The sequence below is a fragment of the Cinclus cinclus genome, chromosome 8 (genome assembly GCF_963662255.1).
Source record: "Cinclus cinclus chromosome 8, bCinCin1.1, whole genome shotgun sequence".
Taxonomy (NCBI): Eukaryota; Metazoa; Chordata; class Aves; order Passeriformes; family Cinclidae; genus Cinclus; species Cinclus cinclus.
The window spans coordinates 13,838,185-13,968,421 of record NC_085053.1 but is presented as its reverse complement, the minus strand read 5'-3'; the positions used below and the strand labels follow the sequence as shown (position 1 = coordinate 13,968,421).

General features: G+C 39.5%; 4 protein-coding genes and 1 non-coding gene across 7 annotated transcripts; 2 read left to right on the top strand and 3 right to left on the bottom strand.

Moving 5' to 3' along the window:
• Window positions 1–8,054: 8,054 nt before the first annotated feature.
• On the top strand, window positions 8,055–8,141 carry TRNAR-UCU (transfer RNA arginine (anticodon UCU)). Its single transcript is given in 2 exon segments — window positions 8,055–8,091; window positions 8,106–8,141. It is a non-coding gene; the product is annotated as a tRNA-Arg (tRNA).
• A 2,994-nt stretch (window positions 8,142–11,135) lies between these two features.
• DNTTIP2 (deoxynucleotidyltransferase terminal interacting protein 2) lies at window positions 11,136–19,729 on the bottom strand. Its single transcript, XM_062497706.1, has 7 exons — window positions 19,610–19,729; window positions 17,166–18,904; window positions 15,559–15,691; window positions 14,800–14,895; window positions 14,263–14,427; window positions 13,000–13,109; window positions 11,136–11,668 (listed from the first exon to the last, which is right to left on the bottom strand). The coding sequence occupies exons 1-7, from the start codon at window positions 19,727–19,729 to the stop codon at window positions 11,575–11,577; spliced, it is 2,457 nt and encodes an 818-aa protein (XP_062353690.1). The 3' UTR covers window positions 11,136–11,574.
• Window positions 19,730–21,071: 1,342 nt separating this feature from the next.
• GCLM (glutamate-cysteine ligase modifier subunit) lies at window positions 21,072–32,431 on the bottom strand. 3 transcript variants are annotated; one of them, XM_062497331.1, is made up of 7 exons: window positions 32,137–32,431; window positions 29,449–29,514; window positions 27,650–27,734; window positions 26,844–26,900; window positions 25,402–25,604; window positions 23,803–23,917; window positions 21,072–22,117 (listed from the first exon to the last, which is right to left on the bottom strand). In XM_062497331.1, exons 1-7 carry the CDS (start codon window positions 32,254–32,256, stop codon window positions 21,948–21,950), a joined length of 816 nt encoding a protein of 271 aa, XP_062353315.1. In that variant the 5' UTR covers window positions 32,257–32,431; the 3' UTR covers window positions 21,072–21,947. The 3 variants fall into 3 exon arrangements, with proteins under 3 accessions (XP_062353315.1, XP_062353316.1, XP_062353318.1); XM_062497334.1 differs by lacking the exon at window positions 21,072–22,117 and adding an exon at window positions 22,127–23,291; XM_062497332.1 differs by lacking the exon at window positions 29,449–29,514.
• Window positions 32,432–32,977: 546 nt separating this feature from the next.
• On the top strand, window positions 32,978–55,257 carry LOC134046615 (very-long-chain enoyl-CoA reductase-like). The gene is made up of 13 exons (XM_062497266.1): window positions 32,978–34,686; window positions 42,950–43,000; window positions 43,491–43,542; window positions 43,871–43,915; window positions 45,187–45,290; window positions 47,356–47,471; window positions 47,579–47,684; window positions 51,778–51,850; window positions 51,940–51,983; window positions 53,354–53,411; window positions 53,897–53,985; window positions 54,983–55,028; window positions 55,130–55,257. The coding sequence occupies exons 1-13, from the start codon at window positions 34,390–34,392 to the stop codon at window positions 55,255–55,257; spliced, it is 1,209 nt and encodes a 402-aa protein (XP_062353250.1). The 5' UTR covers window positions 32,978–34,389.
• Window positions 55,258–57,610: 2,353 nt separating this feature from the next.
• ABCA4 (ATP binding cassette subfamily A member 4) lies at window positions 57,611–120,282 on the bottom strand. The gene is made up of 49 exons (XM_062497801.1): window positions 120,217–120,282; window positions 117,679–117,772; window positions 117,026–117,167; window positions 114,812–114,951; window positions 111,973–112,100; window positions 107,410–107,607; window positions 104,760–104,849; window positions 104,139–104,379; window positions 102,534–102,673; window positions 101,431–101,547; window positions 100,500–100,697; window positions 97,136–97,341; window positions 96,154–96,330; window positions 93,674–93,896; window positions 91,694–91,915; window positions 90,144–90,348; window positions 87,787–87,885; window positions 86,090–86,314; window positions 83,514–83,691; window positions 82,086–82,217; window positions 81,270–81,409; window positions 80,195–80,332; window positions 79,743–79,930; window positions 78,673–78,763; window positions 77,875–78,080; window positions 77,394–77,442; window positions 76,634–76,875; window positions 76,106–76,230; window positions 75,365–75,463; window positions 74,176–74,365; window positions 71,883–71,977; window positions 70,950–70,982; window positions 69,685–69,790; window positions 69,492–69,566; window positions 68,840–69,009; window positions 67,749–67,926; window positions 66,254–66,369; window positions 65,432–65,579; window positions 64,721–64,844; window positions 63,868–63,997; window positions 62,860–62,980; window positions 62,612–62,674; window positions 62,394–62,500; window positions 61,308–61,449; window positions 60,609–60,743; window positions 59,356–59,459; window positions 59,176–59,268; window positions 58,596–58,845; window positions 57,611–57,733 (listed from the first exon to the last, which is right to left on the bottom strand). The coding sequence occupies exons 1-49, from the start codon at window positions 120,280–120,282 to the stop codon at window positions 57,611–57,613; spliced, it is 7,002 nt and encodes a 2,333-aa protein (XP_062353785.1).
• Window positions 120,283–130,237: the final 9,955 nt, after the last annotated feature.

Genomic DNA, 130,237 nt, shown 5'->3' with positions numbered 1-130,237 from the left:
TCACTTCACTGCAGGAATGACTGGTACTTATTACTAATTTGAATAAACCAAAATACACCTCTATAGAACTATATCACAAGTCTGAACATAGGAAATTAATTTTTTGTGTTGTTAAGTCAATGCTTGCTGCCTGCCAGCAGTTTGGAAATGAAAGTAAACCCCCTACAACAACAAAGGACATTCTTTTATTTCAATGCTAGAATTGAAGAAAATTCACTGCTGATTTAGAGTGGCAGAGCTAACTCTGCACATTCATCACAAAGAAGCCTTTTGTCTGCTCTGTCTGCACAGAAGACTCTTTGATGTGCAGCTTTTTGTTTCTTCATACTGTAACTTCTGATGGGTGATAAGTTGCATTAACTTCAATGACTGGTTTTATGAGACAAATTGAAAGGCGTATATGGAGCAAAGACTATGCAAGGATTTGCTATAAAAATCACTTACTGGTTGCCAATGTGCTTCCCTTACGGCTGTTAAAAGAGAGAAAAAGTTGTACTGATAGATTACAAAAGTGCAGAGTCCGAGCTTGGCGTTCTGCTTTTGGGCTTAGTTAGAGATTGCAACGTGGCATTCACTTGCACAATATCTAAATTGCTTCCAAAACAAATTTACTGTGTTTACAGATACAAATTATATATATTTTTTACATTTATCAGTCTTGAAGCACTGATCAAACTAATATTCTGTATTAGAAGGTAACACTGTAAGATGCAGCTGCCTATTTACATAGTCATTTTAACAAAGATTCTCAGGAACAAATTTTAATGTACTTGGTGTATGAACTAACTTGGCTGTTTTCACTTTCCTTTCATACATCTATTATCTTCCACACATGGTAAATTAAGTCTTCCAGCTGTAATACTAATTTGCCAGTACAATTAACTTGGCCAGTACAAGATGGTAAATCTGGGCCAAATAATGAGCATAGGCTATTGCAACCAGCAATAAATTTGGCAGATCTATAGTTCTGAAAATAGCAATCTAACTGCATTACACAATCACACTCATTATACAATTTTATGGATGGAAAATAGGAAAAGGAGATTGGAGTAGAACTCCAGATAGTTTAGTCAGAGCTGAGCTGGCTCTGCTGGGGACTGGCAGATATATTTGACCAAGTCACTTAACCATGAGTCAGTCTACCTACAACTGGAATTCTGCAACTGTTCTTCTTCTATAAAACCATTTGATAACATTGACATTTAAAATTGAATTTTAAAAGCTTAGAAGTTACTAAGAAAGTAATAACTAAAGTATACACTTCAGGTAACTGCTATTCTATTTCTAATGACATCTTAATTTTCCAAGTGTGCACAAAATTCAAATTCCTTCTGCTTTTTTCCATACTGCAAGCATTTATTTACTGGCACTTAGGACATGCCCCCAGCTCCACTGCTTTCACAGAGGAAGAGCGAGAACCTCCCCTATCTTAAGGACATGTCTTCAGTGACCCTGCATCATCACTTCTCTTTAGATTGCAATAGCCCTTCCACAGGATGTCTTCTTTCCTATCCCAGCCTCTTCTGTTCACTGAAAGGACCTGGGCCCTTGTAACCTTCACCCTCAGCCCCACAGCTTCATTGTCCCTCCTGTTATGTCCTTGGTGCCCAGGCAGACTCGGCAAGGAGCAAATGTTTAAGGACCAGACAAGCCTTGACAGTCTCTCTGCAGTATCCTGGATCCTGGCATTCAGCAAACAACCCAAAACATCACATCAGCATAGCAGATCAATGTTTCCATTCCCTATAGATGGGAATGTCCAGTACCAATCAGCTGCCTTGTATTCTTGTTGATGTTTGGCTGAGGTTCAGCTGGCTACAATGCCTCCCCCAATGGTCCTTGTTCATCCTTCTCTTTTCCCAGGGCACCACAGTTGTTCTGTGACTGCACTTAAAGAGGTAGAAAAGGAGCCAAAAGTAACAGTGCTCTCCATCTGATTTGTGTTGATCTCTCTTTTTTCCCTGATGGTACAAAGCCTGCTGACCTCCTGTCTCAGCTCCTTTTCCTCAGTTAGCTCCTTAGTTCCTGTGCATCCCTGATCTACACTCTAGTTGCAATTATATCAGAAAAAAGCCCTGAGGTCTTCTCATACTATAAAAATAATTTCAGATTTCTATCTGTGTACAAGAGAATGCTCATTTCCACAAGAAGTTACTCTGTTCTTTCTGTAACTTGTGAAATTGGAAGAGCTTTGTTTCCCTTTTGGCAGATAGCATCCAGGGATACAAGAGGCCTAAGACAGCAGTGATGTCCTTTTAAGTGACATCTTTTTGTTCAAAGGAGACAGAGAATCACAGGTAACTCCTTTGTAGTAGAGGTGCTTGATGATCTTCCTTGTTCACTGTGTGTGTGAACCAGGAGCTGCTGAGCATATTCTCTGCACAACTGTGCCTGTGCAGGGTCTGGTGTTCAGTCACACTTCCTTCATACTTGGAGTAAAAGAATAGGAGTGAAAAAGGTGAAGAATGTACTCAATTAAAAGACTATGGATACTGACTGAAGAGATGTCAATTCCACAGAAATATTATGGAGCTAAAATCCTGCAGCTGGATATCACTCTACAAGAAAATATCAATGTCTTACCTCACCATGCCTCAGGGCCAAAACAAACCCAGGGTTAGAATTTGGGAATTCTGCCATCCAGTCAATTACTTCATGTTGCACAATGACCTTAGCTACAAAAATCAAATTCATAAATTCTGATCCAGTTACATTAAGTGAATATTCAAATAGATAAAGCAAATTTACAATTAAACCTTTAAAATACAATCTACATTTACTGGTGTGAAAATCCACAAGGGGATAATTCTGCTGAAAATTTCCAGTATAGTAAAATCAACACGCATTTGAACAGATGTAGTAAAAACTTGCTGGGGTCAGAAGAGTATATTTATAATTCAGGGGTAGATTTTCAGCCTGTGCAATATTTATAATTACAGCAGTGACAAAAGGACACAATTTAAAAATAGAATTGTTTCTGTGATTACATCAGTTAGTATTAGATGGAATACTAAGTCAGCCACTCATATTCATAACTGGGTGAAAAGCAAAATGTAATTAAGGATGAAAGCTTTTCATCCCTTTAGAACATGCTTGGCAAGATCCTTCCAGAAATGGCACTGACTACACACATCCAACCTTAGGGACACATCTAACATCCAGTGATGATCCAAGCAGTGATAGGACATTGTGACCCCACAATAACTTCTGGCTGTCAAGAAGAATAGTCCACACAGTACTAATGCCACTCTGGGAAATGTAAAGAGCAGCGAATCCCATGATACTGAAATCCCTCATCAAAGAGACAAGAGTCTGCAGCTATTTCTCTTTCTATCCTTAATCAGAAAAGCTGTAATTCGATACAGAATAGAAATATATTTTTCCTCTGAAAGAAAGGTAATGACGACACTTAAGGCCTGGATTTATTAACCAGGGACATCTTCAAAAGAAAGGTTGGCAAAAATTACCAGTTTTCTCTGTTAACATGAGCATCATGTCAACTCTGTCCATTACAAAAAGCTAAGCACTCCAGACCAAATTATATTCTTACTAACATCAATATAGCCTTGAAAAAACTCCTGTTTGATTTTGTGACTTCAGATTCAGAAGGACTCAGATGAAAGCAGAGGTTAACCCAGTGTTTTGGCTTACAAAACATACCTGCATGGAACCAGATGACTGCACTGCACCACTGCTTAAACAACACACATGGTTCCCAGAGCACGTTGGCGAGGACAGAAAACAAACACTGCATCTAAACAGTGTGGGAGAAGGTAAGGGGGTTTTAATTGCTTCATTAATTGTACATTCAAATTATTTTTTTAGCCTGCATACTTGATGATGAGCAAAATTAATACATTAATAATCTCAAAGTACTGTACCTTAGCAAGTACGCTAGAGAAACACTGCTACTCTTCTCAATCATTTTGGAAGCCCTGAGCCCAGATCTGTATCTTTGCTGTTGGGTTTCTAATGAAAAATATGCTCTACAATAGAGGCAGCACAAGTCAATGTCTCAAGATAATTTGGACAATATGACTGCTTCTTTCTTACAAAACAAAGAACCAAGTAACTGAGCTGAGGAAGCAACTGAGTAAGCAGGGGACAGGAGAACTCTGTCACCCAGGAGCATTTAGTAACCCCATCCACAGGAGGAAGGAAACTTAGTGAAAAGAAGCTGAGTCATCCATGTAGATTCTGTTACCTTTTGCCATTCACTCTTGAGAGATTTATGAAGTGACAAGCAAAATACATAATAATAAAGAATTTCCAAAGGAACTTTAATTTCAATTTTTAAGTTACCTTGCAGATGACTGGCTTGCACAGCATCACATGGAATAAGAAAGCATCTGCTGTTTATATTTTACAGAAAGAAAAAAAGCAATAAGTTGTCCAGAGTCACCCAGCACAGTAGTTTCACAGCTGGAATAAAATTCCAGGTGTTTAGGATTAAAGCACTAGGCCACAGATACACTTTTTTTCCTGAACTGCATAAGAGGAGCTGAGTTACCGTGTCACCTGCAAAGCTGCAAAGGAACAATTTGACTGTAAATATTCTCTGGTTTAGTGTTAATTAAAGAAATAATATCCCCAATGGCTACACCTAGATTTTGAAATGTAAGACAAGAAGAAAATTTTGCACTGTCAACTTTGTCTTTGATAATTATTAACTCACAGGTGTAGTCTTTAAGACTGCTTTGGGTCTTAAGCAAACAGGTATGCTTTATTTTTAAGGGAAAAAAGGGGGCTTTTTAAGAATAGAATTTTAAAATATAGTGAAAGACATCACTTCGGATATTTTTGAAAGGTGACACAAGTCTTATGCATTTCTGAAAAAAAAATTAAAAAAACCAGATCAAATAGATCAAATTACAGAAAACATAGAAATTGTCTTGAAACAGACTCCTATCTCTCTATAAATCAGATGTAGTCCACTTTTGGCAAGAGGCAATAGCTGGGACTTCTCCAAATGTCCTGGTGAAGTGCTCCAAGAGATGCCATATGACTGCTCAGGCTTGTCACTATTAGGGAGCACTCTTGAAATAAATGGCTTTGCAGCATCTGATCTGTTAGTGGAACTACACAGAATTTACATTATAAACCCCCGTACAGATGATTTGGCATAACTGATAATATGTCCCCAACTCCTCAAAGGCACTGCTCTTAGGAATTTCTCCTGTCTACCCAAACCTATTCAAGAGGACAGAACATGCATTAGTCCAACAACAACATAAATAAGGGAATTGGAAGAGGTTCTTAACAGCTTCCTGCTGGCAAACTGGTAAACAAATTCTCCAATACCCCAGCAGTCACATGGGAATTGCAGCCTTCACTGAGGAAGAGATGCAGAACCATCTACAATGCAGAGCATTTATCTTCATGTTAAGAAAATAAATTTTGAAAAACGAATCAAATTGTAAATTACCAAAAGAAGCCTTCCCTGAAAGAGTTCTTTCTGGTATCCTCAGATCTTGTGCATCCCAGCATTTTTTCCTATCAGTTTGAAAAGTGCTTTCTCTCGCTGCACTACACAGGTGAATCATTATAGCAGTAGGATTGCAATAATGCTCATTAACATGTACAGACAGTGTAGCGGTCCCATTTAGGAAATCTATGCATGAGAGCCTTCTCTGACCTCTTTCAACCTCTTTTGCACTTGTTCTTAGAGAAAGGTGGTGGTATTCCCAACAAACATCTGAGGAAGCCCTGCAAATTTGGAAATTGTCATTTCAATACATTTTAAAGCTCAAATCTTACCAAAAGTAATTAGATATACAGTTCATAGCTCTACAGTACATTAACAGAAGTTAATGTTAAAACCCATGTTGTAAAAAGTCTCCCAAAGATCACTTCAATTTCATAAATAATGCCTAGATTTATCTTAATCAATAGAAGACTGCTATATGATAATATTTTTCGCCTGCCATTGATGCACTTCCTTTCTTGTGTCAAGGTATTCCTATCTCAGTTTCTCCTTCCATTACGATTAGCAGAATGGCACATCATTGAGCTCAGCAAAATTTCTGAGTGCCAGTAACTAAACCCAGAACAACTCTATTCCAAGTAACTTCTGCTCCTTGAAAAAGAACATAGAGTTGAAGAGGAGCTGAAATGAAAGCCAGCTTGCAACAGAAGTGGACTTCAGACAGTCCCAGAAGAGGCAAAGTCCAAAGGACTGATCCGGGTGCACGTGCCAGCAAAGGTTAATCAGATCGGTCCTTTTTGCCTATGACCACATTTCGTAAATTCATGACTCGTGAGCTGCCCTGTTTCTCATGCAGTAGCTCCATCTGCTGTCCAAACGCAAAGGTGGCTTTGCACCAGGACTATATTTCCAGAATAAAAAAGCAAAACTACTTGAATATTTTGAGACATTTTGGGAAAAATTCCAAACGTTTCTCTAGTCAGTTCTTCTGCATGAATGGAACCAGGCTTTATCTACCTTTATAAACCAACTATCCGCAACGAAAATATAAGAGGAAGTAACAATCATGTGAGTGTCACAATTCCTCACTCTTACAGTCTCAGAATCAGTCTTGTGACAGAAAAGAATGGTTCTTCTCTGGTTCTTCACCACCTGCAGTCACTTAGTGCCATGCTGTCCAAAGGTGCCACACTACCAGATCACACTGGTGAGGCACCAACACTCACTGCACCCCACAATGAATGTGCCCAGGTGTCCACAAACTACAGGATGTTTACAGTGATTTTTAGTTACTTACAAGAGGTCTATATGAACTGCACAAACAAAAATTTAAGCTTCTTATTCTGAAGATCAACTCAGTTCTTAAAAACAAGACTTCTGTTTCTTTTCTGCAGTACAGGGCTTTGAGGAGCGAGTCAAATTTTCCAGATTTTGCATTCCTTTACCAGGAGCACTATGAGAACTTCTGTCCATAACAGAACAATTGGGACAATACCCAGAGCTTGCAAATTCGACCAGACCTGCTCTGAATCTTGCACAGCTTAGCGATTCTTTGTTTCTTTACAAATGTTCTGGCTCAAAAACAGTCTGTTTGCTTGGGGATTGTTCCTCCAATTTGGTACTTGCTGTAACTGCTGAATCCTTCCAGCAACCCTTCCTCCTTTTCTGGGAAGCATTGCAGGAGCTATTCAGTCATCAGGCAGCTCAAGAGCTCTGGCTTACTGCTGGAGACAGGCGCAGCAGCTTCCTGGGAATCAGAACACACTGCTGGAGTGCCCGAGTCACCTCGGTTATTCATTACCTTCGGTATCTCAGCCCTGGATGCAATACCTCGGGGATTGTGTATCCCAGTCAGTTTATTGTACACAGTGTGATTTGCTTCCTTGTTCCTCAGGTTTTAGGGTGTGCTTATTTACATGCTTTCCCCCACTCTTACGGATACCTGTATTTTTAAATTATGATGAAGTGCAGCAGGAGATTCTCACAGTCTTCCTAAACAGGCCCCGCGTCCCTTCCCCGAGCAGAAGACCACAGGCTCCGCTTGCAATATACAGGAGAGCAAGGTTAAAGAAAGAATAACCTCATACTCTTGTCTCTTAGGGTTTCTATTATGCGTATTCACGATTTAAAAAAAAAATAGTATCGCGGACTTGTTTCAGACTAGAATTACAGCTTTTACGAAAAAATCGCTTTCTGAATCCACGGGTGAGGGCGGTGCTACTGAGCATTTACAGATGTCTGGAGGAAGAGTTCCTAATACAAGGCAATCATGGATTATAATTATATCCCTCGAGCATAAGGATCAATACTGGAAACACCAGAGTGGGATGAGAACAAATATTTAATGCTGATCGCTGCTGAAGTCGGTGCGCCGAAGGAAATGAGGACGGAGCCCTGCGGCGGGCGCCGCGCAGGAAGCAGCGGGCCCCGCCCGGGCCGCGGGCAGCGCCCAGGCAGCACGCGGGGCCTGCATCGAGACTGGTTCGGCAGAGCGTGTACCACTAACCCTATCTATGCTGGGTAAGAAAAACAAAGTTGAGAAGAGAAAATAAAAAAGCCGAGGTGTTCAGAGTTAACGCGTTTCGGCACGCGCAGGCTCTATGGCCGGTGTGCGAAAAGTCCAACAGGTGGCTCCGTGGCGCAATGGATAGCGCATTGGACTTCTAGAGGGTTTGAAGGGATTCAAAGGTTCCGGGTTCGAGTCCCGGCGGAGTCGTGTCTTCTCTTTTCCTTTTTCTTTTAATAAATTTCCCCCGCCCACTACGCCTTTTGGCCGGAAATCTCCCCCGCACTCTCCCGTCCCTTACCTCACCGCCGCAGGTATCCGGTACGCCGGCCTGGCCTTTCTCCCGTCAGCGAGGCTCTGCCGGCCCGCCTCCCGCCTGCCTGGCGGTCTGGACAACGCTGGAACCGGGCGGCTACAGCCGCCATCGAGAACCTGCCATGTCCGCTCGGCCGGTGGCACCGATCTTCCTCACCACCAGCGAGAAGGCGGAGCAGGAGAAGGGCTGTGCTTTCCCTTCTCCTCCCGGCCCCGCAGCCCTCAGGCACCGGGAGAAGGGCTGTGCTTTCCCTTCTCCTCCCGGCCCCGCAGCCCTCAGGCACCGGGAGAAGGGCTGTGCTCTCCTGCTCCTCCCGGCCCCGCAGCCCTCAGGCACCGGGAGAAGGGCTGTGCTCTCCTGCTCCTCCCGGCCCCGCAGCCCTCAGGCACCGGGAGAAGGGCTGTGCTCTCCTGCTCCTCCCGGCCCCGCAGCCCTCAGGCACCGGGAGAAGGGCTGTGCTCTCCTGCTCCTCCCGGCCCCGCAGCCCTCAGGCACCGGGAGAATGGCTGTGCTCTCCTTCTCCTGGTCCCGCAGCCCTCAGGCACCGGCTCTGCTCCTGCTCCCCCGGCCCGAGCTCTGCCTGAGCGGTCAGAACCGACCACCAGCCCCGTGGGGCTGCTACGCTTCCAGGACAGTCTGAGGAAAGTAATTTTACTTGAAAAACCAAGACTTTTGTCTTTTCTGGAGGCACTGCAGTTACGACGGTTCACCGTGATACATTTCTGGTTACTTTCAAGTAACGAAACAAGCCCACTAAACTGCAGCCGACAAAACACCGAAATTAACACCATCTTTTCTACTTACCGACAGATAGAAGATGAAGAGCCATTTTAGTTACAGCAATCAAATTAGGTGGTAAAACAAATCAGTAGCAGCAATAAACAAACTACCTTGATTTTGCTTAGAACTAAATAAATTAATCTAAATTATTCCTGAATTATTAAATTTGTGGAGTTTTCTTGATAAATTACTTTTAATCATGCAGGGGTAACTTTCCAACTTTAATAATACTTATTTAAAAGCAATAAAGGAAAATCAAAATGAAACACACCATCAGCCACATTAACCATCAGAGTCAGTAAAGGCAGAACTACAAATTAGCACAAGTATTTCTGCCATTAAAAGAAACTACTACTTATAATTGATAGGTAAAGCTTCAGTGAAGTTTTTGTGTATTTTCAGAGAACTCTAATAACCACAGGCAATCACACGGTGCATTTGGGTCTTAATTTCTCCAGCACCCTAAACCTGATGTCAATTTCAAAGCCCATCTGTGCTATAATGTAAACTGGTGGTTCAGGAAAGGTGCTCTCACCTGACAGAGGCTGAGCTACAAGCTCAGACTAAGGTGACTGGCAAAGCTGGACACCACGACCTGCAAGTGCCACCCTCAGCACATGTCACCCCGTCTGCACAGAACACAGGCACAGCATGGGACAGAACAGAAGGGATTAGAACAATCAAAGGAAGGGAAATGATACAGAACACAAACCAAATCCCTTCCTAGCTGTGCTCCACAAGAAGTAACTTCTGTAGCTACTGAGCAGCCTGAGCAACAGGCACAGAGTTGTGGCTTGCTGTGAAACACCACAGCTTGTGTTTCTCTTTTCAAATCTTTCAGACTCACATGCTGCTTCTCCAAAGTTGGAATTGAACACCCCAGGATGCAACAGAATGACAACTACTGTGGTGCCTTGTTTTCTTCTCAGTGTTCAGTATTAATTTGTATTTCCATGTCTCAGCTGCAGAACAAGACACCATAGTTGTTTTTGTTGGCTTTTTAATAATTTACTGGCAATTGAGATGTTGGCATAAATATCTTTGCAGCAGAACAGCCTGTGCAGATTAACTGAGACCTGGGGACAGGTGGTTCTTCTTGTACTTGTTTAATATTTCCCAGTGAATTCACTTTACTTTGACACTACTCATCTCCAGGCAGTGAAGACTTTTCAAGGACTCTAGATTCCTGTCTGTTTCTGTAAAACATTGTGGAAAACTTCGAAATGATAAAAAACACCCCAAAGGATCTGAGGAAAATTTCTTTCAAGCTTTAGATGGTGGTCAATATATACCATGATGCTGATTTCAACATAAATAACTAATCCTTAAAAAAACTACTTCTCAGTAGAAAACTTGATGGTTACACATGAGTCAAGATCACAGTTAAGTCAGTTCTTGCTTAAGATCTACAACCTTTAAAATCCAGTGTTCTTGTGGTAAGGAAACAATCAGCCACTGGTCCTCTGACAGTGACTTCTCCATCCTAATCACCCAATGCACCTAAGACAGTGCAGTGCCAGTTTAATTTCTTCTGTTATCAATCTTCTCTGCTATCTCAGGGCAGTAGCTAAATTACACTAATTGTAACAGCAATAAAATGACCACGTCATTAAAAACCAACCAAACACCACAGCAGTTCTGACAATCACAAAAGACTGTGAACTGTCACTGAAGGAGAACAGAGCTGATGACATCTCTGGTTCTACAGAGGCATCAGACATACATACATCTCTGGCAGCAGACACCTTCCAGACTCACTCTATTCGTTCACCTTGAGCTATTCCAGGCCAGCTAACAGACACAATCTGCACAGCACACCCTACATAATGGATGACAGTATTATTTTCAAAAACATCCTTAGACAATAATCAAAGGTTAAAAAATTAATAAAAGCAAAATATTGTTAACATTTTACACATAAGTATTACTTATTTGTTAAATAGTATGTAATTTCTATATTCTAAATTATATATATTATAATATATACATGTAAGTATAAAAGTATATGTGTAGGCACTGAATTTCAGGATATTATATATACTATTATGGTCAGTGTTGAATAAATCCTTCTCAACTAAACCATTTTTCAATACCTTCCATTACAGTTTTTGGCCAGCAGCACCTCTGACAAGCCATAGAAAAATATATTCTGGCACACAATATGTGCCAAGGTAAATTACACATATAACTTTAAACTGAATTTACTAATTAACTGATGTGAAGTCTGAAGCCTGAGAAGACCACAGTCCGTGAACCTGAATTTTGTACTCAAGATTTAATAATATGCTTTCATATAATTATCTCTTTACATAAATATTAATTAAAATAAATAGTAATTTAAAAATATGAATTAATTTAAATTGAGATACCTGATAATTTGCTAAAGCTCCCTAGCAAATTCTTATAGCAATAATTTCCCTAAACCTAAATTTGCACATGAACTGCAATCTTAAAAAAAACAAACAAACAAAACACCACAACCAAAGCATTCTGTAAGAAAGTTTTATAACAAATAACTTGTTCCAGCTTGGTATTTTTCTTCAATTCTTAATTGTGAAATTTCTTCTTCTTCCGATTCCTCTTCCCTGCTGCAAAAGCTGCTTTTTCACTCATGATCTCCTGATACTTCTTTTTATTATATCTGAACAAAATAGATAATTTACTTTTAAGCATGGCAAACCAAAGTTCAGGAGAAGATAACATGGACAATACTCTATGCACATTATTTGCCAAACTGGGTTTTCTCATGCTTTCCAAATCACATTCTTTGCTTTATACACTTGTGCCTAAGTGAAGGGGAATCAACGGTTGGATCAATGATAAATGCAGGTAAATTTCCTTTGGAATTAAATTCTACTGTATTTTGTAATTTATTTTGGTGTGGGCGGGTCTTCACTGCATATGCAGTCATTTTGGACAGTTTGCTGAAACACTGCTACTGCTTATAAGGGGAAGACTCAATAATTTCCACAATACCTTGAAGACATCACTTTCATAGTGCCTTCTCACCACACGCAAGATAAACTTTTCTCTACTCCCGACAGAAAACTGAGATGATGTGATACTAAACAATGAGCAGGGGAATTGCTGCATGTGAGTTGCTAGCTCCTCCAACACAGACTCTTATGTGCCTGCACCCATGAGGATGACAGACACTGCACACTGAGCAGTGCTGAGGCTTTAAAGGCAACACCAAAATCTGACAAATATCTGCACTAATGCTGAAGAATATATGATTAAAGCCCGTAAGTAGCCACAGCATAAATTAACTGATCAAATTTCAAATACATTAATTTTTAAAACAACTTTCTAATAAATACCTAGTAAGTAAAACCAGAAAACTACTTAGATACAGTAACTTGCCTTCCCAACATTATAGTTAAATTCACAAGTCTGACAAAATTAACTCTATAATCCCACATCATGTACTACATCAAAGAGAACATTTCATTATGTGAAAAGAGCAGACTACCATCATGTAATAATCAATACCAAAAATGGACCAACTAAATGATCTACTCCAAAAACTGTAGGCTATGCAGACATTAATTAATCCAAGTCAAATAAGTCTTCTAGCACTATTTTGATTCCCATGATAGGTGGTAGACTGATGAATTTATAAAATGAAATATCAACATTAACAGAATTACAGGATACTCTTTTCTGTCAATTATGCCAAGAAAAAAATACCAGTCTTTAAGTGTGGCTGCCAGTAGTGGTGACCAAAGATGGATAAAACCCTTTAACAAAGATGAAATATGTATTATCTCAGTCTAATTATCCCCTTAGATAAAGGTTCCTTAGACTTTCTAAATGGCAGTACTATGGAAGTGCTAAAAGACAAAAATCATTTTTTCTGAAGTATAAAAAAGCAACCCTACAAGCTGAATAAAACAAAAATAAAAGGCTACAGAATTAAAAATACTCCTCTTTTACATGGGATATTAGAGCTACAAAACTACTTTTAAATACCTTCTGAACTCTGAATCTGCAAGCAGCTCTTCCACAATTGTTCTCTTCCTCTGTTTCTTAGGGATTCGACTGTGGTAAAAGTCTATGGGAGAATCAACTACAGTTCCAACCTAGGAAACAAAAATGAAAACATTCTTACTGTACGTGAACAGCAAGATGGTGATTATTTTGCCTTTTTTTTTTTTTTTAATCCCCAGCAACAAGTGTGAAGAACCTACAGAGCAGAGAGAGTAACAGATGCTTAATCAAAATGCAAAATAACAAAATAAGTAAGACATGTTTTGTATGCAGAGTCCCTTTTGGTATCCTTGCATAATGCACAGAGGAAGGCCTGAGCTTTAAGACTATAGTTTTCAGTGCTGGATTGCTCTATCAACTCTTCATAAATGAAATCCAGTTCTTCACTTTTAAACATTTTAAACTTAAGGGAAAAGAAACCTTTATGACCACCTTAAACCTCTTCCTGTCTCTCAACCTGGTGGTTTTGCTAGATGACTACACAGCAGCTAATTTAATACATTTCATCCTGAAATGCATCACATTTTTTCCAGCCAGCATGTCAGTCAGCTCTCACAGTTCAGGTTAGCAGTAAAGATATACACAGTACATGTTTCATGCAGTAAAAATAAATCTGTGTGGATCTAACTACGTGAAACACTTCAGTCTAGATTTCTCTAATTTCAAAACATACAACACCCTTGACACCTCAGAGTGAAATGGTAATATTTTGAGAAATGAAAACATTTCCTCAAGCATGCTAACTATTCAAAGTTTCTGGAGGCCTATTTCTATAGCTTCTGTAATTTCTTTATTGATGCGAATCATTTCAAAGCTAAGAGCTACAAACAGCAAAAATTTCAGCTTATCACAAAGGTATCTGTCTCTTAAATTGTATTAGTTGGTAAGAAAATAAAAGCCAATTATTTTTTATACACTCTTTTAGAAAGACCAGTACTCCAAAACAGCAGTGAAAATCTAGTGAAAATCTAGTGAAAATCTAGTCCTCCAAGGGTTCAAAATATGGATTCAGCTAAATATTTGTACACTTCTGAGATCAGCCAAAGCTAAAAACATCAACAGCATATATATGTAACACAAAGTTAAACAGCTGCAAACCCTAGACAAATAATCAAAACACTTTAACAATTAAGATATGAAATTAAATGAATGCAGAAGCTACCTACAAAATAAGCATCATTAGGTATTTTTACACAGCAGTTCAAAACCTTGGCAGTACAATGCCACCTTCTGCTGCTTCCTTACCTGGAAGTACTTGGGGAGACCATCTCTATCATTTTTCTTATAGAAATGCTTAGGATCCAACGAAGCTCTCATCTTCAAAACTTTGAGATCATTTTTCAGTTCACTTGTGATTTCTGGGGCTTTCATACCAAACCAGCCATCACCTGTTGTTTTCTCTCGCTCTGCCTAGGATGCAATACCAAGAACAATGACTTTATATTCAGTAACTAGGATGGGACAGAAAAGGGAACTCCTCCCTACAAAAGACAGATAAAGTATTTAGAATGTAAATGTGTACCCTTAAAACACGTATTTTATGACCACTATTATAAGGGTTACCAGCACTGCATCAGTGACAGATTTATACAGAGTATATAACCATTCACTTCACTGTGCTGGTGACTAAAAGGATGGCTTTTCACAGGAGAGCTCAAAGATGACACTAAACTGCAGTTTTTTACTCCATTTCCAGTGAGGCCTGGATATGCAGAGTCCCAGCATGCAGTTTTCTACCACAGCTTGTTTCAGTATTTGAGGCATTACCAGCTCTTCACTTACCCTGCGCTGTTTATTTAGCTGGTGAAGTGATTCCCTGTAGGGTGGGACACATTCCTTTCGTTCAAAGTCTGGAGTTATTACACTCTTCTGCAAGAGCTGTAAGAATTTTTTTGATCATTTAGAGAGCCATTTCACTGATACAAACTTTACTGCCTACTGAACCTACTGAAGGAATCATGCAGAATCTAAGCAAACATTCTAATGTAATATGGGAGCAGTCAGGATCTTCAAAATAGAACACTGGACAACAACAGAAAGCACCTCACTTGCTCTGGAGTAAGTGAGACAGTAAATCCTCTGGAGTAAAGAGGACTATCATGGATAAGCCAAATAGAGTCCCAAAAAAAACAACAAATTCCATTTACTTCAAAGGGTGCTTTTGGAAAAAAAAACCTGCTAAGTCCATACTAGGGAATAGATTATTATCAACGGAAATTCATTCTGGCTGTGGACTAAATATCTTGTCAGCAGACCTTAAGCTTGTGCATCATTAGGCAAAACTCCAGGTATAATCAGCTTTGGTTTATTTTACAAGGTAATGCTAGAATTTGCACTGTTTTTCAGTTTCTGAAAAGTCGGGTATATTTGAACTTCTGCCATTAAAATCAAATGTAAAACCACATTTTGGTCAAAAGGAATCTAAGCTGTCAATGAACCATGAAAAGGATACTTCTTTAAAATCAAACAAACCAACCTTCTTAGAGTAACATCTTCATGTTAGTGTAGTCACAGATACCTGAATAATTGTAAACACGTTACCTGATCTTTCTTTTTCTTCAGTGGTTCAATTACACTTGATCTAGGCTTCTGATGTTTTGCATCAAAACTGATATATAAACCTCCAAGCTTCTTGATATTCAAACCAGGGTCTATGCTACTTGAAAGATGTAAACTAAAGGAGAAATAGGTAATTATTAGAACATTGTAACATGCATGTAGCCAAACCTTCTAATGTCCTCTGAGGAAGATGAACAAAATAATATTTTTCTTGTTCTTCCCAATTAGGTTCAGTTCTACAATGATTTTAAGTCTTTTTATCTAGATTATGTAATTTTGAAATGACAGGTACAGGGGGATTCATGCCATTATATGAAATAAGACTTATTATAAAATACCTGTGGAATCACTTCCACAATTCTTTCATATTAACTGTAATGCTGTACTCTCATCTTAGATACTATTATCTTCTGTACGACTGAAGTCTTAAATTTGCTTAACCCTGCCAGAAGAACTCATGACCAGCATCCTTCTATATATTGACAAGCTTTCTAGCTGAAGAGAAAAAATCCAAACATATTGGTGGTAAAAATATTGGAACTCTTAATAAGTAGCATGAAGAAACTAAAATTTGTTGTAGTCCTTGTCTGTATAACCATACTAGGAACAAAGTCACTAAACTTGGATAAGACAGTGGTTGGATGGCTGCATCCAGAGGGTCGTGGTCAATGGCTCAGAGCCCTCATGGTTCTATAAAATTTAAAAGCTAGTATGTTCACATTTGTTCCATTGCTTCATTCAGGCAGCCAAAGAAATGTATCCACAAAAAATGTAAAATGGCTGTTTTCATGATAAGAATGTTTAAAAGCTCTAAACTACAATGGAGAAAAGATGGTAATATCTAGAGGTATAACAGGTATTTACTGTAGCTTGAATGCTTATTAATACAAGCCCTTTAACAACTTTGTATCAAACCCTAACTGATCTTGTATAATGCTTTCAAACTGAATGCTTGGCTAAGTTTTCTTAGCTAAGAGTTCTGGCCTACCTGAAGGTTTTTACTAGATTAAGACTTATTTATCCAACCTAAATGAGTATTATGCTTTAAACATAAGGGATTTTAGCAGCAGGTGGACTACAAGAATTCAAGCAGTATTACTACACCTAAATTATTCTGATTCCATGCTAGGTTTCAACTGAAGTGTCACCATCCACAGCACAGCAAGAACTGATACATAAAATTATATGCAACTGTTTAAAAAGCATGATCTAATCAGGCAATGTGTAAGGAATTTACTGGACCTCTTGTTATCTACATTGCAACTGGGAAAAAAAAAACCCCTGTGACCTAAATAACCAATTCAATCAGCCTGACCAGTTTAAAACAATTTCACATTGTTTTTTAAGCTGAACACACACAAGGCCTCCAGATGTAAAAAAAAATTCAGAGTTCTGTTTCTACTATATTCAAAACTGAAAAAAATCACAAAACCTAAGTTTATGGACCATATTCCTATTTTATAATATGTGCAACACCATTTTCTGCAGCAACATATGTGATAAGATTACTCCTTTATTTATTCTGCACTTAATGTGCATGTGCTTAAATGAAATGCAGATTCTTTAGCTATTTCTAGCAAGATACTTACACATCAACCTTATTTTTCAACAGATCATCATCCTCATCTTTTTCGTCTTCATCTATCAATTCCTCTTCATCCTCTTCCAAGTCTGATTCTTCATTTTTTTCACCTCCTTCAAACTTACTTTCAGCATCACTGCCTTGGTCTACATCATCCAGATAATACTTTTGGCTGGAACTCATGCCAGGCTCAGTATCAATTGCAAAAAGACCTTCAACATGCATTGAACCACTTTTTAAAGATTTTTTGAGGGAAGGAGTTCTCTCATCGGACTTTTTATAACACAGATTCTCATCAATTGTGTCTATGACTGCCACATCACTATTTACAGAGTCATCACTTTCACTGTTGCTCAGAAACAATACAACAGAGTCATTATCACTGCTTGGTTTTTCACTGCTGTGGGGTACCTTGTATTCTTCTGTTTGGTTGTCACCACTGTCTGCACTAATTTCAAGCATCCTGCTTTTACCAATGCTTTCATTTTTCTGTCCAACAGCAATGTCCTTTAATGGGCTGCTCGGTGAACTACCTCCCTTACTCCTCTGTAATTTATCATCACATGAGAAAGAGTGCTGTACATCTGCCTCAGCATCTGCTCTTTCACATTGTGGAATTTTTTTACTTTCATTTGGTGTTACTTGTCCTTGGGATTCTACAAACTGTTTGGGACTCATGCAGTCAGTCAAAGAAACAGCCACATGCTCTAATTTCCTCTCCCTCACAAGTATTTCACTGCAATCTTCTTGTATCTGGCCACACATTGCTTCTGAATGCTCTATCTCAACAGACTGTGTAATTTTTTTTGGCTTTTTCACAGGTGATTGAGTGTCACTTTGTTTTGTTTTTGTAAGACTCGATGTCACATCATTTAAAATCTCTTCTTTTGTGTCTTCACTCTGGGTTGCATTAGCACATTTGGAAACACATTTGCTTTTAGGTGAACTGGGTTTTTTATTACTGTCAATGAGGGTGGAAGCATCTTTTGTGTCACTGACAAGTTCTGCAGTAGGTCTAGAATCAGAAATTATTATGGACTCAGATTTAGTAGCGTCCTCAATTAAATTCTCATCTTCTGACACAAATCTATTTTTTTCCTCAGTCTGCTTAGTATTTTCTGCTTGTGATTTCATTTGCATGCTCCTAGTAATTCGTTTGGTAGTGACAGATGGTTCCACATGAGAACTTAGGGAACATGATTCTGCATCGTAAGTATCTTCACTCTGGGCTTCATGACCTCTATCTGGCTGCAATTTCTTCTTACTTTGTCTGCTCCTTGTACTTGTAGGAACATTAAGCATCTGGACACCAGAAACAGCAGAGGAACATGACTCAGCTTCAGAGACATCATCTTCATCCAGAATCCTACTTAATTTATTTGCAAAAGCTGTACTGTCATGTCTTTTTTTGTCAGCAGAATCTGGCTGATATGGAATTACAATCTGTCGCCTTCGTGTTATTCTTACATACAAAGGTGTCTGGAGACCAGACACAGAAGAGCAGTTTGATTCTGCTTCTGACACATCACCATCAACTTGTGCTTCAGCAACTGATTGTGCTGACTGAACAGTTGTGTTGTCATTCCTAGTGACCTGCATCTCTGAGCTATCACTGACATCTGATTTCATTTCTGCATATTCCAACTCTTCAAACTGACATTCCTGAATCACCTCTGCCTTACGAACAGATTTAGGTCTTCTAGTCATCCTCCTAGTCACAGGAGTACTAATTTCAGGAGACCTCACCTAGAAAAGGAGTGAAAAAAAGGTATGGTATTGACAGATACAATAACTACATAAAAAGAATGTTATAAAAATCACTAAGAATCTTTTTAAACAGATCTACCTAAACTGACAACTTATTACATGTCTCTGTGTAGTCCTATCTATGTGGGAGAAGTCTTAACAAACCATTCCTTGCTTATCTCTCTACTTGGTCAGGGTATTTTGGTATTTCAGGTATTTTGGTCAGGGCAGGAAAAGAAACACACACATCCTTCAAGAAATATAAATAAATATCTAATTCTAAAAAGTTCTGTCAAGTTGTCAGAGGAAGCGAATCCAGAAAAAACGTTCAGAAATATTCAAAGACTTCCTGAACTATAAACCACTAAACACTACCTATCAACTATCAACACGTGCCCCAAAATGGTGTCCAAATTCAATGTTAGGTCTACGAACAAACTGGCCTCTCGACAATCGCAAAAGCAGGCATGACCCGCTACGTATTATTTTAAGTGACACCGAAATACCCCAACACCTGTCACGCAAGGTTAAAACCCTACCTTTTACTGCCCCCTAAACGGCGCAGTGACCTCGGCGGCCGCTCCGCTCTCGCAGGGCCGGCTGCGGCACGGCGCGCACACACCGCCCCTACACCGCCCCTCCGCGCTCCGCGGCCGCGCACCGAGCGGAGCCCGCACCGCCCGCCCCGCTCCCGGCCCCGCTCACCTCCGCCGCTCCCGGATCGGCATCGGGGCCGCCGCCGGTCCTGCCGCCGGTCCTGCCGCCGCCTGCCCGCGCCCCCTGCTCCCGGCGCCGCGCCGCCGCCGCCCGCCTGGTGCTCACCATGTTGCCGCCGCGCCGCACCCGCCCCTTCCTCCCAGCCCTCCTTCCTCCCAGCCCTCCTTCCTCCCAGCCCTCCTTCCTTCCTGCCGCCCGCCCTTCCGGGCCCCGCGGCGGGAAGAAGATTCCGGGGCGGCTCCGCCCGTTTTGTGCCTTGCCCGCCCGGGCGATGCGTGGCAGGACGTGATGGAATCGCGGGGGTGCAGGCTCTTGGATAAGCGTAAAATGTGTGGTAGGGTAAAATACTGCACTAAAAAGACTACGGGAATTACAAATTTTAGTTAAATTTTTAGGTTTCTCGTGGGAGGAAATATCTTCTCGCCCGCCTTGATGCAAACCAAACGAATGCGATAATGTGGTAATTGGACAGTGTTCTGCTATTGAATGCTACATCTTAAAAGATACTTTTCTACAGAGGCAAACTATTAGCAGTTTACATAAAGGAAATCGAGCATTATATTATTCGTTAGAGCAGCCTTTACATTGGTTTAGCACAGTTCCTGTTTTGTAGCATTTCCGTATAAAAATACTAAGTACACACAAGTCTAATACGATACAGAATCAGCCAAATACAGACAGAGCTTACAGGTAGTTAAATCATAAGCACAGAGCTAGTAGGGAAGTTTAAGATTAAACTCATGTAATTTTGAACTCTTGATACACACTGGGCCATTAAAACATTAAAAAGAAACCACTACATTTTTATTAAGAGAAAAAAATCCAAACTTTTATTGATGAATTACTAGTTTTAATTCCCTGTTTCTCTCACTTATCAAAAGAACTGAAGAAGACAAGAAAACTTTCTGCTATTTGCCACTACAAATATGTTCTTTCAGGACTAAAATACCTTGAAAAACCTTCATCATTAAACTTAGTGGAATGGATTATAGGAAGCTGACACTCCAGACACTACCTACAGGCATTCAAATTCTACCTGCTGCCTATATGAAGAATTTGAAAGATGTTAGTGAAAATTCATTCCCTTACAGTCCAAATCTTAAGGTATGTAAAACAAATTTGATGACAACTACCAGTATGAGGCCATACCCCATCTGAAATCGAAATGTAATTTACTATTTTAGACACTCAGTATCAAAGTGCCTGTTGAACTAAAGTTCAGCCAAAGTTGAACTTTAGCTATCTACTCTGCTTTAAAGGTCAAGGAAAGGAAAAAGCCTCTTGGACAGAAAGACTACATTAAACCAAAAGCCTTGCCTTAGCTGCAGCAATCTCTCTGGGAATAAGTGCACTAAGCTGCTGCCAATCAGAAAGATACCTAACTTCAAGCTAAGCCTTACTTCATCTTTCCTAAGTGGCACTCAAGCAACAGGTATCCCAGACAATCACAAAAGAAGTAATTCATTTTAATGAACAGCACCACCATTTACTGTCTATTCTACTTGGCTAATTGCTTGCATAGTTCACAAGTATCAAATAAACAAGCCACAGTTGAGGAGACAGGCAAAATTCAGATTTTGATTAACAGATTTCTTCACTGCTTGTTTTCAAATCTTAATTAAAACATTCACTATTAATACATTTTCTATTTCAAACAGTAAAAATGCCATCACACTTGTGCGAACACTAAATGAAGCATACTGAAAGAAGCCAGAAGGAATTCAAGTAATGGTCAGAAAGTAATCTGGAATATGCATTTTCTTCTAATTCATAGGGGTCTTTTCTGCTTTATTACAATTAAATCAACTTTCCCACCCCCAGAAATTAAACAGCTGACTTGCCTATATATACATACCAAGTAAAAAGATACCAGCTTGATTTTTGGGGGGTATTGTTTCATAAAAGATGACAATTTTCTAGAAAAGCTAGTCCTTGAATGTTTGAAATGTGTACCCACCAGGTGAGTATGATTTAAGAGAAATTTGTTCTTTAAAAAAACAAAAATATATGTTTCTCCATACTACCTAATGGCAGCTAAAATATAATATTTTTTACAGTGAACTGGTCATCAAAAGAAACTTATTTTAAACTGTTAGTCTATAGATAACTTCAATAAAAAAAGCCCCAAAATATTTTATATTTTGAATGAACCCATCAATAGTTAAGAAAGAAAAATAGTGTTAGAACACTACACTCGTACTAACATCACACTAAATAATTACAACTTCTGGTAATTCATTATAAATGTTGTAAAAATCTTTCTTTGAAAAATGCAACGTTCTCCCATCCTGAAGAAATTTAAACAGCCTTAAAAAAAAAAAGTGTTTTAAGATGCATTTCTTTTGGCTTGTATGATATAGCCTTTGGACTTGATAATTCCTCTGCTTTTAACAATGACTGAATACCGCAGAAGCCATAAAGGAATCCACTCGTTTGCTTTCACATTCTGGATGCTTTCCTGAAGAGCTTCTTGGAAACTTGCTTCACAAAGTAATTCTGAAGTTAAAAAGGGATATTTGTGCTTAAAACAATATAATGTAAACAGCTGCAAAAAGCAACACTTAGTAAGAAAAGCCTTTTCCTGCAGTCAAGATCTTAAGTGGTACGACATACTCCTCAGATCCACTCTTCCAGAATGCATTTAGGGTAAAAGCAGCTGAATATTACAAAATAAATCTCCAGGACACTTCTTTGCAACATTGAGTATTTCCCACAAAACTGAGACTCGGGAGTAGCAAATGGAATTGATCAGCAAAGTCATTAGTGGGAGAAAATGAAAATTAAATTTGAGAAGCTAGCTAGACAAACCAGAGGTGAGTAAAGCATAGGGCTGAAATCAGCAAAGTACTGAGCATTCAGAGTTACCTCTCCAGTCACTGAAAAGTCAACATTTATAGTATCTCCCATAACGGAGCTCATAATAACCATAACCCCAGAAAGCTTTAAGAAAAATGGGCTTAAATGGCACAAAGCAGAAAAAGAAGGCAAGTCCAAGTCCTCCTAGTTTTCTCTGGAATGTTCCTCAAGAGAACAGCTGTCTTTGGTGAAGAGTGCTCACAAAATATAGTCCCGATACTCTTCAGCTGACCATTAGAGAAAAGTTAGGCTGAGCAAACAACACATAAAGGAGTCACAGCTTGTGCTGCTTTCTGTCAAATCCTCTTCTTCATTTAATGACTTCCAATGGATACTATTTATTAAAATGCAAATTGCATTTGGACTTCAGAGGACATGGTAATTGTCAGATTGAATAGAAATTCATCTTGCATGCTGCCAGAGCAGTGGTAAATCCTGCTCGGGCGCTGATGAAATTAATTACTTGCAACTGTGGTACTATGAAGTATATACTTCATAAGAAATGCTTCACATACTTTTTTTCTTTGGGATCAAGTGGAAAGAAAGGAGAAGGAAGGAAAAGTATCATCATGAATAATTAGTCATAACCAAAAATATAGGGAAGGAATTAACTAAATATTGTTTTATATTTTTTATTATTCCAACAAGGTGTTAAGGTGTCCAACACTCTTAAGGTGTTCTTAAGAGTGAGGAAGATTGATGATGTTTGAGAGAAATGAATGTTATATCCCCAAATATTGTAGAAAGCTGGAAACTCAGTTGTACAGCTCAAAGGAAAACCTCCAATTTCTTCATTCTTTTAGCAAATGAATCACTGCATTAAAAAAGTGAAGAATTTACAACTCTTTTTGTAGTAATGTTAAGAAGTCAAGACTTTGAAAGAATCCTACTTAAAGCACAGTAATTTTACAGCTCTGATATTACCAAACTACTCAAAGATCAACTGATCATCAACATTTCTATATAATCTGTTTCACAAGCTTCAGGCAAGTACACTGTCATTTGTCATTTATTTGCCTTCAGCAATACATTTAATTCCATATTTTGTAGAAATAAACATAGTACAAATTTGTCAGTAGGTTGTTATTCTATTTATTTTCACTGATTAGAAGTATTTCAAGAAATTATCCCTGCAAGATTGTTTAAAGAAGGGTGGGGGGGAGGAAGCTACAGCAATAATTTAAGAGTAAAGGAAAGACTTTTAGAATCCTTGGTTCAGGCTTCAAATATAACAAACTTTGAAGTTCATGAAAAGATTATTTCAGATTTTCTATTGAATAAATACATTTAGATGTCTTCTGTTAACTTAATTGGAAAAGTCTTACCTTTGGGGTCATTGTGAGTTAACAGCTGTATGTCACATTCTTTTGCAAATGCTGTGAGATCAGGTGGCATCACACAACAGGAAGCTAGGTTCACCTGATTACTACTTGGCTTCACCTGACAGTAACAAAATACTTTTATAAGAAAAACATACTAATGTATTTATATTAGCTGTTTCCCCCATGCCTTCTATTACAACAGAAATTTTGCTTTGAACAATTTGCCTTTGACCACTGTTTTAAAGTCTGAGCAAGGCTAATTAATTCTGCATGATTAATTCATGTAGGCAGCTGCAACACCTGCGATTCCCTGCAGCACACAGTCCAAAACAGGAGTAGGATCTAACTTCAGGTGCTGCCATAGCAAGATGAGTGCTAGCCCACTGGACTCTGGCTTTCTGCCTGCTATGCTCCTGAAAACAGCAGCAGCTTTATTTCACCCCTCTCTGGTAAAAGCATTTATAGGGATGTTAGTTTGAAAAATACTTCAAATTAAAAAATCCAAACCTGTTTTTGCTAGAGATGTATTAATTTGCAATCTTCCATGCCTTCAGGCAAGTGATTGAGTCAGGTCAAGTTAAAATTAAAAGGGGTGCTATTCCACTGACTTTCTCTCTTCTCACAAACTCCATTCATGATCACCATGCAGGTGGCCATTAAATCCTGCAATTGCCCTCTCTCAGTGTACATAAAACACTGAGGGTCACAAAGATGATAAGATGACTGGAGCACCTCTCTTATGGGAACAGGCTGAGAGAATTGGGCTTGTTCAGCCTGGAGAAAACAAAGCTCCAGAGAGTCCCTTCCAGTACCTTGAAGGGGCTACAAAAGAGCTGGAGAGGGATTTGTTGCAAGGGCATAGGGTGATAAGACGAAGGGAATCACTTTAGACTGACAAGGCAGGTTTAGCTTAGGTATTAGGAAGAAATTCTTCACTGTGAGGGTGCTGAGTACAGAAAAGTGCTGGATGGCTCCCCCATCCCTGGCACTGCTCAAGGCCAGGGGGAATGGGGCTTTCAGCAACATGGTCTTGTGGAAAGTAGCCTTGCCCATGACAGGAGGCTTGGAACTAAATGACCTTTCAACTCATTTTATGGTGCAATGAATAGGGTTATAAAGTATATAAAGTATTATGCCATTTCATTCAGAGCCTGTCTTCCTCTTTACCTTTAAGCTTACCATTAAAACGTAATTTTTCCAAGGGGAAATCCCTCTCTTTATAACACAGCTTAAAGTGAAAACAGCTACATTTTCAGTCACTGCAATAATTCCAAAAGCTTAAGAGTACTGTTTGTCTTCCTAAGAATAAAAGAATCCAAAACTCAAACCTTCAGTACTTCAAAGAACCTGCTACTGAACAGACCTGTGGTTTTCAGCTGTTGCTGGTCAGTATGTAAGAACACTGAACAAGAAACAGGTCGTATTTGAGCCTCCCCCACCCTTGAACATTATGAACATCCACGAAATGTTGAAAATAACAGGCCTAATTAATATTTTGTATATAAAACCATTTAAAACGGAAGTTTGTAACAATGTGTCAGCCACCAAAGCAAGCAGTTACTCTGTCCTAAGAAATGCTATGAGTAGGAAGTTGGTTCTCACCTGTGCCCACAGATACAGCTGCTCTAGCAGTGTTTTATCTAGGTCGGAGGTACCTATGGCAACAATCTTTTTGTTTTGAACTAGATTTTCAAGTTCTTTCCAATAAGGTTGCAAATATTCCAAAGAGAGGTTAATTCCATCTTCAACAGGACGTGGGGCAATAATGACTGAGTCTAACTGAGCAACTCCAAGGGCAGAACATGCTGAGGAAAAAGAACAGACACTGCAAAATCTTTTGTCAGATACGAATATAAACAGCATGACTCTTCAAATTCAGCAAAAAACCACACCTCCCACTTCACTGTGCCAGCTCTCCATTCATCATTTGAAACTCTGAGTGTATCTGCAGTCAAGAATAATAGCACAACCTTTTCAGCAAAGATTCAAGCATACAGCTGAAGACCAAGATTTAATTGTAGGTCTTGGGAAAGCAAAAAACAAAACCAACAGAAAATGAACAAAAGCATGAAGCTTTTTCCTCCTTTTTAATGTTAAAACTGTATTTTTCTCTGAAGACACTAATGACAATTCTCTATCCCTTCACTCTCAATTTCTTTTAAAATCTGTAGTTTCACATTGAAGTATAACTCAAGTACAGGACATGGGTTAGGAAAACTACTTGATATGTGTGAGGAGTTAGACTAAAAGCACACCAAATACAGATACTAATTTGCCAAAGAAAAGTGCAAGTCTTGGAGTCTCACTGAGCTTTAGGAAAAGGTAAGTCATGAGGCCTTTTCAGCACAGCAAATGGAATAGAACTAACTAGCTACATTAATTATTTTCTTCAAGAGGAGTCGTCCATTATTGTATGTTTGACAAGTGGTAGTAAAAATTACAATTAATAGGCTATGAACTGGGGTATCAGTAGACAATAATGGTATCTGATTCTTTCTTCTTTGATCACCCCTTAAACCCAACAAGTTTCCAAAACAGTAAAGTTCAGTGCTGCTCACAATTACTGCTACATAAGGCCAACATAACTTTATGCAGAGAAATTGTATGGCATTTTCAGTAGATTTAACTATTTCATCAGCTACTTGCAGCATTAAATAATCTCTGAAAGATTACACAGTTAGTAGCAAAGTTCATGGTGTTAAATGCAACTGGCAAGAACTGACAAGAATGACTGTATCACTGCTATTAAAATATCACATGCTATTTACTTTTTAACAAGTCTTGTGTGAAAGAATAAAAACTTGCTCCTGCTTGTAGCAAGGAATCAGATTAAGAGTTTGTGGACCCAAGGTCACAGTGATCCATTTAATAAGTTTACTGACTGAACTACTGTGCAAATAGACTTGATTAACTAAATCTCTCTTAATAGGAAAACAGGGTATAGTTGTGACAGTAACTAAATACACCTCTTAGAAATAACATTAGAACTTTTTCCATCTAAGTTCTAGAGTGAAAAAGAAATCCTACGTGAGTTCCACACTTACCCAGGTCAGCTGCATCTCTGATGGATGAAGAGTTTGATCCAACGATGAAAAGCTTTGCTATTTTCAAACAAACTGGAATCAATAACTAAACAAGCCAGTAATTACTAATATACAGCCATTTACTTTTGCTATATGCACTATTAATGATATTTTTTTGGGTAAAATATTTTCAGAATATATACACTAGTTACTTAAAAAAACTGGAAAAAAACCCAACTTTTTGAAAGGTGACTGCCCAATAAAGACACCATTCTCTTAAATGTCAATGTTGTTGTGCAGTCTCAGAACAAGACATCATCCAGTTAGATGATGTAATAAGCTGTAAAGCATCAAGACATGAAGCAATAACAGTAGCAGCCTGTATAAAAACCCCAAATGTAATAGTACAAACAGACTTCTTTACAACTTACTGAGACTCAAAATGTACTAGTGTTAGTTTGGACTGCCTCCTTCAAGTTCATCATATTCAACCTGGAAAAATTATGCAAATAAATGTGCTTCCAATGCTGTTTCTTAATTCCAGTATTATCTGTAATATTTTGCTTCAAAAATGTCAAAGACTCACAAAATACATTTAAAATATCTTGAGGTGATGTAAGTTAAAACTAGAAAAATGCTGCATTGCTTTAAAATCTGAAATACTAATTCAAGACTTTCTTAGCCAATGTTTAAGAATAACAGTGTGCAATAGTGTAATTTGACTGCAATTATAAGAGAGAACAAAATAAACTCATATATGAATATCCTGTTAATGACTGCATATGAAACGTTTCCGTGCCACTGGATTTTTTTGACTATGTTCTTACCTGATACTTTCAACTCATCCCTTTCTTCAGGATTTATTTTTTCTATAGCTTGAGCTACAGTACATTCCAGAACCTCCAGTGTTTCCTGTAGTAAGTACATGAGACTTAGGAGCAAGTCATCAAGAGGAGTCAGTTAAGCTCCTGAATAATATTTTTAAGTAATTAAAAAAAAGAAAAACAAGGGGAAAAAAAAACAAACTAGTGCCTTACAGCAAACAGAAACAAAAATAGTAGAAGAATGCAAAGACAGAAAGTAACCCATGGCTTCTTGATCACTGAGGGGACATCAAAATAATGAAGATATACGAAAGGCCCTATATGCCCCTAATATAGAAAATGCAAATTACTGACTACAACATTCAGTAGTTCTAGTAGTTCTGAGTTCACAATGTGAAAAGACTGCTGTGCCAGTTCAAAGGACCTTGTTTTAAAAAAAGTCTTGTGACCAGCTGAAAAGAACCCCATCAGAATGAAGAGGTTTGAGAGTTGCATGGGAGCATCTTTGCAGAAAAGTATTTTGTAATTTCAGTGAAGCTTATGAAAAACCTACAGTGAAAATGCTGTAAAATACTGTTAAAGATAGTTATTATTTCAACCCCGACCTCATTTAGGATTAGGATGATATCTCATGTCAGCTGGCACATGGTGACTTCCTTAAGTCTTTACCTTTATCAGACTTTGCATTTTAGACATGCTCAACACTCTGCCCCAAGCAAAAATGCTTTGCTGATTTTTGCTGCACTACCAAAAGATTCTCAAGTGAGCCTTTGAGTTACTCCACACAGTCAGCATTTTAAACAAAACTTTTTTTTTTTAAACTACTGGATATCAATACAAGTCATGAGAGAATTTGGTAACGTGTTCTTACATTAAAACCTAACTCACACTAAATAATCCACTTTAAATGGATGACTACATTGGACAGAGACAAGTGTTTGGTTTTATTGTCTTCTTCAGCAATCATTAGTTCTTGCACCAATCATTCAGCAATAACTGCCTCTCACACTTCTGGAGAGTCTGGAATGTAGCAAGGTGCAGCTGATGCCCCCATTATACAAGAACCAGTAACAAAAGCCAAGGAAACAATCAGGAAAGTTTTTTTTATTTTCAGGTTTCTTGTTGTTGTTTTGCTTTTTGGGTACCTTTTTTTTCCCCTGAAACATGCTAATATTTCACAGAGCAAACAATAAATTTAGTGGAGACCTATTACTGTTTTGTTGAATTTCAGAAGGAAAAGTGAAAGAGAAGCAGGCAAATACACCAAGATCTTCATGTCAGATGTTCATGTCTGGGGCTTCAACACCTATGTGGAAGTCTTTAGCTTTTAAGGGAAAAATTGCCACTTCTGCATCTTCAGAAATATTTCTGAGACAACAGATGCTTCAGAGCTCCCCTCCAAAAGGGATGGTCTTCAGCCATCTGCGATCTCCTTGGTTCAGAGAATTCTCTACTGAGTTTTAACAAGCATGCTAGCAAACTTCTAAGGTACACAGGTTTTATTTACTTTTACTTGCCCCCATAATTAATTTAAGATCTGACAGATCACTGCTTTTATTTTGCCAAGATGTCTTGTCTGCCATCAACAGTATTCTTTCTTTACATTGGTATTTCTTAACCTCTCCAAATTTACTAAAGATTAAGCAAAGTAGGGGAGTTAAGAAGTATTCCTTCAAGGTATCAGGAGCCGCAGATACTTTTACACCAGTTAAATACCTACTGTAAGTTTTAGAAGTGTAACCAACTCTGTATTTCTCTGGTTTCACATGTGACATGGATAAGATGCATAACACCTCTCCTACCTGATTTTGGTCTGGGCTGATCTTTGAGCTCCATTCAGTCAGTGTTTTCTGGATGCAGTCCCGAACCTATAAAACATTGTTTCACATTGAAGCGTGGGTATGTTCCAGGCACACACAAACACAGCAGTACAGAGATGTGTAGGGCAGCACAGTTGAACTAATGACACCACCCCACAGAACTTTCTTCCTTCATAGCTCCTTTCTGAAACTTGCTTAAAATAGTGTACTTGCCTATTTCTCTCTCCTCTTTCACAGAGTTTTAGCAGTAATACAAGCACTGTAGTTCAGTTGTTTCTCAGACCAATGCCATTACAATGCTAAGCAAGCAAGAACTAGGACATGTGGTGATTCGGGTTTTTTTTTGGGTTTGGGGTTTTTTTGTGAAGAAATTCTTAAGTTACAAAGTAACTTAGATAAGATATGCTCGGATGAGTGCATGACACTGTAGAAATGAAACTTTACAATCAACCACTAAATACTTATTGTATTAATTACTTCAAGATGCATACAACCCTTCCCATTTACTGCCTACCTACTCCACTACGCCAAACCACTCATGCTTTTAAGTCCTTTGTTACTGTAGTGGGAACCTACAGATCCTAACCCACACTTGCATTTTTCCTTCATCCACAAATGCAAAATAAACTCGACTAAGATTCTGATCAAGGATTTTCTTGAACATAGCAAGACAACTATGAAATCAGCTAACTCATTTTATACAGTACCTGTGCTGCAGCTGTAGCAGTGCTGTAGCTTCCCTCTCATCTTAAGTACAGGTACTGTCTGACTGCCATCTGCCACAGGTAGGAGCACTTCCACCAGATGCTGCCTCACTTCACTTCCCACCATGTATTTCATAACTGTGTGCATACCTACTTTGTGTACCATTAAACAGCCATTTCCTATGACACCTAACTCAGAGAGCTCTAATACTATGCACAAACTACAAGTCAACATCCCTTCCTGGTATCAGACACAGTACAGGAACAGTACTTTGTGAAAACAAATACTGTACATTCCTTCAATTTTTAAAATAGCATAAAAAACCCTGGACCTAAAATGCATGAATTGCTGCCCCTCCTTCCCCCCCAGTAAATAGCTAAGCACAATAAACCTTTAATAAAATAACTCTTAAGCCTATTTTAATAAAATTTATATCATTATCTTTTCCTTTCTGAAGGCAAGTGAGACAGTACTAAATTTTTATATGTTTCTATTTTGCAGCTGTCAGAGATACATTTCTATTGCAGTTCCTATGCATAGGCCTCTGACTCCAAAGCACACCACTCCCTTGCCCTCAGGCCATGTGGAAACTGCACTGTATTCCACTGCTTTGATCGGCTTTTCCAAACACAGCTGCATTCCCTAACACTGGGGTTCAGAGTTTACAAAATTTTAGCTTACATTCTGCCACGGAGAACTGACTACACCAAACAGAAGAGTAAAAAGCTGATTGCAAATAATATCAATTATTTGCTTTTGGAAGTCCAGCAATGCTGAAAAGCCAGCAGATTGCTCTGTAAACAAGTGAATTTCAATACCTTCACTATTAGTTATGCACATTGGCTACTCTGTATTTAATAGCCCTCCAGAAACTACCCACACAAGGGTGCCCATTCACGATGGGCACAGCTATGTATGTCTTTGTTACAGAATCCAGCCCTATTTCACACAGATCATCACGGAATGTTTAATAAGCAACCAAACAGGCCAAACAAAACGTTATGACCACATGACAGCTAAACGAGTATGATGAATTCTTCCTTCTTATTACATCATCCTCCCTGACACCTTTCCTCCACTTGCACGATTAATATGCAACCAACTAACTTCTAGGGTATCACCAGTGCCACTACATAGCAATAATCAGCCAAACCTATAGTTTTTCTATATATAATGACCATTTAATAATGGTCATTATTAAATAACCACTCTGAGATTAGTGTGTCATGATGAAACAGCAAATACGGTGGTTCTGAAATTCATGGCCACAGGATCTCCAGACATTTTACGAGAACTATTCTAAGTATTGACACATACCACTAAAGGTAATACTTTTGAGGTGGTGATTAAAAGGCTTAACTTCTTTACAAAGAATGACAGCTCTGTACTTCAAAGAAGACAACGGCCACTTCTCCCAAGACCTGTCACTACCAAGAAATTAAATTAACTTCAGGTTAGAAAAGGGAGTTTTCATCATCTGTAATGCAAGCTCATATCTATCTTTATTTTTATCTTACTAGAAAAGTATAAGGGATTCCTTTTGCCATTACAGGCAGCACTTAAATTTATAAGTGTTTTAATCCTTAATTCCCGAGATCAGAAGCCTGGGCTCGCTCCTTCTCAGGGAAAAGTGCTTCCGGGATCACGGGGGACCAGACCTCCCAACAGGGCAGAACACAACGAACGGAAGAAAACAAACAAGCAGAACTGTTTTGCCATTCCCGTCCCGCGCCTCCCGAGGGCAGCGGCAAGCGCACCGCTCGGGAGCCAAAGCCCCTCCTTGCAGTGCCGGGCCCCGGGGCCCCGCCGTGCCGAGTCCCGCTCCGGATCCGCTCGGACCGCCCGGGGAGCGGCACCCGGCGCTCCCTCAGCCGCCGCTCCTCCGCGGCCCCGGCCCGGGCCCCCGTCGCCCCAGGGCGGGCTTCCCCGAGGCGCCCCGAAGGGAAGCCCCGGCCCGCCCCTCACCTCCTCGCTGGGGGTGGCCGGGCACTTCTTGCGCAGGCAGCCCCAGTTGAGCAGGTTGCCGGTCTGCAGGGTGAGCCTGCCGGCGCGCTCCAGCAGGACGCTGGCGCCCTCCGTCCCCATGGCGCAGCTCAGGCGGTGGCCGGCGGGCTCTCCGCGACACCTACGGCCCCGGGCAGCGGCGAGCCGGCCGTGACTCAGCACCGGCACCGGGACGAGGGGCGGCGCGGGGACAATGGGCTGCGGGGCGGGCCCGGCGCGGGAGCGGCGCGGAGCGGAGCGCGCCCCGCCTCGCGCCGCCTCAGGGCGCGGGGCCGCAGCGGGCAAGCGCCCCCTGGCGGCGGCCAGGCCGCATCACGCCGGACGGGACCCCAGGAGGCGGGTCCGGGCTGGGGGGCCGGAGCTCCGGGCGGGTCCGGGCTGGGGGGGCCGGAGCTCGGGGCGGGTCCGGGCTGGGGGGGCCGGAGCTCGGGGCGGGGCCGGGCTGAGGGGCCGGGCTGAGGGGCCGGAGCTCGGGGCGGGGCCGGGCTGAGGGGGCCGGAGCTCGGGGCGGGGCCGGGCTGAGGGGCCGGAGCTCGGGGCGGGGCCGGGCTGAGGGGGCCGGAGCTCGGGGCGGGGCCGGGCTGAGGGGGCCGGAGCTCGGGGCGGGGCCGGGCCGAGGGGGCCGGAGCTCGGGGCGCGGCGCTCCGCGGCAGGGCCGTGCCCGTGTGTCGCTCCCGTCCCAGCGGCCGCGGGACCCGGGCCCAGCGTCGCGCCCGAAGGAACACACGCGGTACTGCCCGGTGCTGGCGGCCCGGGTTCGGTACCACCCCCGAGCCGCGGTCACTGTGCAGGCTCGGTAAATGACTGGAACTAGCTGAATTGTGTTCATGACGCCATCCAGTAACAGGTTGCCATTGAGAGACATCGAGCTAAAAGGGGCAGAAAAACCATCCAAATACTTACCCCTTCTGGCTGTGTTTGCATTTGGCTGAAACAATGTCAGGGCAGCTCTCCAGCTTTACACCAGCTGGTTCCAGTGAATACACACTGGGTAAATCCTGAAGGACTGTAGTTTGGGAGTATTTTCTTTTTTAAGATCAGGGAGCTTCAGGAACACCACACTCTGACCAAAATCTTTCTGTTCCGGCGAGTTGAGTGAGGTGGCTTTTTTTTTGTTTTTTTTTTTTTTTTTTCTTTTTCCCCATGTAACTTCAGTTAAAGAGAACAGCAAGCCACAAATTCGAATTTTGCTGTCATATTGGGAATTTGAATTGTGTTTCTAACAGATTTTTCTTCCTCAAGATGCATGTTGTGCTAATAGAGGAAACCAATTTGCATAACTTCTGTCAATCTGAAGCACTGCCTGATCACTTTCTGGTACAGAAGGTTAGTTTAAATGTTCCTTATATTTGTGATCTCATTAATTTTTCATCTTGGGAAATGTTTTCATGATTCTATTTGGTATAGAGCATGTGGAAATGAAATATACTGAAAAAAAACGCCAGCATATTTGGAAAAGCAGTAATTTTGTTTCCTTTTTCTTTGGCATAAAAATCCAGAATTTCTAATCTGGCCCAAACGTTAATTCTCCAGTCTCGAGGTTAGCTTGGGAAGCAATGTATGCCTCCATATTTGCCCATATTTACACTTATAATGAATAACTATATAATTATACAATTATACACTTACAATTAATAGTGTTCTGTTGGGGCTTTCTGGCTTTCCAGCAGAGGCCTTTTCTTTTGGTGAAATTTATTATTTGATATTTCATTTAAGTAGCTTTGATGATTATAGATCTGTGCTAGAAGGTTAAACTTGGATATAGCAGAAGGTTTTCAAACAGCATAATTCTTTCTGTCTAATGGAAATTTATGGCTGTGAAAAAGCGATGTTCATTTGTAGTCTGGTAGATTTTGCTGACATTTAATTACCTTAGCTCTTAAAAAAAAAAGTATAGCATAATGAAGACTGGGTGGAGGAAAAACAGTGTCAGCTCTGTACTGCTTTATGCCGTGCATGTAATCCTCAGCAGTGGCAGGAACACATCACAGGAGAAGAAGGGATCTCAGCAGAGTTCTGTTTTCAGTCCAATCACCCCTGAAACATCAGGTAAACTATCAAATAAAGAAAGGAGGATGCTTTCTAGCTCATGATCAGTTGCATTTGTACAAGTTATCTCATTAAGATACTTCAGCTCTCCAAAAAAAAAAAATCAAATCAAATCTATTTCCTGCAGTAATTGTCAAAGAAAAATAAATCACCCTTTTGAATGAAATGTCACTCCCGGCGGCCGGTGCATATTGCTCTTCTCTCGCAGTTTTCAACACCGGGAGCTGCAGAACTTGGCGTGCCCGCGGTCCCGCACTGCTGCGGCTGCCCGGGGCCCCGCGGGCGGCTCGGCACGCAGCGCTGCCAGCAGCCGCCCACCGGCACGGCCGGGCAGCGGCCCCGGGCCGGGCGGGGCGGGGGTCCGGGCCCCGCCCGATTGGCCGCAGCGCGGGGCCCCGCGGAAGGTGGCGGGGGCGGCGCGGCGGTGCCCGCAGAATGGGCGGCAGAGCCGGCTTCTTCGAGGTGGGTGCTGGCGGCGCCGGGGGCGGGGGGCGGCCAAGGCGAGGCGAGCCCGGGCCGGGTCCCGCCAGATCCTGCCGCCGGTGGACGGGGCTGCCCGGGATCCCGGCGGGCTCCTCTCTCTTCCCCCTCCATCTGCATTGAAGCACCGGGGAGCCGGAGCCATCCGCTCCCGAGTCCGCCGAGGGAAGGAACCGCCGCCGGAGCCGGGCAGAGAGGCCCGGGGGAACACGCTGTTCCCCGGGGGTTTCCCTGGGGCGAGGGGGCAAAAGAGGCTGCCGCCCGCCCCGTCCTCTCCTTCCCCGGGCACGTTCCCCTCGCCGTTCCTGATCCCCGCGTCCCCGGCGTTCCTCGGACGTGTTCCCGGAGAGCCGGCCGGGGGAATCCCCGGGCTTCCCGGCGCGCTCTCGGCGCTCCGCGGAGGCGCCGGATCGATGGCTCTGGGCTTCTCGCGGGTCCTGTCTAGGGCAGCTCCGCGGGCAGCCTGCGCTGGGTCTGGCAGCGCGTCCCAGCCCTACGGAGAGAGCGACAGCGAGGAATGTTCTCGGCACCTTCTGTCCCCAACTTGTCGGAAAACCCCGTCGCCAGCCGCGGTGCACCTCGCCGGTAGCCGTCCCGCGCAGCCTTCCGGCCCGGTGCAGGCGTGGCCGCGGGCGGCAGCGCCCCTGGCCCGGCTGGGCTGGGCGGCAGGGAGCCGGCGGGAGACTTGCTGTCCTGGCCGAGAGGACGGCTCCCGGAGCGGTGCCCGCTGCCCGGCGGGTACGGGCGAGGGGCTTCTGCTAGCACGGAGCGCTCGATCTGGAGTGGGAACGAAAATCAGCCGGGCGGAGTTAGTACAGTCAGCTCCTTGTGCTTACAGAAAGCGCAGAGCAACGTGCACCTGGGGAGCTTCAAGGGTAACATCTCGTCCACTTACATAAACAGCCACACCGATTCTGCTAGAATTAGTTAGGCTGGCTAATAGAAAAAAAATCTTAAGAGCGGCTTGTATTACAAAAACAGGTCTATACAAGCAAAATGACCACAATCCTGAATGTGTTTTTGCAGGCTTATACTTGGGTTTCTTAATCACGACTTACCTAAAGAAAATGCACTGGGGGAGCAATGTTCCTCCCCCCGTGCAAATTACAAAGCAGTTGTTGTTATAGCACAAATAGAATCCAAAGCCATCTGAAAGTAGTCTACTCCTTTAGTGACTTACCATGACCTACAAGTTCAGATTTTATTTTTTGAAGCTCTAAAATGATCCAGATACCACAATTCAGCAAAATGAACTGCCTATAGCTCTTTTGGGTGTGAGGTGGACACCTGCACCATGGTTTTTCCTCAGCAGTATTGACTTCCCAGTACTTTTTTTGGAAAAACAACAAAACTTTTACTGCCTCATGGCTTTCTGCTAGTGAGGTAGAACTCAAACTGTTGTGAGATCCAAATGCAGGAGCAAGCACATATGTAATACCCTCCTGATTGCCTTCAGTCACTTCAGGTTTGCTCTTCTGCCTCAGACTTACTTAACTCCTGAAAAGTGTGTGTGTGTGTGTGTGTGTGTGTGTGTGTATGTGTGTATATTCATACTGTAGAAAATTAGTATCAGAAGAGCCACAGTTGCACTTTTGCTTCCTTAACTGGTTTGGATGGTGAGTGCCTTTTGTGAGAAGTGATACCCAAAAATATTTTGGAATCTTTACTCTCTGATGATAGATTGAGCTGCCATGTGCAGTACAGTCTAAAAGCAATAATGTACTGCCCCTCCTTGTTGGCATTTAAAGTTCCCTCCCTCTTCTGTCTGTGATGAAAGCCCTCTGAATGTAAGGGGGGTGGTGGCTGCTGGCTGGCTGGCATGGCTGAGATGTCACAGCTCCTGTTACAAAGGCTTCTCCCTCTCAGAGCTATGCTGTCTAAAGCCTCCTCAAGTAAGAGCACTGAGAGCAAGTGCTAAAAGCAGGACTGCAGAAAATTTCAAGATGCTATATCCTCCAAGAATTGCCAGAAAGACAAGGCCACATATGAGATATTTGAACAGTCAATTAAAGGGACAACTGAGAATTGCCCTGCTAATTGTTTGCTCTGTTTTCACAGCTAATATTAAAGATTATGATCACAGAAAGAGATGAGGTGACAGGACAAACATTATCCCTTACTCTTCTCTCACCACTTTTCCCCACACGTACCAACACTTCAACACTCAGTTGTACTGCAGTTTGTCTTTTTTTCCCTGTGAAGCTTGAGAGAGAAACTTAATTTTGTATAGAAGATGATAGTAAAACATCAATTGGTCAGAAGTACCTGGAGCTACTCAGAATTTGAAGGCTACATTTGGAATTAAAAGCCATATATTAGGAAAAACATGGGTTCTTTGAAGTATATATATTTTAAAAAACAGCAATTTTTTTTAAGTTCACCTGTCTGTATAAGGTCTCTAAACTTCCCAAGGTTTTCAGTCTTTCAGCCCTATCAAAGGGCAGCAGACTCATCCTTGATGCTGCTAGGCAAAAAACAAAGAAAAAACCCAACTCTTTAATTTCTTCAATTCCATGTCAAAGCATACACTCTGTGTATATACATACACATTTTTGACATCCCTACACCAAATTATGCACAATGAGTAGTAATGAAACTAGAAATACTGAAGTTTGGTAATGCAAATCACAGTGCTGATACAAAGATATGATTGTGATTTCATGAAGAATTCATGTAACTCTTCTACTTGAATATTGCCATTGCAGAAAATAATCACCATAAACTAAAGCCCCAAGGCAGTGAATATTCTCTTGCACAAGGCAAAGGCTATGCAGTTGTCTTGAAAAGCCTGGATGTCTACTTAGCATTGAGTCAGGCTGGCTCAGGTTCTCAGATGGAGGCACTCCAATGTGCTTCATAGTGACAGGGATACTCAGTGAATGATGTGACTTTTCAGTATGCCTGGGAAATTGGCAACATGCAGCTCTGTGTTAGCCAGTGTAAGTAAATATGCACTGAGTCAGTATTAACTGGTGGAGGTCCCTTTTCATCTTGTGTATCCTCCTGAAAAATTTCATAGTATTAAAAGCTGGAAAGTTGGATTTTCAAGAGCCAGAATTCACTGTGAAAGTCTTAACAACTTTTAATTATTTGAAAAATAAATCAGCCTCCCACCCCAGGTCAATAGACCTTCCTTTTCTTTCCTGATTGTTCTATGCTGACTCATTTTATCTGTGTCAATTATATAAATGGATTTATCTTTCTGAAGCATGAGCATTTGTAGCTCTATCTGTTATCATCCTTAGGCCCAGGTCCATAAAACAACTTGGGCTTCACAATGTGTTTGGGTTAGGCACCAAGTTCCAAGATCAGATAGGACAATTTGGTCAGGGTATCCAAGTTTACTTCAACTCTTATCTCTTTACTGTGTGGTGTCCCAAAAGGCATCTGCTATAGAGAAATACTGAACATAATTACAATGGAAGGAAGCAGTGATAAAAGGAGCCCATAGAGACAGAAATTCAGGCTTTCTTCACATAGGAGATTGCCCTTTTCACTGAAGTCCTCTCCTGCCTGTACTTTTTGGTCTGCCTGTGGGAGAAATGGGAAATGGCAAAAGACATTCCAAAGCAATTTTCCCACTTCCTGGCAGTGTGTCTAACTATTACATGTAAAGTATGAAGAACTATATCATCTCCTTTGCTGACAGTTTAGTTTCATTCAGAAAGACTCTAAATGCTGTGCATTATGCTGACCTTGGGATAAAGATGCTTACTGGATCAATATCCTCGGGGATTTAGATGAAAGTGTGTCTAACTAGCCAATTGGAAACAGGTGGAAGAAATAAAAATGCAGTATGAGTGTCAGCACAGGTTGAACACTAGTGCTCACTGGCTTGCAGAGGAGAAGATCTTAGGAAGCTGAGGAGTAAATAGCTAGTGTATCTCTTGTGAACCTGTAAATATTAGGCATCTAAATTCTACAGAAGTGAAAATTCATTTTAGAAAACCTTTTGAGTATGGGCATCACTGTGTCTCTTTATGCACAGTGAAATAATACAGTAAGATTCTAGTCTCATGGAATATGAGCCATTGCTTCAGAAGTAAGGATTTGTTTAGCTGGACTACTTAGAGAATAAGGTTCAGCACTCCACAGCTAAGATGATGAAATTTTGCTTTGTGGTTGAACATTTGCCTTGGTTCTGGTTTGGGAATTTCTCCCATAGCCTGTGGGTAAGCTGTGAGACTCCCTGCCTCAGGACTGTTGACACACATTTAAAAGGCAAATGGATAAACTAGTTGAGGAAATAAATCCATGAAAAGTTGTTAAATACATATAGGCAGCACTTCTGGTGCAGGAGAATCAAAATCACTGTGTCTGTCTCTTCCCTTGCCCTCAGTCACTACATTCTTGCCCTGCTTTATTACTTTTTCTGAGTCATCTGCTGCTGGCTGTTTCAAAAAGAGTCAGTTCTAGATGGATCCTTAGACCCATCCTCTGCAATACTTTGTACCTTTTGGTGCAAGTGAAGCTTCAAACTGAGAGTCAATTGCAAAGCAGCAGCACAAACAGAATTTTCAGTACACTTACAGCAATAAGTACACTTCCAGCAACCTCCCTTTGACTTAACTCTTGACTTGAAGAAAATTTTCTTGATATGCTCCTCATGTGAGATCACACCTAACGCATGCTTACTCCCTTCAGGAACAACACAGTCTACCAGAAAAGTCAAAGGAGATAGAGGAAATGAATAATTCTGTAGGAAAAATGTTTAGAAATATTCGGTTAGGACTGTGGCAACCACTGGATTCGTTTTTTAGAGTTAAATTCAAAGAAACTGATTTATGTAAGCACTCTTAACAGTTCAGGGAGAATTCATTCTGCATTGCTCTTTCTCAGATTGGTTGGTTCCTATACTGTGAAATATTTTTTTTTAACTGAGTAATTTCAAAAGAAATCAATACAATATATGCTTGTGTCAGTGCTTATAAAGTCTCACTCAAGTTTACTCAATCTGCTGATTACAAATGGTTTCAAATTAAACTTCTAAGATGCACAGACATGATAAATGTGTCACTATATCCATAATAGTTATCACATAATTTTTGAAGATCTGTTGGTCCTTTAGCACGTTAGCTGCAGCTTTAAGCTGCAGGAATTCAAGTGACTATATTTTTGTAATCCTATTGCAGACACTGCATCTTAAAAACTCTTTTTAAACACTTTGCTCAGCTGTTTTTCCCTTATGAATACTTCCCTCTCTTTAATTTTACCTTTTTATTTTCTGGAAAAAAAAATAACAGCTGAGCATAATTTTCTCTGCTTATATTGTATATTGATTATTTTCCCTCAAACTGCTTGTGTTCTAAACATTAATAATCAAGAATTTTTCTTTTACTAATGATTCTATCAATCTTTAATCCTTATGCAATAGAACAAATTTGTCTCTAAGCATCAAAGATATATATTTGTAGTCACTTTTATAAAAGCGTTTTAAACATCTTGCACAAATCTTCCTATTGATTAAATTCTACTCTAAGCAGTCTCAGAGAAGCTGTAGTTTAAAATGTCTTTAAAAATTCACCAAATAAGTGGACTGTAAGTCTTACTGCACTAATACAGGCCAACAGTTGGTGTCCTGTTGTGCTAAATGCTTTGAAAACACAATGAAATTAAAGTTCTCTGAGCCAAACAATTTATGTTTAGAAGAGATGATACCCATCAGTAAGTGTTCCAAGAACAGATTGCCGGGTATCTAAAAACTGTTGCCAACCAATACATTAACAGCCTTGGTGCTGTGCCTCAAGGCTGGAAACACTGTGTTCAGTGCTTCATGGGATTGACCAGGATGTTCAGGAACTACCATTTCTTGCTTTGGATCAGGCTTTTCTGTTCCTTGTGCAGGGAACATCTACACTGGGGGATGTTCTGATAAATCTAAGAGGTGTGATAGTTAGAGGAAACAGTCACCTTGCTTTCACTGTTGTTGCACAGTTTGCTATGGACTGGAGTGAAATCTAAAGCTCTGTTCCAGCATCCATCTTTCTGAAAAGGGGAAGAATGTTTGATATTTGCTTTGATCTTGAAAGTAATTGAAAGTAAATTAAATATTTGAAGTGGAAAAAAAAAAAAAGAAACATTTTACAATTTAGGTTGCAGGAGCCTTGTGGAAGTCATGCAGTCCAACTCCTGCTCAAAGCAGATACAGCCAGATCAAATGGCAATGGTCTTGTCCAGTCCAGTTTTAAATATCTCCAAGAATGGAGATTCCACATCCTCCCTCAGCAACTTCTAATATTTGGCCTAGCTCACGGTGAAAAAGTTCCTTGTGTCTGGATTTTCTCCTGTTGCATCCAGACATGTTCCCTCTCACCATTATCTCTGTGCACCTCCAAGAAGAGTCTGGATCCATCATCTCTATAGGCTTCCTTTAGGTATTTGCATGGACCAGCATAAGCAAGTATGACAGTTTGGTATTTGAAATAATTGTGCTGGAACAGAGCCAAATAACAGTAAATAACATCTTGGATGATTTATTTGTTTGTTTTTCACACTAATTCTAAAGGTTCACAGAGATTTCTGTGCAGTCACTCCCATGAAAACCACAGAGCAGAAGAAAAACTATGTAATTTTCAGTGTGGTCTTGTGCATAACAAGAATAACCCAACAGAAATACCATAGGTGGCAGAAGGATGTTTAAACCACTGTAATTGACCTGGAGAATATCTCTCTAATACAACCACTGAAGGCATAGATTAAAAACTGCCCCTGGGGAATTCTGATAAAATAGATTTATGTTTCGGTTGGGTATGAAATGAGAAGGACACTGCTAAAAGGGTAGGCACTGCTGCAGTGTGCAGGGCAGCCCACTGGCATTCCTTGACAACAGAGCTTTGAGACACACCAAAGATTTCAATAGTCCTTGTAGTAATTTGGCATCAGAAGGGACAAGAATTAGTGTATAGCCCCCTCTCTGCCCTGTACTTGTTCTGGGGACTGCAAGTGCCAGAATGATGTGTTTCAAGAATAGTTTTCTGGAAAAGGAGTCAATTTCATTTGCTTTCCCATGGAGTTTTCACACTAACAGACATTAAAAGCAGAAATGTATGTTATTTCAAATATTTAAAAAATCAAGGGAAAACATATCCTAACAATCCATCACATACGTGTTACCTATCACAAAGGAGGAACAGCACTTATCTCCCTCAATGTCCCAGTTAGAGCTTACAATGCACAGGCAGAAAATATCATTGCATTAGTGATTTTTGTGGAGATCAGGTTTGATAGGTCTGACTGGAGCTGAAGTGCTCCCTTGCTGTGCCAGAAGAAAAAAAACCCTTTGGGACAAGTGAAACGAGGAAATAAGATACTCCAGCCAAGTGATCTCTTCAAAGCAGCTCTCTGAGAAAGATACTGGACTGTGACTCTTATTTTTAGTGAGGAGTCATATTTAGAATCTAATGCTAATCTATTCTCTTGGCCAGTTAATACCAAACATAATTAATGCTAGATGTTTATATAAAAACCCCAACAACTGCAATGAGGTTTAAGGAGCTGCTGTAACTGGGCTTTGAAATGTCTGGGGACTTATTTTGCCAAACTGCAATTTGATCATGGAAATCAACTGCTCTTTCCTTTTCAGAGCTGTAGATAAACCACTGCTTGGAATATAAAATGTTAATATGTGGTTAATAAAACCAAGTGATCTAAGAGGCAAGAGTAACACTAACTATTCCTATTACAAACACTTAATTGTTTGTGAAGCCCAGATATTTAGCTGCATTTGTTCATTATGTCCACCAATATTTTCCACTCTTCTTGCAATTAAAATATTCTGGGAACAATACACAATAAATCTTCAAGCTTTACGTACTCAGAATACTTACTTATATGCATATATATACACATACTTTTTTTTATCAAACTCTTTCTAATTTTATGAATCATTAAAGTACTGTTCCTTAGTGATTCCTGTGAAACTTCTCTACTCCCTACTTGTTCCTCTTGCTCTAGCATAAGAAAATATCCAACATGACTTTTTTGATCAAAAACTTGTTACTTCTGCTACTGAATGTATCTAAGAAGATAATTCACTTGGCATTTTTTTTCCAAGATGAGTGCTTTTGGAACCTGGTGATTGAAGCTGTCTCTTGAGAACATCAAGAAGATTTTAAACTCAATTCGCAGATCTGAGAAAAATGGTGTCTCATGCTGAGAGTCACAATGATTATGAATTTTGGAATCATCTTAGACTTTATACATTTTTTAGCCAATAATAATTAATTATCATTTTGTGTCCTCTCAGGTGGAAATCCTTGACTGGGAGACAAAGAAACAGCTATGCTTCCTAGATAAGGTAAAACAAAAATCTGCTTAAAAGGCTAGGTGACTTTTTTAGAAATGGCTAACTTTTCTTACGTAAATGTGGTGTTTATGAAGGGTATTCCATCTCCTGGTAGCCTTTCCTTGGCCATTTGCAATGATTATGCAAGCTTCATACTAACTACAGTGTATTTCAACCCTTTTCCAGAAGGAACTTTTGGGCAAAAAGGACTTCAGTTGCTTTACTAAGAGGGTGCCAGTTGTGTGGTACTCAGAAGCCATCAAATTGCCCCTGCTGTGGTAGTTACTCTTGATCTATATTAGAGAAGCTGCCTCTGAAACAGGTGTCAAAAATTGTCCTGCCTTTTTCCTGTCAGTTTTTTGAGTCCTTAATGCCAAGGCTAGACATCTGTAAGAAACAGTTACATTATCTAAGTCACATTTCTATTTGGCTCGATAGTCTTACACCTAGTAGTTGTCTTTCAAAATATGCATCTTATATTTACAATATTTTTGTTGCCTAGGTGGAACCAAATGCTACAATTAGAGAAATCAGATTGATGTTCCATAAATTATGTGAGTATAACTTCTGCAGCAGCTTGCATCACATCAGAATATCCAGTACATAAATAGGAAAAAATTACATAGTTTGAAACATGATATGCACACACATGATGCTGATAACCTGCACATGAATGTGATCACTGTGAGATTTCAGTAAAATCATTTTATCTTGTCTTGATACAGCTTTGTATTTTTTCTGCTGCATAAATTATCACCTATATTAGTCTTGAATAAATATTTCTAAAAACTTTTCAACTAAGCTCATCTTGTTGTATTGCATTCATTATAGAAGTGGATTGACTAAACATTGTATATCACACAATTCTGTATGGTCTTGCAGATCCTCAGTGGTACCCAGCAAGGCAGTCAATAAAACTTGATCCAAGTAAGTACTTGTAACTAAACTCTGAGCAGGGTCCTGGCATGAAAGGTGTACTTAAGGGTATTAGCACATAAGAATCTGCTTCCAGCTATGTTAATTAGCACTGTGGAGGCTGAAGAGAATCCAGAACAAATACAATTCTTTGGAAGGAAACACAGTTCCACCCTGATGCTTGGTCATTAACTCAGGAGTTTGCCCATTGTTCCAATGCACTTTCTAACTACTGAGCACTGTTGCTTTCCAGAGAGGTAGCACAGGATTTAGATATTCACTGCCCTTAGCTTCAGTGAAATGATCTCTGTGATCATGCTCAGCTGGGAGCACCAAAAAGGGCAGTGAGTTTGAGCTATCAATTCACATAATCCTCTGCTCTCAGGCAGGAATTACAGTTCTTTTGAGGGAAGCTAATGCAGAACACATTGCCATGGACGTAGCAATTGCTGACGAAGCTGATGACAGCTGGCTGACTTCCTTAATACACTTGTAGGTATTGCTACTAGAAGCCTCTTACATGGCCTGAGTCTGCAAAAGAAAGTCTAATTGCCAAACTGTGTTAATTCATCTTAGCTAAAATATAACACTTCCTTCCTTTGCTTTCATTAAGAATAATTTTATTTAAACAATCCCTTAGAAGTATGATGGTGAAGATTTGCTCATTGTCCATGAAAAAAAGATGAATTATTATCTTGTTTCTTTCTTTGAAGGTCTCCCTTGTCAGATTCCTCTATGAATTTATGTAGTGAGATTTGCCTTCTGGAGATTCCTCCAAATCTAGGCATTAAAAGCTTTAGTACTGTGGAATCACCTCCTAGCTGGTTGTTTGGGGAAAGAAAGACAATGAAAATTTCTATAGGGGAGTTTTCCAAACACGGCTTATCCTGTCTTCTGTTTATCTGATGACGAGCAATGAAAAGAGCAGAAGAGAGGAGATAGAGAGAGGTGCAGCTGACTAGGAGGTCAGTGAACTATGATAAAGGGCATTGCTCCATCAACAAATTCTGCTGTCAGCAGTAATGGAGCAAATCTGCTAGACTAGGCAGGCACATAGGATTGAGAATTCTCTTAACTGTTTTGGTGTGAATAGAGGATCCAGGCTTATATGTGATTACAGGGATAAATAAAAATTAAGTGTAAATATTCTTGGTCTGTTTAATGAGATTTCAATGAACCCACATCACATCAAGGAGTCTCATAGATAAAGCACCATATAAAGCTAGTATGCTACCAAATGGATTTGAATGTCACTAAGATATAATTACTTCTTTCCTTCTCAGAAGGAAAGTCCCTGAGGGATGAAGAAATCCTGCAGCACCTCCCTGTTGGCACAACTGCTACCTTATACTTTAAAGATTTAGGGCCACAGATAGGATGGACTACGGTGAGCTCTGCTTCAAGTCTGAGCCAGTTTAATGGCTAGTTTTCCAGAGTTAATCCTTACATCACTTTTTGTTTCCCTTCAATATTTTTGCATGATGTCTGCTCTGATAGTGGATGCAGGCAATGAATCCTCATTGCTTCAGTTCATTTAATCAGGGAATGCAGTAAGATTGAATGCCTGTTTAGTTCCCTGGGAGAGCAGCAGTGGAAAACCTGCTGCATGGTAGGTTGGCTCTACAGAACTAAAATGCAGGTTGTCAAATAGATGTCTACTGCAAAATCATTAGGAACTAGGTATGTAAATGCCTTTGACAATCTGCTCCACAGGATTTGTGTTACTCCTGACAAAATTAGGATTATATTCCTATGAGTTTGTCCTGCAAAGAGGCATGGGAGCAACTTCACATGTCAGTACTTGAAGTGACTTCAGCAAGAAAATGCATAAAAGTAAGATCAGTTGCTGTCTGCACGTGACTGTGTCCCAGGATGCCAGTGACAGGCTAATGACAGCTGATAATTTCTGCAGTATTAGCAGCCATCCACAAAGACCTTGCATATTTTCTGTCTTAGCTCAAATGCAAATTTTATCACAACTCACTTGGCAGGCAACACAGCACTGCTGTTAATGCAGTGAGGTGACCAATGACCCTTCTAGCTCTCTAGAAGGTCCTTGCTGCACAGTATTACACTAGTTCCAATAAACAGCATGATATCAAGGGAAAAGCACCTCCTAATTTAAAGGCATATTTACCATTTATTAGCTATGAGACATTAATAAAACCTCATGTTGATTACAAATAGCAAAGACAAAGTTAAAAGGAGGTAAAATAAAAAATGTCAGATATGTTCTGCAAGACTGAGTTTTCACATCTTTACTTTGGATGCAATGCTGATAAATCAAGCAGCTATTACTCAATTCAAAAAAGAAAAAACAAACCAGGATGACAGACAAAAACTTCTATGGCAGTGTAGACTTCAAGACACATGTGAATTAATATACACTAAAATATCACAGTGCAGAGTGACACCAGTCTTCAAGCATTTCATAATCTTTTGCATTCTGCTCTCCCTGCCCTTCAAGCTACTTCATTCAAATATAAGCCAACAAATACTTCTGTATTATCAAACCAAAAAGATGAGCTCATTTACAAGCAAACCTGAGCTTTGCCAGAAAAAATACTGACTATATCAGAAGTCAATAACCCAACTTTTCTGAGTATCAGAATAACTCTAAACATGTTAGAAAACTGGTATTGTTTGGTTTCTTTTGTTTGCTTTCTTTCATTGTTGGGTTTTTGTTTGTTTGTGACAGAAGTACAATTGATTTCCCTTCTTTCTCTGTAAGTGAGGTATGGGCCTACCTTCCTCATGTACAGATGGGTGGAAAATTCAGCTGTTAATATTTGGTCCAAAGTCAACTTCAGTTTAAAGTGATGTTCCTAAGAAATACACACCTATCTGAAATGAAATCAAGTTAGAGAATAGCTTCTCTGGTTTCCTCTCTTTTTTTCCCCTTTTTTAAATTTTATTTCTAGTATTCAAATTAAAACTTGTTTGAACATAGAACAAAATTATTTCCCAGGACAACTGCTGTGCTAACTGTTCACACAAATGGGGTCACTGAATACTTACGAGCTGTGTTTCCAGTTGAGACAAAATTCATTCAATAGAAGCAGAACTCCTATTTCTCAGGACAAATTCTTCACCAAATTTCATTTTAAACCAAAATAAAGCAACAGCTTTTAAGTGCAAGAGAAGGGTGAGAGCTGCATAAATGTAACATGCATGCATATTTGTCATGATCTCTGGGCTGCCATTATCATCTTTTCATACCCATACTATGTCTGCTGCATTGGCAATGGCTGTCTGAATGCAACTGAGGCAAATCACTGCAAAATATTTATGTGCATGGCTACCAGTTTCATAGCCTGAGCCCAACCCTTCTACTCTCTCTCTGCCTCTCTTAATGCCATCCTGGATGCGTGGAGGTGTTAGTTATTACAAAGAAACCAAAGCAAAACCATCATCTAATTCAGCTGTCTAATTATTTTTCTCTCTTTTTGCAGGTATTTTTGATAGAATATACAGGTCCATTGTTCATCTATTTTCTATTTTATTTCCGTATGACTTTTGTCTATGGACTGGATGAGAGGTTTACATCAAGCCCGCACCCAGTAGTTAAGTAAGTCCATTTGCAGGCTTGAGCAGTATTTATTGTAGTCTTACTCCAAATGTCTTGCCACTTGGCTTTTTAAGCACTCTTAAATGTTTTTGTCTTGCTGTTTCTAGCTTGGCATGTATCTGCCATTCTTTCCACTACATCAAAAGGTTGATTGAAACAGTATTTGTTCATCGATTCTCCCGTGGGACTATGCCACTGAGGAATATTGTGAAGGTAAATTGTGTGAGAATCTATCCATAGCTGCCCTTACAAATGCAGCCTAGCCAAATGCAACCTATGCTCTGCCTCTGCACCACAGACTTTTTTGTGTGGTTTTTGTAGCAATGCACAGCAAATCTCACCCATAAAGCTGCAGTTCTTTCAGAAGATTTCTTAATGCCACTATTGTATAACCCACATGCTGTTGTGCTGTTACTAATATTATACAAGTCTCATTACTTTTTAGAATTTTAAACCTTCAGCATACCCTTCCTTTTCACTCAGCTAGGTCCTTGGGTGTGAATGTTTTAATAACAAATTAACTTTAAAGCTAGTACAGGCAGGTACAATGGTGGGAGAGCTGCTTTTTAAAGAAAAAACATTCTATTTCTATAACAGTTATTTTATGTCTGCTTTGCCCCTAAAATTCTCTTTCTTGTTAAGGAACTGTTAATTTACCTTTGATCCAGTGCAAAGCAGCTTAGTTGTTCTGCATTTTCTTCTCCACAGGAGGATTCTCTAATGTCACCAGTGCTGCTGTGGCACAGGGCAGCTCTTGGGGTGCAGACTCTGTTTCCTGTGTATCTGAGAAGTGGTACACTGACTGCATGGTTATGCATAAGCCACAGCTATTTTACAAATCTTTGCAACAGAGAACACACTAGTAGTCAAAAGTGCACCTTATTCTAAAGAAGACAAGAGAATATCAACTGGAAAAGCGTTTGAGAATTTTACCATTTGGGATTTAGACAGTTCCTTGTAATTTGCACTATGGCAGTGATACTTGTAGCAGCTGAAGCTCTACCTTATGGCTAACTCCTTACAGCTGTCCATGGGCTCTGGTCCTTCTGGTGAAAGCGTCGTGCTTTCAGGAAAGGAGGGTCTGTAGTGGAGCAGTGGCCCTCCAAAAGAATCCTCCCTATAAATTTATTGTGCTTCCTACAGCAAGAGTTGTTAATAGGTTCATAGATCTCATTCTTGACACAACAGATCTTGCAGATCTCTTGTTCTGGACACAACAGTAGCTAATGCATGCTAAATAGCAGATAAATGAGCAACTTTACCTTGAAGAAACAATCAGTGTGATAATTGTTTCTCTCACTGCCATCTCTGACAGCTACTTGTTCCTTTCAGACCATACAAAGTGTTGTTGCTAAAACTGACATTTGTATCAGTCATTCTGATCACTTCGTCTTTTCCATCTTCTCAGGCTGGTGGCACTTGCTTTCATCTGTAAAGTTGCTCACAGTTCTCATTACACCTGCTTAGCAATGCTTGGGTTTGATTTGCTTTTATAATTTCATTGGCCTTGGTGGTGTTACCCCAAAATTGTGCCAGTAAGAAAATCATCACATCATTTTTTCTGGTTTTCCATCACATACAGATGGTAGACAAAGCTTCTTACTTTCAGGGTTTGATCACATACACAGCAGATATAGACATCTTATTTCCTAAGTGCACTGGTATGCTATGTGTACAGGAGACACTTCAGTCTAAATAAGCAGAAATCCGAGATGGGAATTGACAAGAGATGTGATTTTCATCCTTTTTTTCGAAATGGAATTAGGAATAAATTATGCCTTACAATGCAGCAGCTTCACCAAAAGCAGAGTGTACTAACATAGTATATTTTTTTTCTAAGATAAGCGATTTTTCTGGGCATTGGAAAGGTAGAATACCTGATTTATCTGGACCTAGTAAACAACTCCTTAGGATGAATAAGATAGGGAGTAATATAAAAAGTTCTAACCATAAGTTTGGAAACTTAGGAATAATTTGTTTGTGGGATCCCTGCAATATCTGAACTTGACCCACAGCATTATAAGAGACTGTTGTCAAGCTTTATTACTCAATATTCACAGAAACTCTTCCTTCCTTCCAAGTGAATTTATGAAGTCAGTATGTTCCTATCAGAACCACACTGGAGGCGTTTGTATGAGCAATAAAGATTCAAGTGGAACCTGGACATTTACAGGTGTTACTGTTAAGGTCCTTAGCAGTGGTAGATCCCACTCATCTTAAAGCTCCTTTTCTTATAACTGAGGAATACTCTTGCAGTAAATCATGTTCTTTGGCTGAATAGCAGTTCAGTTTATTTACAACATGTATTGTTGGGGACTGAGCCACGATAATTAATTTATTTAATTTTACTTCACTGAAATCCATTGCCTTAAATTCCATCCTGTGCTAAGCCTTGAAGCTAGGAGAAGGTTTCTCTAAAGATGCCATTCCAAGATTACAAGAAACTGTTTCCAGCTAAGTTTGTACAGCAGTCAGTAAATTGTAAGTGCCTGTTGAAGAAGCTAGTGTTAGGGAGGAAGCAGTAGTTTATGGATAGGGCACTACGTATATTGTCCCTCACTGGAATCATTCTTTTGGTTCTGCTGCATTTCCTGGAGGAAAATGAAGTCATCACAGGGAAACTACTTTTTCCTGCTCATTCATCCCACCTGATTTGTAATTACTGGTTAATAATTTGCTCTTTCTCATCAGTTATCTCTTACACAATTTCAGGGCAAGGACATACTCAGTGCTTCTATTACAGCATACCCAAAAGAGAAGTCCAATGTGTCTGAGGTCTCTGGGCACTGCAGTGGTTCAATTAACCCTGAGAAGAAAGTGGAAGTGCAACTGAACGTTTGATACAACCATTTACAGCAAATGAGGGGGCACCAGCATTTTCAGAAAAATGCACTATCAGACACTGCAGTCAGCTAGTGCAGGTTGGAAATGCTGAGGTAATCACTTTTCCAGGGTATTATTGCTAGAAATGCAGTTCTAGTATATACAGGGGGAAAAGACTGCAAAATTCAAAGCAAAAAAAAAAAGGGTGAACCAGTCAGGACAATAAAAAATACAGCCTTGGATGGGATTTTTGCCTGCACGAGCAGGAAAGGAAGTGGTGAAGGAGAAAGCAGAAACACCTAGAAATGTCTAAGGTATAGGAACCTATTTGGAAGGCCAATAAAAAAGAAAGAGGACTAGAAAAAGTAAGGGGACCTTTACCAGAAAGAGTAAGAGGATCAGAGTTTTACTCAGAATTGAAAATAGGATGCAAGGAAAAATAATGCAAAGAAAAGAACAGAAGAAGTGGTGAAAGGAAGATAGAGTTAAGTTGTGGTCTTGCTGAAGCCCAGGTGATAAACAAGCATACCCTAATACATCAAAAACTGAGACACTAGGTTGGGTAAAAGAAGACTCAACTGATGAGAGGCTCATGTATGAATTGCTGATGAGGGTTAAATTCTGTCTGCAAGAGAATGCTATCTAGAGGTTAGAGCACAGGGCAAGAAAACGAAGGGGCAAAGAAAGACCCTCCCTCCCACCTACATATACATAAGGAGGGAGACAAAAATGTGTCACCAAGACATTGAAGCAGCAATGAGTGTCAGAAAAAAACCCACAGGAGGCAAGGCGGCCAAATAAGAGGTAAAGATTGTCATTGTAAGTAGTTTCTTTCATGGATGAAGCCTATGAACAAGCACTGAGATTGGTCAGGAATGAGTCAGGACAGCCATTAGTGACAGCTGCGTTATCAGATATAGAGAGTGGAAGCTGCATCACAGAAACACAAGGACAGCAGCAAAAGGGACAGACTAGGGAAATTGCAGTGAAAGTGCAGAGGAAAGCATCAGGCAGGAAAAGTTAAAGCATGGGAAAGAAAGAAACTGATGGGGTGAAGGAGAAGACGACAGGAGATTGGGCAGTGCAAAATAATAAGGAGAGAAGAGTGCCCAAATCTGGTCTTACAGTCTTAAGGGTGAACAAATCAAGTTTCTCTTAAACATACAGTCTGTATGCACTTCAGCTTTGCCCAATGGCCTGCCAGACAAGATAATTTTGTTTTCAGTCATATGATCATACTTTCTAAAACTGTTTATGAACTTAACAGCTCTAAGATATTTTAGAGGAAATCTTAACTCTATTAGCACTTCTTCCTTTCTTATTTCCTGTTATTTGCTCCCACCTACCTACTTAGTACTGACATTTTTTGTTGTATTATCAGCATATTGAAGGATTGTCCAGATTCATTGTTATCAACAGTCCACGAGGTGAATATTGGCCTAAAAGACTGCATTAAAACAAATTAAAATTGCTTATTTTTCAGAACTGCTTATATTACTGGGGATTTGCAGCTTGGCTTGCATATTACATCAATCATCCTCTTTACACTCCTCCTTGTAAGTAGCAAAACAGCACTCAATGATTTAAGTATTTATGTATGTACTTTGTGTACTAGTACTAATGACATGTAAACTTTTTTTAATAGCTTATGGGAAAAAACAGATAAATTTTGCTGTGATCATGTTTCTGGTAGGTTTCTTTCTTTTTCTATAAAATGCTAAAGTATCTTGCTTTATTTGTTCTGTCATGTAAGTGGAGGAGTGAGTAGGATAAGCAGATACTTAGAACTTGGACATCTGGGACATACTACTAAAGCTGACCATTTGCATGCAAAACAGATAAATCCATCAGTTTTTAATGTAATTTTGTACACAAAGTAATATTTTCATTCAGCCTGTATTCCAAGACTAGGATATGTATCCGCTGGGATGATCTCTCACAATCTTTAAAAGTTTGTGACTGTATGTTTAAAAGCCAGTGAATTTGTTTGTGAACTGTTTATTGAGTGTTAAGAATCACAACAGATCATAAATCTCAGAGAACTAGCCAACTAAGAGCGTGTGTTGCTGATAATTTCCAGTGATAAAGTTTCATTTTGATGATCTTCAAAACGTGTTTACAGCTTTCTTTATGATTCAAAATTCTTAGTAACTGTTCATTATCACAATTTCTAGGAACATTTCATATATGCAGAAGCAAAGTCACTGTAGCCAATAAAGATGTACCTCCATACAAAGACTTTTCCTACGTATGTGTAACTTGTTTAGAACATCAGCTGTTCACTTGCTTTGACAAAATAATCATCAGTGACTGCGGGATCCCAAAGCAGCTTCCCAGGAAGAAAATTCTGTGAGGTCATAATCTATTCACATTTTATAGAGAAACTCCAAAACTGAAACCACAGAGCTGGGAATAAAACTCAGGAGCTCTGACCAGTAGTCATTTGGTGTAATAGTTATGCATTGCAGACACTGGAGACTGTCCATAATCATATAAATGGGTCACTTCAATACACTCTCTTCATAATTGATGGGGGAAGCATTCTTTAAATCCAGTGAAGGAAGCTGGGTCAATTATATTTCGTGATTCATATCAATTATACTCTAGAGAAGAAAACTTACTTAGAGACCAAACTGCATCTTCCTTGGGATTTTAGTAACTTTTGAGAAATCAAGACTGTGCAAATAATTTTGCAGATGTTTTTAAAGGCATAAGAATGATCAAAAGATAAAGCAAGTATCTCCTGAGTTCACGTCTATCCCCTGTGGTTTATTTAGATTTCAAGGGGATTAGGTAAATAATAAATTTGATCTTTTGGACCTGGAGTACACATTTTCTGAAAAATATCATAAATATAGAACAGAATATAATATGGACTAATATTTGAATGGAGACATTTCATCCTTCTGTCACCAGTCTTAGTTAAGGATATTTACTATGTTTATAATAGATTCTTTTCCTTTTCTTAAATATTTTAAAGAACGCCAGGAAGTAACAAAAGGAAGAAAAACAAATAGAAGGGAAGAACATTTTTAACTCTGTCATACTTTTTCTTGCAGCTGTGTGAAGCTGGAAATTTTTCCATTCACGTTGCACTCAGTGACCTCCAGAGAAATGGTAAAAACTGCATCATCATTTTTCAGTTTTCCTTCAGTTACTCTGCTTCAGGAAAGACCTGTATCCTGGGGGGTGTTGATACCTGTCAGCTGGCTGCTGTGGGAGAACATGTTGCTTAGCACTGTAAGGAGTGGATTCTGAGGGAAATCAGACAGTGCAAGGACTCTGACACAGAGTGTTGAACAGCACTTCTTCTCTCACTGCTTGTCACGGGCCGGGTTGTGTTGGGGGAGCAGTTCACATTGGGTATACTGCCAATGCAAAAGGTAACAGTGCTTCTACAAGCTAGGTTTTGGTGAGCAAGGGAAAGTGCCCTCACAGGTATCCTATTCCTCTTGTGAGTCCAGAGGACATCCTGTCTTCCCACATCCTATTTGTCCCTATAACAGTCATGAGACACAGAAGTAGGCAGAGCTGGGTTGTCTTTACAGGAAACAATATATTGAGGAGTGTGAATATTTTGTGATTTGTTTTCTAATCTGTAGGATCCAAAACCTGTAAGATCCCATATCCAACAAAGAATCCTTTCACATGGCTGTTTTTCTTTGTATCTTGCCCTAACTATACATATGAGGTATGTATTTTCAAACAAGATGTTCAGATTTTAGTTTCGCTGAATATATTTTTGTTTCTTTTAGAATGTTTTACATGGAAGAAATCTCTGAAACTGTTCAGCTCAATACATTTCCCCTCTTTCCCTAAACCCCAAAATTCTGGACAAGAATTTGTCTGCTCTTCCTCCCCTCCCTTGGGTCAGTACTGATGTGACTAACATTACACAGGCAGCCCTGACCCTGGGCCAGTGCTTCTGTGTGGCTGCTAGACAAGACATACACTGTAAAGCAGGGCAAATTCTGCAGCCAGGAACAGGGAGATTGCCACTGAACATGTGTTGCAATGAGGGGATGGAGGTGTCTGGTGGATTTATAACATAGGAGCATAGAAATATCACTGCAGACAGGAAGATAGTGGTCAGACAAATAAAAGATAATGTGACAGAGAAAATAAGCTTAAGTCTTCTTCCCCATTTTTTTTAATTGTGCAATCACTTGTGTTGGTGGTGACTGCTTTAGAAACTTTAATCAGTTTATCATTTCATAGTTATTAATCAGGAGCTAAAATCCTGACTGAAAAAGCAGATAAAGTCAGTGCAACTCAGTGTAACATTCACTCTTTCACAGAAGGACAATGTCAGGTTTGAAATGCAGTGGAGATCAACGGGTGCTCATGAGAACAGCATTGGGCCTTGGACTATAGAAAGTTACCATTCCTAACAGTGATGGGGGTCTGATCTGACCAATCTGACCAGTTAAGCAGAGAAGCAGGAAGGACACTGTTCTAATGCTTAAAATTTAGTCACTGTAATAGCTGTCGAAGCAAATATGAAGTTTTGTTTGTGGTAATAAGGCACTGTTCACCTTTTTTGGCTAAAGATTATTACCAGTAGAAATTGATCTGGCTGACCTTGATTTTTTTATTTACCTATACTAGGACAAGGTTATTTTGATCAATAGAGAGATAAATGCAAATGCTGTCACCAGAAATATTTTAAATTTCCTTGGCCAAAACAGGTGGGGACCTGGATCAGTTTCACTATCATGACTCAGTGTGTTCCAGGTGAGTAATGTTTTGGTACTTCAACCTGAAGTGATGTCAGCAGCAAGACCATTTTGTAAATTTGATAATGAAATGTATCTTTTTTTCTCCCTTCCTTCCAGTGGGGCTGTTCACCTTGCTTTGCTTCATTCAGATGACAGTCTGGGCAAAGGATAAACACTGCACCTACTTACGAGAATTCAAGGATTATCCAAGTCATAGAATGCCAATTATTCCCTTTTTGTTGTAAGAGAAGAATGCTCAATTTGAATATTTCACAGAACTTCAAGAAGGAAAACCTCATAAATGTCCTGCCAAATAAATGAATTAATTAAAAGGATTTTGGTGCATGTAGAATCTCTACGGCTAAGGAAAATTGTATGCACTTGAAAGCTACACTTCCTTACATTCAAGAATTCTCAACCCAGAAGCACCTTAAAAAATAAAGCTTCATTGCACAGCTGCAAAAAAAAGTCCCTACAGCTCACTGTAACCTGACTTAGATTTTTCTGTACTAGTCTTTTTAGATTGATGGATCAGAGATCCTGAGAAGTCTGTGCTGAGAAGCAGCTCCAAATTTAGCAGTGGCATTCTGCAAGACAGAAGTACACTGGAACGAGGACACACCAGCTAACTACCAGAGCTCAGTTCAGCCAGCATGGCCAGCTGGCCTCAGGACAGTTGCATGATCTGCCTTCTTTGACTTGAAGAGAGTGTGCTGCCTGGAGGCAGGTGCTTTGTAACAGATAACATTACCAAAGAATATGAATGGTTCCTGGAATAAAGAAATAGGCAATATCTCAAAAACCTGATTTGGTTTTTGCCAAAAGAATCTAAAGTAAACAGTATTTGTTGTATTTGTGACTGCAATATCCTGTGCTGGGGGTTTTTGTTTGTTTTTGGTCTTCTTCATTAGTAAGTTGCGTAATAGTATGTAAGATTCAGAAACAATCTAACTTATGTCATATCACTGATACCTGGTCTGTTTTGATATAACATCTCCTTATGGTACTAATCGACCTTTTACCCAGCATTTTACACCAGGCTTCTCTAAGTAGTTTTTAATACACTTTGTAAATACATGAAGTGACTGCTAGTCCTCAGAGTGGGACTATTTCTGGAGCCAGGGAGAAAAATCAGCATAATTTTGGACTTCCTGTGTTTTCTTTGTCACAGGATATTCTGTGTGACTTAGTTGGGTTTTGTGTAAATCCAGTAAAGAAAGGCTATTGAAATCTATCTGAATGACATTTTAAAGAAGCTATTTTAGAATATGAAGAGACTGCATAGATACTGTTCTGTTTCATAATTGATTTATTTATCTATAATAGATGTATAGAAAGATTTTTGCAACTATTTGTAAGGGTGAAATATGCAATAAATTCTATTTTAAAACCAGTTGAAATAATTATGGCAAAAAGAGAAGGCTACAGCTGGTTGCTGAAGTTTCATAATACTTTGTACAGTACAAAGCAAGAATGTCCTTATAAAAAAATCTACATCAATTGAAGAAAAATATCTTTCAAAGCAAAATTATATGTCACAGATTTTAATTCTGTATAACATATCTTAGAGAAGATTTCTTAGAAATTATTAGATCTGATAGATAACTGAAGCAATACATCATTATGAATTTGTTTTCAGTATTGTTTTTCTACTAGTTAAACTGTGAACCAGAAAAATGAGCTAAATGTCAAATGATTTCCCACTGAGTGCAGTGTGGAGTACAAGCAGGTTGAAATCTTCCTTCTGAGGAGATAGAAAGCACATACCCTATTCACACTTTACACCCACTTAATGTCCAGTCACAGGAAAGAAGAAAAATTTTGTCTTGTTTATTAACAAAGAGATCTTTCCACGTCTCTGCAAGGAAACAAAAGTTTTGGCAGATTTGGACATACTCTCTTTCTTTTTAATCTCCATTTTGACATTTGGCCCCTATTTGAGTCAACTTGAAGATGAGTATGAGATAATTTTAATTAATTTTTTTAACGCAAATTTCTTGTCTGGGTCTGAGCTCTGAATTAATTCTTTCCATTCTTGCTGAGACAACTGTCTGTTTTCACTGGCAGCCTGGTGAGACAGTGAAGCAGTCTCCCAGGACTAGCCCCATCAGGCAGGACTGTTCTGACCTTGACAGTCCCATGCACGGCAGGAATCTTCTTCTAAGCTGGGCAATGCTCTCAGCCTTGGGACTTGTCTGCTGACTTGTAGCACTTGCCCTAAAGGTTAAACAAGAAAAACCTGCTGGCCTGAAAGTACCAGATAGAGAATCCATCTTTGATGTTATTTATATGTCAACAAGGAGGGATGAGACTTCTCTTATTGTATCTTTGAATGGACTTTCTGTTAGAGGAAGATTTTATTCTATAACAAGGACCTGCCTTTCCTTTGACACTGTCAGCATGGAGTGTTTGTTAATGGTAGAGCAGTAGAAGTTGGCTGTTGCTAGGGCTGTTGCTGTTGAGACCACAGTGCTCAGAAAGGTGCAAAAAAATCAGTGTAATACTGAGTGTGCAAACCTTTGTTTTACCCTTGCTCTGCTCTGGTATGGCACATGTTTGCACTGTGCACACACTAAGCCTGGAGGCTGCAGGAGCAGTCTATGCAACTGCCTGCTGATGCAGAGCTGGGGACACCTTGGCTTCTCGGCTGGCTCCAGCTGCACGCGGATGCAAAGGAATTTCCTCATCTTCCATCTGCTGTTTAGCAAAGTTCACAAAAACCTGTGTGAGGAAAGCAGAAAATATCACCGTGTCTTCAACTGAGATGAGTTAGTGGAATGACTGCTCTGCAGGAAGCAGACAGAAAAGGGAATCCACAAACATCAACTAAGTGAGATACTGTGTTATCAGCTGTGATCATGAGTTCCTCCTTTATTCTGATAAACTTCCTTGCAACTTCCTTCTTTGCAACTTCCTTCCTTTGGATGTACTTGCTTGCAAGTAAAATCATACTTTTTCTTAAGGAGGCGATGGCTTCAGCCACGTTTGCGTGGTTTGCACAGCAAGAGTTTGTTTGTAACAGGAAAGAGGAGACAGAATATTTTAGTAGGAAGCTGAAAGGCAGCCAGGAATGCCTCTAGCATTCCCACCGAAAACAGCTTTGCATATGTGGACCCCTTGCTACTCATGAAAGCAGACAGATGGGGCCAATACCCTCTAGCAAGTGGGTGTTTTCAAAACTCCCAGTGGACTTCCCTGGTTTTGTGTATCTAATTGCTTCTCATAGTATCTTTGACACAACATAGTCCAAACCTCTTATTTAAAATAAAATGCTGTTCTCAGTTCAGTCTCATTCCAAATCGCTGACCTTGCTCAAACTGCTGCTCCTGAAAGAATGGGTTGTGTGAAATCTGTCATCTGGGAAATGCTGTCTTACCAGCTTTCACATGGCACCTATTTACACAGGGAGTAAGTTACTGATTCATACTGATACACCCTCCTTGGTGAGAGGAATCTTGCCTGAGAAAGAGGTGTGAGATAATTCTCTAAAGAGTTTGGTCCTTCAGTTTGGATACATCCCCATTATGTTGCCTAATTCTCACCAGACACGCTTTCTCATGGGATCTTTTACTTTTTTACTTACCTGATCTAATGTTGTTTGAGACACAGAATATTCTTCAATATGCAAATTTTCCTTATTGGAGATTATTAATCGAAAAATCTTAGCCAGAGAGGAAGAGCAAATCTGATACTGCAGCATGTTGTAGTGTTTCTCTCTCTGTAAACTCCCTGGGAAGTTGATGCTTATGAATTTCTCAGCAGGAGCAGGATCTGGAGGCAGCCCAGACTTTGGAGCTTTAATTTTCAGAGTGACAATGTAGCCATCTCCAAATCTGGGAAGGACATGCAGGTTTAGGAATTGGGTGAAGAGGTTGTTTCATCATTCATGAAGGAAATTAGTTTTCTGCAGCTATGAAAACAATAACAGTATCTGAAAGATATAGCATAAAACCCAGCTTTTTAGGGAGCCCTGTATTTGCCCTGCTGAAGTGGTATGTAGCATAATAGAGTTGAAACGAGACCTGGTCAGATTGTCTAATATACAACACAGCTGCACCCAGAAATAGGTTTGGTTAAACACTGAATTGCTTGTATTAAGAATAGTACATGTCACATACACTAAATTTTCCCATTAAAAAACACCATAAAAATATTCTGCTTACTTGTATTTTAACTCCTGAATTGTGCCTAGGCATTTGAAGGTGCCTTGTACCATGATGGCTAAACGAGTACAGAGGGCTTCACATTCTTCCATACTTTCAAAACAGAGAACAGATATTTGAGATAAAAGCCAACAGATGTACTTCAGCTACTTTTGGATTGTGAACTGTAACTGTTTTTACCTGTGTGAGGTTAGAACCACTGCTCGCCCATCCCTGAGCACACCAACAATAGAGTCCCACAGGAGGCGCCGGGACTGAGGGTCCATCCCGGTAGTTGGTTCATCCTGTAATGGAAATGTTAAGGCAAACAGAGTCAGATAAAACAGAGAAAATCTGTTTAGAATCAGGTCATTTTTTTGGACCACAGCATATCATTGCTTCTCTACAGTAATCTGTGCCTTGACAAAGCACATAGACTTGAGAAGCGTTGGAGTGAGTGGGTACCAATGGATTTCTTGGCACAAAGCAGTAAGGAAACAAGTACATGGACTGCAGGTAAGAATACAGTGCTGTATGTGTAGGGCACAGCTACAGGGAAGGGAGTGCCTTTTCTGGGCAACAATGAACTCTCACTCTGATTTACACCACCTAAGGATTTGATCCTGCATAAATCAGCTAACCCAGTAAGTAACAAAAAATGTAAACAAAATTAGGATAGAAAAATTTTCATTGAACCTCTTGTTCAAAGAAATTATGAGAAAACATTTTGACTGTTTACTGCAGGCAGAATACATGTAAAGGCATATTAAATGGTACCAGGAACCATTGGAACAATGGAACCAGGTACCAGGAACCAATGGAACCAGGTTACTAAAATGTATTTAAACACTTCTTCATAGACTTTACAAAGTAAAAGTGACTGTGTCTAAAGGTCATAGACATAAAAATTAAGTTGGTAGAATATAGTCTAAACAAAGCATTTCTGTAGTAATTTCATATAGAATTTCCCTTTAAATATGCAATTATCCGATCTCTTAATTTATTTGACAAGAACTGCATTTCAGCATTTGCATAGTTTAGTATCAATTTGTACAATTTATTCCAAAGATATTAAAGGCTGGAAAAGGGTAGGTATCTTCCTTTGTTCTGCTGGATAAAGTAGCCAGGTGTATATGTTGGAAAATCATCCTTTACATCAGTGGCTACACTATGATAACAAAAGGCAGACTGAAACTAAACAATAGTTTAAATTCATATTTTTCTGGATTAGAGATTTAATTCTTTTTTGAAGGTCTTTTCTTTGTAATCACTCAGGGTCCATTGGAAACATAGTTATGCATCCCAGACTATGCCCAGAATGAACTCAAAATGACACTGAAGCAGCTGTAAATTGAGGGCAGAAAGGAGTTTGCAAGGACATTGTAGCTTTTTGGCATGTCGAGTTCTGAGATGCTATATTGAACTACCCAGGGCAGTCTTTCCATGACACTTACTAGCAAGATGAGTGGTGGGCAGCCTATCAGGGCAATGGCAGTGGAGAGCTTGCGCTTGTTGCCACCGCTGTAGGTCCCTGCCAGGTGGTCTGCATACTTAGGCAGTCCCAGCTTCTGGATGCCCCATTCAGCAACCTGTGAGAAAGACCATCTGTTTCACACAGCAGCTAATGCAGAACAGGCAGGATTGCTGATACATCCCTCTTCTGGTAGAAACATGGAAGTCCCCTGGGTTTTAGCACATTCATTTTAGAACTGGGCCAGGGAAGTACAAAATATTTTTGGTAATGATGAGGGGTGTTCTAACTGCATGAGGGAAAACCATAAAGCAGCCTCAGCTGTAGATTTCTATCTGTGCAAGAATTTTAATTATTTTCTTCTGGAATCTTCTTCATGTTTCCTTCCCTATACATACACTTTAAAGGCAAGAGCAAAACAGCAACAAGGGCCATTCTGAGCCACAGGAATTGCATCTTTAGCCTTCCACTGTTGGTGCCACAGATTTGCAAGTACCATTAATGCCTGGGAACCTGCATTTGATAGTGTGGTCTTGTTACTTAACTGTCCAAATGACAGGAACAACTCCCAGGAATTCAATACACAGAATAACAAGGCCAATTTGGAAATTCTGACCCTTGGCATGTTAAGAGCATCGTTAATCAAATATCACTGTAACTATCAAAAGCAAGACTACTTTACCCTCTTGATTTCTTCTGCTGGAACCCCCCGCAAGCGTGCATATAAATAGAGGTGTTCCCGTCCTGTGAGCAGGTCATCAATGGCATCAAACTGAGGGCAGTATCCCATGTTTTGATGGACATTAGAAATGTGGGTCAATATACTGGAGAAACAGAAAAGAGTTGCAGTTCTGTAATACTAGCTCTAAGACAGAGAACAGTTTGAATAAAATCCATTTTTTTCTGGGGCAACAATGTTTGTAAGAGGAAAATTAACTCTTCCTGATAAAACATCCTATGAAAATACCTGTCTGTAGATAAGAGCAAGGAGTATATTGTTGTCTTAAATCAGCTCAGTCCTGTTTAAGAGTGTAAGCCCATTTCCCCTCACCCAGTCTCTTGTTAAATTACATACTAACTTAAACTCCTTAAATAGCCACTCAGGTTTATTATTTTTGGAAAACAGTGTTTATATCTAGAAGAAAAGAAGCAGTTATTTCAGCTCATAATATGGCCACTAGCAACAGACAGGCAGGACAGAAGGCTAGCTAGTAGGAAAAGTACAGAATCACAGAATGGGTGTGGTTGGAAGGAAGCTCTGGAGATTATTTTGTCCACTGACCCTGCTTGGGCAGAGTCACCTAGAACAGGGTGCCCAGGACCATGCCTGGCAACAAAAGAGTTATTGTTCAGACCGCATCAATAGACAAAGAATCAAATCCCAACTACACCTAACAAGCCAAGGCACACAACCTGGAAGTAAACCAACATAAGTGCATACCAGATCACACTGTAATAACCTAGGACATTATGCCAGCACTGTGCAAACAAAGATGCTAGAACCAGCCAGAGAAAAGTCCCAAAGCTCAGATCAAAGTACCCTGTTGGATGGATGTCTGGGGGCTCTTGCCACTACATATAATCGCCTTGTCCCACTGTTAGCATTACTACAACTTAGCCACAGATTTACAAGTGTTAAAGGTATCAAATGCAATTGCGTGTTAGCTGTGATCTCGGTGCCAGTAAGCTGCTGGATCACTGAGACTGTGATCTGGACAGCCCTGTGCTGGAAATTGGACTGTCACAGGGGCTTTTTTAAGGTACTTACCTATTGCCAGCCACTACAGCATCTCCAGATGTCACATCAGTATCTCCAGTCAGCATTTTGAATGTTGTTGTTTTGCCAGCACCATTCACTCCCAAAAGGCCAAAGCACTAAATTGCAAAATTGATCATATTCTTTAATATTTCCAACTTGCAAATCAGCAGGGGCATAAAATCTGAACTGATCCATGGAAAGTAATCCAGTGTTATTGAACAACCTACCTCTCCGGGACGGATGCCAACACAGAGTCTGTCCACTGCAGGCTTGCGTCGACCTGCATACATCTATATTGATGGGGGGAGGGAAAAAAGGGGAAGTTTCCATTTCAAGAAAGGAAAATAATTTTAATTTCTATCTACAGGAATGAAAATAATTTGAATTTTTGGTTTAGTTTAATGCTATTGGGCTGAGGCAACTTTAGAACTGAGACAGTAGTAAATATTTTTTTGCATTCTTCTCAAAATATTACCTTGGTCAGTTCTTGTAACTGTAAGATATCTGTTTTGTTTCCTCCATTCATAATTCTTTTTCTTTCTTCTGCAACATCCTCGTCTTCATTAATAATAGGTGACATGGCAGTGTCAGCAAACCTGGAAAAACCCAAGATACTGAGTTGCCCTGGGTTCAGTTGGAATAACAGTGTGAAACAATAGCTAATCTGCTGCCAAAAATGTGACTGGTGGAAGCAGTGGGGTTGAAACTTCACAATGTGACATTGGCTGAAGTAGTCCTGTTGTTGGGAGAAGCCATGACCTTTAAAGTTAATGTCTAGATACTAAAAAGGGAGGAAATGGCTTGCTCAAAAGAAGATGCCTTGGCAGTCAGTCACTGATATGACAGTAACCTGCCCCCTAGCCACAGATTTCACTATTTGGCTACTCTTAGTACCTAGTGATGGTCCTTAGAAGTTTTGAATAGATCTCTTTGCAAGACAGTATTTTTATAATTGCACCAATTAGTACTCTCGTTGGCAATCTTGAACAGGAGTGATTAACCCCCTCACAGCTGGTAGGGAGCTGTTTTCACAAGGGAGAGGCACATTGGTAAAGCAGAAAGGGGAAGTCCACACAACATCCAGGATACAGCTGTCTTGTGCCATAGACTAAAATTGTTGTCTTGGGATGTCAGGCTAGTACCTCACAGTACTAGCTAGTACCTAGCCCGACTGAGGACACTACAGACTTTCCAGGTAACTTTATGATCTCACTATTACAGTGTCTTAGACTAAAAAAAATTACATTAAAATCTTAATACAAGAAAACTAATTTATTTAATAAAATATTCTTAAATCTTCTTAAGATAATGCATATTTGTAAATGCTTTCTTGAATCAGGATATCAATAAATTAAGTAAATAGAAAACAGCCACAAATTTAGAGAAAAAAATTAAGAACAAAAAGAAGAAAAGAGAGACATAAAGAATAACAAAGATAGTAATTCCTTTAATAGAGGAACATTAATAGAACTTCTAGACATACCATTTTGTGGAGAACAAACGGTGCTGCATAAAGAGATTCAGAAAGAAGAATACAACTCCTTGAAGAGCCATGGCAACAAGGTTCTTTCCAACAAAGTCCCACTGAAAGGGATCAGAAACATGCTCCTCACCTTTGGAGAAAGAGCACCAGAAAGGAAGGTGAAATACTGCTGAAAAACCCCTCTACTCCTCAGATCAAAAAAGCATACTTATAATGAATTACTGTACTTTATTTACTCATGAGCCGGCAATGGTTTTAATTTTCCAGTCTCATAAAAATTCTTAACAAAATGCCTTCCAAGTTCAGCTGCTGCATGGAAGTAAAATAATCTCTCTGAATACACTAATTTGGATGTCATTACATGAAACTTGCATGGATTATGTGAAAAGACACACATTTTCTGAATAAAAACAGATGAGTTCTGCTGTATGACTATCCTTTTAATAAGTTGTTTGATATCAAAGACAATCATATCCCAAGAGAATGCATTTGAAGAACAACAGTTGCTTTAAACATTAACTGAGATATTCAAATGAAATTAAAAAATAAATTGTCCTGTAATGATCTCAAGTCTTCAAAACAAAGGATAAAAAGACACCAGAGTCTGACAGTGGCCAAATGGGTTCATTTCCAATGCAGACTACTGGTTAGGCCATGGAGTTCTGGCAGCACTATCAGGAGCTGTGATTCCTTCAGAGAGGGTGAACTTTCATACTCCTCATCAATCTGATGGTGGAAGAGATGAGAATTTCAGAAACATCTACTACTTTTCTGAGTTAATCCTTCCAAACATCTCATCTAAGTTCAGGACATGTGACACTGCCATAACTTGTTTCTTACTGGCATTACTTACCAAACCTTGCATACACTTCAGTCACAGCTTGGTTCATGGCCAAGTCGATGAGTCCACGGCCCAAACAAAAATGTGGGAGGACAAGCAATACATTTTTCAATGTTTTATTAAACTTCAGCAAAGACTGTTAAGAAACAGAAACAACATAAGCTGTTTAAACCAGACCTGTTTAAGAAAACACAGCAGCACAAGTTAAAATTTCTTTGTCATGTCAGAGAAACTGGATGTTCTGTTTTCTTAAAGCAGAGAAAACCAGAGTATTTATCAAGTTACACTCAAAGCAACATAAAACCCAAAAGCAGAATCCTGGCATACACTGCATCAGACAAGGTTCTTGTGATAAACTGGCAGTGGGAAAAAATTTGTTTTTGCAATGAAGTATTTCCCTATGTAGCAGAGGTAATGTAATTCTGCTGGGAACATGTAAAGCTGCTATGGGGTGGTAGAGTTGGGAAGGAGGGAAGGCTGGGGAGAAAGTGGTTATTTTTCAGGTCTTATTTTATTTCTCATTATACTAATATTTTAAATAATAAATCCAGATAATATCTCTAGTATTTGCTCGTGATAGTATTTGCTGTGTGATCTCTCCCAGTCCTATCTCAGCTCATGAAAACTTCTCTCCCCTGTCCAGCTGTGGAGAGGAGTGAGAGACAGGCTTTGTTGGCTGCCTGGCATCCAGCCAGCATCAACCCACAACAAAACATTACTTACTGGGTTATTTTCAAATAATTCCAGGATGAACGTAATGGCACTGCTGTTGATTCCCACAAAGAGATTAATACAAGACAATGCAACATAAGCAGTGCTGGGGATACTGAAGAAAGAAGAAGCAGGGTACATCATGGGAATTATTGCCCATCTGCATGCAAGAAATAGAAAAAGCTAGATTAACTTCTCAGTATTCTCATGGCAGCTGGCCTAAAGAAAACACAAAGTTGAGCTTTCTTCCCATCCCAAGTGTAACAATATGGTGTAATCATCCAGTTACCCGCCACAGTATTTTCTCCCTGATTACTACATAAGATTTTTTTCTACTTAGTCTTTTTTTTCTTCTTCTTTTTTTTGCTATTAAAATGCATGGCAATAGACACTGCTAAAACTGAGAAAACTTAATGCTAGCAAGATTGCTATCACCCAGGTATCTTTGCACATTTCAATGAATTGTACACCAAGAAGGAGAAACAAAGAAATATTAAATGCTGAAAGATACTTCAGTATTGACTGTGAATGTGGCAAATGAACAACCACTAAATTCCTAAACAATATACAAGGAAGAAGGCAGCAAACTGAAAAAATATGTTTTCCTGTACAGGTCAAAATGCAAGGCAGGCAGTGATGAAAGAATCTCTTTTGCAGCACGTAGCTAGAAAGAGTATGTAAATGTCCCATAGAAGAATCTAGTTTTAATGTGTTTTGGATCCACCCAGTTCTATTCTTCAAAGCTAGGTTCCACTAATTACTGAGCTCAGTAACATGAAATCACTTCCATGTGAAATACAGGGCCCACCTGCAGCAATAACCTTGAACACTCACCCATACAGGAGCAGCAGGGCAACGAGCACAGGGAGATTGGTTGGAGAGGAGTATGCTTTCTTGTTGAATCCAGCAAATATAGCCACAACCATCCCAGCACTCAGTGCATAATTCACCTGCCACAGCACAGGAGGAAGATCAATGTGTAAGACCTAGAAGGGCTGCAAACATCCAGATCCTATGCATAATTCCAAAAGGATTTTATACTGAGGAACATCAGAATTTGAGTTAGACTAGCCACATTGAATCTTTTGGATCAATAGGTCACTGGCAATGCTCAGCATTTTTCTAAGATATCTTTTATCAGACTGTTCATCAAAAATATGACATATATTGTTGTTTCTTAGATTATGGTATGTGATTCCATTATGTCATAGTCCTGGCTTCCAGGCTTCCCACAAAAAGCAGCCACGGGTATGCAAGGGAAGTGAAACTTCTGGTGATGCAAACAAAGGTTGTGTAGGATGAAAGAGCTAGTTACTTGAGCCACATTCCTGGGAAGAGGCTGAAGTGCATATGCTTGGCCACTGCTTGGTTTCTCTATTCAGTACTGGGAGCACTACTCTACTGCAATGCACAGAATTCCCCATGCAGAATGGAAGGTAGCATTTCATGGAACTGCTAACACCACTTAATGACTTTGCATCATGCTGTCAAGGGCAACGACCAAGCAGAATTCTTGTCAAGGAAGCTGCTGTGAACAGCAGGGAGCAAGAACTCTGGGACCTGCTTCTTTTCCCTCATTTACTAAAATAATGCTTTGCTTTATCTTCTCCTGAGAGAATACCTTCCAAATCCTGAAGAGTTTTGGGCTTTTCAAATATTGATTTTCTTTTATTTATTTTTTTTTTAATTCTACATTCACGCTTTTCTTATTGCATAATTCTTTGACTGTTTTCTTGGTTGGAAAGACATGGCCAGACAACCAGCCCTTTTGCCTCAGCCAGCCAAAGAATTTTCTCTTTTATGACAAAGTGGCTGTCTAAGCAAGTCTGCACTTGTGGTATAAATCTTTTTGGAACAACACAGTGACCATGATACAATGACCTAAATGAATACGTCATTTTAGACACCCTAGAGTATTTTGTCAGGCCTATAGATACTGTTCAGCAGGCTGTGAATTTTCCCCACTTAGGTTTCTTGAATATCTTGAAATATGTTTTGGGTCTTCTAAAGGACAGGAGTGACTAGCACCTGGCAATGAGGCTTTTCCCTGCTATAGTAAGTAATTGTACTTCATTATATATTCAGTTGTAAGGGCTAGAAATCCTAAGACTACCAAAAATACAGCTTCATTTGTTGACTGAGTTGTGCACCTGAATTAATTTCTACATCTATAATAATTAGTTCAGAGGCTAGATCCTTAGCATGGTCTCGGAGAAACACTTAGGAGAAATGAATGATTTGCAATGCTTAGAATCACCTTCACTTGATTCACTGATTCATGCACACCCAGGATAATCAGAGGCTGTCCATCAGACCAGCAGTTACTTACTATGTCCCACATGAAGTTAGTTAGCCAATAGGTAACAGGGCTCACACCACTGACAAACTGGAGATGTTTGGCTTTTGTTACACGTTCTTGGATCAGGTATAAAACAAAACTGGCTGGTATAAAGGACATGGCAAAAATCACACAGATGGCAACAACAGCATCCACTGAAGTGGTCAGTCTACAACAGAGCACAGGAAGGGACTGTGAGCAAGGGAATGGATGCAATGCAGCACTATATTAGCATTTGGGGGCTCTGGAGGGTGCTTTAAGACCTAGAAGTAGCAAGGCTGTTTTAAGTAGAAGACTTCTCCAGTTTCAAAATGCGCTAGTGTATTTTTCCAAGTTGTTTTGAGGACTGTAGCTAACAAATATGGCACCATTCCCTGATCTTTTACTTGCTTTATATATCTCAGTTTTACAGCCTTTCCTGTGTGGGACATCTCAAACTAGACATTTAGGCACAATAGCCAAAGTGCTCTGGAAGGAGGGAGAAGAGTAACTTAAAAATGTGAGTTGGAGACAGTGAGATGAAGCACAGATTTTACCTCTGTGCTACAATGCAGTTTTCAGTTTAATTGAATTATGAACTTAATAGGAGAGTGGAACATGTTGTATTTTATGGGATGTCTTTTCCAAGAAATTATGACTTTTAGATTTGGGAATACACCAATCCTACTCCATGCCATTGAAAAATCTATCTATGTTCTGTCCTTGGCACCAAGAAAGCAGGTTGTCAACTACTTGACCTGTAGTCAGTCAAAGACAAGTTCTCATTCCATTTTTTATTATGTGTTTAATTTCAGAAGTAAATGTATTGGATTTGGAGCATGAACAAAAATTTCTGTTGGGAATCAACAGAAACATGCTATAATGTATATCCAGTGGTCACAGTTCCTATGTGGAATGGGAATGAACTCTCATGGGAATGTAATGAGATATTAATAGATTATTGGTTAGAATAAAACTTCAGAGAAGGGCCTCTACATTCTGTCAATTGAACTCTTTCTCCTCAGAGTGTGAGCATGCTGAAAGTTGCAAGCAGCCAGGAGAGGGAAGGGTAAAAGCCAGAAGCAGAGCAACAGCAGACTTACACAGTGACTTCAGAGAGCTGCTCCTTGGTGAGGTTCAGAGGATGGTTTATAGCAGAGATCCCATGTTCCTCAGGGTCTTGGCCAGTCCTCAGATTAGCTCTGAGGATTGCATTATTGGCTACATTGAGGAAACTAACCATAGCATGCCAGCCTTTATTGTTAAACCACACCTAAAAGAGTCAGAAATCACAGATTAATTTATCAGTTACTGTCTTCACTGAGCTACAGGAGAAAATTTGGTTGCCTTTTATCTACTTTGGTGGGCACTGTCTGCAGGGGTGAATCCAGCCCCAGAAATTCATAGTTCCTAGGCACAGTCCTGCAGGAGGAGCTCATGTACTATGCTTTTAAAAGCACTGGACAACTACTGTCAGGGGATTTTACAGAAAAACATTTTAAGATTTAGTGTACTACTCAAAGTATTTAGGACAGCAAGTAGTACTAAGAACGAATGATTTTTAAAAAGCCTCATATCTGAAATACTATGAATATGCAGTACCTATAGTATGGGATACAGTGTTAATACCAAGTTATTTCTAAAGTATAGCATTTCAGCTCTTCTTGCATCTGGAAATACTACCAGAAATGTTCTCATAATTTCAAGTCTATGTCAAGAAAGACTGTGAGTTCGCGGACTAATTCCAGTAAATACCTTAATATTATCTTCAGTTTCCATGTATTTAAGGAAATTAGGGATTTCTTTAGCAGCAGCCAGTGAAGTTTGTCCCTAAAATAAAAAAGAAAAAAACTAAAGATCAGTGCTTTAGGTGAAATGTAATGTTGCAGTAACCATGCTTTAATAAGGGATCAAAAAACAAACAAATAAAATTTAAAATCTTGCTTACTCCTGTCACATTCATCATTCGGCCAAGATCACTTAAAAAATTGACAATTTGATCTCCAGAAACATGAAGGACTGGAAGCCTTCCTCCTATAGAAATTCCTCCATATCTAGTAAAGAGAAAAATATCATCAATAACTCATACCACACACCCATAACTGTATATTAATGAGAATACTAAAATCCTACTTAATGCAAGTTTAATTTCTATACATCAAATATTTAATGCATAAGATTTTCTACTCTTTTTCTAACAAGTTGTATTAGGTCTTTTTAGGGTTTACAAATAACAGAAGCTCTATCAGTTTCTGAGAGGTTTATGCCAGGATCCTGAGAAATTTATTTAGAGAGAAGATTTGGAGAAAAATAGTGATTTCTATAGAACAAAATCTTTAAATCAAGATAATTACCATATAATGGTTTAGACAGCATGGCGGACTAAGGACAGCATAGACCTCAGTAAAAATTTCAGATGCTTTCAGAGGAGCAGGAATTCACCAATATCAGTACCAGCCAGTGCTCCATAATGATAAATACTATTGCATAAAATGAACTGAAGTCTAATCCCATAGAAAACAATGCTTCCACGTGAACAAGCAGATATTCTGGGAAGAAAGGAAGTAATCTGGCTGCTATATTTGAAGTGAACTCCTACTGCTGGTGAGAAATGAAATGAGTATATGCTCCAGGCTAACCAGTCATCTTTCTAAGCTTTTAATAACTGCAGCATAAACATCACACACATGTCAGCTGTTGTCTCTACCTAAAGGAGAGAGCTAGTGCAATCTGGTTAATAACTACTGCACATGCGCAGAGCAGGCATCAGGAATTGTGGTGGTTACTTCTGTATTTGGCAGGCTGGTGTCTGGGTTTCATCACACTCAGGTCCTTTTATTGGAGGGTTTATAATTTTCCTGTTGCACTGAAAGAGCTGTGTCACAGCATTATTGCAGTATACTGCACTATTGCATGAACCTTTTCACTACACTGTTCCCATTGGTTTGACTCCTGTAGGTATTAAAGCTCTGATAGTCCCATTGTGAGCCTCTTGCCTTCATCTCCTGCAGGGAGTTCAAATGAATATAACCCCTTGTCTTTATAAGACCCTTCCTGATCCCCAGACTATTTCCCACTGAAGCCACCTCTTTGTTCTACAATGTCTGCCACAATTCCCCTTGTCCATTTCCAACAACATTGTGCTGCTCCCTGGTTTAACAGAAATACACTGTTCCTTTATTTACTACCTTAATCTGTGAATTGGTTTCTTACCTCTGCTCATTGACCCAGTATTTACTCTTCAAGCTGAAACAGACAAAAAGAATCCCCTCTCAATGCACAGAACCAAAATGAATGATACATCAGGCTTACATAAAAATAAAAGTTGAAATCCTTTACTTTGCAGACCTCCAGTCTCTTGGTTATTACTTTGAGTTGTGGGGTTGGCAAGACTTTTGGCATTCCTTGCAGTGTGTTTTTGGCTTTTTGTTTTCTGATGTGATTCATCTCCAATTCATACAGAGATAAGCAAGATTCTTAAAGTGACACATACTGGGCTATTTTAATCTATAATTAATTGATTTTAAAAGATGTATCTAAAGGAATTATGACACATGCTAAGGGGAATCAGTCAAAGGCAGCACATAGATAATATAAAGGGAATTTCAAGAACTCTGCTGGGAACTGAATAAGCAGCAAGGCCTGAATCAGAGATAATAAGACACTGCACAGCTAATTACCACACTCAGCACACAGGCCAGCTGAGGAGCTATCAGTAGGATGGATGTATCTGTAACACTGTCCTTTGGCTGCTCTTTAGCACTTCTGGGAAGCAAGTGATAATTAACTCAGGCAGATGGTCAGGTTAGTGTGGGCACAGCTCTTCAGGGAGACGAAGTAGTATCTCTGCAAGACAGTTCACCAACGCTGTGCAGAGGCCATTTTTGTCACCATTAGCATGGCCTTCCATCAGCACTGACTCTTAGCTCTGCCTATAAAGGAGTACCTGATGATAAAAATAGCTATAATTGAAAATATTTAACTCCCCTAAAATCAGCCTCTTCTAGTCTTATATCAGAAATATGGACATGGTGCTCCAATCTACAGAATACTGTGGCAATTCAGGTGTTATATCATTATTAAATAAGAATTTCATCACCAGGTACAAATACCACATGTGAAAAAGAAACAGAGATTCATCCCTACCTTCCTTTTATCAAAGTGGGGTATGTTTTCACCAGAAAATCTGAAATATTTCTGTGGGTCAGATCTTGAAGAATTTCTGTGCTGCGTTGCACTCTCTGGCAAGAAACAAAAACCTAATCAATCACAATAAAGTTTAGACTGCCTTAAGCTATTAAGTGTTAGGAAAAGAGAAAAAGTAGTTTTGGTTCAGAGAAATTGCTCAGGTTCATAGTATCACTGAAAGAGAGTGGGTCAATCACTTGAGGGTCATCTCTAGCCTAAACATCCCTACTTTACCAAGACTTTAGAAGAAATCAGTAAGTTTGGGATGCATGACACAAAACAGTTGCATGTCACACTGAAACAGGTTTTTGCAACGAAGGTCAGGGTTGCTCAAGGCTTTTTCTTCAATCTGAAAGTAGGAAACTTTTCAAATAAGCCAGTTAAGAAAAATCAAACAAAAAAGGTAGCTTCCTATGATTTATCAACTTTAGGTAAAAATTAATACAAAAAAGTCACCTTCACTGGCATATTAGATAGTTTGAATGAAAATCACTCCTTTTTTTTTTTTTTACTATGAAAATGATGCCCCATGACAATTTTGTTGAGTCTTTTACAAATGCAAAATTGCTGTGAAATGCAAGTCCTTGCACTCCTGAGTTTATCCTGAAGTAGAATATACTTTAAGAGGTTCCTGGGCAGCTTCAGATGGCAAAGCTTAAAACCTGAAATCATCTGATAATGATCTAGAAAGTAAGTCTAATGAACTTTCCAGAAATTCCTGCATTTGTCCACAGGGAGTATGACACAGAAGACACATTAGAGACATCCAGCTGATTCTAGACAGAAAGACTGGTAAAATCCCCATAGTGCCTTCATTAATTGAGTTGTCTATGCTTAAACATTCTATTGACAATTATTTGCACACTGTGGCTTTCCTGAAGATTCAAGTGAACTGTTTCTTTCTGACAAGTCTTACAAAACTATAATATCCTGCAAAATTATCAGGATAATATTATAATAAACACATTTTGTTTAGAGGACTAAAATCCCCACAAACAAATTTTTTAAAATTGCATCTTACTTGGAATTGAAGTTTTAGACTAAAGGTCTCTGAAATACATTAGCATGCAATCAGCAAATTTCAAATTTGTATGTTGGAGAGGGATTACTAAGAAAACAGAAATAACTTGTAATGCTGTAAGGTATATAACCTCTGTCAATTTTTTTCTTCATAAAAAGGAATTCTAGAGATATTTCAACCAACACTGTTTTGTGAACAGTGATAGAGAAATCAAAGCAAGCACAATCAGTTAAGAGATTGTGTCATGGAAAGTGGTCCCTGAAGTGTCCAAAAATGTTGAAATGTGGCACATGGGGATGGAGTTCAGTGGTGAAGATGGCAGTGCTGCATTAACAGCTGGACTCGATCCTAGGGGTGTTTTTTAACATAACAATTCTATGACTCCATGAGAATTAGAAATATTTTAGTCATTTTGCTAGTGTGTTCTGCCTGGCAAACAGGAATATTAAAGATGAACAGTCTGCAAGATGAGACATTAAATTAGAGAGCTACTACTCTGAGAGTGGCTGCAATTCTGTTTAACTTCTTACAGAAACATTTATTACATGCAAGCACTGACAGGCTGTAATTTTCCTTTGCTCTTCAAAAGAGCAAACACATTTTATAAAGGGCACTACTAAGATCATTCATTCATAGGAGAGGAGGGAATGTAGCTCTGTTTTCCTCCATACAGCATCAGTGGTTATTAAACTACTCATTTTCATGCACATGGATACAAATATTCATTTTGCTAGCTTAAAACATCTCTGATACAAATAGATCTGAAAGACATATAAGAAATAATAATTTGGGGAATTGGAATATTGATTTCCCCATTTTAATGAGAGGACCAAAGTTTTAAAAATTGTGACTTTTTTCTTTCTTTTCTTTCCTTTTTCTCCATGCTGCCCTTCCCTCCTTTAAAGAAAGGCAAACATCAAATAGAATTGTTTTTTGGGACCAAGGAATTTTTTTTTTAAATTGTGGGACAAATTGCTCAAATTTTTGTGATTTTCTTCCACAGGAAAAGTTTGCGATCTGGATGAAAACAGTAATAAAAATTTATTTAAATGTGCAATATTTTCCAATACCTCTGAAATTGAATTCCAAATTCCAGCAAGTCTTGCTCTCTTGAAAAAGAATGTACTCAACTCCCTCCATGTGTATCAGCATGGCAAGGTACATAGATAGCACTTCTCCAGCACTTGCCATGAAACTTTTCTACAAAGATTTATGGCACAAGGACACAACCTGTGGTGGTGGGAGGCCTCCTGCACCTGCAGGGCATTCTGGCAGCATAGTGAGTTTCTTGTGAGTGCTGCATTTGCAGGAAGGTGATGGATTCTCTGGGCTCCACTCTTGGCTCAGCAGGAGGCTGCTTAGGTTAGGATGAACAGCAGGTGTGCTCCAGGCAGTTGGCATGTTATTGCATGGGTAGCTCCTGTGGAGAGGAACAGAGCTTTAATCTGTGCAGAGATAATTATCCACAAGAACTCCCAAATCCACAAAATCATACTGCTCTAAGCAGATATTTCCCCAGCCCTCATCCTGTGAGTTTTGAATAAGAACAACATTTGAGAGTATTTGGTGCACATGAATAAATATAATCTCCCCCAGATCTCTGCCAAGTTTACTTCCTTCAGCTTGCAGGACACTGAAGGAACAAGGGGATTGTGTTTGATGGCTTAGTACTGGAAATCTGCAGAGGACATATCTTTGTGAAGCAACTATCATTTTCCCTTCTCACGCAGTATCTTTTCTTTTTTAAAAGTTTCCCCTTTGTTACTGCTATACCAAGTAGAGGAGAGGAACAGGAGAAGACAGCCAGGAGGATCAAATTGCTGGATATCATGGCTGGAAAAGAGTCAGGAGAAAGGTAACAAATGTCAGAGCATAGCAAGCCAGTGACAAATGGCTCCAAAGCAGGACTCACAGGCAGAATAAGCAGCTAGGACAACAAAAACTGGAGCTCTACTAATGTTGCCCTCACTTCAGAATATGAACAATTGCAAATCACAGACACTCTCTTATTGCTACTTCACAACCTGAGTGATTGCTGAAATTATTGCTTCCAAACACACCAATAGGAACTGGAGGAACCTGAAGAGACTCAGACATGGAAAGTGCCAGGGAAGCGGAGAAGATCTGGGCCTGTGGTCACCAATGTACTGACATAAATTTCGAGGTTGCTTAACTCTCAGTTCCAAGCTACATGAGCTGGTTTCCAGTCAGCTACATTGAGCACCGTGAATCATTCTTAACACAGTGGCAGTGTTATCTTGCTGTTTGTTTGTTACTTTTGACCCAGTATTAGATATAGTCAACAACACATCTGAAGCATTTGCTTTTGTGAAGAGTCAAGCCAATTCATTTTTGTTTCAAATTCCACTGGAAGTATCCTGCTAGGATCTCATTCAAGAGAAATTAGCTAGCAACTTACGAAAGAGGCTGATTCTTCATACAGCGAATTCCAAATCCTGGTTTATTCAAGAAAGCATGAGTAAGGGAGACCATCTGCTCGTTGCCAGGACGTTCATTGCTAAGGGAATAAGACAGGACTTCCTTTATGAAATATTTTTTTGAACTATTGTACTGTAATACACACAGCAACTAGAGAAGGAAAACCATATGGCAGTACCAACTGCCCCCTTTCAAATGCTGATAATTCAATTGTTTTATATATTTATGTAAAACCCCAGAACATTCCAAGATGGTTGACAAGCTATGACTTTTTTTCTCCTAATACTAAAGCTGACTTCTGATAAAGTTCAATGGCAGCATTCTCCAAAAAAGGCTTGAATTCTCACTGCTATTCTCTCAGTGCTGTAGCAGGCAGTAATCAGAAGATAAAAACACATTCTGCATTTTTATTTGCAAAGGCCTGGGTCTTCTGTTAGATAGGATATGTAACTTTGTAAGTGTTGAGTTCCTGAAATCAGGTAGGAAGAGGAGAATACTGAAGTTAGAAAGATATTTGAAAGACTATTTGTTAGATCTACTAGCAATTGTATTTTCCAGGTGCACCAACTTAAAGCTGATTTAAATGTGCTGATTCCTGTGAAGTGAATCTTTTCTTACATCACAGAGAGAAAAAAAGCAGTGAGACAGGTCCTCACGATGTTAAACTCTAAGGAGAAAAAGGTGAAAGTGTGACAAATGTACTTTAAGTGATTCCTCTTACCTGAAGAAAGTAAACTGCTGTCCATAGATCCAAGGGTGTAATGTTAAGGCAGGATATTCTCCAAATGGAGGAATAATGACTGTAAGTACTAGAGATAGCAACACAAAACTAGCAGGGAGAACAACCTGCAGGGAACATGAAAACTTCACATTAGGTTATTGTATAAACATTGTGGAGTGACACTGTACACACCCGAATATATGTAAACAAAGGAAGGACAGCAGGAGCACTCAGATCCAATTAACTCCTGAACATCACAACAGTGCTTTAGCTTAAAATTCTTGTTGTCATAGAACTGCATTCCATTAAAGATAAAACACTGGGCTAGTAGTGATAGAATCATGAACTTGGTGCGGTCGGTAGACTCCAGCAGAAAGAAGTAAAAGAAGAGGCAAAATAGTTGGAATTGTAATTGCCTATTAAGCATTTTCCGCACTTCTATTGTTATCCATAGTGCAATCATTGCTGGAAAGATAGTGTTGAGAATGTTGTGGGAAAGAATCTAGAACAGCACAAGACAGTCAATACCTGTGCTAGGAAGTCCTTGTGGCTGCGGGAGGCGTGGTGGAAGCGTTTGATGAGCAGAGCTTTGATCTGCTGATGTACAAGCTGAAAGCCTTTATACTGTCGGGACCCTTTGCCTTCATTTTGATCTCCTGCTCTGCCTATTGGCATTTGAGAAGTGTCATTAGTTTTCAGGGCAGTTTGTTCAGCTGGTTTGTTCTCAGTAGGAGTTTTGCCAAGAGCAGAACCATTTTCTTGAGTATCTCCTAGGTTAAGATCAGAAGCATCAGAGAAGACACTTTATCTTCCATACATGAAGTAGCACAGACATTTTAATGAGGTCCAGGTTTTACAAACTGTACATATCATATCTCCAGATTGCTTTAATTACAGCTGTTGCAGTGTGGTTGTATTTAGTGACATCATCTAGGTTAACTCTCACTCAGCAGGATGAACAGTCCAATCATCTGTGTAGCTTATGGACTAATAGTCAGTAAAGTACTTTTTATACAACTACTAAAACCATTGACATCTGGGTGCTTGACACTCCACTTTTATTTGCATAGTTAGGAACCTCATCCAATCTAAATACAAGTCTTTCTGCTGACTTAATATTTTTCTTTAGGTATCATGTCAGGCCCTAAAAGCAGGTATTTGCTGACCAAATTTATTTTGTCAAGAACACATAAAAGACTGACAGTTCTGAAATTCCTCTTTATAGCGTGTTCAGAATAAAAAGCAGTCCCAAGAACAGTTAATCAAATATGGATTTGTGGATCTATACCTGTTTTTTGCATTTCAGGGTCAGCTTCTGCTGTGACCTTTAGGAAAACCTGCCATAGAGAAATACATTTTCTGGTTAGGAAAAGAATAGTTACAATAACCTGACCTTTAGAACATCATACATCATCCTCCAATATAAAAGAAGAAAACTTTGATAACTTTTCAGTACTTCCTATTATTGTCAATAATCAGAGGTCTCTTATGAAATACCTCAGAAAATAAATGAATGGACAAAAATACAAAAAAAAAAAGGATGCATTTCAGGCTAATGGGTCAGGTTCTATAAGGCTATAATGAATTAAGGGTTGGATCCTTTCTCTAGGCCTTTCTCAAAGATTTTCTGAGTGTGCCACATCTTATGGGACTGGATCTTGAAGGACATTTTAGGAATTAGGAATTAAATGTTTAAGAACAGGAATAGTCTCAGTAAACATTTTGGGTGCTTATGGTGAGGTCTGCACGTATTTTAATCTGTCTGTTACCTCTTCAAGTGGTGTATCTGAAACTCCAAAACTGCTGAGTCCCAGGTCATCCAATGTTTCCTCCAGTTCTCTAAAGAGACTGGCATAAGATCGTTGTTTAAAGTTTTTATTGGGCAAAAGATAAATCAGTTCTTGACCAATGCTTTCAATTAATTTTGCTTCTGGGATATGATGGTGGATTACTTCTGCTAGCTCATTTAGATCTCCTGTGAAAAGTCAAAACAGTGTTCATAGAATGAATATTTAACCATATTAAGCATGATTTCAAAAGCTGTTGTTTGCACTAAAAGGGTACTGTTCTATTACATAACTCACAGATATCTCAGTAAATTCTGCACTAGACTGGGCTATGTTGCTAATTATGCTTTGGAACTATATAGCAGGAAACTATTTCAGGTTTGTTAATAAAGCACAACCAAATCTTCAGGAATATCCACTTTAATTCTTTTCTTATGAAGAAAAGCCAAAATTACTTTTTTTTCTGAGAAAATATTATTTCCTTGCACTAGATATGCTTCAGTTTTCATGAAAAAAATTACACAAAATTTGATACCATACTTGTAAAGCACACAAACTCTCAGTTCATCATCTATACCTGAGACCACATATACATAAAAAAGGGTCAATAGTAAGCAAAAACACAAAGAACCCTTATTAAAGCCACATTACAATACAATACAAATGTTAGACATGGGGACCAGAGAAGTGGGCTTTGGCAGCACTGAGCCATAGGACAAGATTGCAGCATAACATGAGACATAGCTATATGCTGGAATGCTGAACCATCCTGCTTCTTACCATCCAGTTCCAGCTCTGGTGCTCCTTCTTCACCCCTGTGCACACAGCTGGAGCAGGAGCAGGAGCACTGCGATCCACAGCTACAAAATGACTAGCATGGACAAGAAAGAGACAAAAAGATTGAAGTGCTTCAGACACACTCAAAACAGGATATAAAGGCTGTCAGTATTTGAACAGCTTGAGTCAATGAAAAATATGTCATATCCAGAGAATCTTGAACATACTATACTGAAAATCATCTGAAGACTGGATTAAGCAATGCAGAAAATATAAATCCATCTGCACAAATCAGTTCTAAACTGCATACAAAATACCTGGGGGCCATGAGTGTACAGACTGTGTTGCTACTAAAAGAACAACTTCAACAGAACAATCCCAGAACCCTACTTTTCAAGCTGTGAGAGTTTGGTTTAGCTATGGATAAATATAGACTTTTCTGGTGTCTGAGCTACTTACCAGACTACCTGATGTTTACAATCATGGTACTCAAAAGCAAGAATCAGAAAGACCTGCATATGGACAAAGGCAACTCAAGAGCTGGGGTTGTTCAGCCTGGAGAAGGGAAGGCTCCAGGGAGACATTAGAGACCCTCCAGCACCTAAAGAGGGCTACAAATGAAATGGATAGGGACTTATTACAAGCATGGAATGATAAGACAAGGGGGAGGGGTTTTTTTAAACTGAAAAGGGGCAGATTTAGGTTAGATGTTAGGAAGAAATTCTATACTGTGAGGGTGGTGGGGCACTGGAACAGGTTGCCCAGAGATGCTGTGGATGGCCCACCCTGGAAGTGTTCAAGGTCAGGCTGGATGGGGTCTGAGCAACCTGGTCTAGGGAAAGTGTCTCTGTCCACAGCATGGGGGTTGGAACTAGATGATCCTTAAGGTCCCTTCCAACCCAAACCATTATGATATGATATTAATAATTATATAATCACATAATTAACTGCAGTTTTGTACATAGTGTCTAACTGCAGTTTTGTACATAGTGTCAAGCAGCACTTAAGTGCTTTTTACCTTGGTGCAGTGCAAGCATTACTCAGATTACATGTTCAGGGAGATTCATACTTACTGCAGCCCTTCCCATTTTTGTGGTTCTCATTTTGCGAACAAGGGTGAGATAAAAGCCAGAACCAAAACAGTTCTTTAGGAATACAGGAGAGCCTGAGCAGAAGAGTTTCCCTTGGGATATGATGGCTACTCTGTCTCCAAGGATGTCTGCCTCATCCATATGATGGGTTGAGAGGATAATAGTTCTGCCTAGAAGGAACAAGGAGGAATGATCAAGGCATGGACTCTCTCTGGAACTCAAAACTGTGTTTAGCTTTTTGGCAATAATTTCTCTGCACCAAAGTAAGTCCCAGGTTTGCCACAACCATAGGTATCTGTTCAAATAATCTTGTTTGCTTGTGTGCATATCCCACTAATTACGCCAGTTTACACAGCAGGCGCATATTGCATCTATGACAAGTTTTTAAAATCCCACCAATAAAATCAAACAGTTTCTATTCTAAAATCTCTTACCTGGGCGATATTTCAGGAGAAGATCCCAGATAGATCGCCTGGAATATGGATCAACTCCAGAAGTGGGCTCATCCAAGACTACCACTTTTGCCTCACCCACAAAAGCAATGGCAACAGACAGTTTCCTTTGCATTCCACCTACCAGAGGACAAATAGAGCCAGGAGCGTTAGATGAGTTATATAAGTTTTAGGGATGTAATTAACATTGCTTTTTGGTGTCGGGACAAACTGCTACAAATAAAATGAAACCTGTACTCAAACACATATCTACAAAGACAAATTAATAGTAATTTTTCTTCTGAAATTCAAAACAAGCTGTTAAAACTTTTTTTTTTTTAATACATATTTTCCATATTGCATTTTCTGCTTCTTGCCAGAAGCAAAAGCAGGAAGATATGAGGTTTTCATGTTCTTTCATGAAACTAACCAACTGTTATAGTTGTGATCAGGACAAAGTAGTATAACAACAGATGGCTGTTTATTCAAATCAGCCTTTGAATCTGTGAGAGTTATTCAAATACACTATGTGCATTGGTACCTTTAGAATAGAAGACACTACTCCTACTGAATAATACAGTACTATGGAACACTGATCCATGCAGTGGGGCAGAATGATAGTACAGTATTTCATTTGCCTTGAAATAATAGAAGGTTTTATTTTGTTTCACTTCTTATATTAACCAACTTTATATATATATATGCTTATTTAAAACTCATAGCTTCAAGTATATTTGAATTTGTTGTGTATTTATAAGACATAGAAGCTTTAGGGACAGGTTGTGCCAGCTTTACTACTTGCACAATCCCACTTACTTCTTGAAAAGAAAGCATCCCCCAGTGTGCACTGGTATGTCAGAATATGGCCTGAAATACATTATTCAACCAATAATTGCCCAAAGGCCAGGTAGGATAGGGCTGTGAGCAACCTAGTCTAGCAAAAGGTGTTCCTGGCCATGACAGAGAGTTGGAACTAGATAATCTGTAGCATCCCTTCCAACCCACACCATTCCATGACTCTATGAGAGACAAAGAAAAGGTAGCAGGACAAAACATCTTAGAAAATTCTTGTGGGCACCTGACAAATTCTGAGCTTCTTCATTTCTTTTATGGGTGAGGCCCATGTCTTCCAGCATTGTTTCCAGCTCTTGCTCAGCTTCTTCCCTGGATCTTCCTTTCAGTTGAGAATAAAACAAGATGTGCTCTGCTACAGTAAGGCTGCGACATCAGACAGAAAGGCAAGAAGGCACATTAAATGATTAAGCTCTTTTTATTCCCAAGCACCAATAAATTCACTTTAGCTTTATCTTGTTAAAGGAAGAGAGGTTGCATTACCCTAAAAGATCTTCTCTGGGATCAACACACTTCACTTGGAGGTCATAATCTCTTTCTTTGCCTTTTCTAAGCAGAACCTGCTACTAAAGGAACAGGTATAACAGGCATCAAACCATCCATTTATGGGAATAAAAGGGAAGAGAGTCTGCTGTTGAGACGAACACTAATTAAAGTGAAGCTGGAAATCACCAGAGAAGGCAGTAAGTGGTTGAGTGGTAGTAAGAAATGGGTATAAAAATATTGTGCTACTGCACTGTCAACTCGGATTTTTTTGCTTTAGAGGTCCTAAATTATAGTGCATGAACCTCCAGGATAACTCTTGCTAACCCACACAACAGAAAACACCAGGAACACTGTTATTTTCCCTAACAAACTCTGTTCCTAGTGAAATGATGCAGGAGATTTCTCCTGCAAGATGTGATGTCAAGAGATGGAGAAGTTGTTCTGAAATACGTCTGCTGCCAGCACAGTAAGAGAAACAACACAGGCTTTGGGGATTCTCCCACTTGCAGACTGGAATGGTTTTTTTTTAAGCCAGCCAGCATGGAGTAATACTTACTGATTGAATAAAATGTTGTGCTGAGGGCACATTCCTAATCTGTGCCGAATGGAGTCCATGTGAGTCTGGATGTCCAGGCCACCAACCAGCACAGTTCCAGACGTGGGTGGGAACAGGCCTGTCAGTATCGACCTGGGAAAACAAAATGAGGAAATTCCCGCTCTCCTATCTCTCTGTGCTAGGTAAGGAAGCTACCTGACATGATTCCACTAGATGGAGCATGATGACTTCTTACTACGGGCCTTGAAACAATCCAGTGAAAAGCATGCATGAGTACTCTTGATCTGCTACAGAGAATCTGATGGATCTGCTGACATAATTTTTGATACAACTGCCTATATGGTTCTTGGTTCCATTAAGAAACTGATTAGGTTCAGCATGTTGTATGACCCCTACATATAAATGGGTCTAAAATTAAGCTCAGTAGGATGAAAGAATAATGGTTTGGGGTCTCTGGCCATGCTGACTCATGCCCTAAATATTTTATTTTCTGTAAACTAGAAGACTAAATGTTATGCTGCAAATGGGTGGCACCTCTTAATAGATTTGGGTGATTAGTGGATTTTTTCAGTTTAAAAAAGTTCAAAGCAATTTCAAAAATTGTTTTTATTGGAAGAATAAACTCCCTCATATTTACAAAGTATTTCAGCAGATTAGGATGCTTTTATTTTGGGTTGAACATATTCCTTGTGAAACAATTTAAAATACTAAAAGTCAGTTTAAAGTGCCTTTGAAATAAAAGTGTTTCAAATGAAAAACCCTAAAGTATTCTGCTGAGAGAAGTCGTAATGAAGCACATGCAATTCTTTCAACATTTGGTGAACTTGTCACAGATTTATAAAAGGTTTTGTTCACCAATGAATCCTATTTTGCTAAATAAGGTTTTGTATAAAGAAAATTAAACATCCTTAAAGTCCAGCTTCCTGGGATGCTGGGTATCAAGGACTAGATGAACATTTTATTCTGGACATGGATGTTGCATGTGTATAGCCATTTTATTTAAAGAGAGCCTGTATTGTATACTCCTTTGCACACAGACCAATAGATGTGACTGACCTAGAGCCAGTTAGAGAAACCAAGAACATGTGGAATATAGTGGCTTGCAAATTTTCAGCTCTTGCAAGAAGAAGATCCTTCTCTTTCTTCACCTATGGTAGTTTAGCCATGGGAAATGAATTCTGGGGGAGAGAATTGCTTCCTTCTCTCTGGACTTTCACTTGTTTGTGTCATGCACTTTCCTCTCTGGGCTTCAGCTAATCCAGAATATCTTCTTTATGCCTAGGGGCAGTATTTCCCTGTCTGGAAAAGGCCTAATGATGTGTGTCAAACCAGCTGCAGGGGTGATAGAGAGACCAGGGAAGAGTGAAAAGACTGCTCCAGCAATAGAGCATTGCCCTGGATTTGTTTCTTCCAAAAGAAGAGACTTACATGGTAGTTGTCTTTCCGGCTCCATTGTGACCAAGGAAGGCTGTGATCTGACCCTCATAAAAAGTGATATTTATCCCATCTACTGCTGGTTTGGGCCTGTTTGCAAAAATCTTCACCAGGTTCTGAATGCATACTCCTGGAATCAATCCTGTTGGCTCAGGCTCAAAGAAGGTATTTACTTGAAAGGCAAGAAATAAAAAATAAAAAAAGAATAAAACCACGTTTTTAAATCATCGTTCTGATGATGGCAACACATCAGTAAGTGCAGAAACAATAGAACATGCCCAGCATAACACAGCATCATGCTCTAGGGCCCGATTCTCCAAGTCACACCAGTACAAAACTAAGGCCAGATTTCTAATTGCAGTGCAATTTATTCAGATTCACCCTTATATCAATGACATTAGATTCACCCTCATATCTCTGACAGGAGAAGCAGAGCCCAGAATTGTGGTCTGTTGAGAGGTAACTTATTGGACCAGGGGAAGCTGAACATGCTTTCTGTTCTCATTGTGTAGCAGGAAGATTATTTGGAATTGTTTTCTGGAAATACTTCGATAGGCTGAGAGACTACATTAAACAAGCAGCAGGTTGCCTTTCTAGCTGGGCTGAAATCTGCCATTCAAATAATCTGCCCAGCTGTGCATTCCTTGACCATGACGCTTAAAAAACCTCCCCCAAATACAAACAAAACACCACAACAAAAAAAAATTTGCCTTTAATTCTGGTAGGTGAAATTTACCCCATTGCTGAGACCTGGTCAAGATTTAGATAGTACCTAACATGAGCACTACATGAGATGGCTTTCTCTCAGGATTAAAAATGCATTATTGCAAATAGCACCATCAGTACATTTTATTGCACCAGCTTCCAGACAAAACAAACTTCCTTTGAAGTAAATTAAGCCCTTGGGCAACGTGAATTATGGGAGTTGAGAAACTGAAACTAAAGACCTTGTCCACTTTTGTTTACACAGAATGCTTTAGGCTTTGTAGGAAGGCTTATTTTGCAATTGGAGTTTACTTAAATTGTTCAGTAGCCAGCAGGCCTGTGTGGAGAGCAGCCAATGTGGTCTGGGCCAGCCCCACATCCATCAGCGGCTTGTGGGACTGTCATTGTCACTGGCTGTACTCAGGAAAAAGTTCCAAATTTGCTGCACATGAGAGAGCTGTGTATATTACAGAACAGCTGAAATAATCGATATAGAATGGGTAGCACTATTTTAGATATAATTATGTTATGAATAACTTTTCCTTTGACTTGCGAAAGGAATCTAGGTTTCCATTTACCTTGCTGGGACAAATACAAACATCTCTGTATTCACAAAAGTTCACATGGAGTCTGGCTAGATAGTTATGCATATACTGGCAACTGAGGCACATTCCTTGGTTTTATATGTATCATAAGCTTAGATCATATTTGTCTGCAAGACTCACTGACAATTTTCTGGGGCAAAATCTCTGATGATGTCTCCCAGTATCTGCTTTGTATCACCTGAAGGACTGGTGGGGGGTGGAGCTCCCTTTTTTGCAATTCATATTTCTCCATTTTGATCCTGCATCCTGCATTGAACTATACTAGGTCTGCTCTTGGATTCTCCTCATGCCTCCCAGTTCCTGGGTGGCTGAAAGGGAAGACAGGCTTTTCTGTGCAGTGACAGGCAGAAAGCCCTTCCTTTGTGGCCATGGAGCAGCTCGAACCTGGGAACTAAGGAGTATAGCACCAAAAAGATAAGGCAGTACTAGGAGAAGATTGGCTGAAATAACCTTTAACCTCTGCCTGTTTTTTTCCTTTGAAGTCCTGTCCTGTTTCCATTCACCCTGAATGCATGTTTTCAGTGCCTACGTGAGGAGCTCTGATGACCCCACTTTTATCTCTTTGCTTTTCAAGAGAGTCGAAAGGGCTCAGAGCTGCCTGTAGCAGTTACTTGTACTACAGAATCCACATGCATTCCTCTGAGCATCTCACACAGAAAACTCCTCTGGCTCACCACAAAAGAAGACATTGGGTCTTGAAAACAAGACGGGTCATTCAGGAATTCTTAGGTGATGGCTAATGTCAGCATCAGAAAAGGCTGCAGACAGACACACAGAGCACTTCAGATAAATCCCTTTGAAACCAGCCTTTTCCTACTGATGCAAAACACACTAAAGATAGGCAAAAAAAGAAGGAGGGGTGGGACTAAGAGGGAAGAACATTCCCCTCATCGTGTTTTTTATTGAAGTCATGGCTCTGTTCAATTTTAAAAAGTCAATGTATATGTCTCTGAGGCTTCCCTCAGCATGAAAACTAACTTTCCAAAGAAATAGCCTGCATTTGTATGATAAAAAAACCAAGCTAAGGAGTTCTTCTGGAAGGCAGCTGTTTTATGTGGCTAAAATATTCTAAGGGATGATGAATGTAGAAGAATAAATAAGAGTTGATGCCTCTCTTGTGCTTAGCTCTGGCAGTTTCATGCTATCACCTACTGGGCTCCTACTGGCTCTTGTAGCTTGGCTCCAACCACTCCTGTAGTTTGTTATGAAGTACAATGAGTATAGTATCTCAGAAGTACTCAGGTTGCTCTCTCTCCTTACTATTAATTTCATCTTTGTCCTGGACATCTGTCTTAGGCTTCCCCTGCTCGCCGGGTTCTTTTTCTCGTTTGTGTTTACATTGTTTGTTTTTACCATCCTTCTTCCCCTGGCTGTCACTCTTTTCTTCTGTCTTTTCAGGTTCTTCAGATTTATTTGTGTTGCTTTCATTTTTTTCCCTTTCCATGGTCTTCTGATCCACACAACCTTCTGATTCTGGACTTTTTTCTATATAAACCAAAAGCAATCAAGATTTAATGAACAAAAATTTAATATTCTCATATCTCTAGAGGTATTTTGAGGAAAAGGAAATAGTCCTAAGCCTTGCACTTTTCAAGGGCATTAACCATCAGTGTTTTACTCAGGTTAGGAATATAGCATTCAGAACCATCTAGCTTAAAATCTGCTTCATGGTGTCAAGATTAAATATTTAAGGAAAATGCCTGACAATTTTGCAATTGTAGACTCAGAGTAAGATCCTGACTAGTATTAGGTACATGTTTTATGTTTTATCCATACAGCTCTAGACGAAGTTCTCATCACATGAGGAGAAAGACCATACAAACATTTCCCAGACATACAGGGAGTGAGAGGAATTAAAAGAAAATTAAAAGTTTAAATTAAAAGCAAATTGCTAAACTGCTACTTAGATTAAGAGCACCAGGCCAGAATGATTAAGTTGGTGTTAACTTCTAAACAAGAATTTCTGGTTCACCAGTTTGGTTTTAGACATTGCAACCATGAAGGAAAACAGTCACATTGGGTCAGGCTTAAAGCAGGAAGAAGCAGGAGCCCCTGAACAGACTGTTTACATAACATAAATTCAAGCTGGCAGTCTAGAGTGAAACTAGCACACTTGTAATTTATCAGATGACCTAGGACTTATTTTGGTTCTGAAACTCCACCATTACATTCTGCTATAAGGAATTTTAGCCCACAAAACTGTAGAAAATTACCTGGTAAACAAATACCAACATGAACAAATTCACTGCATCACCTAAACTGGCAAAGTGGGGGGATACAAGACAGTACCGAGAGAAGAAAATTGTTAAAGTACTTTTAAATACTTTTTTCCTTATATTGAATCTGAATTCCTGTTTTCCAACTTATATCCATTGCCTCTCATCCTTTCACTAGACACATCTGAGAAGTTTAGCTCTCTTGAGCTTCCTCTCTTCAGGCTGAGCAGACCCAGCTCTCCCAGCATCTCATATTTTACATGCTCCAGCTCCTAATCAACTTGCTGCCTCTTTACTGAGCTTATTCAAGGTGGCACAAGGGTGGCATATATTATGATGTTGCTTAGAAACAGAAATTAAGCAGACTTAAATTAATGTCAAACTAGATAGAAAAGAGTTAGGCGTAGAAAAGTAGGGTACCTCAGTGTAAGGTTAACATTTCATGGATGTTGTGCTGAGCAGTAAGAGCTCCTTGAATTTCTCCAAATGTGCTGGTTACAGACTGGGGATTTGATGCTGCTTTTAAGCCAGGCTTTAAATGCTCTCAGATGGAACAGTGACTCTTCTCTAATGATTCTAATGACAGCACAACACTCCAAGTTCAAAGGCACCTACCAAGACTCCCAGTGCATGGCAGTCTCTCACATTTGCAGCAGCCCAGATAATTGAAATATTATGCAGTCACCTTTAAGCAGATCAGTGAAGTTATTTCTAAAAAACAAAAGTTCCCAAAGAACTCACCATCAGCAGTTGTTGTTTTCTCAGCTTCTGGGCTTCTGGAGCCAAGCCAATAGGACTCCAGCACAGGGAAATACCAAGGCTGTGGTAACCCATAGGCCCCTAAAACAAAAATAAGTAGGTAAGGTGCACTTCATAACCCCATTCCACAGTAGACACTAATTCGTCAAAGCAAAGTCTAATTATAAACACTTGCAGTCCTAGTGTTGCATATCAGGTCAAACCATGTACCAAATACCTGACAAAACAGATTTTGTTCACAATGTTTTTGTTTTTCTTTTCTTTCAGACAGCAATAAAATATTCAGAAAATGTGATGTGACTTGCCTTGCTTTGTCTTAAGTAGACAGTGTTTTAATTAATTGCAGAATGAAGCTAGTCCCTGAATCCTTACCAACCAAGCAGCAGCTCAATGTTTAAGATGGGATCCTAGCCTTACTCAGGGACTTTATTTTAATGTCAACTTAACACTTGAGAGTTGAAATGACTGAAAAGCTTTTTAAATTTACACTTACTACCCTGGGGTTGAATTTAAAACTGGTAATGAGAAAAGACACTCTGTTATTTCAGCACACAGCCTTTCAGGGGAAGTGACAACAGTGTAATCTTCTTAAACAAAAATGGGCTTATTTTAGTTACAGGTGAATTCAGTTTGGGTCAAAGACAGCATAATAACATTACCAGTTCTTGGCAGGTCAGATCAGAGTTACTGGAAGGCAACACTGCTTTCCTGGATCATATTGATTTATAGAATGCAGGAATTTGAGCTTCTATGTTTAAAACTGGCATCTTTGTGAATGCAGATGTTATTTGCCTTGTGCTACGTATTCAAAATAGGCAAGGGAGATCTGTGATACTCAGTGAAAGATGGTAAATTTTATTAATTGAAAACCACTGCTTGTGAGAATGTCTGCTTACTTTTGAATTAGCAGAAACTACCTGTGTTTCAGTCAACCACTGTTCATGCACAGAAATGCTCTGTCTGCATTCACAAATAGTTTGCCTTATTATGGACTGGATTATTCCCCTCTGAAACTGGTGGCTAAAACAACAATTTCTCATTCAGGATGAAAGCAAAACCCAAGTGAAATTTGTTATGGAGCAGAATGCTCCAATAGCCAAAGGACCATTATACCAATGGGTGGTTGGTTTCAGAGCAGACTTTAGCAGGACTAGAACCATAGGGTTCAAAGAATTACCCAGGGAACTCCTGTAGTAACCTCAAATAGTACAGCATTGATTTGGGAGAGCTGCATGTATGTGACAGAGAAATGCCATGAGAAAATCTACAGCAACAGAGCAGCAGAAAGACAAGACAAGACAGAGCAAATATTGGGAGGAAGTGAAACTACTAACTAGAAGCCCTGAAAGATTCTGCTTTTGTGTAAAGTGCTGACAGAAAAAAACCAAAACATTTGTATCTATGAATGAAGTAATTTCTATTGTTTAATTCCAGTTGTGTTCATGCAAATAGTCCATTGTTCACTCTTCTTTAAACAGAGTTGTGAAAAAGAAAAAGAAAAAGAAAAAGAAAAAGAAAAAGAAAAAGAAAAAGAAAAAGAAAAAGAAAAAGAAAAAGAAAAAGAAAAAGAGCCACCTGCCAAGAACACCTTCTAGAACTGCAGTTCACATGCAGGACCAATAAATTAATGAAAAGAAAGCTTACTTGCTTGTACAGTATAAGAGTTGGCAGTTATTATATTGTAGCAATATTCAATATGAAGCAAGATAACCATTTAAATTAGAAGGACAAAGCATTTTTCACACAGGATGTTCCAGAATTTTGTAATTGATAACAAAGAAAATTCTTTTGTGATCTCGTAATAGAATCATTATTTCCATTTAGAAATAAAATAAATCCACACAGGAACTTTCACAACTACCAATGACACAGCACGTGTCTTAGGAAACAGTACCATCCTTTAAGAAACAGTTTGCATAATGTGGTCAGAGTATATATGTGAATTAGAACTGTCAAATCTATATTTTTAAAAATTTAAAGAAATCTCACTAGAAATGGTTGAAACTTTTCAAAAGAAAAGTATATACACAAATTGGATTTTAACAGATGATGTTTTTGTAGATTTATTTTCCATTTAAATTATAAAACAGGACTAGAAATCACATCCTCCTTTTTACTCCTTCTTCCTTTTTCATTCTTTTCAGGAATAAAACAGGAGAGAGAAAAAAGAAAAACCAAAAAGTGGAAGTCCTTAATAAACCAGCAGTGCTAAACTGGGTAAGATGCATAGTCTACAAGGTCAAACACCCTGTTTCTGCCAGTGAAATACACAAAGACTGATCAGACTAACACAGTTTACAGCAAGGACCACTACTTTGTATGGATACAAACTGACGTACCTGGAAAAACGTTATCAAGATACCAAGAAAGTATTCCATAGAGAAAAGCATCAAAAAGCATCATGTTAATGGAAAAAAGAAAACTATATTCATCTCCTTCCAAGGGACTGGTTCTGATGTTACCCCACTGTAGGCCAAGACCTTGTTCTTCATAGCGTGACAAGTATTCCGTACCAAACCCAAAGGCTACTTGAGAAAGCAAACTCTGGAAAAAAGGAAAAATTACATTCAGCCCTGACAGGGGGACACCTTTAAAAAAAACCCCAAACAAATAAGCAAACAAAAAATCAGCACAACAACAACAAAACAGAAAACCCAAAACAAAACCCCCTCTGACTTTTAGGGACTGGACTTTAAAACTTTCATTACAAATTATATGGGAAAGGTTGTTTCACTTTTATCTTGGCCTGTAATGTTTAATTCTCTGCAATTCTAAGCAGTATTTAGCTATTATGGACTAAATTCAACCTTGCCTGTACTCTCTTTAACTACTAGGCAACCTTCACAGGTTGGTTTTTTCCTTCAATAATTGTTCAGAAAATTCTATGGGTGCATCTAGAAGCTTGCAGTGTACACCTTTGACTATCTAGGTGAAACAAAATATTTCCTAAGCATATAAAGCAGGGCTACTCATACTACTACTATATGAGTAGCATGACAGAAAGCACACCAGATGATCAGGATATGGAAAACCACAATGGCTTCCAACACAACAAACTAATATAGTTTACACTTAGTGTATAACTTTAATGCATTTAGTTACAGCTTTGGAGGTGATTAGTTTTCTTTTTCCTTATATTTCCTAGTGCAAGAAGAGAAGACAGTTCCTTCACCTATGCTGTTAGAATGCTTGGTAAAAATGGGGAGACTGGACTTAAACACCTGCTCCCCTTCCTGACTCATTGGGAAACATAAAATCAGTCCAAAAATGTTTGTAAGATCATGGTTCCATCTCAAAAAACAGCAAGAAGTTTCCAGCTCCCCTGACCTGTTAAGTGTCTTACCGAAAATGGAAGGAAACCAACAAGGAAGTACTGCATGGAGAATGTCTACAACTTGTTAGATGAAAGGTATTTCTCAGAGCTTTGGCACTGGGGTTCAGTTGCTAACTCTTTGGTTGAGGTGAGGAAGGAATGTGAACCTGAGGTCTTCTCATCCTTAGACATAGGGTGTTAACTAGGTTATAGCACACGAGAAAGATAACTGTCCCCATTTTGTGGAATGCCTTCATATTTATTAAACATCCCAGAAGTCAGATTTGCTTTGACTTATAAGGAAATAGTCAAAACATTTTTAACATTTTAGTATGCTGATTTCCTGGAATTCAAAACATAAAATAAATGGCATTGAATTTTCTAAAAGCCATGATGATATCTCTTGCACTAGGCCTGCTAAAGGCTTCCACACTTGCATTCCTTAATTATTTAAGAGAGATTTAGAGGTCTCCCTCTGTGAGTCAAAAAAAGAGGAAGAGATGTGCAATACTTTGTGATACATGTATGCAATGTGAGAAGGAGAGCAGAGATACCATAGAACCAGTGAAAGCTTACTGCTAGGATCTTCAGATTAACAGTCAGATGGTCTTGCCAGACAAAGCAGACAATGTGGGGCAAGTACAAGGTGAAGTAGATGACTCCACTGCAGGCAGCTGCCAGATTTGCTTTGGAGAAGAAGGTGCTGAACAAGAAACACTGCATTATGGTGGCTGTGGTGAATGTCAGTAGGAATAGAAAGAAGAGAAGTGGATTGCTATAATGTAGCACTTGTCCATGCTGTAAGCAAAAGGAAAACAGAAAAATTTACAAGTATTGCTGCTTTCTGCCAGCAGGAAAGGTCAGAATTGCTGGCAACATGTAACAGGTAAAGAGTAATAAGCCAGTCTTTCTTGCCTAATACAACTTTTAACTCTCCAAGGTATTCGTTTCAACAACAGGTCATTACAATAACAAATCCTTCATCTAACATTATCCCTGCTCTTGGATTATGACTTCAGGTTAGTGCAACAGAATGAACAAAAATCATAAATGGTGGAAAACAGACATTCTGTCCCTGTCTTAATACGTACATGATTCCAAGCAAGAGCTGCCTCCTTGAAAACTCATGCATTTTAAATAAAGCTATTTGAAATATTAAAATAAACTTTGATTTATCTTTTCACATCATCCCCTCAATCCACTTGCTTCATGTGCAGAAAAGACAATGTAACGAAGTTGCAAAACTTAAAAAAAATCCCCATAATAAAACCACAGGAAAATTATAAAACTTCTGTACCTGGATGTTATTCAAACAGAAGCATATCACATCTGAGGAATCCAAGTGCAGTTTCTCAGAGATCCTTGTATATTAAGTGACCCACTGGGTGAACTTAAATTGACCTTTCTTCATTAGAGCTTTTGTGGACTAAATGCTTCCTCTCAAGAAGAGCAGGGACTGCTGCTCAATTGCCTATGTAGTCCTTAATACCAATGTTGAGACCTATTTATTAGGTCAATTTATATAATGCTCAAATAGGTCTTTAAGGCTATAAATCGGTCTCATCATTGTTGCAATATCCCACTGGACCTTAGAGACTGATTTCTTTATCAACAGGGATGCAGCATCTCATAAGAATGTATTTACAAAGGTGCCTCACACTGGCATAGTGAAATACGGGAAAGAAAGTGAATTACAGGTACAAGCACATTCCTCTCTGATTTTAACTACCTCCTGATTTTTAATTAAACCAGTGTAGCAAATGAAGTGAGCTTTCTCTATCCACCCAAGCTGCAATGGAAACACCAGGAACTACAACTCATCAGGACATGCTGGTAAGACAGAGCAGCTTGAACTCTAACTATGTATTTATACCAATACCAGTTCCCCACATCAGAAAAGATGCAAGGGCATTCTTCCTTATCAAAATGCTACACATTTATATGATAAAATATAGCAGAAAACTCTCAATATAGAGCTTAGTTCTCAGGTAGTGGGAACAATAGGTAGTCCTCAGAGACACCATCCAAACTGTCCAGAAAAGTTATAAAAATTGCAGGAATTCTGAATCACTGGAGCAAAAGGTGGACTTTTTTTAGGTTTTCCTGAAAATTCTGTTCTTGCAGTCTCTTTTTCCATTGAAATAGCTGAACAGTTTCTAAGCAGACAAGCACCGGTATTAAAAATTAAAACACATAAAGTGAATTACAAGATTAAAATTCTGAAAATTATTATCTCTTTGATTTAAAGCAACAACTATTATTTATTGGGAGATCTGCATCTGACTACAGGAAATACAGTATACAGAGTAACCAGCCTGATGTATTTTCTACGAGGGATCTCACAATAAATCTTTACTAGTGAATTTATTGTTCTGTCTCTGCCAAGTGCTGAGGCTGTTATGATTTCTGCTTAGAAGAATGTGCCTGCTACGTGCTGTGGTCAGAACAGGCCTCCACCATTCACATCTCCCTACCAATGGCTACTATTCTTTCACAACAGCAAACTGGTATCAGAAGTACAAACACAAGAGTGAGTTTGAGAGTAGCAATCCTTACCATAATCAGAGCTGTGAGGAGGAATGTGCTCACAGCCATCATGGAAAAGCTGTCTAGGAACCAAGTGCACCAAATCACTCCGTTTGTTATGCCCCTGTTCTTCATAGCCTCTTTCAGCCGCATTTCCTTCTCCAGCACTATGCTCTTCACAGTCATGGAGACTGAATATATCCAAGCCAGCACCATGAAGATGGGAAAGGCGCGGTTTAAGGTGATCATGAAGCTACCAAAGCAAGAAGGAATAAATTAAATTCAGGTGAAACAGAGAAATATTCGATGAAAAGCAAAAATGAAAAGGAAAAGGAGTGGGGAAGAGTGCATTAATTAAATATGGAACTGTAAATTCTCAGTTCAAACATCAATAGCATTTCACTAATAAAACTTACAAGTATCCTAAATATTAATAAAGTAATGGTTTCTGCATTCCCATGAGTCATATGAATGCTATTTCTATTTTACAAAGAGGTTCTAAGGCTACAAAATATTCGGTACCTCATGAAAATACAACTCTCTTCACACTGAATTTCCATAATGTTTTTACTATAATCTACAAAAAATATTTTAAGACATATGTTAACATTAACAATATGGGAGTGTCACTGTTTTTCTGCCCCCAAGATTCACTGAGAAGAGAAATAAACAAATTAGTCATTAAAAGCATCATATTCTGCCAGCAAGGCTGCTGAAATTCATATAAACCATGAGTCAAGGTATTGCATCTAGCTGAGATAGAGTTAATTTTCCCCATAGCAGCCCTCACAGTGCTGGGCTTTGCATGGATATCTAGAAAGGTGTTGATAGCACACCAGTGTTTTGCCTACTGCTGGGCAGTGCTGGCACAGCGTCAGAGCTGCCTCTCCAACATTCCCACTTAACCACTACACAGGGGCTCCCTGTTTCCCAGGAAATAGCTGGACATTGCTGGATTAGAAATAGTGAATAAATCTTTTTTTGTTTGTTTTTGTTTGTTTTGTTTTGTTTTTGTTTTAGCTTTAGTAAAGAGCCTTATCTTGACCTACAAGTTGTTTTCCATCTTAATTTCTTTTCCTTTCTTGCTGAGGAAGAGGGTGATAGGAGGCTTGGTGGGCACATAGCATCCACTCAAGGTCAACTCACAACAGCCCTTAGCACCCAATGCAGGCTGAGCCAGAGGCAGTTTTCCATTAAGCACTCTATAGTTAACAGGAGTTGTTAAGCAAGGTCCTGTGCAGGACACAGCTTGTCAGCTGCACTGTTTATCTCTTTACTTTGCTGAGTCTGGGAGCACATTAACATAAAAAATGTCTCCCTGGCATTGATGGCCTTCTGTGCTGGGGGAACTTACCTTGTGAAGAAGACGAGGGAATACATCTCCCTTTCCCTAGTTAGGATTGATGTGGATGGTTTTATTATTCAGGCTCCCAGGGTACTTGTTCATCCTTATGTGAGCTATTTAAAACTACTAATTAATATGGCTATCTATTATGGGGTCTGTGGAATCAGGCATTGATTATTTAAAGGACAAAAGCTCATAGTTGCTAAAAGCAAGGAGCAAAGTCTTCAGCTTCCCTAAGTCAGAGCCCTACAGATCTTCATTTTTGCCATATGCTATCAAAGCCACGCCAGTGTCAAAACAAAGAGAAAATCTTCACTTTTCCACCAAGAATAAAGCAATCTAATCTGGAGAAACAAAGCCATGCTTTTGTGATGTGGCCTGGGCACAGTGAGTTTGCCTGTTGGTGGACACATGTAAGCAGCTCAAGACCATGCACAGCACAACCTACAGGTTACCATGAGGGTGCACTTGCCTCACTTAAGCAGGCTCTCTGCAGAGGCCATCACTGAGTTTGGTTATCAGCCCTGAACTGTATGTGGCTGTTGCAGACTTCAGAGAACTTTTGCACAGATGAGCTTTCTGCCTCTGCAGTATTCTCAGTGAGGAAGAAATAGACAGCAGGCTTGCCAGGGTGATGTTTTGTCAGACCAACACATGATGACTGATGGGAATGACAGGTCAATCTATGTGTCTGCAATTTGCTTTTATCAGAAGTAGCAGCATTTTGCTTGCACAGAGCACACTGACAGAATTATGAAAAAATTTGTCTAATGCCTTTGTTTTTTTTGAGTGAAAAGTATACCAGGACATCTGGAGTATCCCAGACTGCAGCATTGGAGCAGGCACACTGTGAACAGGGAAGAAAATTGGACAAAAACTGCAGCTTTTTAGGGGCTAGTGTATTGAGTTCATTTTAGGCCTGCACTGGATGCAACAAAGGCCATATTGAGATCAGGGATAGAATCATGGCAAAGGTGGCTTGTAGAGTCGGGGTTATGACAGGATAAGGAAAAAAACCAAATTAATTCAGTTGTGTCTCAGTTATTACTCTTTTATTTATATCTTAGGACATTCATAACTTAGGCTTAATTCTGGTGACTGAGAATCTTAAACCATCCAGTAATTGAAGTATTCAATAGAATTAAGACAAACTGTTTTTACTCACACATCATCCACAAAACATGGATATGGCATTTGCTGCAGATAAATTCCCAATGACACTTCAGTGCTGGTCTGTGTCTTTATAATCCCATGCTCAATCATGTCCTGGAGATATGCAAAGCCTCCCCAGATATAACGTAAATCATCCACAGGATCAGCTCTTGGACCAGGATCCCAGTACCTCAAAAGAAAATTCACACAGAAACCATCTGGGTAAGCACTGGCTTTAGGGAAGGGTTGTGGGGCAAGTAAATAAAGAAATTAATGAATAAATTAAATAATATTAGCAACTGAAATTCTAGGGGCACTGCCTGGAGTTGTCTTCTCTAGACTTTGCTCTATCAGGCCATATTGCTTAAGAAAGTGGAAGGCGCTTTTGTTTCCTTTCATTTTCTCTGCTCTGACTTGGAATAACAATTTTGGCCAAAAATGTACATAAATTAGTCACGTAGCAAAGTAATTGTTCCGGAATAGAAATAACTGTATTTGGAATATGGTATCCTTGGAGAGTAAACCGGAACAACTGGATTGCAATTACCAGATAACATTATATTTTTTTGTAGACAATCCTGAAAAATTATATTCCTTTAAGTAAGTCTATTTGGTGGGGACTTAAAGAGGAACAGCAGAGAAGTTCTACTGTCCAGGTGGAGGAGAGCTGAGTCACAATCCATGTAGGACTTCCTTGTCTGTCTTCCCCAGTGGTGGGGCTATCAAAAAACTGAAGCAGGTTTCTGAACAGTTTCTGAGCAGAATTCCTTTGCCTTGTATTCCTGCACCTACCCACTGCTTGGCTTGTCACAAGAGTGATGCCATTCATGTTAGTACTGGTAACTGAGATGGATTCTGTGCTGCACTACAGAGTTAACTATTAACAAATAAAGTTGGATTTCACGTATGTATCCAACAGAGGTTCTAACACCCTTATGCCTCTCATATTTATGTTATGGCAGGCAAGAACTGACAAGTAACTGTCAGGTAAGTACCTGTCTTTGATTTTGTTTGTTTTCTCCACTGCATCTATGTCCATTCGGATCTTGTATGTCACATGTGGTGGGAGATTGCTGGTTGTAGGTTCTAAGTCTGGAAAAACCACAGCAGCCCATAATTTGTTTTCCTCCAGCAGATAAAGGGCTTGAGGAGTCAGTCGAGTTTCATCAAGATAACCTTCAAATTTATCCAAGGTCAAACACTACAAATAATTACAAAAAGAAAAATTGCATGGGAATAAAATAGTAAGAGGTATATATTAATATCAGTGGCAAATGGAATATCAGTGGATGAAAATGGAAAAGGAAAGGAGGTTCAACTGAAACTGTTATTTTCAGCTTTATGATGAAAATATTAAAAGTTGACTCCTCCCTTCTTCAGCCTAGGAAATGCTTGAGTGAATACTAGAGAGCTAAAGGATGACTGATCTGTAAGAAATGAACATTGGCTGTGAACTTCAGATGAAAAGCACTTTGCCAAGTGAAGCACTGGAAAAAGTCAGAGCATAAATTTAAATTTTAATGTCTCTTAGGTATTTTGACATTTATTCCTACATAACACCTGACAAGTCACTGATTTATCTAACTGGTGATATTGTGTCCTTGCTGAATTCTGACACATGATTTACCTGCTGACTTAAGTTAACATGTCATTTCTATTGGCCATCTCAGTAAAAGAAAGTGTTTTTTCTTAGTCTCTGTCATTATTACAAACTGTATTCTTATCAATGCATATACAAGACAAAAATTAATCAAAACCTAAGTTCTTTATGTTCCTTCATTTAAGACCTACTTAGCAGGCACTGTAAAACAGAGATTGTGAATGTTATAACTCTAGCATTAGTTGTCTGTAAAATAACAGATTTATGTTTGTATATTTAGCTTCTGCCTTTCAGAATTGGCAAAATATTAACAGAGAGTATAAGTATTTAACCCCTGATGGACTGGAAAGATAATTATTGAATTCCTTTGCTTCATAAAATTCCAACAGGCTAGCTTGTTTGACCTTATCTTCTCGATCCTTTCTTGCAAGACAATAACTAAAAATTAGTCCACATCAAAGGGTTCATACTGGTAACTTGCTTTTTAATCTTAAATACTCCTTTACTTAACCTTTCCCTGTGAGAAATCATGCTATTTTTCCTTTAAAATTTGTACTACCACAGCTTAACGGGATCTATATGAAAATACATTTTTAACTCACAACAGAACAGTACTTAAATTGATAACACTGTTTTTTGGCTTTATTCTTCCTGGTGTTTGTAGATGTTAATTTTCCCTTTTGCTTTAGAAAACTAAAATATGTAGAATTTAATATGAGAAAGCGAAATAAGGCAGAAAATTTTGCATGCCAGAAGAGAAATAAAATCAGACTGATGGCTCATGTTGCATTAATTTTTTTGGGATACATTTATCCCACATGGTTTTAACTGAGTTTAGGAAATCAGTTTAAAACTTGCAAAAACGACAGTGTGTGCATAACAAACCCCTCCTGTGGAACTGTGTCTTTGCAGGGTCTGCAGAATTATTTGTTGCTTCTTTATAAGGAGGAATTATTTTCAAGATACATATTTCAGCTGCAGAAGAACTCAGACAGTTCTCCAGGGGAATCTGTGGATGATACTGGCAAAGTACTGACAGCAACTAAACTTGTCTAGATTTTTACTGCAGAACAGACTGCCTGGAGTGGGCTGAGGAGCAGCACAGGCTCTTATCCAGGGGTCCAGTACAGGAAGCTGCAAATGTTCAAAACAGAAAACACAAATGCTTATAGATCTTCTCCATGAGCAGAGTGAAACCAAAGCTTGTATAAGAACATAGGCCAAGACAGGAGTGTTGCAATAATTCACACAGTTTGAAAGTGAAAAGACATTTTATATAGTAATCTATGAGCCAAAACCTAGAATTTATTTCTCTTAACACAAATTGCATTCAAAACAAAGGCTGTATGCTATACCTAGGCTTTTCTTTTCCCCCAGTGAATTTGAACTCAGTTTGTGTCTTCATAAACCCCACTATATCAAAACTGATTTATCATCTGCTTGGGGAAATTTATTTCAAATCTCTTCCCAGTAATTATTTAACAATTTTAAATGGTCCAATGAAAATGGGAAACCCAAAACCAAAATAATGACAGGTTTGGAAGATAAAACCAGAGAATAATAAACATAAAGATGTGACTGCATAGCTCTCACTAACAGTTCAGCTGTTCTGCCTGGCCCAAGGCAATCAAAGGGAAGAACAGTAAATTCTTGGGGTGGAGAGGAGGAGTAGCCACTGCATAATTTGTGGGATTCTCAGCTGCATCAGTTTGCATCAGAGACTTGGAGTCACCAAAGATAGGTGTTGGCAACACACCTGTCCTTGTTGCATACTATGGTGACAAGGAGCAGGCTATTCCCCAAAGAGAGCCATTTGCTGCCATTGTGTTTGGCACAGTGGGAAAACATTCTCAAGTGCTTACAACTCCGTGTAAACAGCAGACTTTAAAGAATAAGCTCATTACAAAGGACACAAAGCTCATTAGGACACAAAGATCTATCACCAGGTGCAGTAACTGCTGATATTATTGATGTTCCAGCACTGACCTGCTGCACGAAGTCTATTTCACTCAGTTTGACAAGAAATAATTCTGCTAACATGATACAAAAAGATCATTAAATGAATCAGCAGAGCTTTGTGCAAAGCCTTTATTTTTCCTTCTGGTACTAGCTGCAGGAAGGCAGATAAACTTTCAGTTTGTGCCTTCTAGCAGGGGACAAACGGTCTTTTAGACTAAACTGGATTGAAATTAGGAGTTTGGCTTAGTGTTGTTGTCTATAACAAGTACCAATTTTCCCTCAAAAATCCTCAGAAGGCGGCACTGAAAACATGCTAGAGAAGAGAGGTACACATCACAGGAAAGAGACAGACATCATCAAAGTGACCACAGAGAAAGCAGAAACTCCCTCACTGGATTCAATGGAAATTTGATCAGGTGCTTAAAAACCTGCAAGGGGACTTACCAAAGAACTGTTAGTTTCTCTGCTGCTGACCTTGCTGAAATTAGTGGCGTGTTGGTTATTAATACTTACAAAAAAACATTCCTTTGAGGTTTTGTCTGTCTCTCAGCATTGAAATGTGTTCAGACATTCAACCAATATTTTTGACTAAAGCATTTGAAGATTATCAAATTGAACTTTTTTAAAATAATAAGTATTTATGTACTTGTGGAACTTTATTACTCTAAACACATGCTTTTAATAATGAGATTTAACTTGAAACAAACAAAGATTTTATGATACCACAGACCCCAGTACTGCCCAACTGGCTTTACGATATCCTCTATAGCTATTGCCTGAAGGGGCAGGGCTAAATTTACCTCCAAATACTGACTGAGCAATCGCAGAACTTGGTCTACAGCACTGAAGATGTTCCTCCAGTCAAAGTCCACCATTCCCTTCTCCCGGCTCCTTGAAGATCCATTGTGGAGAAAGTTGATTATATGCTCTGCGGTGAAGCCTTCTGCACTCATCTGGCTGTTCAGGAACTCCCTCACTGTAGGGTGCTTCAGAGAGTCCTGAAGAAACATATCATGACAGCTTTGCCACAATGATTGTCTTTCCATGCCCTGTTTAGCTAGAAAGGTTTCCATTTCCATAACTCTTTCAACACATGAACAAGGACAAAAGAGTATCAGTTTTACAAATGGGTAATTGCATAACTGGATGTGTGATCTGAAGAATGAATAAAATTTTTCCTTGACTATTTAGTGCATTCTTTCCTTATAAGGAAGAAGATAAATGTTATAAATGTCTAATGCAATACAGAAAAAGGGGGAAAACAAATGTTTTTTATAGTATGAACTGCTTTATAAACTTTAACCACAGACAGTAATTGCAGCTGATCAAAGTCAAATCTAAATGATGCAGAAATAAGCAATTTCCCAAAACAAATTTCTGTCTGGCCCAGAGAAAGTATGGTCTTACTGCCTTCTTTGCCTATACAGTTGTCTGTTCTTGAAAGACATTTTGGCGAGGCAGGGAAGGAGCAATTGCTGCCTTTATTAAGAAGTCATTAGCCACATTCTTGACTTCCCAGATCTGGGGTTTTGCCACAGGAATTCTGCAATGAATCTATGACTTGCCTTCCAACCAAGCCCAGCAGCCAACAGTCTTAAAGGCCACAACTTCCTTGCTGCAAAGGCTGTGCCTCTGGCCAAACCTTTCAAATGAATTGTCTTCTCCATTAATAAAAATAAGAGATGGTGAAAGGCTGCTCTTACTGAGGATCTTTGATAAGTTACAACATACACGGATCATATTCATTTGCAGGCTGTTTTGGAAGAAGTACCACAGCTGAGGTCCTACTTCCTCCCAAGCTTTGGTCAACAGTTGGAGACGTTCAAGTTCCTCAAAAGTGGAGTTTGCCTGATGAAAAACCAGCAGAAAAGAGTGTTATAAAACTAAGAAGATAGAATTTATGATCCATCCAGGATTTGGTGACAGGGGAACCCCAAGCTTAGACAGCTGTAGTTTTTTTCAAAACTTAACCAACTTGTTCAAATAGCAAAAATTTGAATAGTCATCAGAAAAATAATCTGTAAAATCCAGCCAAAATCAATACCACTTAGAATAAAATTCTGTGGTATATATAATGGAAAAAGCAATTGCACATTAAGCCTAGTTAACTTCAATTCCTTTAAATACTCAGATTTTTGACAGAATTATTTCGTTTTCCCCCTTGACTCTTTCTCTCCATTTAAGAACTAAAAAGAAAGCTGATGATGTGAGTAGATGAGCAGCAGCTCTGTGCCTTGTACAGCTCTCTAGCGTAGTGAATTGCTGGTTATGAGGTGGCCAAAACCTGGGTCATATGCAATCTTGATTTAACTGCTCAGACTAATTTCACCCAACTTCAAGCATTTTGCTGAAGAGTCTAGGGTCCACCCTATTTTAATGAAGTGAAAATTCTTTATGATTTCGAAAGAGAAAATAATAAGTCATGATGTTGCTATTAGTTTGCAATATCTCATTGCTAGTTCTCAATAAGCTTGTCCAAGCCTCAGAGTTGCCCCATTTAAATACTTACTGACACAGAGCTGCTCATGTTCCTACCTCTGTAAAATAAATATTACTATACTTACTAGTGCAAATGTGGAATCATGCCCAAAAAAGCTGCATGGGTGAGCTAGAAAAACCATGCAGCATGGATCAAGATGGGATGAATCAATGAAGACCTGTCTGCTGTTTTTTAAACAGAGTATCTGTCCTTCCTCTGAGGGCCATCAGAACAAATGGAGTTTTGAGAAGAAAATCTGGTTAGGCTGAGGCAATTGGGTGACTGCTTTTCAAAAGATGTTTCTTGAGATGCAACTTTTTAGAAATACACATTTTTGTATTTCAGAACTTCTTACATGTTTTATGATTTCCCGTACAGAAGGTGAATCAGGAGCAAAAAGAATTTTTCCCATCAGCAGGGGCTTCACAGCACTCCAGGCTATTTTGGTTAAAGGATTCGATTCCAAGTTCTGGATCAATGCATTACAAAAGGGTGCTAAAGACAGAAAGAAAGACAGCCTTTATGTAACCCTACTAAAATCCTATCACACATAACATCCTGCAGGGCTTTTTAAGGCAGTACAGACAGTTTGAATCTGAATGAGTTAAAGCACATTCTGCAGTGCAGAAGTACAATGACTGAATGGATAGAAAAGACTATTAAGTAGATATTGGAATTGTAAAATATGCTATGGAAATTGGAAAAGCAAACATAAATAACCATTTGAAAGTTGCTGTTATTTACATGGTATTTCAAATGGAAGAATACGAGACAGCTCAGAACTCACTGATCAGTCTGAACTTTATTTGCTTTTCTCCTAATGACTTAGCTCCTTTGTACTGTAGTTGATACTGACACAAAGCTGATCCTGAGGGCTTAGATGCTGTACTCCAGGACAGCTCAGAACTGGATCTTACAATTTAAAATTAAACATTTTAGTGTAAATATTTTTATCTTCCCCCTGCACTATGAAGTAATTAGTTTACTTGGATAGCATTCAATTAATTTGTTTCCTGGCTGAAGTACTGGGCCTTTTACAGGTCTTTGGAAGTCTCTGACATAAGGAGAGCCAAGTATCAGCACAAACAGTGAAAGGTAGGAGTCTCTGTAAGCAAACTGCTCAACTGTACTTTGTAACCATGCAATCATATCTATGATAGTAGAAGAGACACAGAACTACCAACTATAACATGAGTGGTAGTACAGAAAAAAACTGCTGGTGAGCTCAGTGTAGAGAAAAACTAAATAGCAAACAGAAGGGGACATAATAAAAAGACAAAACAGCAAATGGTAAAATATTGGCTCTCCTTTGCATTATATCCTATGACAACAGGAGGAAATAAATAGTAAGGAAATAAAAGCAACAGAAATTGTTAAATTGAAATATTTTCTATGCAAAATGCAATCATGCTGTAGAACATTACTGCTACAAAACAGACGTACTTTTGCACAGGAAGATAACAGCCATCATTGTATCAAATTTACTATTATTTGAAAGGAGAGATTTCTAAACTCCTGTGTCCCAGGCCAAAAAAATTAAGGGAAGATATAAAGCTATCAAACAAGTTAAGAGAAAATTAAAGTTTAGAAAAATATTTTGGAGAAAAGTAATTCCAAAATGCCACACTGTCTTTTCCTGAACCTTCTTCAGGGGCATCTTGTTCTTCCTGATATCACTAGCATATAATAGAAGATAAAACAGAGGACTGTCTTAATTATGATCATGCCTATATTTATGCCTCCATATTACAAGCAAATGCATATTTCTGTCAGTTGTCAATTCCTGGGTTTCTCTGCTTCTAGCTATGAAATAAGTATGAAGTAAAATAATTTCAACTGACTCTAATTTCCTGAATCAACTGCTTTAAAATGTTATTTATGAAAGCAACATTCTATGCTAGTACTTGTACATAAAGTGCACCTGTCGAGAGTCTCTAATTGGTTTGGTGGAAAAACTTACTGGTTGTATTATCATAAAGATAACCAGATTTCTTCCTGGTTGAGTCAATCCCCAGGAAAGCTTTGTAGTTGTTATCTTCATACCAGTTGAAGGAAAGCACTCTGGATCCACCTCCTTCTGGGTAGCCACAGAAAAGATCCGACAGGGAAGTCACCAAGTGGCCTAAGGATTCTGGTCTTCCATCTTGTACAAATGGCTGCAGAACCCTCAAAAGGTCCTGAACACTTGGCTTCCTGGCCAGCTGCAGTAAAACAAGACTTGGTTAACTGCAGCCCTCAAAGCATGGATCTGCTGAGGTCGCAGTTGTGCCCAAATGGTAAAGTATGAATGCAGTCAGAACCTCATCTTTTCATCTCCTCTGCCCTGACCACAGACACCATTTTCAGTTGTTGTTCTTTCATATCTTTTTCTGAAGAAAAGAATACACTTGAGAATAGCCAATGCTTATGTCCACATTTATTTTGAAAAGAGAGAAGAATGCATTTTTAAGGAATCAGTTCTTCCCCAACAAGTCTATTTTCTTTCTGGTAAAGCAGGTAACTGGAACATAAAAACAACAAAGGAAAACAAGGACTATGAGATATGCAGAAAAGGGATGCAATCTACTATTAGACCACTTACCTTCTGCACTGCTTGGGAGACATTAGACAGCACCCTCCCCCAGGTCTTCAGGTCAGCCCCTGGTGAGTTTCTGTCCAACACAGTGGGAAGCTGTGGATACATAAAAAAAGGAGATGAGCTTCATGACAAGTTATAACAATGAGAAGAAAATCCAAGTGGCATCTCTGTAGCTCCAATTCTATGAGTTATTCAGAACAAGATCTTATAAACCTTTCTTATGGGGCCACAGATCCTGTACCCATGTGCAGACACATAGTAGTCTGTGTAAATGTTCTTCCTAATACAAAGCTGAAACAACCAGAGGCCACTTAAAATATATCTTTGGATTTGTTCTACTAAGCCCACCAAGACAAAAGGTGCAAAAATGGAGGAGGAATGCAGTAACTGGGACATTTGAGAAGCTGCTTCTCACAGAGGTTATTCTTCCAGTGAGATATACAGACTCCTGGTAACTTCCAAATTTTGCTAAGGTTTGATACAGAAGCTCCCACTTGCCATGGAGATAAATAATTTGTAGAACTTTATACTTCAGAGATTTCCTGATTTTGGACAGTCTGGTCCTCACTGTCAAACCTGAGAGAAACCATTACTTTCCCAAGCTCCTGCAGACTGACCAAACTGCCTTTTCAGTTGAAGTGAATATTTGATTTATCAATGACTTCAAAGAAACAGGTGACACCATGCTGTGCTGCCACATACCACTTCATTTGCATCACTGCATCCTTCTCTGACAGCTGTCCAAAGAATCACATATGCACTTGGAGCTGGCACTCTTGAGGCTTTCTCAGGCATTTCTTCTGCTATTACAACAAAATATAACGCTGGACTTATAGATAGCTAGACTGTAATAATTATGAGACAAGCCCTTATAAAGCCTTCCCCAAAAATGCCTATACACCCTGCTGATTGCCTGCCATTGCCTTCAGTCAGTAGGTGGTTAAGAAAGCAGAAGACAGCTGAACTGTGTAGGTACCTGGCAGGGAGTCACAAAGGCAAGAGTTTTTATGGAAAGCAGAGCTTGTAATGCAGGGCTTCAAAATACACTTTTACTTGCCTCCTAAGGGGAACCAGTCTGTGCAAACATTATATAGGGTTCTTGGAGCACCTGTCTTAACCTGGTCTCTTTAAAACTCTGAAGAACATGAATTGTAAACCTGTAAAAAAGCTGGGCAGTACATTGTGAATATTACACGAAGTACATGAAGTCCTCAAATACTGAAAATCTGTCTTAGAAATACTGCAGTATTAATTCTCTGCCACTTCCAGCAAGTATAAGATATATGAAAACATAAGACAATATGTTTTTAGGAATGGAAAACAGTGGCTCTCAGAAGCTGACCATAAATCCTTATCAGGGTTGGTAAATCACATGGGCATAATGACTGACTATCAATGCTACAATAATCAAACTGTGTTTTTCTGGTGTGTCAAAACAGCTCCTGGCATACTCTGTTCCCAGTTCTGGGAAACTCAGAGATGAACAAAATCCATATTAAATTAATCACAGTGCTACACTGCTGTGGCAGAAGAGTCCAATCAATATTTCCTATGCAACTTGAGGAGTTTTTCATATATCCTGCCTGCTCCTATAAAGCAAACTGACAGTGTGATGGTTTCATGACATTACATTACAAGGTGAAAAACAGCAAATTAAATTCAGTGTTGAAAAATGCCAAGCATGACCATAGGGAAAACAAACATTAAAGATATATACACAGTGATGGACACTTAGGTTTGCTATAATGACGAAAGAGACCTTGGAGCCTTTTTTAATAGTTCTCTGAAAGCACCACTGCACTGTGCAGAATATAAATGAAATACTAGAAAAATATGCCATTTTGTATTTATTTGATATCATTTGTATTTCATTATGTATTTCAAAGTGATAATATTAACCTTGGTTTATGCATATATATATATATAAAGTGGCATAATATCTCCATAGTAAACCAAGGCTGAAGAAGTGGTCAATTTATAGCAAGGTCGCAGTAGAAGCAGGAACATGAAGAAGGGCAAAGAAAATTAAGAGAGGTAAGGAAAAGCTTCTATAGAAAGAGTGATGAAAGCCAGAACAACTTCCTAGTTTGGTTGGTTTGAGTTTTTGTAAAACGGCTCATATGGCTCTGCCAGCTCAGGCTGCATCATGACTTTGACTGCAGTATAAAATTCTGTCATGCTGGACAGAGCAAAGACAGAATGGGGTGTATTAGATATTTTCAGAATCCTCAGGAAGGTCCTTGTAGGTTTTGCCACACAGACTAGAAAGACCAGATAATATTTCAACACACACTTTGATTTAAAAACTGCATTTGAATAATTCAGTTCTGCTGTACTGTGAATTTCATCTGTTTCATCCCAAAACATACTCAAAATTACCTGGTGTCCTGCTGGTGGTAGGTTAACAATCACACATCCATAACCATACATTTGCAGGGGTAAATAAACTAAGACCACATGGAAAATTGGTCATTAATTAAAAAAAAAAAATCTTGAAGGGCAATGAAATATAAGCAAAAAACCCCCCAACCAACAACAACAACAACAACAACAACAAAACAAAACACAAAAAAACAAAAACAAAAAACAAAACAAAACAAAAAACAACAACCCCAAACAACCACGAGGTGGGGTTAACTGTGTTAATACATACCAGCTGAAATAGCTTAAAGAAATCAACATTTGCATACAAGGCATCTTCTACTCTTTGAAGACTGTCCTGGGACAGGGCACACATGGCCTTGTGTACAGAAGGAAGACCTCTTCGGCTGCTGAAGATAATAAAGCGGTCCAGGAGCATCTCGCTGCAAGCAATGTCCTTCAGAGTCAAGTTAGGGACACCATAGGCAAACTGCAACCAAAACCAGTATTTCACTTACTATTATGAAACTTGCATACTGCTCAGGAACTATTTAAAACTTATTGAAAGTGGACAGTTTGATCTCAGCCCCTGCAAATATTTTAATGAATGGCAGAGAGATGTGGTCAGCTGAAGCATCAACCCTTGAATCACCTTCACTTGATCTCATGCTAGATCACCTTGCCTTCAGACGTATTTTCCCTCTTCTCATTAGCCAGTTTTCCTTTCATTGCAAAAGTCCCTGTGAATCATCTTCCCTTCCTCGCTGTCATCTAAGTACACCTGAAGCCATGCCACTCATCCTTCTGGCTAAGGAGGGAGAGTTGCAGCTTGCTTGAAATTATTTTCCAAGGACCAAATGATGGTACTACATCACTCTACCTTTTGTGTTCAGGTAAGTTATATTTTTGCTGTTACTTGGTATAAGAAAAAAAAAAAAGCTCAATATCTCTGATTCTCAAGCTTGATTCCCCTCAGCATTCTATTTCAGTTATGACTATTCCACTACAATGCTTCCCACAGCCATTGTTCACTGTCACTCTGCACAGGAACACAGCCAGGATTTACAAAGCCATTTTACATTAAATCACACCTATTTACTGATCATCACTTCTAACATAAACATGAAACAGAAAAAGCACAAATTTTTATCTTTAGTGTTTGACTAATGGGAACGGATTAGTTTATAGTTAAACCAACATAAATTCACAATAACTCTATAGAAATCAGTAGATTTACATAGGATTTACATTGTTGCTACAGAATGCTCTTTTTAGTCTAATTATAACATACAGAATATATGGAAATATAATAAAAAGTATCCCTGGAAATTGCTTATAAGATAATGTTTCCATCCTCTGTCCATCTCCTTTCACACTGCAAATTTAAGGAAAACAGCTCAGAACACTGTGATGACTGTAAATGTCTATTGTGTTTGACATGGACACAGACTTTCAGACACGCAAGAACTAGGCGCTGACACAATATCATTAGACTAAATGAATTTAATAAGCTGCAACAGAAAGAAATCTACCCTAAAAAAGAATTTCCTTTAGAAAAATAATCTGCTGAGTATTCCAGTCTTTAAGACATATGGATTGAAAAAACACACCACACCTATACCAGGTCAGACACAGGTGCATATATATTTCTTATCTAAGCAAATCAGGAAATTCATTATTATCAACATTTTATATGTGCCAGTCTCCTACAGCTAGCAGCTTAGACTTGTTTGGTGGAACATGTAAAGAGAATATTTAAAACCACAAAAGAATGAGAAAAAAAATTATTTAGTTGCTTTAGAGAGTGGATTCAAAGTAGACTGAGGAGTTATTCATTAAATGCTTAATCTGTCAGAAGCTATTAACCAAAGTGCAAGTGTGGCTCTGGAAAGTCAGCATCCAGAATGCAAAAGGCAGAGGCAGAGAGGTCTAGAATAACACTGGATTTTTATCTGCCATGACTGCCCTGAGTTTCAGCTTATGGAGCTGCAGATGACCAAAAAAAGAAAGGCCTCTGAATTACACACAGATTCTATTTTGGAATTATGATGCAAAAAAGGGATGTGAATTTCTAGAACTATCTGAGAGGTCATACCATCACTACAGCTGTACTGATATACAATACACAAGTTAGACAGTGTGGAGAGAGGCAGAATGCAAAAGAAGGAATTTAACTGATAGATCCAGACTGTCTTGCAAAAAACCTCCAGAACCACACAGATCTGCCCTCCCTCAAATTGGAACATTTGAATTGGAATTAAGTTAGTTTGTGTCGGTGAAATAATTTGTATATTTGGTCGGTCACTTGTGTCCTGGGGATATGTGTGGTAAGAACAGCATTTTTTAGCCATACACGCCTCATTTGGCATGGTCCTCCTCAGGCAGTGTCAACTGCAATGAACCGGGCTGCACAGGGAGGCAGCCTGGGAACCCTGATTTGACTTGTGAAATGAGGAAACACTGATATTAACATCACTGAGAAGGCTAAACACAGGAAGAAAAAAAAAAAAAGAGTTGTTATTTACAAACTGTAACTGCATTTCAATAATGTTCATGAGCAGATGGGATTTGCAAAACATCAAACCTCTGCCCTTCCAATTTTTCTGGCAGGTTACGCAGCTGCCAATCTTTCCTGAACTTCTTATTGTGTTTTAACATCAGTTTCTTATCTTTATCTTAGAATGACTCAAAAAAAGCAGGCCCTCAGAGGGAAACTGCAATACATTTTTTTTTTTAAATCAATGTTGTCACTGTTTGGCCAAAGCTGGCAAGAATGAAGTCCAAATTATTTTTTCAGCTAGTTGGCTGTTTGATCAGGTTTAGCTTTCAGCTCTGTGTGTCATTTCCTGACTCCCAGGCAGCTCAGACCTAGATCTCCAGCCAGCTGTTGGCAACAGTCAGGCTTTTGTAAACAAGTAGCTTTCAGGTTGATCAGCTCTGTGCCATCAGCAGCAGGGGGAAGGGGTGTACAGAAATATGCAGGCTAACAGAGGGCAGAGCAGCATGAAGAGCTGGAGATGAACTATCATGTTTGAGGATTAAGACAACCATAGATCTAGGGTCAAGTCATGGCTCTGAAACTTCCACCTCAACCATGCGTAAGTCCAATCCAAGCAACTTGCTTATCAAGAAGGGCTATTGGAATGAAGCAAATTTTCTCCCACAGAAAATGCTGTGTTCAATTCCTACTGAAAATAATTCTCTTGTTGTATCTTTAAAATTATGAGATTGGTTTTTCTGCATAATTTTCACCTGAAAGAAGTATTCACAACACTTTCTTTCCTCATAGCTGTAAATCAGCTCTGGTAAGATGATCCTGTATCCCTGTAATTACTGCTAACGAGGAAACTGCATAGAGGACACCAAAAGTGGTATTTAACACCAGATCTCCTCCAGCTTCCTCTAACCAATGTTCAATTTCTTTAATTTCTGGCATAAAGAGAACTACATCTCTTTCTACATCAGCACAGATAATAGAGCAGAAAGATACCACCCAGCAGGTTTCAATCTTTTTTTTTTTTGTGGTAGTGTTGAAAACTCCAGTCCTGAATACACTCTCAAGCAGAATTTTTAGCAGGAGATTAATGAATACCACTGGGGAGCTAATAGAATCTAACATAGCAGGACTCAGTTCTCCTGACACAGCAGACCTCTGGTGTAGAAGAGGTTAGGGATGAATAGGGAAAGAGAAATCCAGCAGCATGTCTGTATATATTCTCCTTGTCACAAGCAGCAAGGAAGCAAATTTTCAACATCTCAGCTGACATGGAAGTGTGAAAACATGTAGGATGTATCAATTGACACTGATTTTGGTATGATCTTGTGGTATTGCTTCATGATAAAGTGAGGAGAGGGGAGGGCTTCCTCACATACCAATCAAGAATACAGCAGATAAGTAATTTGGCCACTGGTCACATCAGCTGGAACCTTTGATGCACAAAAGGAACTGCATGAAAGGTCATCATTGCCCTCCCCTCTTTCTGCCCACACACAGTTTCAGTATTTCTCCAATACTGAAACTGCCACTATTTTATGTGGCAGTGAAACAGAGGAATTGTGTCTTTCAGCCTCAGTTATTCACCTGCTTCCACCCACACTAATGCAGTGTAGAAATTGTTCCAGAATTCCAATTCAGCAACATTCATTCATTCATTCATTCATTCATTCATTCATTCATTCATTCATTCATTCATTCATTCATTCATTCATATAGCATTCCTCACAGAGCTCCCAGCCACCATGCAGAAGCACAGACAGCCTGGACTTGGTCAAACATAGTTCCCTGCTTAGCTGCTTCAGGAGGGATTTGACCTGCACTTTTCACTCTGAATTTTCTGAGTAGATCTATTATTCAATCAGAATCTGAGAAAGTGGGTCTGCTTCTCCACTTCCACCTATTCATGTGAGACAATACTAAAAAGCCACCATGCTAACATTAGGGCAGAGAATTTTAATTATAAACTAAGAACCTCCAACAGTCCTTCTCTCATCAGAACTGTTATCTCAAAAGGATGCACAGCTTCATTATGCTTTTAAGTCAAGTCTTCAGTCATGGGGATTGATGAAGTACTTGCCAGTACTGTTTCTTGATGCTCATTATTTGGGTGTAACAACAGGATTTTGCTGTTTATTTAATAATTTATTAATATTTAATGCACACTCAAAATGTTTTTAAAAGACAAACCAAACATCTCTTCCTTTAGATTCACAAAAAACAAAGAGAGAAATTGTAAAAATGACCCATAAGGCATCAGTTATTCTGGGCCCAAGGCCTCCAGTGAGGCTACTTTGCACATACAATGAGGAGATTCTTTCCTCACAGATAACAACTTGGTAACTGTTAAACTCTACCCACCTGTTCAGGGCGCACTTGAGCATTAATAAGCTGGTAAACAACAAAATCTGTGAGGCCAACATTTTCTAGCAAGAAGGAAGTGAGGGTCTCCCCATCTTTCAAAATGTCTAGAATTCGTATTCCTCTTCCTGGATGAAAAAGGAATGCACAGATCAGTGAGATACCAAACAAAGGAAGTTAAAGAACAACTCATATCCTGGCTAAAACCTGCAAAAAAAAAAAAGTGCTTTGGCTCTTATATCTAGTCATGACTAACTTGGGCTAAAATTATTTTTGAAATTCAAAATAATTTTAAATCTTTGTTGGGAAATGATAATCAGAAAATGCTGAGTGTTCTGCCTCTGCATATCTGATGTCTCAAAGATGTTTCAAACTAGGACTACAGCAATGGACACATTGAAAGCAGCCCCAATTGCATTTGAAAGCGTCTGATTTTTTTCTGATGAAATTATTTATTTTAAATGTTCAGATTCAAGTACGCTACTATTGTTAGTGTCCTTTCTTCTGAGACTTGTGTAAATAACTTTAGACAACACTTTAAATTTACACTAATTTATCACTTGCTGTCAATCAATTTTAGTTAGTTAACCTTCTTCTCTTGCATTGCAAAAGTGACCCTTGAAAAATCTCCCATGAGAAAAACTCAATTTCTTTGGAGAAGCATAAACTGTAGTATATATTTCATATTAAACTAAATTAACAACTACTCTTCAGGCAAACCATTGAGACCACCCACTGTAAAATTAGACACAAGTAAGAGCCCACCCAATTTCCCTGATACTGTCTGTAACAATACTCAAAATACTGCTGCTCCTAAAGTCAAACAGTTCCAGTCTTTAAAAACTTGTCTCTGTCACAGATCTTATCAGTGAGAACTCTGCTTCAACATGGTACAAGAAAAAACCTTGGAAACTTAATGCTGCTCATGTTCATCAAATATTTATTATAACTTTATTAAATTATACCTTTATTAAAGGTACCTTGCACAGCATGCACAGACTTTGGTAAAGAATGCTTGAATAGCTCTAATTCTTCTAGTCTTTAGAACAGGCAATTGAAACTGGCAGGAGCTGTGTGTACCCTACTGACACAGGGAATGTAACTTTAGACATTTCTAATAAACATGCACTCCATTCTGTGAGCTGAGTCTTATCAGAGTTTGCCAACTAACTTCCACAATTCCATCTGCACTAAGCATATTCTGGCCTGAGGCTACAGGGCCTGAGAACTTCTTCAATTGTTTCTCCATTTATTTATTCAAGCAGTAACACTGAAAACAATAGCAGGGGTCTGTGCTTCATATTCTAACTGATGCCTTTCCTGGCATCAGGGCAGTGTGGAGGAAAAAGCACGGCACAAGAACACAGCACTGACACTTTTGATGAGATAAGGGAGACTGGGACAAGGAAGGAGGACTCAAGAGGTAGGTCTGATTTCAGGAATCAGTAGAAGGGGCAATCACAACTCCGACATGTGCAAATTTTTCCATGCTTAACTTTGCAGTTATTCTATTAAGATGTTACTTACAAGCAATAGTAGTAAGCTATAAGCACAGACAAATAAATAGCCAATCTTTCAGTAACTTTTTCTGTGTGAAGGAAGATGGTAATTCATATTTTATTAGTTAAACTTCAGAACTGACTTTTTTTTACCATCTTTCATACAATAGGAAATGCCAAACTTCTATTTTTTTAAAGTAAAACACATTTAAAATCCCCACGGATTCTGAAGGAGCATTAACATTATATGTCACAGGACTGGCAGGAATGTTCTCTGTATTTCATGAGTAAAGTTGATATTGGATGCAAAGGCAACTTCCTAAACCATGGGGTGTGGTCCCCTAGCAATATATAGCAAACCTATGGCATGACATGCTTTTCCTCACCTCTAAATAGTCAGGTTTGATTTCAGGGTACAAACAACAGCTCAGATTATACTCAACTTCTTGTTTACATTCTGGGACATTTGGCTGTCTCACTGTTATTTACATGGAGATAATCCTTTTTTTACTTCTAGTTATAAACCTCTGATAGGATAGTGGGCCATGTGTATCAGATGGTTTATACACATCCTATTAAAAATATATGGAGAGTGACTAATTTTAATAAGAATGCTATTCCTGTGACAAAGTATTTGAGAATGGGACAGATCAATTCACAAAGCCAGACCATTTTTATACCTTTAGTTTTAGGAGTACCTTTTCAAATTCTGTACTTTGAACTTAAGTCAAAAAAATTTATAATCATTCCCTATTTCCTCCAGGACTGTGTTCTGAGCTTGGCAAGTTGCTTTTAATAGAAGTTAATGCAAATAATTTGTGTTTTGCAATTTGTAACTGTTCAATGTTTCTCTTTCTAAACACATTATGCAGAGTTTCCTTCTTCATTGTTTCAAACCTGTTTTAGCTAAGATTGTGACAAAGTACCAAAGTACCTCTAAGCACTTCTCTGGGTTATGCTCCTGGCATATATTCAGACATCTTCCTAATTTTCCATTCCTCTGCATCTTTCAGTGACACTTTCTCACTGATTCTGCTTTTACTGTAATAACAATTAATGGCATTTCTTCAGCCACGTTTTACCTTGTGTGGGGATATACCCATGCTTTTGCAGTTTTGTCTACTGTTATTTAAGGAAGATGGCTGTAGAACAGAGGTGACTGCCTCTCTCCTTTCCCTTAAATGACAGGTGTTTATCACTGGACAGATTTTAACTTACCCTGACAGTAAGCAGAGTAACATGTGAAATACATTATAGTGTTGCCAGCCTCCAAAGTAACTACTAGTCAGCTCTCAGAAGGAAAAATTAAATAGTCTAAAGGATATAGACACAACAATTACCTGCAATTCTTTCAGGATTAGTTCTCATTGTTTCCATAAATTGAGTCATAATGATCAGTTCTTCCCAGATTCTTCCAAGGTCACGGACTTCAGGGGCTTCCAGTAAAAGCTCCTGAGCATCTTTATATACCCTTGCAAGGCTGAAAGGAGAAATAACCAAGAAACAATAATTTAAGAGTGATGACTCATGAGAACCTTTCAAGTACAAAAGATCCAAAACAAACAAACAAACCGAGAGGGAAAGGAGAGGAGAGGAGAGGAGAGGAGAGGAGAGGAGAGGAGAGGAGAGGAGAGGAGAGGAGAGGAGAGGAGAGGAGAGGAGAGGAGAGGAGAGGAGAGGAGAGGAGAGGAGAGGAGAGGAGAGGAGAGGAGAGGAGAGGAGAGGAGAGGAGAGGAGAGGAGAGGAGAGGAGAGGAGAGGAGAGGAGAGGAGAGGAGAGGAGAGGAGAGGAGAGGAGAGGAGAGGAGTTGACTCTTCATTAGGGATGAGGAAAAATAACAAAAGTTATTTTGTCCTCAGTTTCAGGTAGTCTGGGGCTCAGTGAGATTTGAAAGTCCACAGAAATCTTAAGAGGGTTACTGGTGTTGCAGAAGGTTGGCCATTCATACATTTTTTTCATTAGCCATGCTGGTCTTTCTGGGGACACAGGACCTTCCCCAGACAACTTGTATCTCACAGTTACAGTGCAAATCTGCCCTGGCTCTAGCCCAGGCCCAGCTCCAGCAGTTGAATGGGGCACTCTGGGCACATGCTCAGCCTAGCAAGTGACATGGAATCATTCACAAACAGAAGTATCCTTCCCCTCACACATCAGTCCCCTCCATTTTGTTAGGTCCCTTCAGAATATTTCTTCTAGGAGGAGCAGGAAAACACAAGTAAAAATAGTCACAGGCAGCTGTTCAACTACTGCTTCTGGGTTAGAACATGCAGATCAAGCAAGGATGCAACCAGATCCTGTGTTTATGAAAAAGCATAAACAATTCTTACTATCAGGTAAGGCCATTACACTTCTTTAATAGTATTATATTTTTCCATGCATGCAGTGGTATATCTCAGTCCACATGACTCATTTTAGCTTACAGGAAATAACAAACAGGAAGGACCAAATTCTTTCAGAAAACACAATGCATTTACTTCTGCTGTAGTGAAGTGAATTTACTGGGACTGGCAAAGTGACAGTTTGCTCTCTAACAAGAAACCTAGAAAAGCTAGAATGTACAGAACCCTCTAGCTTCACTGTGTATTTGACTGTACCCCACCAAAAAAGTTCAGCTAACTATTTAAAATCCTGTTCACTAGGAACAAAAGGCCAAATAGTAAGTTAAGTCCATGTTAGAGACTTTCACACAGGGGATTCAATGGCCTTCACATCATTAGCTCATGAATTTTAATCATTGGATGCTCCAAAGTGGACTTTGCAATAGAGAGATTTGGAGTATTTTTTATATTTAGGCTGACAGGGTTTTCTTCACTCTAAGGGTCCTTGTCTGCTATACTTTCTTTCATGATGCAGCTGTAACAAACAATGCAATAAAATACTCCAACAGCCCTTTTTTCAGTGGTCTGGAATAGTCTGGAAATCTCCCATTCTCCTATTTTGCAAAGAGGCTAGTACCTGAAGGTTATGTGCTGATTAAAGTCTCACACGTATATAGCCAAATCAGATGCTACATAAGAAGTGGCATTGCAGGTTCTTATTTGCTGCCACTTCAACAGAGCTCTCATTCAGAAGGGACAACTCTAGTGATGAGAAAAGAAGGCTTAGGGATTCCATGCTCTTTTATCAAAAAGACTTGTCCCAAGACATTCAGTAAGCAGGTTCTTACAGATTTTAGTAAGTGAATATGTGCTCCCTAGAGACTTGCTCTGAAGTCTCTCTCTAAAGGCCCAAACCTACCATCATGAGCTCTGTTTCAACTTTGCTGACCATTGTTAGCATGAAACCGAAGTGCTAGAACTGAAAATTTTTGTCTTCCATTGTTTGCATGCTGGTGTATTATTATCTTCCTTTTTCATTCACACCACAGAACAATTCTTTAAAATATTCCTTGTTGTGGTGAGAGATCTTTCTAAGCAAGGTGAGGATACTCCAGCCTTTCCCCCTGTATCATTCATGCCCATGAATGCCCAACAAGTGGCCAGAGCAAGCTATTAGCAGTTCCCTAGCAGGCCTGTATTGCTGCAACCCAGTCTCACACATACAGATCTGCTTACATGGAATTTTTGTAGTTGGACACCACACCTGGACCCTCTCCGTCGGTTGGGCTGCGGAAACAGGGATTGTTCATGTTACAGAAGATGCCATGTAACCATGGCAGTGTTCCTGCTGATGGCATTGCCTTGTTTGGGAAGTGACCTAGAGTATCAAAACACAAAATATGAATTGTTAGGTGTCTTTTCTAATGCAGTCTTTGTGAATATAAATAGCATGATGAGTTGGCTCTCTACAAAAAGAATGTGATAGGAATCATGTATAGGTTTATCTTTTACTGAGAAAAAAGAAGTCACCAATATAAGCAGTATGGCTATTTTCAACAGAAATTAATTCTGAGTAATGTGACGGGCTTTTTAAATAGGTAGTGAGGTATTACTTTCTCAGTACCAGAAATCCAAAACTGGATAGCATCTTGGGACCCTAGGTAAGTCTGACCAGAAAGTATCTCACAGGAAAACTAGACTTTTTTTTATATCCTCACTGATAAGTCTAACACTACATGGCTACAAATAGCTAAGCTACTCGAACTGAAGTCTGTTCTTTCACCACTGGACAGTAACAGTACACAAGCAGGTCCCAATACTTCTGTCGGAGAACATGTGGCCATTACCTACAAGAAGTCAGATCATGATAACATCTTAAACATTCTTACATTCATGCTGGCGATACAGTGGATTAGCTTTCCTCAGCCAGACAAGTGCAAGAAACAATAACAGAGGCCATACAAGTTCCACTAGAAAACGAAGCTGGAAAAAAGGAAAAAAGGAAATTAAAAATAAATGTTACAAATAGACCACCATAGAGTCACTAGGTGGCTAAAGAGATGAGACCTCTTTTCACAGCAGAAAAGCCCAGTGCAGCACATGCCTATGGCTGTCCTTTGCCTGTTTCACCATTTGAAAAAGATACCCAAAAGAGGATATAATCAGAATGCCATAAGCACCACCATTAACTCAGTGCTCAGTGGCTTCTCCACCTCTTTTAAAGAAATATCTAAGCATTCTGACTGAGGTAAAAACAAGGCAGCAGGTAGTGCATGACTCTACAACAAGGATTAGATAAAAGAGACAAAAGTTTTTTTTTTTAAATCCACACTTTGACAGAGCTCATTAGCATGTTGTCAGTACACTGTGCTTATCCGAAGGTAAAAGACTTCAGCATAAGCTTTATGTACTTTGACCTTTTTGTTTTACTTTTTGTCATCATTCATTTCAATGTTATTAATTTCCTAATACCTGTAGAAACGTATGCATTAAGATCAAACATCTTATTCAATAACACAGAGGACCCCATCAAAGGCTACTTTATTGCCCAGACCTTTCAATACGCTTAGAACAGTCACCAAGTCCCATGTCATGTCAGAAAATCAAGGGCACTGATTTACCACAGAGCAACATCCTGCCTGGTTTTCAGTCTGTTTCCTCCACTCTTGTGTTTCAGTTTGTTTTAGTGCCTCTGTGTGTTTTGGCAGAGCTTTGAAACTACAATCCTTTGATCCTGTAACACAGGCCTTGGGCTCTGAGGAACAGCAATGTGATTTTTGTGTCCAGACACATGGCACTTTTCTGCACCCCCTGTAACAGCCAGGACAGAATACCTTCAGAACCAGGGTTGTAGCACATGCACAGGGAAGCCGTCCTTGTTTCTTTACATTTGCTCCCTCCTTCCCAACCAGATACCAAATATGCAATAATAATGCACATAGAAGCAGAGCCAAAGACAAGATGGGTTACACGTGAATGTTGTTTTGGGCAAAAGGCACTCCACAGCATAATTAAGAACAGTTTTTGAGCTGCCCTGTTCTCCCACTGTAATTTTGCCTAATATCTTTAGTTAAGCACAACACATTCTTACATCAAAAGGGTAGAAAGCTTTACACCAGGCAAAAATTTGCAATTTCATATTTTTTCTCTTAAGTGTTTCCGTTTTAAACAGGACAATAAAAAAATCCACCCACCACCACCTAGGATGTTATGCATGCCTGATCTTTTTAAAAGCAGACAAAATCTTACCAGCAGCAAAGGGCAAATTGCACAATTATTAGAGAGGGAAACCTGCCCTGTTAGGCACAGCTCAGAATACGGTGTTATAGACCCTTCCCAGCAGGGTCCACAAGGTCTGATCAACATCCATTGCCATCCATTTGGTAAACCATTTGGAACAAGCACTAAACACTCATAAACTCAGAGGAGCAAGAACTGGCAAGACTCCTTGGCCCATCTTTGCTGTAGAGTTAATTTGTGTTAATGTTCAGATGTTGATTCTTTCTTCATCCCCAGGAAATACAAAATCCTCAGACTTGAATTTGGTAGTTCCTTTCTGTCCGAGTTAACTGGTCTGGAAAAGATTGAAGTCTGGAGCCCGAGGGAAGCTTTCTTTCAAACTGGTACACAATGTGTTGAGTGGTTAGGACGGACCAGTGCTGTCAGACCTCTCTGAGCCTTTCCTGTGGACCTTATCCAGATGACACAAAGGTCTCTCAGAATTCACAGGAAGTATCAAAAAAGCAGCCCATAAGCCTTCAGAACCACATGATCAATAGCCAGAAATCCCAGCAAATGCACAGAGAAATATAATATTCAGAGAGAGCTATAATGGAGCAAGCACAGTGATAAGACCATATAAATGTGAGAAGCTTAAATTGTCTGTGGATCAGTTGTTGACTCTGCAACAAAGTCCTGCCCTAGGATGAAATATCATATGATCTAAGAGGATTTGAAAGTACTTAAAATACATCTGGCTTTTGCTTTACTTATGTCATTCAGCCATACTAAAAAAGATACAATCTGTGTTAACTGTAAAGTCCTAATTAGAATCACATCTAAGAGCAGCTGAGTGTGAAGAGCAAATCTAAAATTAGGAATTAAACCTTCCTGAGCTGAATGGTGCTTATGATGTTTCCTAACAACAGATTTTTATTATGTGAAAATATCTAAATATTACTACCCACAGCTCTTCTGGTACACAATATCATTTGTCAAAGAAAATCCCAACACAGCTATTCTATGTTTGGTCTGTAAAGAGCAGCTTCGCAAACTGCACCAGACAAGATGCCAGACAACAGGCCCCTACAAAGATCACATGTGATTCTTCAAGGCACTTGAGAGTTTTACATGCTGATAAATGTACCAGTCACTTAATCCAACGGAGTGCATGTTTCAAACCTGAAATCCCAAGGCTAATACTTTACCTTTTGTCTTTTCCGAAGGATCCAGTTCTTCCAGAGTAGAAGTCTGACTTGCCTAAAGAATTTCATTCTTCTGCATCAAGACTTCTGGTTAACCTGTAGCAAAGGATGCATTGCCATTTCTCAGCTGACAGCAAAGACAGACCTTAGAGCAAAATAACAGCTTTCTGCTCTTATTTTAAGGTTATGTTATCACAGAGATCAGTTCCTCTCATTGTCTGCACCATTTAATTTTGCACTTGATACAGAATCATGCATGAAAAATTGTGAGTTTCCTTTGTTTGGAGGCTACATTTATCAGCACCAGAAAACAGCAGAGAGGAAGAACATCACTTTCGAATAAAAAAGTCATGAACATTGAATCCGGCTATTAACTTGGACTTGAATGTAATGAAGGCAGTTGCATTATTTATCACAATAAATCTGCGTTTTTAAAGTATTTTTTTTCCAAGAAAAGATGGATTTACTACTAGACATTAGTTTATATAAAACTGTTTAGCTATTATTATACAGTTAGGTTTACCATTCAGACATGATAAATGTATACTGATTAGGAGAGTCTGAAATGGATTTTATAAAAGCAAATCTATTCTGTTGCCACTTCCTTAAAAAATACAGGATCTCCTATTTTATGTTTTTATAATCAGCAACTCCCATTACATTTTAGTAGATATACCACAGAATTTAAACCATTGCATGCTCTGTTTTTCAGGTTCATGATTCATAATCACCAGGAATTTTTACCTTCAAAAGAAAAAAGGAAATTTGACATTTAAATCCAAATATCAGATAAATGGGTCTGTTAAAAAATAGACGAGTCATTTAAATTTGCTACCTGCATCAACTTTCTACTTTATTGCTGCTTTACAGGATTTAAATTATTGAAGAGTAGTTTCTTTATGAATGATCAGTAGCTGGGAGAGCACTGAAAAGGAAAAGGAAGTGAGATATTGGAAAGCACACTCTGATTATAACAATGGTGAAGCAGTAGAATTGATTTTATGGGAAGACTGGGGGGGCTTCCAGTGCAGATTGCTCAAACCTCTACAAAAACTTACATAGGTAAAACCACTCATGGATTAGATAATTTTTTTTAAGTCTCACTTTTCACTACTCATCTTGAATTTTGTTCCTAGAAATTACATTAATTGAAAGAGATTTTGTCTGATTTTAAGAGACACGGTTTGGAAAACAAGTCACGATATTTTGGTCTAATGAGTCAACAAGGCAGTAGTGAAAAACATCAGATAAGAGATTTGATTTGATTTGAAATTATAAAATCATTTCAGGTCCATATTTTATGAACTACAAAGGAATTTCAGCCTCAAGGGAAGAGGGAGCCAGCACTAGGGAAGGGTTGGCATCTGCTGTGACTAACCCTGGTAGAAAGGGACCCTAAAGACTGTGCAATCTCTTCTGATATACCAGGAATCAAAATGATTTAAGCAGGATATTTAAGGCCAAACACTAAGAATTGGCTATGCTGCTTAGCAACAGCTCTGCATAAAGAAAGAACACCCATGCAAAACCAAACTTGGAGCATTTTCCATATTTTGGAGATCAATAGTTTCATGCTATTTTCAGTGTCCCTCTATCAACTCTAACTGCTTAAATTACAGAGCAAGAAGTACGACTAGCTATAAAAAGCTACTACTGTTGTGAAGAGTAAATGGACTAACACTTGTTTGAAGAAACACACTTTGGGGTGTGACTCTCACTTTAAGTTGCCAACAATAAGCAGTCAGGCAGCTTTCTAACAGTTTTGTGTAGCCCAGGGCTTTGAATCTGGTGCTACTCTGAAAAATGAACCCTACTGCTGAACAAATGAGGAAGAGAGAGTTTTGCACTCCAAGTCCTCTTGCCTTCCTCTAAACCCCAGATGGATGCTGCAATCTTTCTGTGACAGCTGTGAAAGGCAATTCAAGCTTTCATATCAAGGCCATACAATCTGTAGTCTGCTGATGGCCTGGCCTCTTCTCTTCCTCCTGATGGTTCTTTACTGAGCCACTGTCTCACTTTGGGATAAAATTAAGAGCTTCTGTCTCAATGAGAGATTCCACAGTACTACAGAGAGTCCTAGCTATTGGTTCTAAGTATCTTGCCATGCATGAAATACCTGCACCACTCTTGAACCAGCAGTAGCTGTACAACAAGTAGCTAGAAAATCTATCATGCAAGGCCATAAATAGGATGATGACTACCAGAAAAAATGGCTGCTAGTATTTGCTTTGAAAAATCTATTTTTCTGAGACTAAAAGTATAAGCAGTAAAGAAGCCAAACCCAGTAAAACTTGGTGGAGAAAAAAGGGCAGTAATTCAGGTTATACAGATTGTGCTTGCTATGTAATCTTCAAGATTTTTTTACATTGAACCCTGCCAGTTTTATTTGTTCATAGTGACAGGGAGCCATTGCTTATAAGAGAAGTAATTCAATGACAGACAACCCAATTAATATGCATAAAGGGACAAAAAAATGCTCAAATGCTCTCCAAGAAAGTGACCACTAGATTGATTACCAAGGTTAACACTGTGGTACATGAGTCAGAATTTAAAAGCACTTAACTATTAAAGTCAGGGCATTAATGCATGAAGTTCAATCAACATACAAAAGTTCAATAAAGTTTCTACACTGCTCATCAGACACACTTTAGGATCACCTCTAATTTCAGGATGAACAATTTGTTTTCCCCAGACTGGTTTGTTTATAAAACCTTCATTAGCAGCTAAACCAAAAGAACCTTGCTTTCCTAAATAGAACAGCTTCAGGGATGAGAGTTAACCTTATACTGCTTTAAAATCTAAATTAGACAGGTGAAGATGAGGCAAAATTGTAGGAAAAGAACTTATATAATGCAGTCAGAAGACACCAGACAGATAAACCTCAGATAAACCTCAGATAGCAGCACAAAATAAATAAAGAATAATTAATTTTCAGTCCTGAAATATCCTTTCCTATCTGGGCATTACTCAAACTAACAGATTTGTGTGGTTAAGATTCAAGCTTTACTACTTTAAGTAGAGCAAAACCCTATAATAAAAAAGCACAGTAGAACCATGATAAAGAGTGGTACCTAGCAGTAATGTGTGGAGAACTCCACTTGGACTGAGGAGGTACATGAACTTCTGGAATGATTAGTCATGGTGGAGATCTATCTTTACAGGCAGCGCTCTGCTCATAAAATCAGTGGCGCCTTGGACTGCTGCAATCAGAAAGAGAACAGGCACAGAAAGAAATTCAATTTCCACAAAAAAGAAGTCAATTTACATAGATAACAACACTCTCCAAAAATCAGAAAAAGACCACTACACTTATGAACAGAGTATACACTGAATTCCCTATTGATTTTCATCTGTATAGGGCATCTAAAACAGCAGTGCAGCAGAACCTCCCAGCAGTGCTCATGCTGGGCAATGACTCTGTATAAGCAATATCACAGTGTCCCTGTGATTGCTTTTCCAAGTAGAAGCTGAACAACAATTCAGCCCTCATGATCCAAAAAAAAAAATAAAAAAAAATTAAAAGCATGTGGCAATGCTTGACTTTCTCTTTCCCCTTCACAGGGCTTTGGGGACACCTTTGAAAATCCTCCACTAAACTGCTTCACTGAATTGAACACTCTCTATATCTCCCCCCCAAGCCCACTGCAGCTCTGACAGCAGAGCACTGCACCCTGCTTCTTTCTCAGCACCATGGCAGGGCCTTCCAGCCCCCGCACACAGGTGCTACCTAAACCACCCACTTAAGCCTGGCTTCTGGCACAAAGGACAACAAAGCATAGGATCAGGCCTGGGCTGAAAGGTGAGCCAGCAGGGAAGAAGACCAGCCTTGGCTGAACAGGGCACTTTCACTGGAAGTCAGGGGAAAATAGAGTTTATGACCTTTGGAAGAAGAGGCAGCCAACTCAGGAACAGTGCAATGACGTTGTTAGGTCATGTAGAGAGAAAATTAGAATGGCAAAAGCTCAGCTAGAACTCAAACTGACAACCACTGTGAAAAATAATAAAAAGTGTTTTTATAAATGCATTAACAACAAAAAGAGAGCCAAAGGAAACCTCCATCCTTTATTGCACAAAGAGGGAAACATTATAATCAAGAAGGAGACAAAAGGCCTTGATATTTAATGCCTTCCTTGTCTGAGTCTTCAGCACAAAGATGGGCTATCCCCAGGGCAACCAGTCCCAAGCTCGTAGACAGGGATGGGGAGCAGAAAACCTCCCCCACAATCTATCAGGAGGTAGTTAGTGACCAGCTGTGCCACTTGGACACAAGTCTATGAAGCAGGATGGGATCCACTCAGGAGTACTGAAGGAACTGGCAAAAGAGCTCGCCAAGCCTCCCTCCACCATTTGTAATCTGTCCTGGTAAACCAGGGAGGTCCCAGATGACTGGAGATGGCCAGTGTGACAACCATCTGCCAGATGGTCACAACAATCACAGGCAGTATTACAGACTGGGGGAAGAGTGTCTGGAGAGCTGCCCAGTGGGAAAAAGCCTGGGAGTGCTGGAAAACAGCTGCTGAACGTGAGCCAGCGTGTGCCCAGGTGGCCAAGAAGTGCAGTGGCATCCTGGCCAGTATCAGGAATGGTGTGGCCAGCAGGAGCAGGGCAGGGATTGTGCCCCTGGACTGGTGAGGCACCACCTGGAGTGCTGTGTCCAGCTGTGGACCCATCTCCTCAGGGAGACACTGAGGGGCTGGAGCAAGCCTGGAGAAGGGCAGTGGAGCTGGGGAAGGGTCTGGAGACTGAGTCCTGTGAGGAGCAGCTGAGGGAGCTGGGGTTTAGTCTGGAGAGGAGAAGGCTCAGGGCAGAATTTACCATTGTCTACAACTGCCTGCAGGGAGGGTTCAGCAAGGTGGGAGTTGGCCTCTTCTCCCAGGCAGACAGTGACAGGAGGAGGGCATGGCCTCAAGCTGTGCCAGGGAAGGTTCAGGTTGGACATCAGGAGGAATATTTTCACTGAAATTGCTACTCAGGGAAGTGGTGGAGTCAGTGTCCCTTCGAAGTATTCAAGAAATGACTGGACATGGCACTAATGCTATGGTTTAGTTGATGTGGTGTTTTTGCTTAAAGGCTGGACCCAATCTTGGAAGTCCTTTCTAGCCTTAATATTCTATTCTATGATTCTATGGCAACCTCCTCTTTTACAAGTGGCTTTGATCTAATTTCTGTTGAGCATATGTTCATATCACAGGTAAGACCCAGCCTGCTTCAATCTAGACAGAGAAACAAAGATTCATAAAGCCACAGATAGAAGCTAACTTGTACTAATAGCAGGGCGAAGCAGAGAAACCAGCACTGCTGCTGCTTCTCAGCTGCAGACTGTTCAAGCCCTACCATAATGTGTGAGGCAAACAGTGAATTTTATCCAGCAAGCAAGCAAGCATTTTTCCTCTAAAATCCTAAGGTAAGTTATTTTAAGAAAATGGATCTCTTTTTGCTGTCCACATGTTTGCAGAGACAGCTCTAACAGATTAAACTAAGCTCTCCTAATTAGATTTTTTACATCACAATTGGATGATGGTAGGGGATATTTTGCTTTCTGTGGTCACCACATCTGCTGCTCCTGTGACCCATTTCTGATTTTTAGCTTTACAAAGGATCTTCAGAAGTAAACAGAGAAAGCTTATTCAGGGCTTTACATGGGAAGGTAAAATACAGTTCAGCTTTTGAAGCACACTGCACAATTTCACTGTAGCTCTACCCACAGTCATCACTATGACTTAGCTATTTCTTAAAGATCCATAGTTTGTTGCCAGCAACAACAAAACATGAGACATTGAACTTATGTATCAGAACATAAAGAAAGCAATAAGTGGAAATAGACGTTTGGTGACAGTTCTTGCATTACGCCTACAGTAGCTATCTCATAATATAAAAGTTTCCTGAGTGTGTTTCTTGAGCACCCACATGCAACACATGGGGTCACAGGGAATGTGTGTTGTGATATCCCCTTACCTCATACACATAAGCCATGGTTTTAACAGCTGTTTTAGATATCAGAATTTTGTTTTCTTATTTCCAGGCTTATTCCTGGCTTTTGACTAAAAAGTCAAGTCTGATTAAATGCTATTTGTCCAGCAAAATATAAAAACATCCCCAGTAATCTCTCCAGTACCACAATCAAGTATTTCTGTAAAATAGAATTTAAAAATTACCGGAACAGATAGCTTTGAAAATATGTACACTTAGGTGTACGGGGTGTGCTCACGGGCCAGCACTTCTAATGTTCAACAATTGCTTTCCAGCACCCAAAGCATTTCCTAACCCACAAGACATTCTTATGCATGTAGAAGAGCATGTCCCTCGACAGGCTCGCTAGAAAGCTAACACAATTAATGCTAACACAATTTTGCCTAGATTAACTGTAGGAGTGGATGTGTGTAAGTGTATCCTATACCAATAAACAGGTATATCTATGAGTGTGGAAAGAAAACTACACAAACACAGGTTGGGGCTTTCTGAGTTAAGGTAAGTTTTGCACCCAAATACCTGAAACTACTGGAGAAAACCCAAGCTGAAGCTTTTTAGATGTTTCCTATGTATTTCAGAGGCCTCCCTCTGCAATAAGTAAGGAGTAACCTGAAAGACAAGAATGGGAAGTTCTGTCAAACCAGGAACAAATTATAAAAAATCAGAGACTAAGAAAAGGCCTATGGAATTTCTGTTTGAAAGGTGTATTTCCGTGAATCAAAGACAATCACAACCAGACTCTTCCATGTCAGACACCAAGAAATGTGGAATCTTAAACAGATCATATTCTTATGCAAACCCAGCAGTGGGCTAATCATCCCAATCTGTGGATAAACAAGCACAAAGCAGCAGAGACACACACAGCATATTTTCTGCTTCTGGCATAGTTCAGCTTACTTCATATAGACACTGTTCTGCCATCCAGCTGCATAAGGCCTGAGCATGGATTTTTCTGGCATTCACCTCCCTCAAAGATTTAACATTTTGGAAGATGTAGGATAGCTTTTTCTTCTACCTGTGAGTGATACATTTTTCAAGGGTCCCTTGGATCTCTGAATTAGAATTCTCCTTTTTCTATGAATGTAAATGGGCATGCAGACAGAATATTTGTTTCAGTAAAGCTTGTCTCCAAAGAATCCTCCTGTAAGACTTATTTCCATGAATATTCTAAATAATACCATTTGTAAATATCAAACATTCCCTGTCCCTCCCGCTCCTCCCTTCGCTAATGGGAAGTTGAAACATTATCCCAACATATGATGTGTACATTGACAAGTGGGATGGCCCAATAAGAGCAGCTCTACAGTGAAACAGTGGGTGCTCAGGACCAAGGACCCATGCACCATTTGCCTAAGGTTACTTCAGATGAGCTCCAGGCACAGACTGAAGGTGCATTAACAGCTGCAGCCCATCAGGTATAGTTCATGTGCTCTGAGATCACTCTGCATGGTGAGCACAGTGACATGTAGCAAAGTCACTCAAAAAGTACAAACAAGCTCTGAGCTAAATTACCAGTGTTACCATATGTGCACTCCCTTCACAGAGTGCTTCACGTCAGCTTTCAGATTAGCTCCATTAGGCCTCTGCCACACGGAAACTAAAGAGATCATGGATTTGCAAGCAAAACACAGACTTCTTACACAGAAGCAACGAAAACCTGGAAAACTTACCACAAAAGCTTACCTCATGTGTGAGCACTGCAGAAAGAGAATGGTTTCTGAAGGAATGTTCAGCTTGACAGCAAAGAAACACATCTTAAATGCAGCTAGCACTCACAGAATAACACTGCTCAGTTGTAAGGAGATTGTTTTAATCCCCTGCTTGATACAGAACAGCTCAATCTGCGAGTTTAAAGACTTGTGAATAAAAATCCTCCCAAATATCCAGTATGAACTACCCATACACAATCAAGCCTGTACTAGAATGTTGATATTTCTCTACCTCTTCAGATCTGAACAAACCCCGTATTTGAGAAGATGGTTTCAGAAGGGTAGTTCTGGTAGCATCAGGGGCCCTACTAAACAAACAGCTGTCATGACTAATTAGGTCAGCGATTTACAGAAGTCGGTACTCTGCCAAAGCTTTAAGAGGGATGAGGCAGTGCATTACGACTTCAGAAAATGCAATTACCCACCAAATCTGGCAGCAAAAGGTTTCCTCCCCCGAGTTCAAGCTGCAGGGTTGTGGCACTTGGCGCGGCCCACAGCCTGGCACCTGGGGCAGGTGCGTAGGATTGCTACAGCTCCCTTGGAGTGAAGCCATTGCAAAGCAAGACCAGGAAAATCTGCATCTGAACAAAAAGAAACATCATGGCTCGGCCGAAACGTTTACAGTTCCAAAGGAAAACAAGTTTTCTCCACTAGGCGATAAGGCTCCACTGCCGCGGCCGCCGCGCCCTCAGAGTACGGGCCCGAGCACCGCACAGCGCGGCCGTGACGGCACGCTGTAACTGTTTACGAAAATTGACAAGTTAAGAAGCGACAGAGCGGCCCCGAAGCCGCCGCCTCCCCGCAGGCCGCGCTGGCCCCGGGCCCGCGGCCGCTCCTGTGCTGCCGCCACGCCGGGCAGCAGGGAGGGTCCTAAGGGTCCCATTTCCAAATGGGAATTCGCTTGTAGTACAGAAAAACAACTGAAGGCATTATAAAGCCCGGACATGTAAATCTTCTTTTGAAATAGATGTTTTCCCTGAAATAACATGGGTTTGTAACACACCTACAGATCCCCACCCGCAGGCACCGGGCTCTGCTCTCCGCTCTGCCGGCCCAGCCCGCTGCAGCACTGGGGGAAACACCTTAAAGGGAGCAAAAACCTTCGGGACTCACAAAATATGGAAGTAGATGTTACATAAAAAGGAATATGGCAAGAGCCAGTAATAACTGTTATTAGGACTTGATTAAGAAACGTTTGTCTGTTTCTCACGGGTCAGTATTCACTGTTTTAAGTCTCTTTATCTCAGGAGCCTTCTCTGGGGCGTCCTAGAGACCCCTCCATCACACTGGCTAAGCAGCTTTATTAAATTAAGTTACTAAATCGAGAAGTTTAATTAATTTCCGAACCCATTACCATATCCAATGCCAGATATACAAAAACACTTAAATATATTGAGACAAATTTAATGATAATTCACGAATTATTTTGCTATCTTGTGGTCCTAACCAATATTGATCCTTCCATTAACTGTGCTATGAAGTTATGCTACACTGTCTTTAATGATTCATTAACCAGCTGTTGGGGGTATATATAGTCCACTCCTCCATTGCCAAGGTAGAATAAATTCCCATCTACACCAAGAAGCCTTTCCACATATTTCCTTCTGCAACTCCCAACACCAGTCTGGGCAGACAGCAGCATCTAGGATTTTCAGCTTTTCTGTAACAAGAGACAGCTCCCCAAAGAAATTACCCTAAGGATGGCCAGAACCACCCCGTGATAGGATAGCCTTTGCCAAGAATGCAAGTCCTGCTTCTGCGGAAATGCAACAAGGAATTGAAGTCCAGCATTGTGAGTTCTGGAAATAAAAATCAGATTGTGTCCACCAAACAGACTTTGGGATTTTATCTGTTTTGGGAAGACTGGCAAAGGTAATGGTGTATTGAAGTCCAGTATATTTCCTGTTGCAAAAACAGAAAAGTGATTTTTGATCTTTGCCGTCCTTTGAGAGGAATTTTGGTGCTTACATCAGTAGAAATTACCATGCTAAAAAACTGTACTCTATAGTATGCAAGAAAGGGTCATGCTAATTGCAATCCCATAAAGAAAAGCATGCCACCCCCTAGAAGACAGCAAGAGAGTACTACACTATTGCAAAGGCCAAACATCTGTATTTTAATAAGTTAGAAGAAATCCAGATACAGAAGCCATAGAGTCACTGAAATGTTAACACGTTAATATATTTTAAAGCAAATATAACACAGTGTACACATAAAAACCATTTAATACAAAGTGAAAACCATTAGATGCACCTACTAATGCTGATTTTTTGGTTACTTTTAGCTGTTTCACAGAAACTGGAAACAAAGCTCTTCATTTCAGTTACACCAGGTTAAGTGGTAAA

Excerpts from the sequence above, each read along its gene's own strand:
- DNTTIP2 (XM_062497706.1), bottom strand. The coding sequence starts at position 19,729 with ATGGTGAGCACCAGGCGGGCGGCGGCGGCGCGGCGCCGGGAGCAGGGG. Across the intron at positions 18,905-19,609 it reads CCGATCCGGGAGCGGCGGAG|GTGAGGTCTCCTGAAATTAG; the intron begins GTGAGCGGGGCC and ends CTCCTTTTCTAG. Across the intron at positions 14,896-15,558 it reads TGAAGAAAAAGAAAGATCAG|CTCTTGCAGAAGAGTGTAAT; the intron begins GTAACGTGTTTA and ends AAATTCTTACAG.
- GCLM (XM_062497331.1), bottom strand. The coding sequence starts at position 32,256 with ATGGGGACGGAGGGCGCCAGCGTCCTGCTGGAGCGCGCCGGCAGGCTC. Across the intron at positions 27,735-29,448 it reads TCAGCCCAGACCAAAATCAG|GAAACACTGGAGGTTCTGGA; the intron begins GTAGGAGAGGTG and ends TACTTACTACAG. Across the intron at positions 25,605-26,843 it reads CAGAGATGCAGCTGACCTGG|CATGTTCTGCCCTTGGAGTT; the intron begins GTAAGTGTGGAA and ends CTTTTTCCTCAG.
- LOC134046615 (XM_062497266.1), top strand. The coding sequence starts at position 34,390 with ATGTCACTCCCGGCGGCCGGTGCATATTGCTCTTCTCTCGCAGTTTTC. Across the intron at positions 34,687-42,949 it reads GCAGAGCCGGCTTCTTCGAG|GTGGAAATCCTTGACTGGGA; the intron begins GTGGGTGCTGGC and ends GTGTCCTCTCAG. Across the intron at positions 53,986-54,982 it reads GCCCTAACTATACATATGAG|GTGGGGACCTGGATCAGTTT; the intron begins GTATGTATTTTC and ends TGGCCAAAACAG.
- ABCA4 (XM_062497801.1), bottom strand. The coding sequence starts at position 120,282 with ATGAAATTCTTTAGGCAAGTCAGACTTCTACTCTGGAAGAACTGGATC. Across the intron at positions 83,692-86,089 it reads GGACAAAGATGAAATTAATA|TAAATACCTTCTTTGAGCCT; the intron begins GTAAGGAGAGAG and ends TTGCCTTTCAAG. Across the intron at positions 59,460-60,608 it reads GCCCACCACTCATCTTGCTA|GATGAACCAACTACCGGGAT; the intron begins GTAAGTGTCATG and ends TTTCCATTACAG.